The following is a 120,083-nucleotide window of genomic DNA, read 5'->3' on the forward strand; positions in this document are numbered from 1 at the left end:
TCTCAGACAAGTGAACAACAAAATAAACAAGCTTGTTCTAATCGACCTAGTGATGTGCTGACACTCTTATTACTAATGCCAGATATTTTGTAAAATATAAGAGTTGAACCTTCATAAAGTTGAAGGTTAAAAGTGTGGGCTCTTACAGTCTTATGTTCCTACTTCCTAATAAAGTTTGAAGTAATTTAGGCACTCTAGGATTCTTACCTAACTCTTTTGAGCTAGTAGGGTACTTTATGGCACTATTTAGGAAATACCCCTTAGGTGACTCCTGCAAAGATGCTCTACTTATTCAAATGTCATGCTTGCTCCTAATGAGGAATGGTAAGGGACCTTCTCCTTTCCCTTGGAAAGGAGAGAGAACATGGAAATAGAGAAATTAATTTGTCTTTATCTGAATCAGATAATTTATTAGGCATTATTTTAATATTTTATCTGCATACCCCTCAGTTAAGACTTAACCCATAACTTAATTGGAAGTTTTAACACATTGAAGAAAAAGGACTATCATGCAAAGAATAACATGCCTCTTTTAGGAAAGGAAAATTCATAATGTATATTTGCCTGCTGTGTTCCTAGTACTCACCAGGAAAAGCTTACCTTGGTCAATATGTGTGATTATGTAGCCCTTGCTACATACCAGTGGGATAGCTTGAAAGCAAGCAATCAAGAGGAGACAATTAACTTACTTTGCTCTGATTCCTTGCTTTTTGTGCATATAATTTGGCATCTTGAGTAGACTTTACCTATAGGAAAACTATTTACTAATCAAGGAACACAAGTCATAATTGTATTGTCCTCAGAAAAATACAAATAGCATCATTTTTTTTTAATGCCACTTGCTTCACCATCTGGTTAATTGTGAGTTAGCTCTCCAGCTCTGTTGTGATTCCTTCTGGATGTGCCAGAATTTTTTTCTTTCGGCTTTTTAAGTTTTTGCTTTAATTCCAATTAGTTGACATATAGTTTTATGTTATAGATGTACCAGAAATTAAATATGCAGACCTCCTAACCTCAGCCAGAATGAGAGGACAGCCCTAAGGTCCTACTGACTGCATGGACCTATGGGAATCCAACAGATTCCTAAGAAACAATTGACCTCAATGTCCTATGTTCCATTTTCACTGCAACACTGATTATGCCCCAGGTATGAGCATGCTCTGGCTCATCTTGTGTTTGGTCACTGAATGAGAATAAATCAGTACCTTTTCCTTCCCTACTACATTATTGGGTACAGCAGAGTATTCTAAGGTGAAATAAAAATATCTGGGCCCTTAAACAGTTTCTGGTGTAGCAAGGATTAAACAAGGAAGTAATAGTACAAGACAAAATTATTGCAAGGAATCTATAAGGGATACAGAAAATGGGTATGTGGTTCAAAAATAGAAATCACCTCTGCTTGAGAGGAAAGGCGTAATGGGCTAGGTAGTCTGTAAAACAACCTTTATAAATTGTGACTGCTAAAGTGACATTTTCAATACCCAAATCTGTTTAGAAAAAAAACCTACTTTTTCCCAACATATTCTCCACTCCCCCCACCCCCCAACATATTCTTAAAAGCCTTTGGTGGCTTGGAACATTTTAGGAACAACAGCTAAAATATTTAGCATGCCTGCCTCTCTGACTTTATCTTCTCCTGTACTCTCTGCATTCCGGCTACCTAGGCCTTCTTTTGGCTCCTGTACAATGTCATGCTCCCTCCCTTTAAGGTCTCTGTACATTCCACTGCCTCTGCCTCAAACCCATTCCACTACCATGTCAGTTGTATTTCCTATTTGGGTCCTAAGATCCTCTTAATTTCAGTTCAAAATTTATTTTCTCAGATAAAATCACCTTGTTACATTGTGTGTGTGTGTGTGTGTGTGTGTGTGTGTGTGTGTGCTATTTTAAGGGTTTATTTGAGAGAGAGAGCATGAGCAGGGGGACAGGATAGAGGGAGAGGGAGGAGACTCCACTGAGCACAGGGAGCCCTTGTGGGCTTGGCTTGATCCCAAGACCCTGGGATCATGACCGGAGTCAAAGGCAGATACTTGGGATGCCTGAGTGGCTCAACAGTTGAGCATCTGCCTTTGGCTCAGGGCGTGATCCTAGAGTACCGGGATCAAGTCACACATCAGGCTCCCTGCATGGAGCCTGCTTCTCCCTCTGCCTCTGCCCCTCTCTCTGTGTCTCTCATAAATAAATAAATAAATAAATAAATAAATAAATAAATAAATAAATAAAATCTTAAAAAAAAAAAAAGCAGATACTTTGCAGGCCGAGCCACCCAGGTGCCCCCACTTGTGGCATTGTAAGAGAGATCTGCTTAAATGCTGTCGTGTACCACTCTTCTTCCCAGTGCTTATGTTGGTCTGATTCATAGTTCTAATTTCATGTGTACCTGCATAACTACTTGATTACAGTCTCAACCTAAATACTCTAGACTGTAAATTAAAAAGGAACAGGAACTTACCTGCTTTTTTTTTTTTAAAGCATTGAGGGCTTACCACCTTGCATACAGTCACACACCACCTGATACATGGTAACTGTGATAAATATTTGTTGAATAAATGACAAAAGCAAAAAAGATGTTTCATATTGTGAGCACGGCACAGATCAAAATGCAGCAGTGAAAAGAGCTGCCCAAGTTCAAGGACACAAGAAATTATGTTTAAATGGCACCTATTTTATTACTGAGCTACAGGTTATATGGGAACCAATCCCCACTAAAAACAACTCCATTACTATTGACTAGACGCTCCACAACAAAAATGGTTATTGTTTATCAAGTGATGAAAAAAGTGTGACAAAAGTTAATAAGATAGAGAAAAATTAATAATGTTTAAAAAGTATTTGTTAATTATACAAAATATGGTCAACACCAGGTACTACAGCAAAACCAAAAGCCTTGACGGAAATGAACAAAACAACTTGTCTGAGTGTGCAATTACATTGTTAGGCTTTCAGAAAGAATTGTGATCTTGGAGAAAATCACAGGTAGCTGTATTTTAAAATTTTTTTTGATGTAAAATTTATATGCAGTGAAATACACCGATCTTAAGTGTACAGTTTGGAGAGTTTTGACAAATTCATGACTCTCATCCACACCATTTTCAAGATGTAAATATTTTCCCTCATCCCAGAAAGTTCCTTCATGTTCCTTTCCAGTCAACCCCCTTTCCGACAGGAAACTACTGCTGTGAAATCTAAAACCATAGAGTAGTTTGCCATTTCTAGATTTTCGTATAACTGAAGTTATACACTAAATGTATGTAATTGTGTGTCTGGTTTTTCTTGCTGATCTTAAAGTTTTGGAGATGCATTCATATTGTTGTATACATCAGCTGTTCTTTGTATTGCTTAACAGTGTTCTGTTGCCTGATATACATCACTAATAAGAAGACAGTGGGGTTTTTTATTATTATGTATATTACGGTTTTATATTTCATTTTCAAGTTATTCATTGCTAAAATTTAGAAAAACGACTTAGTTTTGTATTTGACTTGTATCGGTATCCTGTATGGAACCTTGTTAAATTCACTTAATAGTTGTAATGGGTATTTAGATTCCTTGGTATTTTATATATAAAAAATTGTATCATATATAAATTGGGAGAATTTTAGTTTTTTCTTTCCAATACTTATGTTTTCTTTCTTTTTTTGCATTACTACATTGGTTAGGACCTCAAAAAAAATGTTGAGTGGTTGTGGTGAGAATGGACTCTCTTGCTTCTTTCCAATCCCTTTTTTTTTAAAATTTTTTATTTATTTATGATAGTCACAGAGAGAGAGAGGCAGAGACATAGACAGAGGGAGAAGCAGGCTCCATGCACCGGGAGCCCGACGTGGGATTCGATCCCGGGTCTCCAGGATCGCACCCTGGGCCAAAGGCAGGCGCTAAACCACTGCACCACCCAGAGATGCCGCTTCTTTCCAATCCTAAGGAGAAAACATTTAGTCTTTTACCATCAATAATTGTAGCTGCAGTTTTGCACAAATACCTTTGATCAGTCTATTCTTAAGGTGTTAAAATTTTTTTTATCGTGAATAAGTGTTGAATTTTTTTCAAAATCCTTTCCCTGCACCTATTGAGATGATCACGTAATTTTTCTTTTTATTTTGTTTATGTGGTTGACTATGTGAATTGATTTTCTAGTGTTGAGCTAACCTTGTTTTCCTCTGAAAAACTTCACTTGGTTGTGATATATTTGCTTTTTTATAAAAGCTAGACTTAAATTATCAATACTTTGTTACAGGTTTTTGTGTCTATATTCACGAGATACTGGTCTGTAAAATATTTACTGTTATGTTCTTACCTGGCTTTAGTATCAAGCTTTTTTAACCCTATAAAATTGCTGCCTCTCCTTCTTCCTATATTTTCTGAACAAAGGAAAGCAATGTATTTCTTCCTGATATGCTAGTATAATTTACCAGAGAGTCTAGATTGGAATTTTCTTTAAGGAAAAGTTTTCAATTACAAACTCAAATTGATATTAGGGCATTCAGATCCACTAACTTCTTACATCTTTTGGCAATTTGTGTCCTCCCCCACCAAGGAATTTTTTTTTTATTTTTTTAATAATAAATTTATTTTTTATTGGTGTTCAATTTGCCAACATACAGAATAACACCCAGTGCTCATCCTGTCAAGTGCCCCCCTCAGTGCCTGTCACCCATTCACCCCACCCCGCGCCCCCCTCCCCTTCCACCACGCCTAGTTCGTTTCCCAGAGTTAGGAGTCTTTATGTTCTGTCTCCCTTTCTGGTATTTCCTACCCATTTCTTCTCCCTTCCCTTCTGTTCCCTTTCACTATATTTATATTTCCCAAATGAATGAGAACATATAATGTTTTACATCTAATCTGAGTTGTCTAGTATTTTAGCAGAAATTTTCAAGTAATATTACCTTATTATATATTTAATGTCTGCAGTTTCCCTAGTGATACACTCTTGTATTCCTCATATTAATATTTGTTTCTCCATCTCTTATTTTTGATCACTTTAGTTATGGATTATCAGTTTCATTAATCTTTTCAAAGAATCAACTTTGGCTTTGTCGGTCACCTTTACCGTTTGATTGTGTTCTATTTTTTTTTTAATTTAATTTATTTGAGAGAGAGAGAGAGAGAGGAGTCACAGTGGGCCAGGGAGGGCAGAGGGAGAAGCAGACTCCCCAAAGAGCAGGGAGCCTTATGTAGGACTTGATCCCAGGACCCTGGGATCATGAGCTGAGCCAAAAGCAGACGCTTAACCAACTGAGCCACCCAGGCACCCTGATTATATTCTATTTCATTGATTTCTGCTTTTATATTTATTTTCTTCCTTTTGTTTATTGGCTAAATGCAAATAAATGTTCAGTCTTCTTTTTATAGCCTTCAGTCTTCTCTTCTAACCTAGAGCCATACCTTTCCCTTCACTACCGTAGTCAGTATCATACAACTTTGGACCTGTGGTGGTTTCATCATCGCTCAAGTCAAAATAGTTTGTAATCATTGTGTGTTTTCTTTTTGAAACCATGGATTCTTTAGAAATATATTGCTTAATTTTAAAATACTTTGATAGTGTCGTCATAGCTTTGTGTTAATTAATTTTAAATTTAGTTTTGGCCGCCGCCTGGAGCCCGGCTTCCCGGGCTGCGGCGGCGCGAGCGGGGAGCGCCCTCGGCCTGGCCCCGCCGGCAGCCGCCCGCCCTCCTCGCGCCGCGCGTCTCCCCGGGACTCCCCCGGCCCGGCTGCCCCCGGCCCGGCTGCCCCCGGCCCGGCTGCCGACCGGCTGCGCCGCGGCGCCCGCGGGATTTGACCCGGAAGGCCCTGCGGCGGGGGCGAGGGGGAGGCCCGGCAGGTCCCGCGGCCCTCGCGCGCGGCGTCCCGGCGGGAACCCTGGCCTCGCCGGCCCAGCGCAGCTCGGGCCTGGTGCGGCGGCGCCGCCAAGGAGCGGGTTGGAGGCGGCGGCGAGGACGACCGCGGAGCCGCCGCGAGGAGCAGGAGCACGACAAGGGCGACTCAAGGAGACCCGGCCGACCCCGAGGGAGGAGGTGCCCCTGTGGGCCTCAAGGACCCAGAGGGTTGCACATCCTTTTGGAATGACGTTTGATGACGTCATCCGGATGACGTGGCTGCCTGTAGACTGAATTAGCACTAGAGGCTGTGGAATGAGAAGGAAGAGTCTGTTAACGAGAAAGGCGATCTGCGAGTCAGATGATGGAGCCCTGGGGCATGTTCAGGAGACTCCACCTCCAGGAACGGTCCAGAACTGGGTTGAATTACTTAGTGGCAGGCCTGGAATCCATTAAAGTTCAATTAATTGAGAAATGTGCGGGATCGGTAAGCTACAAACCTGGTGGAGAAGGGCGGATTGACCACAGAGAAGCAGAACTTCCTACTTTTTGCCGTGACGACACATCCACTCACCACCACCAAGATTAAGTAGCGCCTCATCGAGAAGGTACAGGAAGCTGTTGTCGACAAATTCGTGAATGACCCTCAGCGTGTGGACAAGCGCTCGCGGCCCTCATCGGCCTGGCCAGGCCCCCACACCCCCGGAGAATGCTTTCGGCCCTTCCGGAGGGGCGGCGCGATTCAGCCCCCAGGACTGCGGCAGCTCCTTGCCTTCGTGCTGGCAGCGGCCACCAAGTAACGGCTCAGAGTGAAGGCCCTTTCCGCCATGTAAACCAGCAGTTTTTCTTCTATTGACTTCTGGTTTTCTGCAATTTGTATTTTCCACACTATAATTGGCTTTTGTTTTATGAAATGGTGGATGGCTTTTTCTTTTTTGTATGTATGCAGGATTCTGCTGGTACGAGAGGCCTTCCTCTTTCTGTTAAAAAAAAAAAAAAAACAGTTTTACTGCCATATTGGCAATCCATTCCTTGTTGCCATTCTCACTGTTCACCTGTTTTGGGTTTCTGGTATGCTTTGACTTTCAAATAACTCCAGTCGCCTCACACGCACATCTTTTGGATTACCTCCGGTTTGAGGTTTTCCCACGTGTGCATGTACATCTAGCATTCTGCCTACAATCCAGACAGAAGTCACAAAAAGGCCTTTAACTCACCACAGGTAAATATCTGTATCTATTAGGACATTTTATACATAGACCTCAGTTGAGATGTATACTTAGCAAAATTATTTTTAAATTGAAACAACACAGTAAGTAATATAAAATGCCCCTTGGATTTTGTTTCCCATGTAAATCTATTGTATTATTATACTTGATGTGATTTTAACTATTAAATCATAAAGGTCCAATTGTTTCACAAAGCCAGTTTGGGATGGGCTGCATTCCAGTTATGCTGTATATAGTTTGAATTCTATATAAATTGCCCCTTCTGGCCACTCCTGCCTCCGTCTTAGTATTTTGCAAGATTTAATTAGTTGTACACCTGGTGCCCCTCACTTGCTTCCGTCAATATTGTTTGATGACAAAACAGAACACTCATCATTGAAGGAAAGAGAAAAGATGTGTTTGGTCCCAAGAGTTTTTGAGCTGTGCCATTTGTGGTACTCTTTGCCTATGCATCTCCTTTTGGAATTATTTTTGGTCTTAACTGTTTTTTTTTTTTTTTTTTTTAATCATATCTGTAGGGAAGAGGCTTGTGACCAGTACTAATCGTGAGTACAGTTTTTTTCTATCCACAAGTAAATTAATGTCTGCTTTTATTTTTTATTTTATTTTTTATTATTTTTATTTTTTTAATGTCTGCTTTTAAATGTCATTTATCTACTTATACTTTCTTGGGGGAAAAAAATCAAATGTCAATTTTAGCAGATGTTGCATGTAAATTGTTAGCAAGTAATGACTACAACTCAGATGATTAAGAATTTTGTAACAGAAAGCTCTGCTATGTTTTAATTTTTCTATACAATTATGATGCTTAGCACATTGTAAGCATATAAACCTTTGCTTTTTAAAGTTTATTTTTACTATTTCTTTATCACTGTTTATGGTATCAGCATTGGTTTCATAATGCAAATACTATATATTGAACAATTAAATGTCAAAATTCTTATTACCATAGTTCATGCTAATAGTGGGGCTTTCAGGTGTTTAGAGATTTTTTTGGTTAACATTCAATGCAAAAGTACTAGATGGTGTTATAACTTTAGAATTGAATTTTAAGGGATTCCCTAATATGTATACTATCTTTTTATCTGAAGTAATAAATAAACTATGATCTTGAAAGTGCCTGAATCAGAAAAAAATTTTTTTTAATTTAATTTTATTATGGTCAGAAAACATACTCTAGCTAATTTCAATTCTAATATATTTATTGAGACTTCATTCTTTTTGCCCAAGACATGATCTGTCTTGGTGAATGTTACATATCCACTTTAAAAGACTGTGTATTCTCTGGGTGCTGAGTATAGTATTCCATAAATGGAAATTAGATTAAATTCATTGATAATGTTACTAAATTTTTTATATTATTTGTGATTTTTCAGTTTATCAATTACTAAACCAAAAGTATTATAGTATCTAACTATACAGGTGGATTTGTCAGTGCTTCTCTTTAATTCTGTCAGTTTTTACAAGCAACACCCTTTTTGAACTCAGCCATAGTAACTTCTTGCAAGATACATCCACGAAGGCAAAAGAAACAAAAGCAAAAATGAACTATTGGGACTTCATCAAGATAAGAAGCTTTTGCACAGCAAAGGATACAGTCGACAAAACTCAAAGACAACCTACAGAATGGGAGAAGATATTTGCAAATGACATATCAGATAAAGGACTAGTTTCCAAGATCTATAAAGAACTCATTAAACTCAACAGCAAAGAAACAAACAATCCAATCATGAAATGGGCAAAAGACATGAACAGAAATCTCACAGAGGAAGACATAGACATGGCCAACATGCACATGAGAAAATGCTCTACATCACTTGCCATCAGGGAAATACAAATCAAAACCACAATGAGATACCACCTCACACCAGTGAGAATGGGGAAAATTAACAAGGCAGGAAACAACAAATGTTGGAGAGGATGTGGAGAAAAGGGAACCCTCTTCCACTGTTGGTGGGAATGTGAACTGGTGCAGCCACTCTGGAAAACTGTGGAGGTTCCTCAAACAGTTAAAAATATACTTGCCCTACGACCCAGCAATTGCACTGCTGGGGATTTACCCCAAAGATACAGATGCAGTGAAACGCCGGGACACCTGCACCCCGATGTTTATAGCAGCAATGGCCACGATAGCCAAACTGTGGAAGGAGCCTCGGTGTCCAACGAAAGATGAATGGATAAAGAAGATGTGGTCTATGTATACAATGGAATATTACTCAGCTATTAGAAATGACAAATACCCACCATTTGCTTCAACGTGGATGGAACTGGAGGGTATTATGCTGAGTGAAGTAAGTCAATTGGAGAAAGACAAACATTATATGTTTCATTCATTTGGGGAATATAAATAATAGTGAAAGGGAATATAAGGGAAGGGGGAAGAAATGTGTGGGAAATATCAGAAAGGGAGACAGAACGTAAAGACTGCTAACTCTGGGAAACGAACTAGGGGTGTTGGAAGGGGAGGTGGGCAGGGGGTGGGAGTGAATGGGTGACGGGCACTGGGGGTTATTCTGTATGTTAGTAAATTGAACACCAATAAAAAAAAATAAAAAAATAAAAAAAATAAACCATGTCTAAATAAAAAAAAAAATTCTGTCAGTTTTTTCTTCATGTACTTTGAAACTCAGTTACTACATGCATATAAAAGAGCATCCTGATTTCTTGATGATTGACCCTTCACTATCTTGAAATGTACACATCTTTATCTCTTCATCCGTTTATAATAACTCTTTTAGAGACCTTATTTGCCAATTCCGAAGTCTAGGTCCTGGTGGCACAGCGGTTTAGCGCCACCTGCAGCCCAGGGCGTGATCCTGGAAACCCTGGATCGGGTCCCACGTCAGGCTCTCTGCACGGTGCCTGTTTCTGCCTGTGTCTCTGCTTCTCTCTCTCTTTCTCTCTCTCTCTCTCTCTCTGTGTCTCTATGAATGAATTAAAAAAAATCCAAAGTCTACATCATCTGGGAGATTGTGTCTTTCATCTGCTGTTTTCATAGTTAGATGTCATATTTTCTTGGGTCGATACACATCTAGTAACTTTTGATAATCTGCAGGTAATTGTGGATGTCATATTACTGAGAATCTAATTTCTTTTCTTCCTGTAAAAATCATACCACTGGGCAGTTAATTTACTATAGGATCAGCTTGATCCTGTTGAGGTTGGTTTAAGACTGTTTTTAGTTGGATTAAAATGGCCTTAGTGTAACCCTCCTGAAGTATATGCTTCTAGGCTTTCAGCTGAATGCCCAAGATAGTCAACAAGTTCTCTCCATTGTGGATAGTTGAAATTCATTTTTTCCAGCACTGTGTTATCTCCAGAGTCATTCAACTCACAGTTACCCAGTAACTGTTCTACTCTAGTCCTTGTAAAATGTTGCTCTGTACATAGCATAAAATAGTATTTGGCACAAACTCTTTCTAGTGACTACATTGATTTCTGATATTCCTTCTCTGAACATCTTTCTCCTGTCTGGTACCTTCCAGTTAGCGTGGCAGCCCCAAGCACTGATTTGTTTCCTTCAACCTGCATGATTGCTGCTTTCTTTTTGAACTCTGCTTCCCTCCATTTCATTATGGAAAGAAGACTTCCCAGGAGAAAATCAGAGTGAATATATAGCTTACCTCGTGCATATCTTTTCTCTGAAGGACTATATCCCGTGTCTTTTTGTTGTCCAATGCCTGAAAACAATTGCTTTACATAATTTTTCCAGTTCCATAGTTATTTATGGCATTTTTTTTTATCATGACCCGACTTAAAATGCAGATAGACTTTTTCCTTTTTTTTAGACTTTTTTTTCTATATGAAGAATTACATTACTGATTTTTTCTTTTCAAGTTTTTATTTACATTCTAGTTAGTTAACATATATGGTAAAATTGGTTTTAGGTGTAGTATTTAGTGATTCATCACTTAGGTGTAACACTCAGTGCTCATCACAACAAGTGCCCTCCTTAATACCCGTTATCCATTTAGCCCGTGCCCCACCCACTACCTTCCATCAACCCTGTTTGTTCTCTATAATTTGAATCTTTTATTTTTTTTATTTTTATTTTTTTAACGATTTATTTATTTATTTATTCATGATAGATTTAGAGAGAGAGAGAGAGAGGCAGAGACACAGGAGGAGGGAGAAGCAGGCTCCATGCCGGGAGCCTGACATGGGACTCCATCCCGGGACTCCGGGATCGCGCCCGGGCCAAAGGCAGACGCTAAACCGCTGAGCCACCCAGGGATCCCTAATTTGAATCTTTTATGGTTTGCTTTCCTCTCTCTTTTTCTTTCCCTTCCCCTATGTTCATCTGTTTTGTTTCTTGAATTCCACATGAGTGAAATCATATGGTATTTGTCTTTCTTTGACTTAGTTCACCTAAAGTACTACACTCTAGCTCTATCCACATTGTTGCAGATGGCAAGATCTCACTCTTTTTGATGGCTGAGTAATATTCCATTGCACATATATACACACTATATCTTTCTCTTTTTTTGTATTTTTTTTATTGGTGTTCGATTTGCTAACATATAGTATAACACCCAGTGCTCATCCCGTCAAGTCACACTATATCTTCTTTGTCCATCCATCATTTGATGGACATTTTGGCCTTTTATACAATTTGGCTATTGTTGATAATGCTGCTATGAACATTGGGACACATGTGCTCCTTCAAATCAGTTTTTTTTTTTTTTTTGTATCCTTTGGTTAAATGCCTAGTAGTGTAGTTGTTGGATCATAGGATAGTGCTATTTTTAACTTTTTCAGGAACCTCCATACTGTTTCCTAGAGTGGTTGCATCAGTTAGCATTCCCTCCAACAATGTAAGAGAGTTCCCCTTTTTCTGAATCCTTGCCAACATCTTCTGTTTTCCTGTGTTATAATTTTAGCCATTCTGTCATGTGTGAGGTGGTGTCTCATTATGTTTTTTTAAGATTTTATTTATTTATTCATAGACACACAGAGAGAGGCAGAGACACAGGTAGAGGGAGAAGCAGGATCCCCAGGGTCCCCAGGATCACACCCCAGGCTGCAGGCGGTGCCAAAACACTGTGCCACCAGGGCTGCCCTCATTATGGTTTTGATTTGTATTTCCCTGAGGATGAATATGTTGAGCATCATTTCATATGTCTGTTAGCCATCTGGATGTCTTCTTTTGGAAAAATGTCTGTTCATGTCTTCTGCCCATTTCTTAACTGGATAATTTGTTTTTTTGGTGCTGAGTTTGATAAGTTCTTTATAGATTTTGGATACTAACCCTTTATCTGGTATGTCATTTGCAAATATCTTCTCCCGTTCTGTAGGCTGCCTTTTAGTTTCGTTTATTGTTTCCTTTTTTTAAAGATTAAAAAAAAAAAGATTTTTAATTTATTTATTCATGAGAACAGAGAGAGAGAGAGAGAGAGGCACAGACACAGGTAGAGGGAGAAGCAGGCTCCATGCAGGAAGCCTGACGTGGGACTCGATTCCAGGTCTCCAGGATCACCCCGGCCGAAGGCCAGCACTAAACCACTGAACCATCCAGGCTGCCCTGTTGATTGTTTCCTTTGTTAAAAAGCAGAGACTTTTTATTTTGATGAAGTCCCAATAGTTCATTTTTGCTTTTGTTTCCCTTTACTCTAGAGATGTATCAGGTATGAAGTTGCTACAGTTGAAGTCAAAGAGGTTGCTGTCTCTGTTCTCTTGTTTGATTTCCTGTGTCAGATTTAGATCTTTCATCCATTTTGAATTTATTTTTGTGTTTGGAGTAAGAAAGTGGTCCAGTTTTCTCAATACCATTTGTTGAAGAGAATTGTCTTTTTGAATATTCTTTCCTGCTTTGTCAAAGATTAGTTGACCATATAGCTGTGGGTCCATTTCTGGGTTTTCTCTTCTGTTCCATTGACTTTTTATGCCAGTATCACACAGTCTTGATGATTATAGCTTTCTAAAATAGCTTGAAGTCCAGAATTGTGATGCCTCCAGCTTTGCTTTGCTTTGGCCATTGGAGGTCTTTTATGGTTCCATACAAATTTTCGGATTGTTTGCTCTAGCTCTGTGAAAAATGCTCATAATATTTTGATACAGATTGCATTAAATGTATAGATTGCTTAGAGTAGTATATAAATGTTAATAATAGTTGTTTTTTTAATCCATGAGTATAGAATGTTTTTCCATTCTCGTCTAAATGGTTTCTACATTCTTTCAGAGACAACAGGTTTGTGGACTATTCTATCAAGAAAGGAGACTGGCTTTTCTGTCTCCTTTTTTTTTTTTTGCTATGAAGGGAGAATTCCCTTATAAAGGATGCTTTTAGTATCAGTTGGGTCTTTTCCAGCTGTTTCCAATTGATTGCTTGAACTCTACACTCCTTTGAATAATCCCTGTTGTGTGTGTGTGTTTTATAATCCCTGTTGTTAATTTGCTTAAAATAATACACAAATAAAATAAAGCTTATCTTTGTTTACAGTTTTTTTTTTTTTCACAGATGCACCAATAGACTGGTAGTGTAAGACAGTACCAAGAAATCCAAAATGCTTATATTTATTTTTTTAAAAGACTTTATTTATTTATTCATCAGAGAGAGAGTGAGAGGCAGAGACACAGGCAGAGGGAGAAGCAGGCAGGGAGCCCGACGTGGGACTTGATCCTGGGTCTCCAGGATCACACCCTGGGCTGAAGGCGCGCTAAACCACTGAGCCACCTGGGCTGCCCCAAAATGCTTATATCTAAAGGCTTGCAAAATTTTGAGATGATGTAGTATTTCCACACTGATGTCTAATGTCATAAATACATACAATTCCCTTAATTTAGAAATTTACTTGTTTCTACATCTTTAGAATCTACCTACTTTTACACATTTATTAAGCTCATGTAACCCATAGGTTACAAAAAAGGTGACTCCTTGAATATTTGACTAATTATTTTAGTTGGCTGATAGGAATTTGAATGGAATATAAGATGCATAATGGGAGAGGGAACAGACTTCTGGTTGCTTAGCTGCCATACAGAATGGGGAAAATGAGCACATACCAACTTGTAGCTAATAATGTGATCTTGAATGTACTTTACCCCTGCTATTTTGATCTTCATTTGGTCCGCAGAAGTAAATTTGTACTTCATATCCAAAGTGAATTATTTACTCTTTCATTGGATCTAAAAAGTCAATCAAGACATATCAATATTTCATATCTCTATGAAAACAATTTTTTTCAAAAGTCTATACTCAAATAGGTAGGTTTTGGGCTGCATAGGTGGCTGAGTTTGTTAAATATCTGACTCTTGATTTCGGCTCAGATCAGGATCTCAGGGTTGTGAGATTGAGCCCCATGTTGGGGCTTGGGATGCTCTCTCTTCTTCTCCCTTTGCCCCTCCCCTGTTTTCTCTCTCTCTCTCAAAAAATAAAAATAAAATAAAATAAAACAAAATAAGTAGGTTGATTAAGTACTATTACAGTAAATTTATCCTGGACAAATATGGAAATTCTTAATTATATGTGAGGATTTACAGTAAATAATAATAAAATAAATTTAAAAGTTTAAATTGACAGTAAATACTGCACACAGCAAAACTACAAAATTTGAATGGAGAAATTCTGATTTGATTTATGACTGCAAAAACAGTGCAAACGTGGGTATGAAAAATCAATTAATCACAGAAAAACTTCATGTAAAATGTTTATAGAAAGTAATTGATACCTGATGAATATTTTAAAACAAAATTCCAATGCAGGTATAATTCTTAATATTTACATGCATAAACAAATACCCAGGCATCCCTAGGAGTAAAACAACGGGACAAAAGGGGGACAGGCAAAGCATTTTATGCACGCGCAAAATATATCTAAAACAAGCTACATTTTTTACAGAACAGTGGTAGTTTCTAACATTTTTTTTCAGTAATATTCACTCAGTCTTCTCAGTATGGTCAAAGCTGTAGCTATTACGATAAATGCTATTAAACCTGAAAAGTGTTGAAACCAAATTATTAATATTATGATAGCTCTATCAAAGTGAATTGATAAAGAGATCTTGCTAAAAAATTACTTGCATATCTGGTACAACTACATTTTATGGTATTATTAACATTGGCAAATATTCACTTGCAAAATGTATTTGAATCCAAATCAGACTTATCTGATAGGTCCTCAACAGAGAAAATCAAGGTCCTTTCATACAAGTAGACCTTGGTAAGTTTCCAAGATTCTTTGGTAAGTTTTAAAATACAGTTGAACTTGAATCCAGTTTTGGAAAAAAAATGTTTGCCACTTCTATCTCCTTCTGCATTTCACTAGAGAGAATGTAAGAGAACCTAATATTCTACAAAACTAACATCATATGGATACAAAGTGCCAACATTCTCAAATGCAGTAAAAATTAACCTTATGTAAGTACTTAGTGGGAGGGAGATGACATGAGTGGGACTGTGCTGACAGAAAAGTATACGTGTGTCTTATATTTAAGCTCTTTAAGAAGAGAAACCATACATGGCATATTTATAATGACAGAGCCATGAAAGTGGACCCTACAGAGATTGATGTACAATTACTTCCTAATGCATATGCTGAAAAAGGAAGTTAGGTTCTGCTTTCAGGTTGGTACTCTCCTCTCAAAGCTAAGCACTAATGAGTTGTTTGTTTAAAAAGGAAGGTATTATGCTGAGTGAAATAAGTCAATCAGAGAAGGACAAACATTATATGGTCTCATTCATTTGAGGAATATAAAAAATAGTGAAAGGGAATAAGGGGGAAAGGAGAAAAAATGAGTGGGAAATATCAGAAAGGGAGACAGAACATGAGAGACTCCTAACTCTGGGAAACTAACAAGGGGTGGTAGAAAGGGAGGTGGGTGGGGGGTGGGGGTGATAGGGTGACAGGCACTGAGGGGGGCACTTGATGGGATGAGCACTGGGTGTTATGCTATATGTTGGCAAATTGAACTCCAATAAAAAATTAAAAAAAAAATTTTTTAAAGGTATTTGTCATTGTACCTACCATCCATAGGCTCACCCCATTTGAGTGTTTAAATGGCTCATACCTCAGTGTATCAGAAGAGAAATAAAATCATGTCAATCCGTTGAATAAAGTATGCCTAATCTTTCTAAACTTGTGCCAGCTCCCTCATAAACAAATGAAAAATTTTCTTTAAAAGTTCTTTCAAAAAGCAGCACACATTTAAAAAAGATCAAATCATTCCAGTTTTACACTGATGTGTAGAAACCATTAACAGAAAAATAAGCAAATTATATATATGAAGCTTTGTGCCTACCAAAAAGATAAGAAGGAAGAAAGGACATTTAAAAGTGTGCAGAAGTCTTTTTTTTTTTTTTTTTACAAATGGTAACATCTAATATAGGCCAGCATTTTGCACAATATTCACCTTGATGAGTGTAGATAAGAGAAAATGGAACATAATATTTTGTTCAGTCCATTTACCATTTCACAATACAGGCTAACCCATTTGTTTTTATATTCTATTAATATTTTAAATTTTGTGGTTACTTTTTATACTTTTTATGTGTTTGTTTTTTCTATAACTTATAAGTATTTATCCAAGAATAAAACTTCTTATGTTTAACATTGTTTGTATCACTTTTACATTAGCAAAAAGCCTGATTTTGATTAGCTAGCTTCTTTACATTCTATGTTGTAGGAGGAAAATTACACCTTTTTAAAAATGCTCTGTAGATTTAGTAAAAACTGTTTCTCAGCAACTCTTGACAAATAGCAGCTGAGAGGTCCCACACGTAAATTGAGTGAAATTAAGGCACCTGTAGTCATTTGGCACAGGTAGGCAATTGTCACATTAGCTTTTACTTTCCTAGGTAATGGAGTTGATTTCATAATGCTTTATAATTCCAAATGGGGTACTGTTTGGTCTTCTGAAATCTAAACTTCCAAGATTTAAGACAGTGATGAAAAGCAAATGGTAACTTGGCTGACTTCTTTCTTTTTTTTTTTTTTTAACTTGGCTGACTTCTTAGCTTTTTGTGTAGAGTATGTGTTTTGTAATGAGAACACACTAATAAACAACTTTTATCAAGATTGGCTTTAACTGTTGGTGCAGTTGGAGGATGTGAGATGGAGAGATGAGAGCCCAAGCCTCACATTTAGTGAGTGACACTCAGATTCCTTTGGTGTATGTGGGATTAGGAAGTTCTGAAAGGGTGAAGTACTACTGATTTTACTTTCAGAATTTTTGCAAGTGAGTCCACTTGCTTTGGCCTCCAGTTTTATTAGAAGTCATAAAAATGTCAATAATTGCTATTTAATATGATAAAATGAAACTTGAAACAAGGAATCAATAAAACAATGATAAGCACCTAAAGTAGTGGAAGGGTGATTCACTTGGTAAGAAAATATGCAATTTAATATTAATTTTTACTCTGAAAATTAGAGCACTTTATTCTGAATCAGGAAATCCTCGTTATGGTTGTTTCTAGTAAAGTCTGGAACCATGGAGAGTCAGTCTTTTGTGGAGGCTGGATATCATTTTACATGGCCTATCATTACAAATTAGGAGTGGGGTAATTTTTATAAAGAATAGTATTATGCAATCCTAAAAGCCTGCATCCCAAAAGAAAACATTCATTTTGTGCTATGCCCAGCGCCTTTTCCAGACTCCTGGACAGAGTCTGGCCCCATCAGTCTAAAGGAAATAAATAAATACTCATTTGACCAATACTGAAACAGAGTATCACCAAGAGCACATATTGTGTTATAAAAGTTCATCCAAGGGATCCCTGGGTGGCGCAGCGGTTTGGCGCCTGCCTTTGGCCCAGGGCGCGATCCTGGAGATCCGGGATCGAATCCCACGTCGGGCTCCTGGTGCATGGAGCCTGCTTCTCCCTCTGCCTGTGTCTCTGCCTCTCTCTCTCTCTCTCTGTGTGACTATCATAAATAAATAAAAATAAAAAAAAATAAAAAATAAAAGTTCATCCAAGATAACTTCTGCAAAATCTTTCAAAAACCTTTAGATGAGAAGCTGCAACTCATTGCATTGAATTCATGCTAAGATCACAAATGTGTGTGTGTCATCATTCTCACGTCCTACAGACACAGCAGATACTGCTGCTCAGTCTTTATCCACACAACTCTTCAGACAGCCAACTCCAATAAACCATGTAAATTAAAATCTGACTCTGATCCAGTCCGATGAATTTTATGTTGAAACTGGATGGCCCTACAATCAACTTAATGTAAACGTACTGTTTAATTATCAAATTATCAAAATACTTTGTATAGTATCACAGTGAAACATAAAATACCATGTATACCCCTGGAGGAACTTTAAATCTAGGAGGAGAGACAAGACACAGACTATCATCCTGCGATGTTAACTGGCATTTTGGCGAGATGGCCAAGGCAAGAGAGTTCAATAGGGAATCTAGTTGAAGGAGAGAGCTGTATGTAAAAGATTTAAGGAGACAAAGAGTAACCTCCAGGGAACTTGGCTTAGGTTAGAGACAAGTAAAGAAGGCCAGATGTAGAGTGGAAGAGGTAGGAGAATTGCTAGGAAGGATTCCAGGGTTAGTGAGCGCTGATCCTGAAAAACAGGTGTTTACCCTCTGCTCTTCTCTACATTATCTACTGGATATAGGTATCTGCTAGCCCATGGTAACTCTCTATAGTTAGAGAGCAGGATTATTGTAGCCATAATTGCTGCAGTGATTCTATAAGACCTAATAATAGAAGAAGCAAGTTTGCATTATTTGAACTATCTGTGTTTCTTGTTTTATGAAGAACAAACAGTGACATCAGATTCATTCTTAAATATTAAGTTTTATAAGGTTGAGGGACACTGAGGCATTTTTGTAATATTGAATTGGATATTAGAAATAAAATGTACCTTTGTAAAATATGCCTTATACTGAATTAAATATTTGATGGATAGCCTTCGTGAATGGGTGGCCTTTCATAATTTAAATAAACTAAATATTCTTATCGTATATTTATAAGAAGAAACTAATAGTTATTTCTACAATTTGTAGAAATGACTTTTGCCATGGAACTCTTTATGAAGTTATCTTCTAATTTTGTTCTCTACCACATTCTGCTTGTGCTAGCTATATATTTGATAGTCTGGCATAGGCAACCTTATTTCAGATCTGGGATTAAATTTACTGAAAGTAATTATGTTAATTTATGTTAATTTTGAAGATCTAAAATTATTTAATATTGTATCCAAAATCTTATTAATTCTGTGAATATATCAAAGTCAACTTATGTATTTGTTGAAAGTAACTTTTCATAATCCCTATTTGTTGATTGATATCTTAAACTAATCTCATATTTTTGTAGAAATGCACAATGTCAAATTGTATGCATCCAGATATAATCTTCAGAAGTGCTTACTTGGATCATTCTGCTTGAAAAGGATATTTCTCGCAATATAACCAAGGTTTCCCTTTTATTTCCTTTTAAAATAGTTGAAAATATGAAACACTGGATGACCTGATAAAGTACATTTGAACAGATTTCCTACTGGTATCTCAGAGCTAAAGTACTGTTACCAGGATTGCAGATGGTCAGTCTATAAGACAAAACCTATCAAATTACTGATTTCTTCTATCGACAGATGGCTAAGGGGCCTAACAGAAGCTCAGTTTTCAAGTTATAGGGGTGTGTGTGTGTGTGTGTGTGTGTGTGGCCATATTTGTTAGTACAATGTTGACAACTAACTCTTGAGTTTTGAGTAAAGAATACCTAACTAAAGCAAAACAAAACAAAAAAATTTAAGACTGTTGTTTTATGTAAACTGTGATCTAAATTTTCCTGTGAAAACCAAAGATAGGGAGGAGGGGCAAGATGGCAGAAGAGTAGGGTCCCCAAATCACCTGTCCCCACCAAATTACCTAGATAACCTTCAAATCATCCTGAAAATCTACGAATTCGGCCTGAGATTTAATGAGAGAACAGCTGGAATGCTACAGTGAGAAGAGTTCGCGCTTCTATCCAGGTAGGAAGACGGGGAGAAGGAAATAAAGAAACAAAAGGCCTCCAAGGGGGAGGGGCCCGCGAGGAGCCGGGCTGAGGCCGGGGCGAGTGTCCCCAAGACAGGAGAGCCCCGTCCCGGAGACGCAGGAGCTGCACCGACCTTCCCGGGGGAAAGGGGCTCACGGGGAGGTGGAGCAGGGCCCAGGAGGGCGGGGATGCCCTCGGGCTCCCGGGGACACTAACAGGCACCTGCGCCCCGGGAGAGTGCGCCGAGCTCCCTAAGGGCTGCAGCGCGCACGGGGGACCCGGAGCAGCTCGGGGGGGCTCGGAGGCGGCTCCGCGGAGGGGGCTGCGGGGGGGGAGCAGCTCGGGGGGCTCGGGGGCGGCTCCGCGGAGGGGGCTGCGGGACGGTAGCAGCTCGGGGGGCTCGGGGGCGGCTCCGCGGAGGGGGTGCGGGGCGGGAGCAGCTCGGGGGGCTCGGGGGCGGCACCGTGAGGGGGCTGCGCGGCCCCGGGAGCGCGAATCCACCAGCGCAGGCTCCGGAGCACAGGGCGCCGGGACACAGCCCAGGATCCGGCCTCCCCCGGGACAGGCAGAGGCCGGGAGGGCCCAGGACAGCGAGGACGCTCCTGCCCCAGCTGAGCAGATCAGCGGCCCCGCCCCGGAGCCTCCAGGCCCTGCAGACCGAGAGCTCTGGAGCTACTGCGGGGGCTGACTCCAGGGCTCCAGAGCTGGCCCCGCCACTGGGGTTGTTCCTCCTGGGGCCTCACGGGGTAAACAGCCCCCACTGAGCCCTGCACCAGGCAGGGGCAGAGCAGCTCCCCCAAGTGCTAACACCTGAAAATCAGCACAACAGGCCCCTCCCCCAGAAGACCAGCTAGACGGACAAGTTCCAGGGGAAGTCAAGGGACTTAGAGGATACAGAATCAGAAGATACTAGCCTGTTTGTTTTTTTTTTTTTTTTTCTGTTTGCTTCCCCCACCCTTTTTTCCCTTTCTTTCTTTTTCTTTCTCTTTTTCTTTTTTTCTTTTTTCTTCCTTTTTCCTTTTTCTTTCTTTTTCTCTTTTTTTCTCTCCTCTCTTTTTCTCCTTTTCCCAATACAACTTGTTTTTGGCCACTCTGCACTGAGCAAAATGACTAGAAGGAAAACCTCACCTCAAAAGAAAGAATCAGAAACAGTCCTCTCTCCCACAGAGTTACAAAATCTGGATTACAATTCAATGTCAGAAAGCCAATTCAGAAGCACTATTATACAGCTACTGGTGGCTCTAGAAAAAAGCATAAAGGACTCAAGAGACTTCATGACTGCAGAATTTAGATCTAATCAGGCAGAAATTAAAAATCAATTGAATGAGATGCAATCCAAACTAGAGGTCCTAATGACCAGAATTAACGAGGTGGAAGAACGAGTGAGTGACCTAGAAGACAAGTTGATGGCAAACAGGGAAACTGAGGAAAAAAGAGACAAACAAAAGACCATGAAGATAGATTAAAGGAGATAAATGACAGCCTAAGGAAGAAAAACCTACGTTTAATTGGGGTTCCCGAGGGCGCCGAAAGGGCCAGAGGGCCAGAATATGTATTTGAACAAATCCTAGCTGAAAACTTTCCTAATCTGGGAAAGGAAACAGGCATTCAGATCCAGGAAATAGAGAGCTTCCCCCCCCCCCAAAAAAAATCAATAAAAACCGTTCAACACCTTGACATTTAATAGTTAAGCTTGCAAATTCCAAAGATAAAGAGAAGATCCTTAAAGCAGCAAGAGACAAGAAATCCCTGAATTTTATGGGGAGGAGTATTAGGGTGAAAGCAGACCTCTCCACAGAGACCTGGCAGGCCAGAAAGGGCACACAGGATATATTCAGGGTCCTAAATGAGAAAAACATGTAACCAAGAATACTTTATCCAGCAAGGCTCTCATTCAGAATGGAAGGAGAGATAAAGAGCTTCCAAGACAGGCAGGAACTGAAAGAATATGTGACCTCCAAACCAGCTCTGCAAGAAATTTTAAGGGAGACTCTTAAAATTCCCCTTAAGAAGAAGTCCAGTGGAACAATCCACAAAAACAAGGACTGAATAGATATCATGATGACACTAAACTCATATCTTTCTTTTTTTTCTTAAAGATATATTTATTTATTCATTCATGATAGACATAGAGAGAGAGAGGCAGAGACACAGGCAGAGGGAGAAGCAGGCTCCATGCCGGGAGCCTGATGTGGGACTCGATCCTGGGACTCCAGGATTGCACCCTGGGCCAAAGGCAGGCGCAAAACCGCTGAGCCACCCAGGGATCCCCCATATCTTTCAATAATAACTCTGAATGTGAACGGGCTTAATGACCCCATCAAAAGGCGCAGGGTTTCAGACTGGATAAAAAAGCAGGACCCATCAACTTGCTGTCTACAAGGGGCTCATTTTAGACATAAGGACACCTACAGCCTGAAAATAAAAGGTTGGAAAACCATTTACCATTCAAATGGTCCTCAAAAGAAAGCAGGGGTAGCCATCCTTATATCAGATAAACTAAAATTTACCCCAAAGACTGTAGTGAGAGATGAAGAGGGACACTATATCATACTTAAAGGATCTATCCAACAAGAGGACTTAACAATCCTCAATATATATGCCCCGAATGTGGGAGCTGCAAATATTTAAATCAATTAATAACCAAAGTTAAGACATACTCAGATAATAATACACTTATACTTGGTGACTTCAATCTAGCGCTTTTTACACTCAATAGGTCTTCTAAACACAAAACTTCAAAGAAACGAGAGCTTTAAATGATACACTGGACCAGATGGATTTCACACTTATCTACAGAACTTTACATCCAAACTCAACTGAATACACATTCTTCTCAAGTGCACACGGAACTTTCTCCACAATAGACCAAATACTGGGTCACAAATCGGGTCTGAACGAATACCAAAAGATTGGGATCGTCCCCTGCATATTCTCAGACCATAATGCCTTGAAATTAGAACTAAATCACAACAAGAAGTTTGGAAGGACCTCAAACACGTGGAGGTTAAGGACCATCCTGCTAAAAGATGAAAGGGTCAACCAGGAAATTAAGGAAGAATTAAAAAGATTCATGGAAACTAATGAGAATGAAGATACAACCGTTCAAAATCTTTGGGATGCAGCAAAAGCAGTCCTAAGGGGGAAATACATTGCAATACAAGCATCCATTCAAAAACTGGAAAGAACTCAAATACAAAAGCTAACCTTACACATAAAGGTGCTAGAGAAAAAACAGCAGATAGATCCTACACTCAGGAGAAGAAGAGAGTTAATAAAGATTCGAGCAGAACTCAACTAAATCGAGACCAGAAGAACTTGGAACAGATCAACAGAACCAGGAGTTGGTTCTTTGAAAGAATTAATAAGATAGATAAACCATTAGCCAGCCTTATTAAAAAGAAGAGAGAGAAGACTCAAATTAATAAAATCATGAATGAGAAAGGAGAGATCACTACCAACACCAAGGAAATACAAACGATTTTAAAAACATATTATGAACAGCTATACACCAATAAATTAGGCAATCTAGAAGAAATGGACGCATTCCTGGAAAGCCACAAACTACCAAAACTGGAACAGGAAGAAATAGAAAACCTGAACAGGCCAATAACCAGGGAGGAAATTGAAGCAGTCATCAAAAACCTCCCAAGACACAAGAGTCCAGGGCCAGATGGCTTCCCAGGGGAATTCTATCAAACGTTTAAAGAAGAAACCATACCTATTCTACTAAAGCTGTTTGGAAAGATAGAAAGAAATGGAGTACTTCCAAATTCGTTCTATGAGGCCAGCATCACCTTAATTCCAAAACCAAAGACCCAACCAAAAAGGAGAATTACAGACCAATATGCCTGATGAACATGGATGCAAAAATTCTCAACAAGATACTAGCCAATAGGATCCAACAGCACATTAAGAAAATTATTCACCATGACCAAGTAGGATTTATTCCCGGGACACAAGGCTGGTTCAACAGTTGTAAAACAATCAATGTGATTCATCATATCAGCAAGGGAAAAACCAAGAACCATATGATCCTCTCATTAGATGCAGAGAAAGCATTTGACAAAATACAGCATCCATTCCTGATCAAAACTCTTCAGAGCGTAGGGATAGAGGGAACATTCCTCAGCATCTTAAAAGCCATGTACAAAAAGCCCACAGCAAAAATCATTCTCAATGGGGAAGCACTGGGAGCCTTTCCGCTAAGATCAGGAACAAGACAGGGATGTCCACTCTCACCACTGCTATTCAACATAGTACTGGAAGTCCTAGCCTCAGCAGTCAGACAACAAAAAGACGTTAAAGGCATTCAAATTGGCGAAGAAGTTAAACTCTCCCTCTTCGCCGATGACATGATACTCTACATAGAAAACCCAAAAGCCAAAAAAAAAAAAAAAAGAAAAAAAAAGAAAACCCAAAAGCCTCCACCCCAAGATTGCTAGAACTCACACAGCAATTGGGCAGTGTGGCAGGATACAAAATCAGTGCCCAGAAATCAATGGCATTTCTATACACTAACAATGAGACTGAAGAAAGAGAAATTAAGGAGTCAATCCCATTTACAATTGCACCCAAAAGCATAAGATACCTAGGAATCAACCTAACCAAAGAGATGAAGGATCTATACCCTAAAAACTATAGAACACTTCTGAAAGAAATTGAGGAAGACACAAAGAGAGGGAAAAATATTCCATGCTCATGGATTGGCAGAATTAAGATTGTGAAAATGTCAATGTTACCCAGGGCAATTTACACGTTTAATGAAATCCCTATCAAAATGCCATGGACTTTCTTCAGAGAGTTAGAACAAATTATTTTAAGATTTGTGTGGAATCAGAAAAGACCCCGAATAGCCAGGGGAATTTTAAAAAAGAAAACCATATCTGGGGGCATCACAATGCCAGATTTCAGGTTGTACTACAAAGCTGTGGTCATCAAGACAGTGTGGTCCTGGCACAAAAACAGACACATAGATCAATGGAACAGAATAGAGAATCCAGAAGTGGACCCTGAACTTTATGGACAACTAATATTCGATAAAGGAGGAAAGACTATCCATTGGAAGAAAGACAAACTCTTCAATAAATGGTGCTTGGATAGTTGGACATCCACATGCAGAAGAATGAAACTAGACCACTCTCTTTCACCATACACAAAGATAAACTCAAAATGGATGAAAGATCTAAATGTGAGACAAGATTCCATCCAAATCCTAGAGGAGAACACAGGCAACACCCTTTTTGAACTTGGCCACAGTAACTTCTTGCAAGATACATCCACGAAGGCAAAAGAAACAAAAGCAAAAATGAACTATTGGGGCTTCATCAAGATAAGAAGCTTTTGCATAGCAAAGGATACAGTCAACAAAACTAAAAGACAACCTACAGAATGGGAGAAGATATTTGCAAATGACGTATCAGATAAAGGGCTAGTGTCTAAGATCTATAAAGAACTTATTAAACTCAACACCAAAGAAACAGACAATCCAATCATGAAATGGGCAAAAGACATGAATGAAATATCACAGAGGAAGACATAGACATGGCCAACATGCACATGAGAAAGTGCTCTGCATCACTTGCCATCAGGAAAATACAAATCAAAACCACAATGAGATACCCCCTCACACCAGTGAGAATGGGGAACATTAACAAGGCAGGAAACCACAAATGTTGGAGAGGATGTGGAGAAAAGGGAACCCTCTTCCACTGTTGGTGGGAATGTGAACTGGTGCAGCCACTCTGGAAAACTGTGTGGAGGTTCCTCAAAGAGTTAAAAATAGACCTGCCCTACGACCCAGCTATTGCACTGTTGGGGATTTACCCCAAAGATACAGATGCAATGATGTGCCGGGACACCTGCACCCCGATGTTTCTAGCAGCAATGGCCACAATAGCCAAACTGTGGAAGGAGCCTCGGTGTCCATCGAAAGGTGAGTGGATAAAGAAGATGTGGCTTATGTATACAATGGAATATTCCTCAGCCATTAGAAATGACAAATACCCACTATTTGCTTCAACGTGGATGGAACTGGAGGGTATTATGCTGAGCGAAGTAATCAATTGGAGAAGGACAAACATTATATGGTCTCATTCATTTGGGGAATATAAATAATAGTGAAAGGGAATATAAAGGAAGGGAGAAGATATGTGTGGGAAATATCAGAAAGGAGGACAGAACATAAAGACTCGTAACTCTTGGAAACGAACTAGGGGTGGTGAAGCGGAGGAGGGTGCGGGGTTGGGGTGAATGGTTGATGGGCACTGAGGGGGGCACTTGACGGGATGAGCACTGGGTGTTATTCTGAAGTTGGCAAGTTGAACACCAATAAAAAATAAATTTATTATAAAAAACGAAAAAAAATCATGATTGATAATAAAAAAATAAAAACAAACAAACAAAAAACAAAGATAAAAATAATGAGTACATGAAGTAGTTGAAGGATAATTCATGTCTTTCCATTTAGAAGATTCTACATTACTCCTTTTTATAATCTCTTTCTAACTTTAAAAAAATACAATTTTTTATTCAATTTGAGCTCATCTTTTCTGAGAATTAAATGGAAGACTTTCAAGGAATTGTTAGTTGCAGAACAGCATTTCAATTAGTTGTGCTCCTTTGCTGTATCTATGTAGGACACAATCATTAGCTCCTGGAGCTAGTGAATCTTCTGGAAAGACACCAGGTCAAAAATAATTGTTTAACTTTTAAAATTAGTATGTCATCTGACATAATTCAATCATTTATCAAGATGAGATATTGTTTCCTTTGTTTTTTCTGACCTAAGATGTGGTGAGTAAACAACAAATTTCAGACCTAATTTCCGATGGAACCTGTCTCAGGGAACAAAATACTTTGGGAAGAAAACGATGAAGTCTAGATGTGGGTAAACCAACTCTCTCTTCTGGAGATGGAAGACAGTCACATTTGGCAGGGAAGGCTCAGTCGACTGATAGATCAGGCAATTGACAAAGCAGGAAAAGTGCATCTGGTGCATTATTAAGTATCAAGATGATGAACATACGTCATAATTAAGCTTGTACTTAACAGCTCATTGACTTGAGTAATAATAACAATGACTTTATAAAAGCACCCTCCCTAACTTTTTTCTCATTGTCTTCGCAAAGAAATTTTACAATGTCTGTGTTGTCATTATCAGGAAAATATGTCAGCCTTCTCCTTAATTAAAGCCTTCCCTGTAGTCTTCACATTAAAATTTTTATGTTTTCCATTTTTAAAAATTATTTCAATTGCTCTTTGAGACAAATCACTCTATAAATCCCCACATACAAATAAATGTCTTACAACATGTAAGACAGTTACTTCATTTATATATGTCTGTACATAAGAGGCAAAAAAATTAGAGAAATTTCAGATGAATGCTATATTTTGATGGATGGAAACACTAAAATGAATTATGTAATAGAAATAACAAACACAGTATTCTGTAAAATCTGTATTACATCATCATATATCTTTGCATGAAGATTGAGTGATTGTATGTCTCACCTGTCAGATGAAACAAGAGAGAGGAATGTACTAACTGATAATTAGAAATAATATTTTACAAGACTAGTATGTCCTAATTTATTAAAAGAGAAGGTAAGATTTGAGTTAAGGTTAAATAATAAGGAATTAGAATTCCATATTCAGTGGAAATAAAATGTGTAAGTCTGATTAAATAAGAAATCAATATACATTAGAAAAAAAAATAGCTAACAGAGGGTGATTTTAAGGTGGGAATTAGTCCCTGACCAAATGGACAATAAAAAATTGGGTTAATAACAATGTTATTATGCTTGATGGTGTTGTTGAGTTCCCTAAATCTATTTTCATTTATTATTATTTTTTCTCCCACTTATTCAGCTTGATTGCTTTCTGTTACTCTGCCTTCCAGGTCACTGACCTCATTCTTCTGCTTCCTTGAGTTCTGCTTCCTCTCTTCTATCCAGTGTGTTTTTAATTTCAGTTATTGAGTTCTTCATCTCTGACTGGTTCATTTTATGTTCTCTATCTCTTTGTTGAGTGTCCCATTGAGGTTTTCCACTCTTTTCTCAAATTTAGTGAGTATCTCTATGACTATCACTTTAAATTCTCTATCAGGCGTATTACCTGCATTTCATTTAGCTCTCGTTTTGATACTGTACTGCTCTTTTATTTGGGACATATTCCTCTATCTCCTTATTTTGTCTAATTCTCTGTGTCTGATTCTGTGTGTTTGGAATGTCAGCTACATATCCTGCTCTTAACGATAGTGACCTTTTGAAAAAGAGGTCCTGTTGTGCCTTGCAATGCAATGTCCCCTGTTCCCCAGAACTTGATGCTTCCCAAGTGTCTCCTATGTGGGTTGTCTGTGCCCTACTATTGTGGCTCACTCGTGTTTGTCTTTAGTCCAGTAGTCTGCAATGGTTCTCTTTGCCTGTTGTGGCTAGGGCTTGGTCTCTGTGTTGTTAATAGGTCAGTCTGGGGCCCACCTTGGGCTTGAGTTTACTCAGACCAGCAGTTTTCCAGAGCTTCAGTCTCACTGAACTGCAGGGCAGGCTCCCTATGTTGTGCCCTGCGAAATTTGTTGGTGGTTGGAGCCTATAGAACAGATGTCTGGTCCCAGCCCACTGCTGGGGCTGCAGTCAAACTGTATGTGTGGTTTCTTTCCCTCTCCGCAGGGCAGGAGTCATTGTGAAGTGGTGCTGGTCCCTGTTAGGGCTGCTTGCACACTGCCAGTCTTGTGACACAGCTTTGGATTGACTCCTGCTGAGGGTGTGTTGAAGTGGACAGGTCCTCAGGAGAATACTGGGGTAAGGCATGAAGTGTTAGAAAGCTAAATGGACAGTATTCATGCTGAATCCTGCAGTTGTCCAGATATACAGGCTGAGGGGTAGGGGAGTGCAGTTGCATCCATCAGCTCTTTTGTTCTTGGAGAAGTCTCCTGAAGATCCCTACACCCCCAGCACAAGTTGTGATATGAGGAAATCAATCTAGGTGTGTTTCAAACTGCTGCTCCATGGGATGCCTGGGTGGTTCAGTGGTCGAGCATGTGCATTTGACTCAGGGAGTGATCCCAGAGTCCCGGACTGGGCCCCACATGGGGTTCCCCACAGGGAGATTGCTTCTCCATCTGCCTATGTCTCTGCCTCTCTATGTGTGTCTCTGATGAATAAATAAGTAAAATCTTAAAAAAAAAAAAAAGCTGCTGCTTCTGTGCTATATTTTGAGTCCATTTCTTGAGGCATTATTAGAGTTCCTAGTACAGTCCTTTTCATGAGGCTGTGAAACTCCCCTACCTTATAAAAAAACAGTGTTTGGCCTCTGCCTCATGTCAGAGCTTTTGGGCAAGCAGGAAAGGAAATCAATATTACCTGTTGAGGATAAGGATGAACTACAATGGTTAATTAAATCAGTAACCAACAACATCAGAATGGAGGAAAGTAAAACCCTATTTTTGGATATGATATACAAATGTTATATAAGGATTATATCTGTTTTCCTTTAGGGTAGTAACATGTTGTGCGTGAAATATGAGTACTTTTCTATAAAGTATATAATCTCAGGGATCCCTGGGTGGCTCAGTGGTTTGGCACCTGCCTTTGGCCCAGGGTGCGATCCTGGAGTCCCGGGATCGAGTCCCATGTCAGGCTCCTGGCATGGAGCCTGCTTCTCCCTCCTCCTGTGTCTCTTCTGCCCCTCTCTCTCTCTCTCTATCATAAATAAATAAATAAATATTTTTTTAAAAAAGTATATAATCTCATAAATATTTTTAGATTAATAACACTTTTACCAGAATGTAACAACCAATAAAGTTGAAACTTGTCTAATTTCATAATTCTTCTCTCATAGCTTTTGTGATAGTACTGAGCTAATAATGAAATAGAATACACACACGAAAAAGATTATTTCTAGTAGTATTTCCTACTGTTACCGTTTGTAAGGTAAGAAAAAAAAAGAAAACAAAATAGTTTAAAGAGATATCTTGGATTTGTTCATTCATTTACCCTTGATTTTTCTAAATTTTGTGGCTGGCTTTGAGAAGAAAATTCAAAAGCATTAGCAAAAGAGATTGGTCGCTTGACTTTTAACATAAATACCTGCGAACAATGAATGGTTGTAGCTTGGTTTCTTGCTGATTGAAATGACAACACAGTATTTATAAATAAACATAAGAAGTTAGGGTAACTATAAGCAATCTTAGCTGTCTCAGAAGTAAGAACTTCTGAGTTTTATTTTTTTAAGTAATCAAGACAAAACAAGTAGCATAAGCACAGAAAGTTAATGTGGTGAGAAAGAATCTCACCTATCTGGGCAGATTATGCAGAAAGTATAAATTATATAATATATTAATATATAGTGAATAGACGCATAATATATATCAATTATATATCATATAGTAACATGATTATATATTAAATTGCATATAAATGAAAAATTATAGTCGAATATATAATCAAATATCTTTCATATATAATTCTAATATTTATTTGTATATATATTAGATAGATATCTTTAGATCTTAAACTTATATATTATAGACTTATATAATATATAATTAATGTACATATATTAAATGCATGTTATATAAGTAACAGGATATAGATATAAGATATTCTTATGCTATTAGTATATATTATCTCATATATTAGCTTATATATGTATTATATATTACATATATAGTACATATATTAAATATATATTATTAGAACTTAAACATCTTCAGAAAATAATTCTAGGGATCCCTGGGTGGCGCAGCGGTTTGGCGCCTGCCTTTGGCCCGGGGCACGATCCTGGAGACCCGGGATCGAATCCCACGTCGGGCTCCCAGTGCATGGAGCCTGCTTCTCCCTCTGCCTGTGTCTCTGCCTCTCTCTCTCTCTCTGTGACTATCATAAATAAATAAAAGTTAAAAAAATTAAAAAAAAAAAAAAAAAAGAAAATAATTCTATCTTAAGATCTATTTTGCCTGACATTAATAGAGCCAATATTGATATATTAATTATATTACATATTAATATACATATTAAGAAGTAAAGATTAATAATATATAGGATATATGATTGATATACAATATAAATATATTACGATGTATCTAATACATAAATATATGTATACACACATACATATGTATATATGCACATAAATACACAAATACAGAGATTGAATCTGTGTGAATCTAAGTTTTCAATATAAGAAACTAGAAAAAAGGAAGAATATACACAAAGTGGAATGGAGAAAAAAAACAAAAAACCCCAAAAAACAAAAACAAAAACATAAAAAACAAAGTGGAATGGAGGAAATAAATGATCAAATTAAGAAAAGATTAATATAGTCTAACTTCACTTATAAACACTAGAAACAAAAATACTGAATAAGATGTCAAGCCAAGCCCAGCAATATGTGTGTGTGTGTATATAAATATATAAATATAATGTGAAAACCCTAAGTGTTCGTAAGATATGGAACAACTGGAACTCTCATACACTGTTGCTTGGAATAGAAATTGATAAAACTACTTTGAACCACTTTTAAAACTTTAATAGAATCATAAATGGAAAAAATACATCTAAACCACAAAAAGCCCTAATACTGTATTTAAGAACCTTTTAATAATTCTCAGAACCATTACTCTAGGATCACCTGAAATTTTCTTCACATTTTTCTGAGCTGAAATTTCTTTGCAACAACAAACATGTACTAAACGTCGGTTATCAATGAGAAATTGTCTAGTGTGCTAGAAAGACGCAATTATGAAGAAGACCTGTTTTTTGCCATAAAGGGACTTATAGATAACTTTGGATGACAGACCTGAAATTACTAATAGAGCAGATCATAAAAATACTAGATGGTTTTACAAAGTGATATGATGAAAGATAAATGGAAAGTAAAAAATTGCTTCTACTCAAAGAGGTAGAGATAGAAAGTACATAGGGAATACTTGCCAGAGATGGTGATATTTAAATCAGGTTCTGCAAGATAAATCAAAGTTTTCCTTGCAAACTTACTTGAGGGGAGAGATAGCATCAAAAAAAGATGCAGTGACAGGAAAGTGTGTGGTATGTTGGAAGGATAATTGTAATAGTCAAAGAAGAACTTCAGGAAGTATAGGGGGAGTAAATTTCTCAAGATATACATTACAAAAAGAAGTAAAACAGCTATTATGACTTCCCAGTACAAATTCCTGAAAATCTGCCTCAAATAAATGATACACATTTGCAAAAGTATATCATGTCACTGCCTAAAATCCTATATATATAATATTAGTAATATCACAAGATTATTGAATATTGAATATTATAAGAAACTCCTGTTCTTTTAATTCAAAAGATTTAGGTCATTTTAATGAGAACATAATTTTGGTGAAGGTAAAATGAAATCTGAAATGCTATGTATGTGCATGTTTTATATGCCCCATTACATTGAGAAATTCACTGAATAAGAGTGTTTTTCTTTACTGATATTTTTTTAGAGGTAGTTGACCCTACCTGTTGGCTCTTGAAACAAGTAGATGAGTTTTTTATAGTGAAAAAAATGTACTAAGACATACAGAAGCCTAATATATTGATGACCAGTTTAATATCCTTAAAGGTTTTAAAATTTCAGTTTTAAAGTTGGATTCTTTTGTATATATGTAACAAACACCCACTTATGCTTGCTTAAGCCCCAAGAGGGAATTTACAATAAGGGGACTCTGGTATGTTGAGAATCTAAGGATATTTGAACAATCCCGCCTCAGGTTTTTACCACTAAAAACCAAGTTAAAGAGAAGATCTTGTTCTGTGGTTTCTCAGGTCCAGTTGATTCTCCAAAAGCCAAATGGCTACAGCCACTGGGGGCCTGTTTCACACTCAGCACACACAACTGAAGCTATAACATTTCAGGAATGATTGTTTCTCCAGATAGATATTCTGAAGGATTAAACATTTTGTTCTGTACGCAGGCCAATAAGTCTGGGGGTCTTACATGCTCTATCTCCCTAAACTTACACGTTGTCTTTATTGTAGCACTTGTCTATAAAGTAAAAGTATGCAAAAATAGCACAGGCTGAGTTCAAACACTTTCTTTGTTTTGTTTGGGCAAATGTCTAACATGCTGTTTATCAGAAACAAAATGTGGAAGTTTCCAGGGAGGCGCAGTCAGTGGCTATAAAAAGATTAGGGCAAGCATTGTATTAAATGTTAACTCTTAGCCAGCTAATGAAGAGAGTGGCAAATGAGATGAACATTCTAGACTGATTCTACAGAGGATATGTGAAAGTCGCCTCTCTGGAAAAATCACAAAATCCCTGTTTGAACTTTAAAGATTTATTTATTTATTAATTTATTGTTTATTTATTAGAGAGAGACAGAGACTCAGGCAGAGGGAGAAGCAGGCTCCATGCCTGGAGCCTGATGTGGGACTTGATCCCGGGACTCCAGGATCTCACCCTGGGCCAAAGGCAGGCGCCAAACCACTGAGCCACCCAGGGATCCCCCCTGTTTGAATTTTAATGCCACCTTTCTCTTTGTTTGTAGAGCAGAAGGAAAAGTATTTGAGCCACTGGGGGAGGTAGTACTTCAAGATTGACTCTCCTGGCAAGGGAGATACAGCAGAGAAAGAGAGGGAGAAGGAGAGAGAGAGAGAGAGAGAGAGAGAGAACTTGAGGGGCTGAGGAAATAGCCCAGAGTCACATGCCTGAAGCACTCCACTAGGTAAGGGGCACGAGAGGGGAAGATTAAAAGGCTCATGTTTCCCAAGGGCTCTGGAAAGCCCTGAGGAGAAAACACTGTACTTCATAATGCAGTCTAATCATAGCTAATGATAATTGAGGTTTTATTATGTGCTGGATAACCTCACCGAATATTCTCTTGCTTTATTTCACTTAATGTTCAAAATCTCCTAATAAGATTCTTTCACCCAATTTGCAGTTGAAATAATTCAGGCCAAGAGAAATTAAGCAACTTGCTCAAATAAATGGAAGAGTTAGAATTTGAACGTAGAGCCTATGCTCTCAGGTCCATGCTCTCCATGTCATCAGATGGCCTCTCTGGAGTAGGACAGCAGCAGATGTCCTATGTTAGCTTATACCTTTGAAGCTGTTTGCAGAAAGTAGCAAGCGATGGACAGGTGGCCTCACAGGAAGCCCAGGCTTTTGGACCACGTGAATTTACTCTGCTACTCCCTATAAACAGATGTCAGCATAAAGAATATAAGAGCAAATCCAGTCCCTTCATTGTTAAAGGTTTACCCAGAAGTAGAATAAGTGAGGACAGTTTCTCAGGCAGCACCATACCTTAGTGAAGCACTGACTTGGTGCCATATTAAAGATTGGGAAGCTTTACCAGGGTTATGAATTTGATTACTTTTAGATGGTTGGCAATTTAGCAGGTCATGTTTGCCAAACCCATCGAGGCTTTTCTTGCAATTATAAGAGTGCCCAGCACTTTTGCAAGTGGGAATATTTCACATTTGTGTACTATGTAAAATGAGATTAAAGCTGTTTTTTTTTATAAATTTTTATTTATTTATGATAGTCACACAGAGAGAGGGAGAGAGAGGCAGAGACACAGGCAGAGGGAGAAGCAGGCTCCACGCAGGGAGCCCGACGTGGGATTTGATCCTGAGTCTCCAGGATCATGCCCTGGGCCAAAGGCAGGCGCCAAACCGCTGCGCCACCCAGGGATCCCGAGATTAAAGCTGTTTTTATTTCTCTTTTTACCTAATAGACTTAGAAAGGATATTCATTATTCTGAGCATGTATGACAAGATTAACTGAAATTAAGTAAGTTAATTTATAATATTTATATATAACTTTAAGCAAATATATAATTGATATGTCATTATTAATTACAATTAACAAATTTAATGATAACAAGGTGTGATTCACATCACATGTATTTCTTCTTTTGGGCATTTTTTGTTTCCTAACTTGTATTCTGATTACTTATATATGCCCCCACTGTATTTTTGGCAGCATTAGTCAGGAACTATAACTTAATCATATGCCCAGCATTTGTATCACAGTGGTATTTTCCCTAGTTATGTAGAGTTAGTTTTTTGTACCTCAAGCACACCACTTTTAAAGCTCTTTGGAGATAATTATTTTAGGTGTCTGAGTTTCCCTATCATAGCAATCCCTTATATTGATTGTTTCTATTTTAGGGCTTTGTAAATTTGCTTTAGAGCAGAGTTTTCTAAACCAGATTTTGTGTGCCACCTCCATATTTTTTGCCAAATGTATCATCTGTACTCTTATCTTTTTTAAATTTCATTTATTTATTCATGAGAAATACAGAGAGAGAGAGAGAGGCAGAGACACAGGCAGAGAGACAAGCAGGCTCCATCAGGGACCCCGATGTGGGACTTGATCCTGGGTCTGCAGGACCACGAGCTGGGCCGAAGCCGGCGCTAAACCACTGCGCCACCCGGGCTGCCCACCTGTACTCTTATCTAATGAATCTTTTCCTTAAGTAAATTTAAGGCTTTTATCTAAAATTTTATTTATGATGGAACTATGTAACTATTGCAAATCAGAAACCAGAACTAATTGCCTTAAGTTGTAGAAAATTTATACACTGCAAACAAAATCTGGGTTTATATTCTTACCTGCCCTTAAGTGAAATAAGGAGACAGAGAGAGAGGAGAGTAGTAATTACTGCAGGAGCAATAAATACAAACTGACACCAATTTGAGACTTTATCATTGATGTAATAAAGTTAATTACAAAGAAGTTTTAAAGGGAATAATTTTTTTATGGTCTGATGCTGTTGTTACTTAATGCCACTTTGTTTAGTACCCACAATCATCTTGTTTATAGCCATGGCCTACTTTGGGAACATTTCTTATAACATGGTCCCCAAACAGAACACACAGAAGACCTAAATTCCTTATTGTTTGATTTTTCACAAGTTACTTAATTCCTTTAAGCCTTGATTCCTCATTGTGAAAAAGGGATAATATATTTACATTTCAAGATCACTTTGAGAATTAAATGAGGTAATGTCCACAATGTGTCTAGTCCTGTGCCTGGAATTTATTAAAATACATGAATAACTTGGGGCACCCAGGTGGGCTAAGTGTCAATTGGTTAAGTGTCCTACTCTTGATTTTGGCTCAGGTCATGATCTCAGGGTCATGAGATGGAGCCCCATATTGGCTCCATGCTGAGCGTGGATTTTTCTCTCTCCCTCTCTCTGCCCATCCCCTCCCCCACCCATGCATAAGCTTTCTCTCTCTAAAACAACAAAACAAAAACAAAACAAAACTATGTGCCAAGCACACCTCTTTGGGGCTCAGGCTCTAGAACACGTGACAGAAAATGGCTCTGCTTTCATGGAACTTACGGTCTGCTGAGATAAAAATCAACCATAAACTCAACAAAAGAGCAAGTCATTCCAGGCAATATCGATAAAAGCTCTATAGTAAATAAAATGAAGCACCATGAAAGAAAGTGACTGTTGTTTATAGAATGCTAATTTTCCGGATTTTCAACTGTATGTGATTGGTATTCCATATATGGAGAAAGAGATAAAGGCTATTGAGAATATGCTTGTCAAATGAGATAAGCAAATGGCAAAAGATAGAGAATGAGTAATAACTGCAGTTTAAAACATAAATACGTGGCCCAAATTTTAAATGTCTGTACTGCTCTAAGATGTGCCTTTTTAAATGATCTTTTTTTTTTTTATTAAATTACTTTCTATAGAACAAATGATCCTCTCAGAAACAGAGAACATTTCATTGTTCATTGTCATGGAAAGGAAATACAGTTGGGGCTTTATCACTTACTTTTGTTGTGGTTGTGCTTTAAAAACAACAACAACAACAACAACAAAACCAACTTCAGAACTTACTGTATTATGTGTGATGAGTTTGATTTTAGTAAAACTAAGAACATTTTGTCACATAATTCAGGCCCCTAACTACACTTTCAGTCCGCAGATTGTGAGTTGGGCTGGGCTCAGAAGTCAGCGTGCTGAGGACAGAATGGGAATAATTAAGTTTTGTATCTAAAACAAAGGATGGATTTATATAGAGAGAACCAGTTCTGAGATTTCTGAGACCTATTATCTGGCCCAAGAATGATAAATGAACTCATTTGAGGCACTGCAGATTAACTTTAGAGGGCCAGGAAAAAAGTTTCCTGTTTTCCAATCCCTTCATCTCTTTGCCACTCTAGTCATTTGAAGTGACTTTGAATCCTGTTGCTCTTACTGGACTCTGTTTAACATCCTTCCAATGTCTAAATGGCTTAATTACTGAAATTAAGATTTTGAAGAATCAATTAAGAGTATCTTGTTGGAGACAGGATACCCAATTAGGAAGTACTGGAAAGCAGCTACTCTGCTCCCACCATCCTTCATCTCAGTCCTAATGGAATTCTGCTTTTCCCCTCTCAAATAACAATAAGTCTTTTGATCTCTGTGAAAGAAGCAAAGATCAAGCTGATCCTCAGAATGAATCTCCTCCTTCCTCTACTTCTTCAAAGATCTAGTTAAGTTTGAGTTGTACTTATTTTTTAAACGTTTTCCAATGCAATTACCAGACACAAAAGAAAATTACTTCCTTTATTATCATAACGCAAAACACCATTTCTTTTTTCTTCTAGTTTTTTTATGTTACATTTTAAATCAATGAGAGTCATGTAAATTTAATTTTTTTCTCTGACAGTTCACAGTAAGAGACTTTCATGGTAATGCCACAAATAGTTGCTTTTTTTTTTTTCTTGTGTAAGAACTCTTACCTCAAACACAAGTCGTTCGGGGCTGTTGGTTCATAATTTACTTTAGAAACATAATGATTTTTATTTCCCTGAACAGCAATTGAGAATGTTTAACAGACTAGATGATGTAGTGGATAAAGCTGTGATCTACTTCTGACCCAATATTTACTATTTGTTTTCAGCAAGTGAAATCTGAATTCTGAATCCCCAGTTTCATATCTGTAGAACAATATTTGTCCATGGTGCTATTTGGAGGAAGAATCAAATGTGGAAATACATATGTGCTGTTTTTAAACTGCCAAGGCTGCTACAATTAAGTTTTATTATTACCACGGTGCTAGAAGAAAAACATGAAAGGGCTCATAAAGCAGAGCAATAGTTAATCTCACGTTTTAGTGCTTACTTTATGCAGCTACTTGCATTCATTTGAATGCTTTCAAATGTCATTTCAAGAGTTTGAAATGCCCCTGAATGCTGTATCAGTTCTGCTCTAAAAAAACCCAGGAGATGACTACTGAGATTCCAAATACAGAATGAAAGAGCAGCTCAGATCCACCCTTACCTAGCCACACTCCATCAGTCTTGACATAGACTTCATGAAAATTTACTTCGAGCAATAATGACACAAATGATACACCATCCATGATGTGAATTCAGTGGCAAATGTGTATTAACATTTTGAGATCAGCCTGCCTCATATCCATTTGCTTCTTTCACTCATTGTCTATTCCACCAAACCTACCATGCAGGAAAACCTCTGATACACAAAGCTGTTGGGAATTTGGTCTTTGTGGCTGTGTCATCTAGAGAGCTCTTTGAACTCCTGATTAGTTCAGAGATTTTAGGTCTGTAGCAGATTGGAGACCCTTACAAGGCTGAAATCATACTGCGTTTTATTTGGTGGAGTAAGGTGAAACGAAGTGGAGCTGAGTGAGGAAAAGAGGTAGAAAACATAGCCTAATAGATAATGACACACCGTGATGGTTAATTTTATATGTTATCGTGGTTATGCTATGGTGCCCAATAGTTTGGTCAAGAACTAGTGTAGACGTTACTGTGAATATATTTTTTAGACGTGAATAACATTTAAATGAGTAGGCTTTGAGTAAAGCAGATTACATTCCGTAGTGTGGGTGGGCATCATCCAAACAGTTGAAGGCCTTAAGAGCAAAGACAAGTTTCCTATAGAAGAATGAATTCAGCCTCAAGACTGTGCCATAGTAACCTTGCCTGAATTTCTCATTTGCCTGTGCAATTTGGGCTCAAGACTATAACATCAATTATTACCTGAATTTCTAGCCTGCAAGCTTGCCCTATAGATTTTAGACTTGCCAGACTCCACAATTTTGTGAGCCCATTTCCCCTTTTGAAATAAAGATTTTATTGATTGATTGATTGATTGATTGAGAGCATGCAGGAGAAGGGGCAGAGGGAGAAGATAACAAGTTTCTAGATAAAAGTTGTGGTTGTTTTTCCCTCCAAATTCTAATCTTCTCTTAAGGATAATACTTTCCTCTTAAATTATAGCCATTTACAGATTTTCTTAAAATCCATTCATGTGCTTTGGAAAGAAATCTAAAATTTGCGGTCTATAAAGAACTATTAATGCTATAAAATTCGTGTTCATTCTGAGGCACCTTTTTTTTTTTAAGGAAAATATTAGATGGGAACTAACATTTAGGAGATTGGCACAGAGTTGTTTGAAAGATTAAGAGGAGTGAAGACTATGGATGTAGTCTGCATGTTTGCACACAATCCAATCAAGAATAAGCTGACCCAATTATCTAGACATAACTGTGCCAGTCTCTTTGGGTGCAGAAGCCTGTGTTCTCCTAAGAGAGACAAAGCTAAAACATACTACACATTTATACCAATATTTTTGGGTTCACAAAACTTTTTGCTCAGATCTATAAATAAAATAATAAAGCAAAAAGTATTAAAAAAAAAAAAAAGAGTTGAGCTGCTTGTTCAAGGCTGTGGAGTGACCAGAGCAAGGCTCCACTGGTTTGCTTAAATTTCCCACTGCTCTAGCCCTACTCTTGTAGGTGCCATGGAGAACCATCTGAGAATCATTCAGAACTCACATTTTCTATTTCCTCATATTCTAGAACCTGTGGATTACATATGTGTTATCCATAAAAAGCATTGAGGCTGGACCTAGAATTGCTGAAAAGATATATGTATATACATAGAAAAAAGAGTAAAATTGAAATTTCAATTTCAGAAGATGTAAAATTAAAAAAAGAAATGGGCATTAAAGACTACATGTCACAAAAATCACAGGAAAATGATTATAAGGCTACAGAAATTCACAAGAGAAAATGCCAACATGACTAAACAAATCAAGACAGACTTTGTTGGGAAGCTGACTCTATAGGTCGGACATGGATGGGAAGAGGACAAGAAGGGAACTGTCTAGGGGTAGCAAGAGCATGAGCACAAGTGCTAGAGCAGAAATGACAAACTGAGAAATTAGGAAACTTGAGAATTTTCCACATCTTTGAGTCCTGACTTCTTTTTGCTTTATACCTTCCTTCAACTCATTTCTCTCTTCTTGCATTTTAGTATAAGGAGTCAGGAGGAAACAAGCTCCTTTAAAACTTTCCTGAGCAATCTACTCAGATAAATATCCGATTTTATTGTTTCCAAGTTCAAACTTCCACAAAATATTAGAACACTCGTTAAGCCAAGTTTCTGCCATTTCATGACAAGGTTCTCCTTTTTTATGGTTTCCAATAACATGTTCCTTATTTCCATTCTGAGATCTCACAGAAAGATCTTCAACATCCATATTTCGAACAATCTGTTTCTGATTAGTTATGTATTCTCTAAGAAGATAGAGTCTATCTCTGAAGCTCTTGCTTTTATTTCTGAACTCTTACCAGAATCGCCTTCAAAATCTATTATTTCTACCAATAGTTCCTTCATAGCAATGTGGGCTTTTCCCAGCATGGCCCTCCAAACTTCTACAGCCTTCCCCCTTACCCAGTTCTAAAGCTGCTTTGGCATTTTTAGGTATTTGTCACAGTAGGACCTACTTCTTGGTACCAAAATCAGAGGGGAAAATGAATGAAATGATCTCTTTAAAGATTTTTATTTAATTAAGAGAGTGCGCATGAGTGAGAGAGAGCAGTGAAGGAGAGGGAGAGAAGGGATCTCAAGCAGACAAAAAAGTATGTAATAAGATAGATATGGTAGGCATTGAAGATAGAGGAGATATTTTGTGGGAAGATATCCTCAATATGAATATATGGGAGCAGGGAAAAAACTTTAAATGGAAATAGCTGGGTCTTGGAAGGGGTTCATTTTTCATTCATTGGAAAAATAAAAAGAAGTATCAAGTGTCATATGGAGATTCCAGTCTTTAGTAACTTAGTAAACTGTAGACATGTAGGTGGATGGACCCATGCCAGATGGGGACTTGGTATCATTCTGCAGTTGTGCCTTTTGGGAAATTACTGTCACTCTCAGTGCTTGGATTCACAGGTGGTTTTTCTGTCACTGATGAAATAAAAAAACAAACATTTATCTTATATCAGAGTACTCTCAGACATGACACTAGACTCCTCTTAATTCCTGATGACATGGATTACACTAAAGAAAAAACGAAGACATGTCAAAACTATGGAGGGATTGATGATATTTGCCTCTAGGTTCTGAATCTAAACTCTGTTTTACAAAATGGCATGTTGCCAGTTAGCTACAATTAGCTAGGCTCCAATAGTACTCGCACTAGTCTCAGGGGAACTTCTCCTAGTTCTATTAATTGCTTTTTTAGAAATGCGTTTTACATCCTTTATCTTATTGAATCTTGACAACATTTCTAAGATTTAGACATTATTTTTATCCACATTTTAGGCATGAATAAAGTGATACTGAGCTAGAATAATTGGCCAAAGGTCATATAGCTGATAAATGGGGGCACTGGAGTTTGTACTCTGGGGGAGGTTGTTTGACATCAAGTCAAGTCCTTTTCTCTCAGTGATGCTGGTTCTTTTCAACTCATTTTACAGAGCACGTGAATCCAGTGTTGGCTCTAGAGCCACTGAATAAAAAGAAGAGGGAGGAGAATTAAAAGCTTCATGCTCTGGTTTCAACCAGAGCACATTTATATATTACAAATATAATTAATTACATATTATATGCTTAACTACCTATATAATATTATGTATAAGTGGCATCCATTTAAAATTTTGTTAGAAAAAATTCCCAAACACTGTATCATACATGCTATCTCCTAATACTGTTAGAAACTGCTTGAAGTTTCTATGCTTCCTTTGGTCTCCAACAGTGTGAAACCTCCCTTGACCTGTGAGCCAGCCTTCGGAAGAAGGAGCAGCTGGGAATCATTGCCCTGGGGATGCTCTGGGCTCCAGAACAGGGCTAAGTATCTGCCAGACCCCCAGCAACCTTGCTGTCTCCATCTGGCTAAAGCCACTTAAATTATTCACAGTACCTGCAGCCTTCTCATTGTTATCACAACTCATTGAATTCTCTCCCAAGAGAGAAGTGATGTCTTCTCCAAATATCTTGAGGCAATTTTCAATCAAAAAGTGTGCAAGAGAGGGATCCCTGGGTGGCACAGCGGTTTGGCGCCTGCCTTTGGCCCAGGGCGCGATCCTGGAGACCCGGGATCGAATCCCACATCAGGCTCCCGGTGCATGGAGCCTGCTTCTCCCTCTGCCTATGTCTCTGCCTCTCTCTCTCTCTCTCTCTCTCTCTCTCTGTGACTATCATAAATAAATAAAAATTAAAAAAAATTAAAAAAAAAAGTGTGCAAGAGAAACCTGTAATGAAAAAGACAACAATGGGGTGCTCTTTTTCATAGGACATAGCTATAAGTCACATTTTGTTTATAAATCTTGGATCTAACCATTAATGTGAAAGACTTCTAAGAAGAATTCAGAGTTGATAAAAATATATAGAAACCGGAGTCCTCTAAGAAAAATAACATAGAGTGATACTTTCCGGTGTACTTTGGGTACAGATTTGAAATACTACTAGTCACTGGGCTAAAGTTCTCATTTGTGGCCTATTTTTATAACTTACATTGTGATACCAATGGTTACATTTTTAAAACTAGGATAGTTTTCAAATTAACCTAATTTATTAAAATTTACTTATTTTTTTAAATTTTGTTTCCAGTACAATTGGGTTGTAACTTCTGTATAATATCTTATTAAAATGTATAAAGCAGAAACAAAAACTTATGAAATACATTTCTTAAATGAGAAAATATCTTAGTTGGAAAGTGGAGATTCTTGTGTGTGTGTGTGTGTGTGTGTGTGTGTTTAAGAAAAACATGGCTGGAGAGAAAACATGTCTGTCTGTCCTACTACAGTGCAGTCCCTTCTCATGTCTTGCTTTGCCTAATGCTAGCTCTCAATATGACTGTGGGGAAATTCTATCATCTTACTAGGCATGTGTAGTTCCATTAGGATGTCCTGGAATACTCTAGTTTCTGTCTGATGTAGCAGAGGCAAAACAGTAGCCCACAACTTTTCTAAATGAGCCACAACTTACAGAGGAAGGCCAATGTGTTTGGAGCCATTGGTGCTCATAGTGCCCAAGCCACCTAAGATGTGCCAGTAATGACCAGAGGAGCTAGGTGTTGTTACCATTGTGTCATGAGGAAGCCATGCTTTGCCCAAGGTTACAAGCTCCCTGCTCAAGGATCAGGCTGAATTGATCCTTGGCTTGTCAAATTCCAGAGCCAAAGTTCTTTTCTATCATATTACACCACTCTTCTCTCTCTTTTGTTTAGTCAGTCTAGTATTGTATCTCCTGGATGGAAAAGAAGCGACCCAACTGCTCTGCATTTCCCACTTAACAACATCCCTTCCCATATTAAACCAGAGTAGGATAACGAACTCTGCCATTCCAAGGAATCCTATGAAGATGTGCACTTTTCAGAACTGATCCATCTGATTTACGACTAAACTTTTCAGATTCAAAGCATGGATTCTAAACCCCAGGGGACACATATGAGAGCTCTCTACCTTTTTTATGAAGATGTCTTCCCATTCCAAGCTGCAGGAATTAGGTGGACAAAGAATGCTTTGAGCTATACACACTGATAAATTATAAGCTGTCATCTGATTGGATGAGGATTATTGCTCAATGTTGTATAACACTCTAAAAAGGTATCGCAAGAGAACAACATTCGCTTTTGGCAGCTGGGCTAGAAGCCTAAAGTCAGAAAGATGTACTTTTGAATAAGGCAAGTTATTGCACTTAGAAAGCTGGAAGTATAGAGACGGAGAACAGAGAATATCATTCTAGATCTAGTATACAACCCGCTGTAGCAGAGTTCCAGGCATGAATGTATATAAAAATGTTTCACCGAATTCAATTTCTGAGCTAACCCTCTCTGGCTAAATATTTGACAAGCACAAGGTTATACTACTGGCTGTTGATGTTCTAGCGTCTCTCTTAGGACACTGAATCTTGTCTACCAGTTTTACATATTCAGATTGTGTACAATGGCTAAGGATTCCACATTAATAAGGTCAGGAGAAGAGCAATAATAGCCATAAAGCATGCATATATTCTGAAACTGGCCTCCATGGGTGTGAAGAATTGAAATTCTTTGGCATTGATCATTATTTTGGTGGAAAAAGTGGCAAAATGTAAGCCAATATATTCTTAATAGTATATTGGCTATATTTCTGAGACATGACCAGAATAGAGTAATTATTGCATCATTACCTCTGGGCTGCATTTATTTTCTCCTCCTTGGTCCCTTCATTAATAACACCAAGCCATTTGTCATAGAGGTCGAAGGAAAATATACCTCCTTGGGTGTTTCGAAGAAAATCCTTATGGAGATAAAAAAATATATATATATACACACACATATATATAATAGCATATATATATTGGAAATATTACAGAGAAAACACTTAGTAGAAAACTTCAGTTCAGTCCTTACTTCCTTCATAGATACCCAAACTGTGACCAACATGGAGCTCAGCTCTGACTCTCTATTGCACATGCAAAAGCAGGTGTGTGGATTTTCTCCAACAAATGAAATCATCAAAGCAGAGCCTAGGCTTAAGTGGAAAAGAAGACAAAGCTCCCTTCTATCATATGGCACTTACTCTTTTGTGTGCTTTTTTGCAAACTACTACAAAAGCTACTCTCATAATTGCTTCAATCTTCCTTTCCTTAACTGTACAAAAGTAGAGAGTCTAATGGCAAACTCATGATGGTCCTGAGGATATATTCATTTCTAGTGTAGGCCAATTCTCCAGATAGTTTTCATGATACTATTCAGGCCAAGGTTGCAGAGTCTGATTCTCCACAAAGATTAGTCAACTTTAGGAAGGGAAAACTTTTGAAATGTCTAAGAACTCTACACACACATGGTCACCATCTTCCTAGTCCGTGCTTATAACACGGAAATAGAAAAGACCCTACTAAGTCTTGCTAGAAAAGTCAATTCCATGTGTGCACCTTATGGAGGGCAACACTTACCATGATATCCGAGTACCTAATGTATCATCATTCTTTCCCCTGTCTCTTGATGCCTATATATATATTTACTGGTGTGTTTTACTGTAGCCCAGTGTAGTAGTGGTCAGGGACTATTGATATTTATCGTATAGTTGAACAATAATGGGGGACAAGGAAAGACCAAATGTGAGAAGGAAGGACCAAATATGACCTTGATTCTAAGAGTGTCATCATTACTGCATTATCATAGTTTTGTTCAGAGCTGTTAACAAGTGCCAAGGTAGATGGATTAAATTCTTTGTTCTAATTCTCACTTGTTTCTCCATTTCTCTTTTAGGAATAGAACTGGATATCTGTCATTTAGCTGTATAATTTCAAAGGTAATCTATTTTTTGAGTCGATCTATTGAATTTTCAGAATTAATTTTGAAATTTAATATGATTGCTAGTAGTCATATTAGTATTAATATTTTGCACGGAAACTTCAGGTTCGTGGTGTGTGGTGAAAACAAAGTATTTCTAATGTATGGGGCTTTTAACTCCTACAGTAGCTTCCTTAAATTTTGATTTCATGAGGTGTCTTCCAGTGTGACAAGTACTTAATCAGTTATGCCTATCATGGTTCTTGGGCAATCAAAATGAAAGACACCAATCACAGCCTCAGGTGCTCATGTGTGGATAAAGCTAGAACTTTCCCCACCGTTAAAACAGATGCTACCACAAGAACAGATTCACTGTCCAAGTTCAAAGTATCCCCAGAATTTAGTTTCCCCTTTAAGATTCTGTATGATTTCATACTGGCTGATTTTCTGAAGATGCCTTCCATGAGTGGTCCTTTCCAATTGATAAAGGAAAGCATATCCTGTAGGATAAAAAGAAGAGTATATGGCATTTCATATCCCAAGCTCAGAGCAAAAGTTTGCTTCCTTTTTGAAAGACCTAAGGAATGTGATGGTATACAGTTTTAGAGCTGGAAGGACAGAAGTCAATTTAGATTCTTCAGTTTTTTTTTTTTTTTTTTTTTAGATTCTTCAGTTAATGTCTATTGTTTCTTTTTTTTTTTTTTTAATTTTTATTTATTTATGATAGTCACATCACAGAGAGAGAGAGAGAGAGAGAAAGAGAGAGGCAGAGGGAGAAGCAGGCTCCATGCACCGGGAGCCCGACGCGGGACTCGATCCCGGGTCTCCAGGATCGCGCCCTGGGCCGAAGGCAGGCGCCAAACCGCGGCGCCACCCAGGGATCCCATGTCTATTGTTTCTACCCAAAAATCCACCTTACTTCATACACTGAAACATTGTAATCACTTATTTTAATCAGATTTTTTCATTGAATTTACCCTTTTAAATGAAACTTCCCTGTTTCAAGGCCTTTGTGGAATCCTCGCCTATCTCCTACTTTACCAGTCTTTTCTCCTTATTCCCGTACATAGATGCTCTTCGCCCAAGTATGGAAATCTTTTTGCCATACTCATTTCCCATTTGTTGATTCCTCTTTAAGTGATTGCATCCTCCATTCCTATTATATTTCCCTTCCTCTTTTAAAATCAAGCTCAAATGCTCTCTTCTTATTCTCCGATTACATTCCCTTCATGAGTCTTTCACTGTCCTTTTCTCTATCTTCATGTCCTCTCCCTGCAGCATAGAAAGATAATAAAGGCTGGAGTCAGAAAGACCAAGGGATCGGAAACCTATTATGCTTCTGATCTATTGTGTGATTTGGCACACATGCAAACTGTCGTGAAACCTTTCTAATTCATTTGTAAAGTGTGGAGGATGATAGTGCTAGCTACCCCCTAAAACTGCTGTGATGCAAGGACTGGGGTAGTAGCTAGCATGTAACTAACATGGTAAATTTCTTCGCACCTAGCATAACATTCCCAAATCTAGTGCAGTGCTTGCAGAGGTACTGGGCACTCAGTAAATTTCCACACTGACAATTCAGTACACCGATTTGAGATAACACAGGCTAAACTCTGTGGCTGTCATTTAACATATTCTGTTAGGATTAATGGATTCATTTTTGATGCAGGATGAGTCTTTATGCTTAGGTAAGATGTTTTCAATTGTTAGATTAAGTAGACTCAGTTGAAGGAGACTTGAGACTACTGTGAGTTCAGGAAGACAATGGCAGAATGTGAAGATGATTCATGCACACAGAGTCCATTTTGACTGATCTGAACAGGCCTGCAAGGGTCTCTGTGGAAACAAGTGGAATGGACAAAACGTTGTCCTGTCATATTGGCCTCATGACTCTGCAGTAGCTAAATCAAATGACACTACCAAAGCTTCTCAGCCACAGCCAGGGGCTGTCTAATGCTTTCTCCATTTGGGGGTAGGTTTGCACGGGAACACTTGGCCTCTCCGTGTTCCCCCTCCTCAGGAAGGCAATAAAAGACCAAATTGAGACCTACCAGAATTGGGACGGGCAAGTTGTCATTATCACAGATATGTGTGAGGGAAACTCCAAAGAGCTGTCTGGGTTTTGCAGAAGGAGCAGCTGAGCACAGGTTGTTCTGGCAAGTGCCAGCGTGCCGCCAAAAGGCCAAGTTTCTGAAAGCACTGCTTTTCGTGGTCTTCTGGCCTGAATTTAAGGAAGAAGGGAGATCAGTGTATTTTAATTCCCTTAGCCTTATTTTCACCATTGCCATCATACAGCGTGTATGTAGTGGCTGGAAGAATGAAAGGGAGTCATTTGTTGTGTACAACTCTCCACATTCTGATTTTAACTAATAGCATCCTCATGGTGTTGATGAGTTCTTGCCCATATCCTTCAGACTGATGGTTAAACCTAGAGACTTGATCAGACTCAAGGTCAGTATTTCCTGTGCCATCAGTTACTGTCTGTTACACTGCATCAGGAGGCACTGAACTTATAGATGTTTGTTTTCTACTGGTGTGATCATTGGGTTCAGGTGTCAGATCTTATTTTAAAAGCTAGAAGGATTTGGTATTCAAATCAAACTGAGTGTGGTAATCCTCTGCTTTCACAGCCAGTCTCCCCTCAGCCTCAGATTTCCTCTTTGGCTTTCTCAGTGCTCAAGCTTCTACCATCCAAAGGATCTGTCTCTAAGGACACAAGCTCCCTGACCCCTACTTCTCTGGTTCCTCTGCTCTGAGCCATCTCCAAGAATGACTTTCTGCAGTCAGGGTCCTTGGGAAGTAGTCATTACATGCTGGCTATGTGGTGTCTGTGTTCTCTTGTCATACCCCACCAACCCACCCAGAGATGATGTTTTCGGTTAAATAGGTTTAACATTTACTGAAAAGAGCCTAAACCACAAGGAAGTGTGGAAACACACTTCCTCACACACACACTCAAATATACATGTATATATACACCTACACACAAGTACAAGGCTTGAAAGAAAACATAGAAAAACAATGAGAGGTTATGAATGCATTTATTTACCACCAGTTTTCAGAGGTGATTTTTAATGAGTCAACATTCCCTATCAAAGGAAGAGCTTTCCAAAGAAGAGGTGATCAGCAGTGAAAAGCTGAGTTCAAAGTTTCTACTGCTCAGCTGTGAATGTTTCCCTTTGAAGATACCTTGCTTAAAGTATCTGCTTAAATAACTGAATTCTTTAATAGTCAACAGATGAGCCACGCTGTTGAAGGATAAACAGATAGCAACATTTCACTAAATAACCTTAAACACCTGGACACTTGGCTTTTCTGGGAAGTAGTGCGTGCATCACCACCTCCACTCATGTGGGTGCCAGCACTGCACCAGAAGCATCCTGGTTCTGCCACTTAGGAAGCTCAACATTCTAAAACTTCAGTTTGCTAAACTTTAATATAAATTATTCTGCCTACAACTCAATCAACTAAATATATAATATACTACTCAGCAGAAGGCATGGCTTAGGGCAGCCTTGAAAGTGCTCTGGGGATATAGGGAAAGAAAGGAATAATGGTCTACCTAGAAGATTTAAAATAAGCAAACAACCTTCATAGAAATGAGTTGGGTCTTGATGTCAGATTTTTGAGTTTTTCTAAGCTTGATTTTGGGTAGTTTTTGCGTTCTTGCCTATACTGTTCCTCCTCATCGATGACAATATGCTCACCCAGAAAGAATAAACTGTGTGTCATAAATTGTGTTTAAGCATGGAGACATGAGCCAAGGGAAGGCACTTGAAGAAAGGCAAGTGGCTCACCTCTCCCTTGCTTGTTCTGGGCTGGGTGCCTGGGCTTCAGCATGAACTGAATTTGCATCTCTATGATCTTCTGCTCCAGAAGGAGGGACTCTTGAGTTGTGGAAGGAGAGATGGAGTCCTCTGGTTCCTTTGACAGCGGTTTAGTAGATGGAATATGGCTCATTTTAATTCCATAGGGATGTTCGTGTCCTGTATGGAAATAAACCTGAATATTCAGGCTGGTGGTGATGGCTGTCATCAAACCTACCTTACCATGAGTCTAAGCATCACCCTGGTATATGTTGCTATTTTTCTGGGACTTCTAGATAAGGAAGGCTGTGCCTCCTGAGTGAGCATCATATGCACCCTTGTCAGGCACACCCTACAGAAAGCATGTGCCCAAGGGAAAGATTTTAAGAAGAGAAAAAAAGTTAAAGCATGTTACTTTGCTTGGAATACATATATTCATGAATGCATTAAACAATGCTGACTTTTGCTGTGTTTCTATCTGAGAATGTTTAAGGTTTTCTAGTTTGTGCCTTGACACTAACTAGATCTACACATCTTGGGCAAATTACTTGACCCCGTCGAGCCTTACATTCATTCTTTGAAATGCTTGTCCACACACAAACTTATCAGAGTGAATATATTAATAAGCATTGGTGGTTAATATGTTTTATTTTTTATTTATTATTATTTTTGGTTAATATTTTAAAAAATATTTGGAATATATATATTAAGAATTCTTATCTTCACTATTCTCTCCCACATAATGTCAGTTGAACAGATGTTTTTTTTCATTTCCTTTTGTCAATTCTCAAGCCAGAGCTACTCTAGAGTAGTAGGATGGGTTGCCCTTATGCTTTATGGTTCCCTCCCACTGCTGCCCTCCCTCCAAGGGGAGTCTGACCAGGCAATGATCAGAAGGAAGGGTGTGCAGAGTGGGAAACCCAGAAGCAATATGTAAAACGATGGTTAGAGAATAGAAAACCACACCCAGAGCCATCCAGAATTGCCTGCCAAGTGATTTGTTTTGCTCTTTTATGCTTTAAATTGTTTTTCCTCTCTAGAGAATTCTCAAAGACCCTATGCAATGATATGGATTTCATTTTTTAAGAATAGAATGAAAATTCTCAGTCTGTCATTTCAGATATTATTGAATGTACCTAAAGGAGCTTTTGCTGTTCTTTTCATCCGTCATAAATGCAATGTTCACAAGAATCACAGGGACTTCCCTCCATTAAGGAAAAAGAAGCTTCTATGACAGCAATACAACCAAACCAAGATAACCAGGAGTTAATCCACAATTAAGAATTGAGAGTATGTTAAAAAAAATGCATTTTGAATGCTGTAATGGATCATCATGAACAACAGGCTCTTCAGATTCCTTAGAGCTGCGTTCGTGTGTGAAGCTATTCAAAGTCTAAAAAGTTATCATCTACATCATTTTGTCTAAATTAATGCACTTTATTAAAACATATATAAGTATTTAGCTTTTTTCCTTTTTACTGCTAACCAACTATTTTTTTAGATTTTATTTATTTATTCATGAGAAACAGAGAGAGAGAAAGAGGCAGAGACACAGGCAGAGGGAGAAGCAGGCTCCATGCAGGGAGCCCAAAGTGGGAGTCGACCAGCTCTCCAGGATCACACCCTGGGCTGAAGGCAGCACTAAACCGCTGAGCCACCAGGGCTGCCCCTTCCCAACTTTTACAAAGATGTCAACATTAATTTAAAACAGGAAGTGGTATTGGGGGATTTTGTTCTCAGTGATGCGCTTTGTGACTCTATAGTCTAAGACTGGGAATATATAGTTGCAGAAAGAAATTTTTTTTTTTTTAAGAAATTGGTTGTTTAGATTTCCAGATTATTTGAAAAAGACTTATAGCTTCACAGGTTTATTAAAAGGATAAAAAAAAATTCATGTAAGAAAGAATGCTTTAAGGTTTCTAGAAGAGATTACTGTCACCATTACCATCCATTACTATACTTCAAGGTCTGCTACAGATCCTGTCTTCTTTTTCTTTTTTAAAAATCCTTCCATTACTGGAAACACTAAACAATTTTGCTAATCCAAACATTTTTTTTCAGAGAACTTGTGCTAATAACTATTTTAGAAGAAGTGCAATCTGCTTATCAATAACCTTAAGAACAGTGATGGAAAAAAACTGAGAAACAGCAAAGTGCAGGCAATTTCATCAGTGAAGACTAGAGGAGTTTAAATGTGATTATCTCATTTTCTTTATGATGCAGAGAAAACTGGGCACAGGGCAAGGGTGTTAAATACATATCTATACCTGGATTCAGAGACATAACTGGATTTCAGAGGATTCTCACAAAATAGAGGCTTCTTAGTAGTTAGGAACTAGAATTCAAGATTGAAATATGAAAAATAAATGTATGGGAAAAATTCCAAACCATTTTGGTTTCATACCTAAGTGAGTAAATAAGTAAGTAAATAATAAATAATCACACTTTTTCAGGACAGCTCTGTTTGTTAGGTAAAAAGAAGTAGAAACAAAAATTTACATTTCTCTCCCTCACTAGATGATAGCTGCTGAATGAAGAGATGTTATCAATGCCTGGGAAACAGTACCTGGTAATTATTTAATAAACATGTGAGGGAATATAGCATGTGATTTTCACTTTTAAGGATTTTGAAGCTTAAGAAAGAACAACCATTACTTTGAAACTTAGAGTTACAATTTTGAACCTAATCAATCCCATCTTAGATTTTCCCTGACACTTACCAATTAGTGGAACTTCTTCCTTGCCAGAACTTGCCCACAGCTGGTAGTCTTTCTCAGAGCCCTTGGAAACAAAAAGAACTAGGTGTCATAACAAATCTTTCACAGTACTTGAAGAACACATTTCCTTAGCATGTCTGTGTTTCCAAAAAGAAAGAATTGGGGCCAGGATAAATGTTATTTGGTCCATGGAGGTAGCTATAGTACTTGTTAACTAGTTCCCCTCACAGCTTCCAATAGACTGTCCCAGATTTTTGTCATTTTTGATAAAGACCAGGAAACCACAGTACAGCTAGCCCCCCACTTTGTGGGTGGCCCATGGCATAAGAAATGAGATTTGTACCCCTTTACTAAGGAGGAAAAGTCTCATCTCAGAGTCCTCTCTTCTGCTGTCTCTAGACTCCTTGGATAGCATTGGCTTTTGTCTCCAAATGTCCCTGCCCAGACATGCATATTGTCCAGAGAGCCGTATACTCTGCTATGACTAATCCTGAGCAAAGTAACTTGAGAGGCATCAATAGCTCAGCAGCCCTGAGCAAAAGGAGACAAATGCCCAAGAGACCTTGAGGAGATAGTGGACTGAAGTCAGCCACTGGCTTTGGTGCAGGCTAGCCCCACTTTAGGGAGAGAAAGGATGAGGAGTCTAGACATGTCAGATGCAGAAAACGATTACTCCCAGCAGAATTATTGCCCAGTAATACTGGAAATCCCACTTGAAACAAACAATTCTAAATTATAAAGATTGCTGAACTATTTTAAAGAGTCTTCCAGGAGACTAAAGCAAAAAATGTTTGAAATGGAATTATTGGTAATAGTTACCATGCTTGCCTTGACTGTTGATTAAAAATCAACATACCTATCATAGGTATGGATGGGCACAGACACAGATACACACAGACACAGACACACACACACACACACACACACACACAGCTAAATCTGCTCAAGATTGTGTTGCAAATAAGTAAGAGCTAATAAGGTAGGGTAGGGTTTGGAAATGCTATGCTGGAATCCATTAAATCAGGTATACATAAAGCCAAATAACCCCAGTTCCTCATTAAAATAGAAATTCTTTGCCTAGTGACATTGATCACTTTAAGCAAAGAAAATCACAAACATGAAATAATATGAGTTATATCACTAATCGGTCTCCCCAGCTTCATCCCTTAAACCACTCACTCTTTTCCAGGATTTAATTCTTACTTAGGGTTTATATATCATACAGGTTAGAAAAGTATGTAGAGATGTGCTTTAGTAATATAAATTCAATTTTATTTTGGATGTATTATTAAATGTTTTTTGTACAGAAATCATTGATTTCTTCTGCCAAATTCTAGTTGCTCTGAAATTTTAAAGGGCTTTATTATACCATTGGGTCAGATAGAACTTACAAACAATCTTATGATTATGTCATGTCACATTTACAGAGGATTTTAGATAAGAATCCGTACTTTCCAAGTGCTCCCTTTGGTTCTCTCCATCTATCACTGTCCCTTTTTTTCCCTTATAAAACCTCATCCTCAAATATATTTCTCTTTCATAAAAAGATATCAGCAACTCACACCAGCACCATCAAAGCATAAAGGAGAACAGTTAAAACCAAAACACGATGAAAGTGCTATGTACAAATGCCCCAGATCCATGGTCTTATTCAGAACTTGTCTTTGTCTTTACCAGTTCATAAAGGATATGAGCTGCCTCATCCTCAGGATCTGAATCAAAAGGAGGTAGCTTGTAGCCATGTAGTCTTTATGTCAAAATGTACAACAGAACATGTAATTTAGGATTCATTAAACAGATTGAGTCCTTCCTTATGTGATAACTAGGGCCAATAGGGATGGGAACGTTTCAGAATTGAAGACACAGAAAGAAGAGTCCGATAGAGGAGGAAATATTTAGAAATTTAGAAACATCTTATTTTCTGTGTTTAAAATATATACAATAAACTGCATGTTGTTATTTGTACTCTAAAATTATAGCCTAATTTTAAGCTATGACTTTGAATTTGCTGAAAATTTAAAATGGGAATATAAGAATAGCACTCATGTATAAGCTAATACTATAGCTTTGCTGCCTTATAATTTCTAAATTTGGAAGGACAAATATGATTATGTTATCTATAATAATCAGCTGTCTTATGATGGGAGGTGCACAACACACACATACACACACAAACACAAATCTCAAAAGCCAAAGTTGGTTCTTAAGCTAAAAACAGTTTGTAGGCAACTTATGGCTATTCTCAGCATTGGTAGTAACATGTTGATAGTGTCATTTGCTGTGTCTGAATTTGTCACTGTTACAGTTACAGAGTGTAAAAAATAAATAAGAAAAATTGCTACAAATTTTTTTAAATTTAAAGCATGTGACTGAATAATTGTTGTCAAATTATTACCCATACTCCAAAGGTGAAGATTGTTTTCAGGTAAGGACAAAGTAAAGCACGTGTAGAACATGAACCCTTAATTATATTTTCATTTTTTTATATAACATGAAGCTAGTAGGAAACATGTCAGTAAAACATATATTTCCCTCCAAGAATTTGTGGCATACAAAATACAGCAGCTGAAGCGAGGAAGAGAAAAACTGAGAATTCCAAGAGGGCACATGGGGTGACCCTCAGCTCCATAAGGCTATTTCCAAAATGGAGGGAGGGGGGTAGTATTAAAGGAAGGCACTAGATACTTTCTGTGTTACTGAGTTGTGTTTTTATATTATGGCTTAGTTCCTTTGTAATTACATAGTTTCAGTAAAATCAGAGTAAGAACTGGCTATGAAACACTTTTTAAAAACTACTATTTAGTCTGTATTTTCTTTGTGTCAGGCATCATGGTTAACTAAGACTTCCATTGTTGAAATCTGTTAAGACAAATAAAACCAATGAGTCTAGGAAATGAGACTGGAAATGTTAGAAGTTTATGTTCCATTCACAACTCTGCCAGCGAGTAGATACTTACAATAGCTCTCTATCAGACCATACATTGAGAAACTGCTCCATACAACTAGGAAAAGTTTACAGAAAATTTTCTGAAAGGGGTTAATAGGAATCTGAGATGGATCTATGAAACTATCTGAATTACAAAAGTCATTTTAAAATAAGAGAATATGTAACCAGAACATTTACTATGCATACAGTTTTTATAACATTTTTAGGCAATGGGGCCTGTGTCCTTGGGAAACAGTGCATAAAGAAGATCCAAACAGCACAAGTGGACACCCACAGGCCTTGAAAATATTAAAAACAAAGTTAAAAGAAACTCTTTCATAATTCATTCCTTGTCCTTTCATTGTATTTTTCTTCTTATGAATTGAATGCAATTCCTTGATATCATAGATGGTCCAAAAGTAATACAATAGTCATTCAAATAGTAATTCAAGGGATGTATGTATATTTTCCTGCATGTTGTAGGTTCTCCCAACAGACAAATTCCATTAGATAGAACTGTCTCTAAACAAATAACTTCAGAAAAATAAACTATTTTTTGAAATAATTCAAAAGAAAAAGAAAAGTTAGTTTTTGTTCATGAGTCAAACTGTTACTTAATATATGAAGAACCAGGAAAATGTGGTCAACTTTCAAGAGCTGAAGCCACACCTGAGATGATCTAGATGCTTAGACTATTAGCCAAAAACAGCTATTACAATAATGCTCAATGATACAAATGAAAATATGTATGATAGTTATGTGATAACTAGGGCCAATAGGGATGGGAACGTTTCAGAATTGAAGACACAATAAACAAAAATAGAGGCATCTTAGTATAGAAATAAGAAGTATTTATGACTTTTCCTTTTTTGAGAGGAAAAATATTTAAAAATAGAAATTTTTATCTGAAAAATATTTTTTAAAAATTTATTGACTAGGCTACATTGCATAATGGAGATGATGAAAAGAAGTCAGTGATTTGAAAATAGATACTAGAAATTATCCAGTCTGAAGAAGAAAAGGGGGAAAAGATTGAAAAAATTAACAGAGCCTCAGGGATCTCTGAACAATGTGAAAGTGTCTGATATACAAAGAATGGAACTGTCAGGAGGAGAGAAAGAGAAATAATGAGGAAGAAAATATTTGATGTAATAATGATTAAAATTTCCCAAATTTGGTGAAGACATAAATTTATAAATTTAAGAAATTCAGAATATGTCAAATAGGACAGATTCAAAGAAATCCATGCTTAGGTACTTCATAGCCACACTGCTAAAAACCCAAAATAAAGAGAAAACTTGAAAGCAGCTAGAGAAAAAATGACAAATCACCTACTGAGGATTAATGTTTAATCACAGACTACTCATCAGAAAGCATCAAGACCAAAAGACTGGAACATCTCTAAAGGACTAAAAGGAAAAAATTTGCAAACAAAATTCTACATCCCCAAAAATATCCTTCAAGAGTCAGTGTGAAATAAAGCTGTATTCAGATAAAAGAAATTAAGTAAATCTGTTTGCACCAGTTCTGCACAAGAAATCATCTGCACAAGAATCATCTCTCTACGATGAAGTGAAACAGTGCAGTGGGAAACTTGGATCTTTAAGAATGGGTGAAGAACATCAGAAATGTTTATTTCATACAAACTATACCTCAATAAAGTTGATTTTTAAAAATTTCAAGGTAATTTTCCAAGGAAAGTTCTGAATGTAAACCACTGCCACAACTGATATCAAAGGCAGAGACAATGTGCTCTGCTGCTAGAGAATTCTGTCTCCTTCATGCAGTGCATCTAGCCAGCACTTAGATCAAAATATTTGCATGGCTTTTGCTTTAGCCAGGAATACCTTTTTTTTCCCCCACCTTCAAATACTGTTTTGTGTGATCTAGAGCTACTTCAAACTATAACAACAACTACAAAAAATACCACTTAAAGATACCCAAAGTATCTTGTTCATCATTGTAAATGTCTTGGCTACTGTATTACAATTTCAGAAATCGAATTTTACACACAAAACTGGGCCAATTGATTTTTTTCTCTCCACGGTATAAAGAAAATGAAATAGAAATATGCTGATCCCTTAAAAGTGTCATCCCTCTTAGTTCAATTCAATCCTGATATTCCTTGGAACAAAAGACTTTTCAAAACTCCTCTGCATTTGACATAACTACTCAATGAAACACTTGATCCTTAAGTGGATCCTGTACTAGAAAGGAGACATTATTGAGGCCAACTGACAAAATGAGAATGGGAATGGCAGAGTAAAGTATTATTCCAAGGTTAAATTCACTAAAGGTGATAACTGTAGAATATCTTTATTCTTAAGAAATGCTCAGGTTTAAGGAAAAAGGGCCATAGTATATGTATGACCCTCAAACGTAAGTATACACATACATGTAATAGACACAGAGAAAGAAAATAAATCATAAAGCAAATGGAATAAAGTGTTACCAATAGTGAATCTAGATAAAGAGTATATGGGGTGTTTTTTGTATTACTTTTATATTTACAACTTTTCTCTGAGTTTATAGTTATACCAAATAAAATATCATGGAGGGGATAAAGAACTGTGGAGACAATCCAGACCATTGGTGGCCATTGGAAAAAAATGGCTGATTCTAAATCACTGTATTACAAGCCACTACAAGCAATTAGAAGGATCCAGAGAAATGTTATAGACATTTAACATCCAATACTCTTTCCTTGCTTAAGCCTGTAGTATGTATTCCTCTTGCTTCATATTACCTAGGACACAGTTTTTAGGTCTACAAAGAAGTACATGTAGAGGGGGAAAATACATTTTTCTGCATGGTACTTTTCTAAATATTGTCTCTCTTTTCCTATCTTTTGCTCTCTCCTTGCTCCCTCCCCAACTCATTGCTTCCTCCCTCTCTGTCTCTCCACCTCTATCTCCATGTTTCATTCAGTCAGAATTAGGAACTCGGAATTTAATTGTTGGTCTTAAAAATACTTACACAGGCACTGTTCTTGTCGTCTGTGAAGATTTTGAGGTGAATGCTTTTTGGCTGCTCCTTCTCTTTGGCTAGCATGATGTACCTAATCGAATTCGATAGTAACCCAAAATAGAGTAGGATAAATTACCTTACTTTTAAATCGATTTATGTTGCTCATATTTTCAACATACTTTGTTATTTTTAAATGCATATAAATAAGCTCAGCAAAACCAAATTTTGGGTTGGAAGGAAACATGCAAAAATATTTCAGGAAAATAAACTGTGACTCGGAAAACAATAGATCACTCTGGTCATCTGAGATTTGACCAGCAGATCCAGTCACCAAAGCTTTCCTGCCTACACCGGAGGGCATACTAGCACCTTCAAATGTAGGAATGAGAAGCTGCTTTGAGCATTACTCAGTAGAGTAAGCTGCACTTACGGAAATTTAATATGTTTTGAGAATAATGTTAGCTATAATCGTGAGTTGGAGAGTGGGGGAAGATGAGAGTGATAACCAGAATTTCATAAAAAATAAGCAATATATGCATGTAAAGGAGAGCAGGTTATTTGTAGTAATGGCCAGGGTACAATTATATGAGAAATCATTGGAGGATAGTGTAGCAATTTCTACTAAGGGGAGGGAACATAGTTTGGGGGCACTGCTTTGAAGAGATCTACATTTTTTCCATCATGGGTTAAAGACTTATAATAGTACACCGACAAAATACCTTTGAAGGTAAGAACGCCATTTTTCCTTTTGTTCTGAAGAACTGCAATTTAAAAAATGAGAAGAAAAAAATTGAGGAACGTACAATACTCCTACTAACATATTAAGATCACCATTCCAGATTAAAAATATCAGGAGCCCGTTGTTAAGGGATGTGGATGTATAAATTGTACTCCCCTTAGAGTTGGGCTTTTGATGGACTCCACTCTTTTGTGAGTGGTATTAAAGCAATGGGAAGTTGATTTCAAATCTGAAAGCTTAATTGTGACTATGTGATGCAAGCTATGTGATCACGGGCACGTTGTTAACCACTTTGATATTTAGTTTCCAGAACTGGAAAAGGGTTAATTATAGCTCAGTGTTCCTGCAGCTGCAAGGGCTACTCGGATATAAAGAATATTACCATTCAAATTAAATCATATTTAAGAAATTTAGCATTTTGATAGAACTGTCTTGGCTCAGAAACAAGAATATCTTTTTAGGAAAAAAACACCTGTAATATTTTTATTTCTTTATACATATGGCAGATTGTAATATGTTAAATTAGTTCCTAAAAACCGTATTCTTCATCACTGTGATCTTCTGAGAAAGATCGATCCCCTGATGCAAAATTACTAAAGATCAGTATTTTCTCTGCTAAAATTTTCACAGCATTTAATATCCAAAGTCGCGAATGTTTTAAGGCTCATTCACACGTGGACTTATCACTCACCAGCATTTTTTTTTTTTTGTGGTAAATTACACATAAAAGAAAATTGACCATTAGTGACCTTTAGTACATTCAGTTTTGTGCAATCATCGTGACTGAACATTTTTATCACCCCAAAGCAAACATGTGTCTATTAAGCAGTCACTCTCCCTTCCCTCCTGTCCCTAGCTCCTGTACCACCACGTTTTGTATATTTGTTGATAAACACTTGGTTTGTTTCTTCTTTCTTTCTTTTCTTTCTTTCTTTCTTTCTTTCTTTCTTTCTTTCTTTCTTTCTTTTTTTTCTTTTCTTTCTTTCTTTCTTTTTTTCTTTCTTTCTTTCTTTCTTTCTTTTGCTATTGTCAACAATGCTGCTACAAACATTTGTGTATCAATTTTTGCATGGACATATGTTTTCCTTTCTCTTGGATATGTGTCTGGAGGTCAGATGTAATTCTGTTTCACTTATTGAGGAGCCATCAAACTGTCCACCGTGGCTGTCACATTCTATATTTCTACCAGCAACACTGCTCCCCACCCCCTCCATCACCATTTCAGGACCTGTCGCGTCAAGAAAGTAGAATGCCCATTTAGTGTTCCAACCTGTCTAGGTGCATAGACACAGCTTCTAGTTACTCATGCCAATCTGCAGAACAGTAATAATAATCAGTAACAAAAGCATTAGGTGCCAGGTGTTGTTATAAATGCCTTGTATGTATTTATACAGCTTTTTAACTAATATAACATGTATAAACTTGGCTTCCACATTTTCCTCCTATTAGGGGAAAAAAACTGTCTTGGAAACTCCCCTACCAAAGACTTTATATATTCCCATTTGAAACTATTTCCTTCCATTTGCGACCTGGAGAAGACATAAGCAATGGGAACTGATGATCTTTATGGAAAAGAAGACCTGCAGAGAGGATATAAATACATGTTTCTTCCCAATAAGCTTTGAAATTTTTTCACAAAGTCAACAGCTGCATTATAGGATTAATAAATTAACAACTTGTAAACATTTTTGTTGTCTTACCTTGATGATGACCTGTGAGATTTTGGTGGAGTGGGGTGAGGAGAAGAAAGCAGTGTGTTAAGTGCAACTGTGTAAAACAGGAATGAGGCTTGGGGTGTGGATGTTTCAAACAGAGATGCAAGTGTGGCATGATCCCTGTAAACTCAGAGGTGTCTGCTCAGGATATCCAGGGTAGAGATCCACATTCCCCATCCTCATGTCAGCCTAAGAATGTGTCTTACACAACTAAACTCTACTCAATGGAATCATATTTTTGTTTTAGATCGTCACCAACTAAGATAATCTGTACACAGCAATTCAGGCAACCTAGTATCCAATGACATGATCAATTTATTTATATAATTACATACTGTTGTTAAGGGAATTAACTTGGGAGTGTGAAAGCAATTTTTCAAATTTAATTGGACCCTTTAATAGTACTTGCTCAAGAAATCTATTCCGGTGATTTAAAAATGCAGATACTCCCTGGGAATCAGAGGGCAGGATCTTGGAGAGGAGACTTTGAACCTCACTCTGTTGATTCTCCTTCCACATAACTAGAACTCCTAACTCCTCAAGTGGTTACTAGAGCCCATTTGAAAAACCACTGATCAAAACTGAAGGAAATTACTCCAGTAGTTCCCACTATATATTATCTACTTGTTTCCATGTGATTATAAGCACCTTCTTTGGCAGAGTACAAGGCAAAACAAGTGTCATGGGAGGTCAAAAAGCGAGTCACCAGCTTGGTAGACAATAGATTACAATGTTATCCTTTTCAAGCCATGTAGATACAGGACACCAAGGCATCGGTCTTACCTGAAGGTGGCCACAAAGTTCACCATGGGCCAGCCCAACACAAAGGACCTCCCAGAATGGTTGCTGGCATCTCCCACTGTATCCATGCAGTTGGCAATCCACATGGTGTTCAGTGGTATTTTCTTTTTTATCTTAAAGTTTTTTTTATACCTAGAAAGATCCCAAACAAGACCTCTCTTAGTTCGTTTCAAAAATGTTATGGGAGCAGCTGTGCTCATTAGAGACCAGTTCTCACTGCTCCAGGGAAAATCATGCCTCCCGCATCTCTATTACCCTCTGTGCACACACAGCAAATGGTTAGATGGGCCTTTGCAATGTGTGTGTTGAGCATACTCTGGGTTGGAAACCTGAAAACACTTACTCTAATGGCAGCAAATAGCCGTATTTTTGAATGGTGAGTGTTGAGTAACCACTGTATATTTTAAGCTTTGTAAGAAAACCATTAATTCATTTGCTATTGCTGGATTTGTTACTTATTACACATAATTTTTATGGCTATTATTACAGTTAATTATTCATTTATGACTTGCATACTTCAAAAAGTGTTTGAAGGGCTGAACAAAGGTACCTGATACATGACTTATAAATATAGTTATACAACTTTTTTCTTAAGAGAGACAAACCAGGGACACCTGGGTGGTTCAGTCAGTTAAGCATCCAACTCTTGGTTTTGGCTTAGGCCATGATCTCAGGCTCTTGAGATCATGCCCCTGTGTAGGGCTCCCCACTCAATGAGGAGTCTGCTTCCTCTCTCCCTCTGCCCCTGCCCCCACTCATGCTTGCTCTCTCTCTCTCTCTAAAATAAATGAATCTTTTAAAGAGTGAGAGGGAGAGAGATGAAGTCAAAACAAAAAAAAATAAGCTTTTTAAATCAGAAAGATTTAAAAGGTACTTTCAACCTTAATTTAAAAAAATATTTTCTAGCCTTTAAAGCATAGGTTATTTTCAATTTCCCTTCTTAAAATTTTGTCCATATCATTTTCCCTTAGATTCTGGCTAAAACGAAAAAACTGCTAGCCTACAGACTGAGCCCGACTGAAAAATCATCCATCCATCCATCCATCCATCCATCAATCAATTCCAGATCAGTGGTCCGGAGGTCTTATATGTAAGTCATGGATACTTCCCATTTCTCTGAGGAGTCAGAAGGGGTGAAACGGCTTTTTGATAATTTCTGCCTAATCTTCTTTGACCTCAAAGATGAAAACAACCATTGATTTATTTTGGTTGATTAATTAATTGATTAATTTGATTAATTCACAACTTTGACTCGCAGGTGGGCTTGAGATTTAAATAGTTACAAGTCCTATAAGGGATGCCTGGGGAACTTGGATCTTCCACTCTGGAACTCCTTAATATTCAGAAACACATGTGGAAAACACTGAACTAAACTGAGATGAAAGACACCTCATGTGCAAAAATCCCTATGACTCCACTGATTCATGGAACAATTAGAGCTAAAACTCTTCGATGGGATTTATGAAATAAAAATAATCTTTTAGGAAGCCCACTTGAAGTATAATCTAGATTCAAAGCTTAGGACAGAATGAATATAAATATGATGGATACCAACATCTTTCCACATTTTTTTATTTCAACATTACATCCAAGTGCCTGTATCTGTGTACTTGAAGATTTTTATGAAGCATAATCAATTAACAGATAAAATCATTTTTCTAGATAGTAATTCCAAAGGCATTGTCACATCAAAAATATATGGCCAAGGGGAATGATAGATATCTGTTTGATTTTACAGATTTTTTTCTTTCTAATATAGGTATCTGTGTATATACAGACACCTAAGATCCTGTGTGGAAACTTCCAAATACATTGACCTGGAAAAAGCCATCCAATAACCTTAGTTCAATAAAGCACCAGGATTAGTTGAACCAAGGAATTATCCTAGAGCCCAGAGTGTGGTTTCTACTCTCCTATAACATTTTGAACACTTATCATATGCCAAGCTCTGTTCTAAATATTTTAAAAATATAAATATAAAAAATTTAATCCTCAAGCAACTACACTAGATGGTCTCTATTAGCTCGATTTTACAAATAACAAAACTCACAGAAAGGTTAAATAAATTGTCAAATGCAGGAGACGGGGTTTGAACCCAGACAGCCTAACTCATAAGCCCATGTTTGTTACCACTTGGCAATGAAGTAACCTTTCCATCTTTCCTACCCTCAGCCTCATTTCTGTCCCCAGAGCCATCAGGCTTTCTCATGGGATTTATCTTGGGAGTGAGAAGGTAAATCTCAAGGCATTATATTAATAAAGCCAGTTGCTAGCTTGGAAATCTTTAAAATGTGTTACAACAAAGCTTTATACTTCAATAGATTCTTCTAAGGTCTTATTGTGTTTACTCTCAATCACTGACCCAATTGGATTATCTCAGCAGAAATTAGAAAGTGTTAATCTACTGTAAACTGACTCAAGAAGGAAGAGGAGGAAAACTGCAGTTTTTATTTCTAAACTATAGTCCTTTACTATAGTTGTATTAACATGATGGATGTCCTTCTTGCTTTCCACTACCTTAACCTTTATACCAGAAAGTAAGCCCCAGTGAACTGTGGAGATTTGCAGGATTCTAGGGAGATTTCCTCTGTTCTAAGATAGAGGCATTCTCTTACAAATGTTGGGAGCAGGGGTCATAGTCTATTCTTTTTTTAAAAAAAAATTATTTATTTGTTTATGATAGACACAGAGAGAGTGAGAGAGAGAGAGGCAGAGACACAGGCAGAGGGAGAAGTAGGCCCCCAGCAGGGAGCCTGACGTGGGACTCGATCCTGGGTCTCCAGGATCACACCCTGGGCTAAAGGTGGTGCTAAACCCCTGAGCCACCCGGGCTACCCTGCTCCATCTTTCCTTTTTACTAAACTGCTAAGGTAGAGACCTGATACCATCCATCAGGACTATTGCCTCCCCTAACTACTCTCCCTGCTTCCACTCTTGCTTACCCATCCGTCTATTATCTACCAACTGTCAGAAAAATTTGCTAGAAATATAAATCAGATTTGGTCAGTCCCCTAGTTAAAACTCCTTCAGCAAAATATTTCCACATTTTTTACCATGGCCTGTGAAGACCCTGTGTGACTAGACCCCTGAGCACAGTACCATATCTGATAGCATGGCCCATGCTCCAGGCTCTAGTCAGAGCTCGGCCAAGTAATAGCTAAACTCTTGTGTTCAGAAACTTTCTGAGGTTATCATATCTGATAGCATGACCCATGCTCTAGCTTCCCTGAGCCCCTCTCTCTGAGGGGTCAGATTGTACCCACTTAGGCCTGTGCCTCGATGGCTCAGGCACATTGTCTGGGAATGTGGCTGCTTCTCCTCTCATAGATTTGGTTTTAATGCTCCACTTCAGAGAGGCCCTCCTAGACTATTTCTCTCTAACACGTTCCCACCCTCTCGGCACAGCCCCCTATCCACCTTCTATCAGCAGCACTAATCATTATCATTCCCCCTCTTATTTTTATCATTTGTAAGTCCCAGGCAGGAGAGACACTGGCCTGTCACATTGTCAATTGTATTCGCTGCAGGGACATGACACGAAACAAGACCTCCAGAAGTACTCGTGGAATGAAGGATTCAACCATTGGCAAACACAAAAGGAAAAAAAAATGTAATGTTTTCTTATAGTAAGGGTTAATGGGAAGGCAATTTTCTTGAGAATCACAAGGGTACGAAACATGCTACACCTACTTGGTATTAGACATCAGCAACAAATCGCTGTACAAGAAAAGCTGCTGCTTCTGCCTCCTCCAGCCTCTCTTGAGCTCAACAGGGCCATGGATGAGCAAGGTACGAGTGGCACCCTCAGATGATGTAGTGCTTTCGCTGTCGGTGTCCACCTCCACAGATGAGCTCTTCCTGCAACACATCAAACACAGAGCAGCTAGTTACTGGTCAATCTTTTTTTTTTTATTTTTATTTATTTATGATAGTCACACACAGAGAGAGAGAGAGAGGCAGAGACATAGGCAGAGGGAGAAGCAGGCTCCATGCACCGGGAGCCCGATGTGGGATTCGATCCCAGGTCTCCAGGTTCACGCCCTGAGCCAAAGACAGGTGCTAAACTGCTGCGCCACCCAGGGATCCCCTAGTTACTAGTCAAATACACAACATAGTTTAATGCCAAGTGTCAAGGTTCACACAACACTAAAATTCAGTCTCAACCCCCAAAACAGAGCTCCAGAGCTCAGAATCAGGGATCCCTGAGTTACAGAAAGCTATAGAAAGAGGTGAGGTCACTTGGGGAACTGATGCAGAGGGAGGACAGTTTCAAGGACAAAGCCTTTGGGCATGCCAACACTTAGAGGTGTGGTGGAGAAAGCAGCAAAGCTAATCATGAGCCATTAGGTAGGCAAGAGCCAAGAAGCCAAAGGTAGAGCAGATTACAAGAAGGTGAATGAACAACAACAAACAGGACAACTTGTGGCCTAATATAAAATAAACAACATGTGAAGAATCAATTACAATTTGCTTTTATGTTAAGATAAAAATGAAGATAACTGAAGATCCTGGAAATTGACCCCCATCTTATCTAATTCAATATTCAAAATTGGGGTAAAAATTCTCAAAGATCAGCAAAAATACTGGAAACCTCAGAAAGTTTCTGAACACAAGAGTTTAGCCATTAGTTGGCTGAGGTCTGACAGGACTTCCTGGTCAAAATAGGTAAAACAACTCAATTGAACAGAATGTAAAAATTCTTTCATAACTAGGACAGGTATTTTCATAGACCCGCTGAAAATTCTGTCTCATGGAGAGAGAGAGTTGGCTCTCTCGTGGAGCCAAGAAAGTGTCTCCACCTCCCCCAAGGATGTATAAAGCCTGCTCCCTTCTGCTCAGCAGCACTGAATCTTATGAACAGGAGCAGCTTTTCAGGAAGCTGGTGCTGGAGTTACTAATTAGTTTCTATGTATTAGAGGAAACAAAACAACAGTTCCTGTTATTGCCGGTCTGTTTGGATGGTCAGAAATAGTGGATCAGAAGACTACCTCATGCGCTGAAGCCTTGAATGTCCACCTGTAAGCTCAGCGTGCTTTCTGATTGACGGGAACATGCTTTTGTCTTCAATTCAAGGGACGGGAAATCGAGTGAGTCTACAGCACTTGGCAGAGTACTGTCAAATGCTTGAAGCCTGAAGATTCCACAGTGGTCCCTGGTCACTGCAATTATGATGTCACAGATTCAGAGCTCATGTCATAACTGCCAAACTGACATACTGGTTTCCCTATCTTGGCCTCCAAGTTTTGATTTTTTAAAAGTAATCTTTTTGAGATAACTGTAGATACATTTGCAGCTATAAGAAATAACACAGAGAGATGACATCAGTTTTTTACAGTCTTCCAGAGACACTTCCATCACCACAAGGGTCCTTCCTATTACCCGTTTACAACCACACAAATTTCTTTCCCCCTCCACCACTTCTTTAATCCCTGGCAATCATAAATCTGTTCTCCACGTGTATAATGTTACCATTTCAAGAATGTTATACAGATGGGATCATATACTTTATGACATTCGGGGATTTGCTTTTTTCCATTTGATGTAACTGGAGATTCATCTGGATGGCTGCAAGTATTCACAGTTCATTTCTTGGTTTCCCTTAGTAGTACATCATGATATGGATGTATCACAGTTTGCTTAACTTCCTGTTGAAGGAGTTCGAAGTGTCTGCAGGTTTTGGCTGTCACTAATAAAGCTACTATAAACATCTGTGTACAGGTTTCTGTGTCAGCATGAAGTCTTCACTTCTCTGGGCTAAATGCCCAGGACGGGAAGAGCCAGGTCATATGGTAGCTGCTAGGTTTTGTTTTTTAAGAAACTGTCCAACTGTTTTCCAAAATGGCTGTGCCGTTTCACATTCTCCCCAGTACTGTATGAGTCATTCAGTTTCCCCTCATCCACAGGAGCATTTGGTGTTGTCATTTTTTATTTTAGCTATTCTGATAGCTGTGTAGTGTGATATCTCACTGTGGATTTCACTTGCATTTCCCAAATGGTTAGTGATACTAACCATTGATTTGCCACCTGGACATCTCCTTCAGTGTCAAAGCACCTACAGGAGCCTGTTAAAAACATGTTACATGAAGACAGTGTTCCCTTTCCACTAGGAAACTGACGATTTTACGGATGATGAGCCTCCTGCGCATACAGGTTGGACTCTGAATCCAAGCAGCCGTGACGTAACATGAAGGATTCAAATCCAGCTGACTCAGGAGGTCACGCAGCTTTCTGTGAGGGCCCCTCCCCCACTCTTCCCATATGTGCAGTGTCTTTCTTTGACAACCCTGGAGGACTGAAATTTGATCCTACAGACAAAGTTTGTGGTTTCCCTTACAGGCTCCTGTAACAGGCATGTGAAAACCTATCTTTTATTCCCCACTAGACTCTATGGACCTCAAGGAAAGAGTCTATGTCTGATTTACCATTAAATTCTCACAAACATTGGCACATCAGAGGAATAAAAAAATTCTGTATTGAACAAGTGAATGAAATGGTTTTCTGGGGGATGGACAGGGAAAAAGGCATGACATAAAATAGCCTTTCTCTTATTTACTTCATTCATTCAACAGATAGTGTTTGAACCTGTACTAGGAGAAAGGCACTTGATAGGTCTGGGCAACAGGGAGCCAGGCCCAACTCTCACAAAACCAGGATTTAAATAAGGGGAGGTGGAGACAGAAATTAAACAGAGAATGCCATCAATACTGCCTAACACAGCCTCTGGAACATACTGCAGAGGAAAATTAAAGAGTGAGATGAGAAATTTAGAGAGGGACTTGACACCTGATTTCAATTATGGAGAGGAAGGCTTCTTTGACGAGCTCATTTGAAATGACCTTTATTTTTTATTTTTTATTTTTTTGAAATGACCTTTAAAGAATAACTTGGGATTACTTAGAAGAGAGAAAGAGGAAGGAAGGGGGAAGGGAGGGAAGATACATTTGTCAGTTGAAGGGACAGAATGTAACTAACTGATGTTTCAGAAACATGGAAGATTTTGCTGGATTGGAGACACAGGCAGAAGGTATGGGGGGCGGAAATCAGCCTGTAAATTAGGTAGAGGCGAGGGCACAAGTCCTGGTAGTCCACCCACTTTAGGCTTTTTTAAGGCTTCTTATCTTAAAACCAAACTAGCACAAAAAAATGGCATGTAGATAGTAGCCTCCAGAGTTCTCACCACTTTTATTTATTTTTAAAAAATATTTTATTTATTTGAGAGAGAGAGAGACAGTGCATGGCACAAGAGGTGGGGGGAGGGGCAGAGAGAGAGAGAGAGAGAGAGAGAGAGAGGAAGAAGCACAAATGGTGCTGAGTGTGGAGTCTGACCTGGGGCTCTGTCTCATGACCCTGAGATCATAACCCTGAGCTGAAATCAAGAGTCGGGAACTCAACCAAGTAAGCCACCAGGCGCCACTTCTCACCACTTTTAAAGGACAAGTGCTAGTGTGGCCATGCTTGACTGTATTTAGAACCATGGAGGCTCATTGGGCAACACCTTCTGTCCTCCCATCAAGCACCTGTCAAAATCTATTTCAGGTAAAAAGTAATCTATTTCAGGTAAAAAAATATAGGCAGACTTATCTCTGCACCTTCCCCAAACTCAGATTATGTCCCATTCTCTGCATCTCCCTTTAGAGAGGTTAGAGATTTAGAGGCCAGGGAAACCTCTCCTTTTAGAATCTAGTCCTGTTGATCAATTCTGATATGCATCAGACTCACTTGGGAGGTTTTTCAGGCACTCATTCTGAAACTGCCTCCCCCAGAGGTTCTGATTCATCAGATCTGGAAAAAGTTCTTTGAGTGATTCTTACATGTAACCAGGATTGTGAGTCACTGGTTTTCAGGAATTAATTGAGAAAGATACAGTGTTTGATAGTATCTTCTCCTTGTAGTAATAGTAAAGCAAAGGAGAGAAAAGTTTGAGAAAGATAAAGGGAGCTTTGTTTTACCATGTCACAGTTACCTTTGCAGTAATAGCTAAAGCTTAATTTCTTCCATAATACCATTTTTATTTTAATTTGATGAATGAACTCTAAATAGAATAATAGTGATAGGGTCTGTTTTCTTTTCTTTTTTAAAGATTTTATTTATGTATTTATTCATGAGAGACACAGAATGAGAGAGAGAGAGAGGCAGAGACACAGGCAGAGGGAGAAGCAGGCTCCATGCAGGGAGCCCGACGTGGGACTCCATCCCGGGTCTCCAGGATCATGCCCTGGGCTGACGGCAGCGCTAAACCGCTGAGCCACCCGGGCTGCCCTAGGGTCTGTTTTCATCTATTTCACCAAACACATGTTTTCAGCCTAAATATCAAATAGAAGAGATACTGTAAGGTGATCTTTATGCCCATAATACCATATTATTATACCATTTTTGTCAATACCATACTGTTTTGATTATTACAGCTTTGTAATGTATCTTGAAATCTGGGACTGTGATACCTCCAGTTTTTTTTCTTTTTCAGATTGCTTTGGCTATTTGGGGTCTTTTGTGGTTCCATACATGCTTATGAATTGTTTTAGTTGTGGGAAAAATATTATTGGCTCTTTGCTAGGGATTCCATCAAATCTGTAGATTATTTTGAGTATGGGACATTTTATTAATACTTGTTCTCTCATCAATAAGCATGGAATATTTTTCCATTTGTGTTGTCTTCAATTTTTTTCACCAATGTTTTATAGTTTTTCAGTGTATATATATATGTCTTTCACTTATTTCTAGGTATCTTATTATTTTTGGTGCAATTGTTAATGGGAATGTTAATTTCTCTTTTTGCTCTTCATTATTAGTGTATAGAAATGCAGTGGATTTCTGTATATTGGTTTGTATCCTGTGACTTTCCTGAACTCATTTATCAGTTCTAGTCAATTTTTGGTAGAATCCTGAGGGTTTTCTACGTATAGTATCATGGCACCTGCAAATAGTAAAAGTTTTACCTCTTCTTTACCCATTTGGATGCCATTTATTTCTTTTCTTGTCTGATTGCTGGGGCTAGGACTTTCAGTACTATGCTGAATAAAAGTAGTGAGAGTGGAAATCCTTGTTTTGTTCTTGATCTTGGGGAAAAGCTCTCACTTTTTAACCATTGAGTACGATATTAGCTGTAGTTTTTTCATATGTGGTTTTCATTCTGTTGAGGTATATTCCCTCTAAACCTACTTTGTTGAGTTTGTATCATGAATGGATGTTGTGATTTTAAATGCTTTTCTGCATCTATTAAAATGATCATGCATTTTTACCCTTCTCTTGTTGATGGGATATATGATGTTAATTGATTTGTGGATATTGAATCACATTTGCATACTAAGAATAAATCCCACTTGATCATGGTAAATGACTTTTTTAATGTATTGTTGGATTTGGTTGGCTAATACTTTGTTGAGGCTTTTTGCATGTACATTAATCAAAGATATTGGCTTGTAATTCTCTCTTTCTCTCTCTCTCTCTGTAGTCTCTTTATCTGGTTTTGGTATCAGGGTAATGCTGGCCTCATGGAATACACAGAAGCTTTCCTTCTTCTGTTTTTTGAAGTAGTTTGAGAAGAGTAGGTGTTAATTCTTCTTTATATGTTTGGTAAAAAAATTTTTTTAAAGATTTTATTTATTTATCCATGACAGAGAGAGACAGAGGCAGAGACACAGGCAGAAGGAGAAGCAGGCTCCACGGAAGGAGCACAATGTAGGCCTTGATCCCAGGACTCTGGGATCAAGACCTGAGCTGAAGGCAGACGCTCAATTGCTGAGCCACCCAGGCATCCCCTCTCTTTTTTATGAGTCTGGCTAAAGGTTTATCAATTTGGTTGATCTTTTTAAAGAATCAGCTCCTGGTTTTATTGATCTGTTCTCTTGTTTTTTGTTTTTAATTTCTATTTCATTTATTTCTGCTCTAATCTTTATTATTTTATTTCTTCTGCTGGTTTGGGGTTTTATTTGTTCTTTTTCCAGCTTCTGTAGTGTAAGGTTAGGTTGTTTATTTGATATTTTTCTTGCTTCTTGAGGTAGGGCTGGATTGCTCTAAAGTTCCCTCTTAGAACAGATTTTGCTGGATTCTAAAGTTTTTGGACCATTGTGTTTTCATTTTCATTGGTCTCCAAGTATTTTTAAACTTCTTTGATTTCTTCTCTTAAAATTTTAAATCTTTGATTACATGTGCACATTGGAAAACATTATGTAATGGCAAGAGCATGAGGTCTGGAATCAAATTACATAGTTTTAATCCTTCCTCATAATTTACTACCTACATGACATTGGGTAAACTAGTTACACTTCTGAAGCCTCACTGTTGTCATTTATAAAATCAGGAGGTGATATAAGCACCTGCTTCATAGGGTTGTTCTGAGAAATAAATGAGATCATACCGCAGAAATCTTAGTATGATATCTAACAGAGTAATCCTTCAAATGATTTAGTTATACTTATAGGAGACAATGAGACTTTTTATTCAGAAATAGTAACAATATCATGGGTATTCTCTATGACCAAAGATAGGGAGAGATTGTAGTAATGCCAATTGAGTAACTACAAATTGCCAAGTTCTTTGCCAGGCAGTTTATGGACATCATCCCATTTCCTTGCAGCAGGTTTGTGAAGTAAGAATCATTATTTCCACTTTATAGTTGGAGAAACTGAAGTTTAGTAAAGTAAGGCACTGAAAACCACCTACCTAATAATTCATAGAGTCAAGTTTGTCTAATTTCAAAGTCCTATAATTTTTCCTTGCCTAAACAATGTTTCCCTCCTGGAAGAGGAAAGAATATATATTTTAAGCCACATCCCATTTAGGCTGGCTCCCAAATTATTTAACTGACACATAAGTGAGTCTTTTCATCAACTGTCAGTGTTCACATATGGTGCCCATGTCCCACTCAGTCTCTTCTCCTGGGAATGGCTGGTTGTGGAACCCAGAGCCACTACTGGTACCATGAACTGACTGTCAGACAGGAAATTTGCATCAGCTCTCAATGTGGATAGGAGACTCCTGGGACTTTACAGAATGAGATCTTAGGCTTTAGACAGGCTGGGAGTAAGAGTCAGGACTTTGAAAGTCTAATGATTCCCCGCCTAATGTCCAGCGGTTCACATCTCTTTGATATATACCAGGCTATGAATTTGTGGCTAAACATTTCCACTGCCTTCTAAGCTTGATACCCATCCTGGATCAGTATTATGAGTAATTTCTCTCCTGATTCTGGCACTCTGGATTTTCTACTACCACTAATTGATCTCTATAAAGAGGAAAAAAAGGATGCCCAGGCCTTGGCAGTTGAGTGTTCACTCCACTACCCTTTGCTGCTGTCTACTGACCATATCTGGAAATTACATTTAACCTTCCAGGTCCTTGTCCCAAAGCAGATAGAGATACTGCAGTGAGTGAAACCAGGCACACAAAATTTGAGATGCATCAAAAAACTAAGTAAATAAGATATGATATTTTAATTTAACATTTTTAGAAGTCAATTTTCAAAAAACACATGATGAACAAAATACCAAAATGTACCCTAAAACAGTACTACTAGCTTATATGTACAAAGACCCTGCCATCCATCTTTTCATTAAAGAAAGAGGTCTAATACCACAGTGGAAAATCATGATACCAGTGCTGATGAACCCTTTTCATCACTCGCATATATGGGAAAAAGACCCAGAAAATTTAGAATAAACCAAAAAAAAAAAAAAAAAAAGAGAGAGAGAGAGAGAGAGAGAGATGGTGCAAGTGGAACAGATATTATGACTTCTGAGGAAAACAAGTAAGAGAACGGAAAAAAAAAATTAAGAAAACAAAACCAACTAACATCTTCAGAGTCAAGAAGCCAAAAAAGAGGTGGCTATGAAATAAGAACAAAGGCAGATAAATATTTCTTGTATACTAATGGTATCATCGACCAAATTGAATTTAATAAAAAGTCTTGAAGATTGAGTTCAAGGAATCCCATTTGACCTTGACACTTGGAACATTCATTTCAGTTTTAATGACCTAAGGTTACCCTTTTTTTCTCAATAAATAGAATTATTTAGTCCTTCAGTAAGGAGTAATTTAATCATTGGAATAACAGAAATGCCATTTTAATTTGTAGAATCAACATACAAACAAAGCTTGGAAGACAACAACTGTAAAAGAGAATCTGACTAATATTAACACTGATAATATGAAACAATGGAAGTCTGAATATTAAAGCAGCAGAGAGATATGGAAGATAATGTCACAGAATTTTCTCACCTATTTATTTATATAGCAAGAAATCAATTATATACTGTCTAAAATTGATGTAACAAAATAGAGTTTAAGTATACTCTTTAAAATGATAATCACCAGAAATATCAAAGCAATGTAACTGGAAAAACGTAGACATGGATGGATCAAAGAAATAAGTTTCTCATCTTCCAATAGACACTATCTAAAGTTGATAAACAAGATAAAAGAAGAAATCAAGTATTAACATATATTTCAGAGGTACTGTGATAACCACCAGGAGAACAGAAAATACTTAAGAATAGGGAGCTGGAAATGAGCCGGGGAACAAGTTCAGGCTGAGAATTTACTTTTCACTTGGTATCACTCTGTACTGCTTGATTTTTAAAACAGGTGTATGTAGTAATTTTAAGTATAAAAGAAGAAAAAAAACTCGATTTTTTGCAGCTGCAGCTCTTGGCACCACTCCCTTTCCAGCTGCAATCTCTCTCCTTACACCAGTAGTCCGATTCTACGGAGACAGGAAGGAGTAAAAGAGACTAGAAAAGTTTCTGCCCTGAATTTAAGTTTTTTGGAATCTTTTTGGTTTGTGCTCGGGTTCTATCTTTTCAATGGTGCAACTCTTTGGAATACTAACTTTTGACTACTTTAATCTGTGATATCTAGAATCTCCTTAACGTTTTGCTAAACTTTGTTATCCTTCTTTTACTCCTTGACAAAAGACTAATCCTGACTCATTGCCTCTTACTGTGATCACAGTATTTTATTTTCTTAGATTCTTGATTCTGGCCAACTACTGCTTGGCCTGGCCCAACTCAACCTGCCTAGGTAGGAATGAAACGTCTATGGAAGAGAGATGACAATTACCATTTTCAGAATAAATAAAAAGTCATATACTAGTAAGTTAAACATAGTACTAAGGGAGTAGGGTGATGTTCATTATCCCATTCCTCATGTGTTTATAAAGGAGAGTGACTGTTCCAGTTCACTGTTCTGGAGAGAACAGACTTGGAAGAATTTGGGAGTAGAAGTTTTCTCTAGACTTGTGGTCTCACCATCTTGTACCAAAGTAGCCAAAACATGAGACACAAGACACAAAGAAATGGAGAAACCAGAATATCTACCTACATTTTTGAAGAAGGCAATAATGTCTCAAATGTCACTCTCTGAGAGAAAATAGGTAATATATATATGGGAAACCACGCACACATCACCAAAACAAAACAATAACAGCAAAAGCAAAGGAATACCTATATTAAACATGTGGAAGCACAACTATTGATGAGCACTTTCTGCTCAGTCATACAGATTCACAGGCCGTGGATTCAGTGCGGGTGCAGCTGGCTGGCTTGCCACCGGACTGAGACCAGGTCCTCGCTGTCTCCAGCATAGGTGCTACTAAGTTATCTGCTGTGCTCTTTGGCCGATAGCAGTGTCAGATGACATTAGTCACTTAATTGGGGTACCACAGTTTTGTGACAACTTCTATAGTGGATATGCAGTTTCTTTTTTGACTGCTGACCCCTTGGAGACTAGAACTAATTAGAGATTTGAACCAACTTTGAGGAGGCTGAAGAAGCTATACTCTTTCCTGTGCCAGGACACAGCTTTAGCTATAGGAACCTTGGCTCAGAGTAAAAGCCTCTGGCTGACACTGAGCCAATTGTATAAAATGGAGAGTGAGAGCATTTGGACTTTAATTTCTATGAGCTTTTATTTGCAAGGGGATTTAGTTTGTGGGGAAGTTGAGCAACAAAAATGAGTTTCATATTGTTAAAATTTGGGACATTTTAATGTTGATACAGTTCTCTGTATTCATTTCATAAAGTCTGGTGAGCTATTTTGGACAACATGACTGGGCATAATTAGTGATAAGAAATAGAATTAGAGAGTGAACTTTCAGCTTAGTACTATCTGACTCATGGTGCTAGTCTTTTATGGGCAAAAAGCAAAATGCCCTTCAAGCAGTCCCAGAAGGACTCTGTGTAGGGAGAAGCAGACTTGGGGACTGTGTGAGCACAGCAGCACTGTGAGCATGCACCACTCAGCTGAGAGGGACAGTTGCCTGGTCCCCCTCTGATGCCTGAGTACAAAGGGTTATGACATTGTTTCTCAGCCTTCCATCATGTGTACACCGCCTTCATGACTTTTCTACAAATACTGACATGTTTTTAAGTATTCAGCATGGACTTTACAATCTTTGCTCAGGTAATAATATGCATTAAAACATGTTAGGAAAAAAAAAACAGGTATTTTTCTGACTACAGATGAAAATACATACATAATTACTAAAACTGAAAAAAAAATGCCTGTGAGTATGCTACTTAAAACAACTCACATGGGGATCCCTGGGTGGTGCAGCGGTGTAGCGCCTGCCTTTGGCCCAGGGTGCAATCCTGGAGACCCGGGATCGAATCCCACATTGGGCTCCTGGTGCATGGAGCCTGCTTCTTCCTCTGCCTGTGTCTCTGCCTCTCTCCCTCTCTCTGTGACTATCATAAAAAAAAAAAAAAAAAAAAACCTCACATGATGCCAGTGGAATCCACAATGTAATATATTTAAAAAATTAAAAAGCTGGCAAATGTTAGAAGGGATGCATGTTATTCCACTCCTCAGGATTTTTCTCCAATCCTGAGGACAGAACAGTGTTGGAGAAGATATTTGGGGTCGCTGTCTTCACTTTCTCACACCATCCCAAGCAATGTAGAACAGACCTTTTTAAGACCTATAGAACCTGTGTAAAGTGCTTTTGTATTTAAAGAGCTTCTTGGTCCCCTATTGGAGTGGGCTTGAATGAGGACAACTGCAGTTGTCTGGCCATCCCATGGCTTGTTTATGGAGATGCAGTAGCAAACCCTGTTTTTGCATGAGGTCTAAGCCTCTACCCAGCTTTACTAGGAAACTCTATAATTTGGATGATAACATATATCTCAATCGCCTTCTGTCTCCCCTCTTTCTCAAACTGGTTCCAACCCGTAAAGAAGCCCAAATTCCAACACAGCATGTAGATACAAAAACAAGTGAAAGAATGAGAGAAGAAAACGTTGATGGAAGAAAATGCATGCTGCTATTATACAGCAAAATACTATGTATATATAAACATTTAATGAAAGCTTATTTTGAAAAAGTGTTTAAAAAATTTAAGTGTTTTAAAAAATTGCAACTCGATACTCAAATAGTGTTGAGTTCTTCTTCCCCAACTTGCTTCCAGAGTCATGTAGTATTCCAGTCTTTCTGGCTGAGTCCCTGCCGCTGGAGCATGGCACCTTCTCCTGTTGCCTAGTTTCTGAAAACCAGTGAGAAAGAATATTGGTTTTGGGGTTCAGCCTGGGGCTAGACCCTGGATGTATGAAGTTCAGCGAATTACCTAGCCTTCCTGAGTCTCAGGTTTTATACATGTAAAATGGGACAATACCCCCTCGAGGGTTGTTGTGAGGATTAAGTAATAATGCATGTGAGACAGTGACACTGCCATTCAGAAAGAAATCCAGATCCATGTCTAGGTATCCACTGGGTATGTCCATAACTAGATAGTTTTTGAAGCAGTTTGAGATCTTTCCCTTGCATGGAAGTGGAGCATGAGTGGTCATGCTTATACTCAGAGGCTTTTTTTAGCACAGATAAAATGCCAAAACAATAAAGATTTTGATCTCATGTGTTCCTTTGTGCAAACAAGCTTGCCTAGCAAAACGGTGCAGATAAACGCAGATGAAAATGGACTTTATACAAATAAATGAAATTATGTTTCTCTAGTATAAAAATAGATCAAATGGTAGAGCACAAAAATAGGTGAAATGGTAACATAAACTGACTTGTGTAATCAGAGGGTCAACTCTTGACATTTTTCTCTCTAAGCTTTTTCTAATAGTTTTGTTGCTAAGGCTACAATACAATGTTTTTGCCAGATTGGAACAGGATTGTCAACTCTAATGAAGATTAAGTAGCTTTCCCAACTAGATTTTTTTTAAATAAGCATCAGTTAATGCTGCTGGCTTTCAAAGCCATATTCATGAAGAATGGAAAGATCTTTAAAGAGCTGCTCTTAGAGACTCCTAACTCTGGGAAATGAACAAGGGGTAGTGGAAGGGGAGGTGGGCTGGGGGGATGGGGTGACTGGGTGACAGGCACTGAGGGGGGCACTTGACAGGATGAGCGCTGTGTGTTATGTTCTATGTTGGCAAATTGAACTCCATTAAAAAATAAACAAAAATAAATAAAAAATAAAGATCTGCTCTAAGAAGATATAACTAATAAAATTTGAAATTTAGCAGCATTTCTATTCCATAGTTATTCCAACACACAAGTTTTTATCATGGTTACATTGAACAAAAATAACTTAAAACAGAACTTTACATATTTAATAAAAAGATGAAGATATTATTATTTACAACTTTAGCCAAAAATTAATTCCTTCAAAAGGAACAGGTTATTTAATGAACAATTCTTTTGACTGGTTGGGAAAGTGTTGCACCACGGCTCACAAATTCACACTTGATTTATTCTTTGAAGATATAGATAAGTTACAGGATTAAGTCCTCTGTCTTTTGGTTCCTGCCATTAATTGGTTAAAGTCATCTGAAGACTGTGTAATTACAATGCTCCCAAAGAAACCTGGAGTTTTGTAAAGTACAGTAAATGGAAAGTAATGTGTTATGGACATTCAATTGCTAAAAGGATGTAAAAGGGTAGGAGCCATTAGGAAAGGTGAAGAAACACTTCTCTTGATGTGCTTGCTGAGGAGCCAAATGAGCTTCTTGATCATGGACAGAAGAGACCATCTAAAATTTTAAAAATGTAGAGCTGTTTGTGTGTCCATTGATCCTGCATTTCTACTTGTGCACTAAAGCAGGAAAACTAAATGAAATATTACCTAGCCAATACAGGTGATGTGTTTTCTTCCTCTGATGTCTTTATATCTTTGTAGCAAGAAATCCCAATGTTAATTTCCAATAGGAAAAGCTGAATATTAAAGTTAAAAGTTTACCTTAACTTGAATATTGTAGCATTAGTGACATCTGGTGGAAAACGCGTTACAGTGTAGCATTATTTAGGTATCCTGATCTTTCCTGTATACTATCACTTTCATCAGATTTTCACACAGCCCTCTCCCCAAGTCCATGGGAAGAGTGTACTTTCTGGCCCCATTGAAGTTTGGCTTAGCCTTAAGACTTACCTGCATCAGTGGAATATGGGCAAAAATGTCAGTGTGAAAGTTCTGAAGATAAGCTTTAAGAGTCCTGGTGAGGCATTGCCCCTTCAATGATAGAAGGAGACATGTGCCCTGCAGATTTGCATGAGAAGAAGACAAGCACTACAGATAACCCACAGACTTACAGGAAAAAAAGTTGTTATTCTATGGTTGTTTGCTGCAAAAGCCAATTAATACATGAGACTATTACACACCTCTGTATGAATTCCCATGGAGGCTTGACTCCTCTCTCCAATTGATGACACTGGGAGAAGAATCCTGGAGACATGTGGTTCAGTCCCTTCTGGGGCTCTATTTCAGATCCTGATAGGTCCAGTCGGAACATGTTTCCATTCCTCTACCTATGGTAAGCAAAACTGAGTCAAGAGTCCAGGGCAGGCTCATCAGACTCTCTTAGAATCTTGGTTTCTCTGTTTAACATGGTGTGGAAGTCATGTAGGGCTTTTTTTTTCTTCCAAATTTTTATTTAAATTTTAGTTAGTTAACATATAGTGTTATTGGTTTCAGGAGTATAATTTAGTGATTTATCACTTACATATAATACCCACTGTCCATAGGTCATTCACAATTCTTGCATCTGTTGGTTTAAATATCTTCCTCTTAAAGTGGACTTCAAGGTATAAGAGGGCAGGACAAGTTTAGTTAGAGCCATAGGCCAAAGCTTTTCCAATTGAGCTTTACCAATAAAGCTCGTAGCTTGGCTCCTACTCAGCTCCAATATATGTACTAGTAGGAGTCAGTAGTGTTATAAGCCACAAATTATGAGTGGTAATATTAGGATCGTTTAATTTGGCGAATAAAAACAACTAACAGAAATTTAAGTATTATCAGTGATCTATTAAAAAAGTTGTTACTGGTGAACATTTTTCAGGGAATGACCACATTATTTCTGGTTATTTAGCAGAGGCATTTAGTGTTTCCTAAAGCAGTTACTGCTTTCTAAAAAGAATTTCAAACTTTTGTCCCAAAAGTAGGGCCAGAATTTTTAACTCTTCATATTTTTACTGAACTTCCAGTTCTGCTCTCCTCAACCAAATGTTTCATGTTTAGAGGTTACAAACAGCCCAGAATTTAAATGTTTTAATCTTACTAGTGTCCACTTTGTAACATACCTCATGCTTGGAAAACCAGACTCTTGACCATACCTTAATTCAAAATCATTTTCATTTCTGCAGAACTGCTTTTCTTATTCAGGAAAAAGACATATATGGGTGGACCTCAATTAGATAGCTTCAACAATTCTCAAGGCAATGGGCTTTCACTATAGCATTCACTATACCTGTCATCAAATACTGGCACTTATTTGTCTTGCAATGAGAGAATTGCCCTTTATTCTTAACAAGCAGGCAACTGGATCGAAGAGATTAGATTACTCAGGTGAGAAAACAAAGACAAATACATAATGAGATAAACCTGTGTAGTAACTGCCTGGAAGTTTGCCATCTATTTTCCTCTCCATATCTCAAGCTTCAGAAAGACCAGGACTTTGTTTCATTCATCCTAATACTTGGCACTTTAACAGGTGCTCACTTTGTAATTTCTGAATGAGTGATACAGGCTATACGTGTTTTTACTTCATAGTGAAGGTTAATGAGTTAATTCATATAAAAAGCTTAGAGCGGTGTATGATATTAAGCACTTAATTACAAAACAAGGTAACATTTAGAATAGAGATTAGAAAAGACTTCAAAAATTTGCCTTAAACTGACCCTTAAAAAATAAGGAAAACTAGGCTGGCAATAAGGCTAAGAGGATAGAAAAGTTCTCCAGTCCACTATATGCTAAAATGAATTAATTCCAAATGACATGTATTATTTTATACAGAGAATGATGCTTATTTTAAGTCTAAGGTTATAAGATTAAAGGGATATAATAAAAGCTTGTTCGTTAAATTGAAAGTACCTCCAGATTTATTCAAGTTTGTATCCGTAGGCCTCAGTAGGCACAAGATATTATTTGCTATACTGAATCCATTCTATTGTATGTGATAATACCACACCAATATAAACATATTTTAAGACAAATTTTAAACATACATATTTAACTTTATTTCATCATCATTTAAAGCTTGATTTTATAAAACATAAAAAAATTAAAAGTTCTGTATCACAAGAATTTAAACAGTGGCAATATACATAGTGGCATATACATACATTTGTAGGTTCGAGTTCTACAACAAATTAAAATCAAATAATTGGAAATGTTTTCAATATGGAAAATATACAAATGAAATAAATGGCAGAGACTTATTATGAGCAATGTTTCATTACTTGCAGGTTATCATTAGATAATTTCAGAATCTAAACAAAGACTCTCAATATTCAGACTTCTGTTTCTGTATTTTACATTTAATATCTCCCTACCTATATTCCAGAGTCAAAGTCCTTGACCAAAAGGTCTGATTTAAGAAGGTCTGATTTAGCTTTATGGCGAAAGTTATCCATCTACAGTTACCACTTTTAAGGAATTGACAACAATGCCAATGTGATCTGCTAGTTCCCTTTTGAACAACGTGCAATAATTTATGCCAACCCTGTATAAAGTCATACAGGTAACAAAAAATGGAACAATTGTGCACAGTTCAATAGATGTATAATGTTAAGTTTTCCCAGTCTAAAAATTAACCAGTGAAACAAAATTTATCAACTATAGTTGACTTGGTTTCAGGAAAACCGTATCTGAGAACTACAAGTACATCACTGTCCTTATCTCATCCTCAGTCATTGGTGGGAATTTTATAGGCCACCATGCTATTTACTTTGTGGATAGTAGTAGTAAATGAACGAAGACAGACTTCCTCAGAATTGGTAATAAACTGTGGTCCTGACTCTTCCCATTTTTCAGGTACAACCAAATCTTTGTATAAATCAGTAGGTCAAATGAACTTAAATTGGGGATAAGATCATTAAAGTACAATTATTTTTTAAAAGGTACAACTATCCTTCCTGTCTCCCTCACATGTGAGCCACCTATCATGTCAGAAAAGCTAGTTTAGGGATCCCTGGGTGGTGCAGCGATTTAGCGCCTGCCTTTGGCCCAGGGCGCGATCCTGGAGACTCAGGATCGAATCCCACGTCAGGCTCCCGGTGTATGGAGCCTGCTTCTCCCTCTGCCTATGTCTCTGCCTCTCTCTCTCTCGCTCTCTGTGTGACTATCATAAATAAATAAAAAATTAAAAAAAAAAAAAAGAAAAGCTAGTTTAGCTTGATCTCTAATCAGTTATATTAGCTAATTGCTTTTCTTCAATGGAAATTTTAGTACAGAAAATACTGTACTCCTTTTTACTTAATGAAAAACTCAAGCTTTTTATTTTCTTCAAAGAGAAAAGCCATTAAAGATATTTGCAGAAAGCATATAATTAATCACGAGACAGCAGAATCTAAGCCAGAGAAAGAGAACATCTTGGTTCTGTGACCGCTGTATCCTAATGCCCAGAACTGTGTCAGGCATACAGTAGTAGGCATTTAGGGTATATCTGATGAATGAAGGAGTAACTAAGCTAGAAAAGAAAGACACAGTTATACCTGTAAGTCTTAATTATATACAAGGAAATGTGTAGAAAATAAAAATAATGGAAGAAATTACATCAAAATATTCATCAGCAAACTTTCATTCCTGTAGGAAACTTTCATTCTTTCCCTATTCAGCACTTGCAAATAAAATGCAACCAGCATTACTTTAGATTCATGACGTTTTTCTCACTTATATACCATGACATGGATAATTAAGAAAAAATTCAACAAAACTGTTAATTCTTAAATAGCTTAGTCTTTCCACAACAAGTCTGAACCAATGTGAAGTCACATAATACTTACAAGAGACTTCCAACAGTAGCAGAAACGTCATGGTAGCTGTGATCTGTCGGATTACAGAGCGGATCTCATCCTGGATGGCCTTCTGAGACTTTTCTCTGGGTGTGCTACTGAAGAAAGCAAATGAGTTGATTCATTTTAAGCTTTAACAAGTTATTTAAAACACCGGTAAGATTATTTGTTTGATTAAATGCTTCAAAACTCAAATTAAGTAATGCATTCAAAAGGAGTTTTTAAAAAATGATCATAATTTCATTTATTATTCCAGGTTTTAAGGCTGATCTTAGTATCAGGTCATTAAATAACAGATGACTAGAAAACCTGCCAAGTGCTTCAAGTCAGGAAACATTCAGCATATTGTAAAATAAAGATAACAATTAGTATCTAAGATCTTTAATTGGCATAATCATTTTGGCATTTTTAGGAATACCTAAATGTCTAATTCTGTAGTACTTCAAATAAGATGTTCTATCAAGTTGTTTTTATAATTAAACGTTTTCTAAAATAGACCAAAGGCTTCAGGAACAAACTACATTTCATTATGAGAGAGAGTTCTAAGTTTACAGGTAAGCATGCCTAGGACAATGCTAAGAATTAGCATATAATGAGGGGTATTTCCCATCCAGAGGATCTAAGAACTTCAGTTCAGAGTGTCTTAGGAAGTTCATAGCATTAAATGAAATACAGTAGAGCTGCATATCAAGCTAGGAGAAAATCTAGGATAATACTTCATGGTTAAAAGTACCTTGACACAATCCATTAAATGGCCCACCTAATACATCATGTGTAGCTTACATATAGCACCATAAATACTAAAGGTTGAAATTTAAGGATTTTAGACTAAGGGCAGTTATGTTAAAAGTACACTATACAAGTCCATAATAGGCACGACTCTTTTGTGAGCACAGTCTGTGAGTCTTATTCTTCTCCACGGGAGATCTAACATAGTTAGAAACAAACTACCTTATACGAAACGAGTTCAATATAGTTAGAACTCATTTAGTCAAGAAAACAAGTTTTAGGGAAAAAAAATCTATGAAAAGTGGAAGCAATTTAATTCATACTTACCTGTCATCTTTTGTAGTCTTGTCGCACTCATTATCAAACTGCCACCTTTCGGGCAGCCCGGGTGGCTCAGCGGTTTGGGGCCGGCTTCAGCCCAGGGCCTGATCCTGGAGACTCGGGATCGAGTCCCATGTCAGGCTCCCTGCATGGAGCCTGCTTCTCCCTCTGCGTCTCTGTCTCTGTCTCTCTCTCTCTCTCATGAATAAATAAAATCTTTAAAAAAAAAAAAAAACTGCCACCTTTCAAGGACTTCACCGCTTTCAATATTTGAGATGAATACCACCAGTTTCTGAACTGAACACTTGTATAACCAATCTGCAATACATAACAAGGCATCTTTTTTGGTTCACTGCATTACAAAGTAACTCTTTCCAGGTCTCACTTTCTACCCTTAGCAAATTTCTACCACTGGTATTTTGGAACTCCTCCAACCTGTACAGAAAACTTGCCTCACAATAACCTAGCTCCTGTTGTCCAATTCTCAGTATCTGTACCAGATGTAGTTAGTACTGAATGCTAAGCACAGAGTAGTGAACATGCAGTATACTCTAATCCAAGGTAAACTGCAGAAGATGAGCATTAATCTAATCACTGCAGCAATAAATGTAAAATTTTAATTGTAATAAATATTAAGAAGGTGCAGTATGTGATCCAATGAGAGAATATGGGAAAATTTGACTCAGGGAATTCTCACTTGACTTCAGTTCTACAAGTAAATACCATTAAATATGCAAAAAGTTACAGAAAAGGGTACAGGTCTAAAATACTGAAAAGCGAAAAGTATCTGACCAGAGGATTGAAAGGGTAATACAAATACAATTAAGAAAGGGAGAATGAACAAGGTCGGTTTGTGCAAGATACATAGGGGTCAGACCACACAAGGTCACATGGGCTAAATTAAAGAACTTATACTTCAAGAATCAGGGAAGTCATTACTGTGTCTGAAGTAGGGTGTGATGTGATTAAACTTATATTTCAGAACTATCCTTTAGGCTGTGATGTGTGGAAAGTAGAGTGGAAGTAAAGAGAGGATCTAGGGACGCTAACTGATTAGTAATTCAAGCAAGAGGTACTGAAGGCTTAAGGAAGGATAAATTGGTAGAGATGGATCATTATAGGTAGAGTCAAGAGATTTCATGGTTAAAATTGTTAAGATTTATTGGATACTTATGAGACTAAGGAAGAGGAAATACTCAGGGATAGTTTCCAACTTTCTGGTTTATACCACTGGTTGGAAGGTTGATCCATTCATTGGGAGAAAGAGAATGGAAATGAGACATGATGCTTACAGTTGTTGTTGTTGTTTTTTTTTTTTTTTTGGTTTTGTTTTGTTTTTTAAGGTTTTCTTTTTCTTCTTCTCTTTTAAAGATTTTATTTATTTATTCATGAGAGAGAGAGAGAGAGAGAGAGGCAGAGACACAGGCAGAGGGAGAAGCAGGCTCCATGCAGGGAGCCTGATGTGGGACTCGATCCCAGGTCTCCAAGATCATGCCCTATTGGGACAAAAGACATGAGCAGAAATCTCACAGAGGAAGACAAAGACATGGCCAACAAGCACATGAGGAAATGCTCCGCATCACTTGCCATCAGGGAAAGATAAATCAAAACCACAATGAGATACCACCTCACACCAGTGAGAATGGGGAAAATTAATAAGGCAGGAAACCACAAATGTTGGAGAGGATGTGGAGAAAGGGGAACCATCCTGCACTGTTGGTGGGAATGTGAACTGGTGCAGCCACTCTGGAAAACTGTGTGGAGGTTCCTCAAAGAGTTAAAAATAGACCTGCCCTACGACCCAGCAGTTGCACTGTTGGGGATTTACCCCAAAGATACAGATGCAATGAAACGCCAGGACACCTGCACCCCGATGTTTCTAGCAGCAATGGCCACAATAGCCGAACTGTGGAAGGAGCCTCGGTGTCCAACGAAAGATGAATGGATACAGAAGATGTGGTTTATGTATACAATGGAATATTCCTCAGCCCTTAGAAACAACAAATACCCACCATTTGCTTCGACGTGGATGGAACTGGAGGGTATTATGCTAAGTGAAATAAGTCAATCAGAGAAGGACAAACATTATATGGTCATTTGGGGAATATAAAAAATAGTGAAAGGGAGTAAAGGGGAAAGGAGAAAAAATGAGTGGGAAATATCAGAAAGGGAGACAGAACATGAAGACTCCTAACTCTGGGAAAGGAACTAGGGGTGGTGGAAGGGGAGGTGGGCGGGGGGACGGGGTGACTGGGTGATGGGCACTGAGGGAGGCATTTGATGGGATGTCACTGGGTGTTATTCTATATGTTGGCAAATTGAACACCAATAAAAAATAAATTTATAATAATAAAAAAAACTTTATTGGGTACTCTATTAGTAGTATTTTCTTTTTTTTTAAGTTTAATTCCCAGGCTGGATACAATTTCATTTTCTTTTATCTTAAAATAATGATGGTTTTGAATTCTAGGCAGCTATAGAAAATACATCATGTGAAAAAATATATAGTGGATTTCTCTCCAATAATAAACATCATCATAGTTATGTAAAATTCCAACTCGTTCCACCTGGCTACACGAACTGCAAAAATCACTTCAATGGGAGTTGATAGAGATTGTTTTGTGAAGCCAGATCAGATTCCTAACATCAACGTATTTAACTCACTCAAAATGTGGTAGGGAAGAGTGGACTTTCTTTCAACTTATTTGCTTCCTTCCGATGGAGAATCACTATATTTGAGATTGCAGTGTTCTACACCTCTTTGTATAGAGCTGAAAAATGAACACCAAGATGCCAGAAAGTACGGGTCCAAGAAGGCCTGCAAAACTCAAATTGGTTTTCAACAATTAAATACCTTTCACTTGTTCCACTACATGATTATTTTATGAGCGCAGGATCTGTTGTTATAAGCAAGGTGAGTCCGTATTTCTGCACTCTGGTAGAGGTTTCAGATGGATATATGCCACGCTGATATAAAATGCTGTTGATGCCAAATGCTGAAAACAAAAGGAATATTAAAGTTATTTCCACTTTGTAACTCTGGAAAATAAAGCCTATTTAGATGTGGCTGCGGTTTCAGTCATGGCGTCAAACTGAAAAAGCCTAAACGTGCGTTTGTGCGTGTCTTGCTGAAAGCAGAGTAGGTGAAAAGTGCCACCGAAAATCCTTAAAAATGTTGCTTCTAAATCAAAAGAACACGATAGGGATCCCTGGGTGGCGCAGCGGTTTGGCGCCTGCCTTTGGCCCAGGGCGCGATCCTGGAGACCCGGGATCGAATCCCACATCGGGCTCCCGGTGCATGGAGCCTGCTTCTCTCTCTGCCTGTGTCTCTGCCTCTCTCTCTCTCTCTCTCTCTGTGTGACTATCATAAATAAATAAAAATTAAAAAAAAAAAAAAAAAAAAAAAAACAAAAGAACACGATACCTGCGTTTATGCGGAAATAAAAATGCCAAACTGCATTAACCTAGCGTCAAAGTAGAACTACAAGCTCAGGGTAATGCAAGCCCCAATTCAGGTTACGTGATCACAGGGTGTGGAAATAGGCTTTTGCGTCTGGATTAGCAATTGATTGATTAACCGGTCGGATGCTCCAGAGCAAGCCTCTCCCTCACTTTTCCCTCCTCTTCTCCTGCCAGAGTCTATCAGAGGGTACAAACACGGCCTGGTCCAGGACAGAGTTTCCTAAATCTAGCCCATCGCCCTCAGTACCGGAATCAAAGCTTGGTGGATGGGCTGTTCAAAGTGCACTGGGCTCCACCGCTCGGGGTGGTGCCGGGCGGCCGGGCTGGGCAGCCTGTGGGATCCGCAGTTTCCCGCAAGGCTGCTGCTGGTGCAGGGGCGCGGCGCGAGGCAGGCCGGGCAGCACCTGGGCTTCCCGCTCCCCCAGGAGCAAGGCGCCTAGATTAGATTCCCCAGCCAGGCGGGCGCTGGAGCAGAGCCGCCCCCACCCCCGGCCCCCGCCTCCGGGCCGGCCGGGCCTCCAGGGCCGCTGGCCTCAGCTGTCCCCGCCCTCTGGCCTGCGGGAGGGGGACTCACAGAAGAACTCGGCCACGATTTCCGCCTCCAGCGCAGGGTGATGCCTTGCTCGCGGGAGAGCTGCGGCGCCATGGCCAGGCCTAGGGACGAGGGAGCGCGCTGCTGCCCGGCAGACCAGACGGCGACCGCACAGCCTCCAACGGTTCCCGCCACTCCTTTGGAAAGTAACGACGCTGCTCCCCGGGGCCTTCGCGCAGGCGCGACGAGCCTCTCGGCCCGCCCAGCGCCAGTCTCCCCGCTCGCCGGAGGGGGGCGCCTCGCGCAGGCGCAGTGCGTAGGCGTGGTCAGGCGCTTCCGGGCTGTCGGGGCTCGAAGGGTCCTGGCGGGCACCTGGAATTGTGGTCGCGGGGCCGCAGCTGAGGCGAGAGGACTGCAAAACCTGGCTCTGAGCCCGCTCCGAGGCCTGCGGAGTGAGGCCCAGGATCCCGGTTCGGCAGTTTCAAAGCGATTTTCATTTTTTTTTTTCCCAAAGCTATTTTCAAAGTGATGTGAACTGCGCGCCGGTTGCATCTTAACGTGGCCCCAGGGACCCCCCCCACCCCCGCAAACTTTTGCTTAGATGCTTCGAGCCAGTCAAGAAGCCGCCTGCGTGGCACCGAGCACAGCTGGAGAGGGCCTGGTGACTGTCTGCCGGCGCAGCTTTTAAGAAATTGGGGGCGGCCCGGGCGGCCCAGCGGTTGAGGCGCCTTCAGCCTGGGCCTGACCCTGGAGCCCAGGGGTGGAGTCCGCGTGGGGCTCCCTGCGTGGAGCCTGCTTCTGCTCTGCCTGTGTCTCTGCCTCGCTCTCTCTCTTTCTCTGTGTGTCTATCATGAATAAATAAATTCTTCTTCAAAAACAAAGGAATCGGGTTGGGGTTAAAGGGGTGAGCCGCAGCCCTTGTCCTGTGCTGTCAGCCGGGAGCCGCAGGGGCAGCCTCTGTGCCCGGGAATAAGTTGCTCGGGAATAAGTTCCCCCACCAAACAGGCCCAGACACAGTGAAGAAGTTGTCAGGGAATTTTGACCCACGAATTCACTGATTTTACGTTAGGATGAGAAGCTTGGCAGAGAGCGCACAATCCATGTCAATTGCAAAAACAGTGTAGTCCTTGAAGGAGCTAGAAATATTATTTGTAAAACTCAAGCCTCGAAAACTACCTACCAGACATGCTATCTTACTTGCTTAAATGAGAAATGCCCTAGTGTCTTACTGTTCTATGATCGCATGACAAGTGACCGCAAATTGATGGCTTAACACACATTTATTATGGTCGGGTAGATCAGGGGTTGGTGTGACACAGCTGGATGCTCAGCTTAAGAGTCTCACGCAGTTGAAATACAGGTGTCTCTGCAAGTGGAATCTCATCCGCTTGCATCCATCAACCCAGAAGATCCAGGGTTCTCGTCCAAGCCCCTTGGTTGTTGGCAGAATTAATAACCTTGTGTTTCTTGGACTGGCGTTATTGTTTTGCTCGTTGGCCAGAGGGGAGTCTTGTGCCTTAGCCAGATGGCTCTTCCATAGACCTTCTCATACTGCGAGTCTCTCTGACTTCATGGAGATCCCTTTTAAGGATTCATCTGATTGGGTTAGACCTAGTCAGTTAATTTTCCCTTAGCTGATTTTTTTTTTTTTTTAACCTTTGATGAATTTAATCCGGGAAGTGAATCCTATCATAGTCACAGGCTCTGGCCACACTCAAACAGAGGAGAGTATCTAAAATGTGCTCCTTCGAAGTCATGGATTTTTCTGCCATCTTAGAATGCTGCCTATGACCGTGTTATCAGATTTTGATCAGTTTGAAACATAGCTAATAGGCCAAGTAGCCGTAAAATATTTTCCTTACACCCTTTACTCTTTTGTACCTGTGTATACACAGGTGTGTTTAAATCACCATCTTTCACTCCTTCCACCAGGAACGTAGAGGCAGAACTCAGGCATGATACTGGTAGAGCCACATGCTCAGCTTACAAAAATAAAAATTGTTTCTCTTTCTGAGGAATTTTATATCGATACTGAGCACTTAAGGAAATATTTTTTTCGGTTTCATTTTTCTGAATATGTAAATAATTGTTGGTATAATTCTGGAGATTCTAGAATTTATTTTTTTAATTTTTTTATTTAATAAATTTATTTTTTATTGGTGTTCAATTTACAACATACAGAATAACACCCAGTGCTCATCCTGTCAAGTGCGCCCCTCAGTGCCTGTCACCCATTCACCCCCACCCCCCACCCTCTTCCCCTTCCACCACACCTAGTTCATTTCCCAGAGTTAGGAGTCTTTATGTTCTGTCTCCCTTTCTGATATTTCCCACACATTTCTTCTCCCTTCCCTTATATTCCCTTTCACTATTATTTATATTCCCCAAATGAATGAGAACATACAATGTTTGTCCTTCTCCGATTGACTTATTTCACTCAGCATAATACCCTCCAGTTCCATCCACGTCGAAGCAAATGGTGGGTATTTGTCATTTCTAATGGCTGAGTAATATTCCATTGTATACATAAACCACATTTCTTTATCCATTCATCTTTCGATGGACACCGAGGCTCCTTCCACAGTTTGGCTATTGTGACCATTGCTGCTAGAAACATCGGGGTGCAGGTGTCCCGGCGTTTCATTGCATCTGTATCTTTGGGGTAAACCCCAACAGTGCAACTGCTGGGTCGTAGGGCAGGTCTATTTTTAACTCTTTGAGGAACCTCCACACAGTTTTCCAGAGTGGCTGCACCAGTTCACATTCCCACCAACAGTGTAAGAGGGTTCCCTTTTCTCTGCATCCTCTCCAACATTTGTGGTTTCCTGCCTTGTTAATTTTCCCCATTCTCACTGGTGTGAGGTGGTATCTCATTGTGGTTTTGATTTGTATTTCCCGATGGCCAGTGTTGCAGAGCATTTCCTCATGTGCTTGTTGGCCATGTCTATGTCTTCCTCTGTGATATTTCTCTTCATGTCTTTTGCCCATTTCATGATTGGATTGTTTGTTTCTTTGGTGTTGAGTTTAATAAGTTCTTTATAGATCTTGGAAACTAGCTCTTTATGTGATACGTCATTTGCAAATATCTTCTCCCATTCTGTAGGTTGTCTTTGAGTTTTGTTGACTGTATCCTTTGCTGTGCAAAAGCTTCTTATCTTGATGAAGTCCCAATACTTCATTTTTGCTTTTGTTTCTTTTGCCTTCGTGGATGTATCTTGCAAGAAGTTACTGTGGCCAAGTTCAAAAAGGGTGTTGCCTGTGTTCTCCTCTAGGATTTGGATGGAATCTTGTCTCACATTTAGATCTTTCATCCATTTTGAGTTTATCTTTGTGTATGGTGCAAGAGAGTGGTCTAGTTTCATTCCTCTGCATGTGGATGTCCACTTTTCCCAGCACCATTTATTGAAGAGACTGTCTTTCTTCCAGTGGATAGTCTTTCCTACTTTATTGAATATTAGTTGACCATAAAGTTCAGGGTCCACTTCTGGGTTCTCTATTCTGTTCCATTGATCTATGTGTCTGTTTTTGTGCTGGTACCACACTGTCTTGATGACCACAGCTTTGTAGTACAACCTGAAATCTGGCATTGTGATGGCCCCAGCTATGGTTTTCTTTTTTAAAATTCCCCTGGTTATTCGGGGTCTTTTCTGATTCCACACAAATCTTAAGATGATTTGTTCCAACTCTCTGAAGAAAGACTATGGTATTTTGATAGGGATTGCATTAAATGTGTACATTGCCCTGGGTAACATTAACATTTTCACAATATTAATTCTGCCAATCCATGAGCATGGAATATTTTTCCATCTCTTTGTGTCTTCCTCAATTTCTTTCAGAAGTGTTCTATAGTTTTTAGGGTAGGGATCCTTTACCTCTTTGGTTAGGTTTATTCCTAGGTATCTTATGCTTTTGGGTGCAATTGTAAATGGGATTGACTCCTTAATTTCTCTTTCTTCAGTCTCATTGTTAGTGTATAGAAATGCCATTGATTTCTGGGCATTGATTTTGTATCCCGCCACGCTACCAAATTGCTGTATCAGTTCTAGCAATCTTGGGGTGGAGGCTTTTGGGTTTTCTATGTAGAGTATCATGTCATCAGCGAACAGGGAGAGTTTGACTTCTTCTTTGCCAATTTGAATGCCTTTAATGTCTTTTTGTTGTCTGATTGCTGAGGCTAGGACTTCTGGCTATGTTGAATAGCAGTGGTGAGAGTGGGCATCCCTGTCTGGTTCCTGATCTTAGGGGAAAGGCTCCCAGTGCTTCCCCATTGAGAATGATATTTGCTGTGGGCTTTTTGTAGATGGCTTTTAAGATGTCGAGGAATGTTCCCTCTATCCCTACACTCTGAAGAGTTTTGATCAGGAATGGATGCTGTATTTTATCAAATGCTTTCTCTGCATCTAATGAGAGGATCATATGTTTCTTGGTTTTTCTCTTGCTGATATGATGAATCACATTGATTGTTTTACGAGTTTTGAACCAGCCTTGTGTCCCAGGGATAAATCCTACTTGGTCATGGTGAATAATTTTCTTAATGTACTGTTGGATCCTATTGGCTAGTATCTTGTTGAGAATTTTTGCATCCATGTTCATCAGGGATATTGGTCTGTAATTCTCCTTTTTGGTGGGGTCTTTGTCTGATTTTGGAATTAAGGTGATGCTGGCCTAATAGAATGATTTTGGAAGTACTCCATCTCTTTCTATGTTTCCAAACAGCTTTAGTAGAATATGGTTTCTTCTTTAAACGTTTGATAGAATTCCCCTGGGAAGCCATCTGGCCCTGGACTCTTGTGTCTTGGGAGGTTTTTGATGACTGCTTCAATTTCCTTCCTGGTTATTGGCCTGTTCAGGTTTTCTATTTCTTCCTGTTCCAGTTTTGGTAGTTTGTGGCTTTCCAGGAATGCATCCATTCCTTGAGATTCTAGAATTTAAAAGCCTGGCAAAATATGTTTTTCATGTATAGAAGAAGTATTTATTAAATGCTTTTTAAATAATATTTTATTTATTCATGAGAGACACAAAGAGAGAGATAGAGGCAGAGACACAGGCAGAGGGAGAAGCAGGTTCCATGCAGGGAGCCCAACATGGGACTCGATCCCAGGTCTCCAGGATCATGCCCTGGGCTGAAGGTGGGCAGTAAACCACTGAGCCACCAAGACATCCCTTATTAAATACTTTTTTGTGCACTATGAGGAGATGTGAAATATTTAAGTTTAGAAGACCAGTCTGTACCTTTTGAGGAGTTTGTAATCTAGTGTTGTTTAAATATGCACACTTGAAAAGAAACAAAAATTGAAGTCTTATAAACTTGGCTTTATCCAGCTCCTGCCTAACTCTATGGCTGTCTTTCAGATTACTTTACCAATCTGCATATTCCTTTAGTCACTTTTCCATCTCAGGGCTTTTCATAATGTGCTTACTGCTGCCTATAAATTTCTACCTGTTCAAATTACTTGATTGATTGATTGATTTTTACTTAAATGTAACTGTATTTTAGAGATTTCCTTTGGCCTCTCAGACTATAAGATCCTACCCTTATGCATTCTCCTAGCATTTCAGAGCACTATTTCAAAGCAATGCTTTCATTGTTACAATGAAAACGATGACATTGTAATACTTCTGTAATGATTTGTGTTATATCTTCCTTGTTGCCATGGAGGATCCATGATGACATTTAGTTGGTACTCCATCAATATTTGTTGAATGAATGATCATTTGACTATTTTCCTAGGAAAATTTCATGGAAGAACTCAAGGCCTTTTCAAATTGGAGAGCAGGTTGGATGGATGAGGTGAGGCCACATTTTGAGAGCTTCAAATATCCACCCTAGTTGGATGTACCAGGGATTTCTAGGCTCTTAGAACTGACATAATTAAAGGTAGTGTTGTAGAGTGGATTGTATATAGGTCAGTCTAGAGTGGTGGTCCTCAAACTTGAGAGTGTGAAAGAATCACTTGGGTATTTTGCTATATGTAGATTCCTGACTTTTATTCTCTTTTCTCCAAATCTAATTCAGTCCAGTACCATAGCCACTAGCCACAGCTGGCTCGTAGTCACTTGAAATGTGCTTGTCTGAACTGAGATATGCTACAATTATAAAAATATCAAATTTCAAAGACTAGTATATAAAAAAAAAGAATGTAAAGTTTCACACTGATATGGTTTTTAATTGATTACATATTGAAATAATATTTTCACATGCATCAGAATAATTTTACTTGTTTCATTTTAGTTTTTTAATCTGACTACATGAATATTTAAAATTATATTTGTGACTCATCTGAAATTTCTGTCAACAGTGCTGGTATAGATGATGACATGCTCTAACCAGCATCCCAGATGATCCTTACATTACTTTTAGAAAAGCATGAAACCATAATGGATATTTTAGTAATGCAGGCCTAGGAAGTTGAGAGCCTGGACAGATGGATGCCAAAGAGTTTGAATAAGAAGGTATATGTGTATTAGAACAAGATATTTTGAAAATTGAGTTAATGACTCAAAGGAAGAAGGGTACACCAAATGAATCCAAGGGGACAAGCCTGTAATACAGGCTAGTGTTGGTAAAATCTATGGGGATGTTAGGAAGAACTGCCCAAACTTGAGCCTATTCTGTTTCTTATTTATTTTGTAAACACTTAAGATTCCAGAAGCTTTGGAGAGATTTCTTTTTTCTTTTTTAAGATTTTATTTATTTATTCATGAGAGACACACAGAGAGAGGCAGAGACAGAGGGAGAAGCAGGCTCCCCACAAGGAACCTGATGTGACTCCATCCCGGATCCCAGGATCAGGACCTGAGCCAAAGGCAGACACTCAACTGCTGAGCCATCCAGGCATCCCTGAGAGATGTCTTTGCTATTTTAATTGCTCTGTTTGACATTGACATCTTATTTAAATCATCATGAATGTTTTTAAAAACTTGTTTTCAGTTACTTCAGTTTAGTTTTATTTACAATTCAGTGCTGTCTTTCTACTGTGTAGGAGAAGGCTATTTGGGCAGTGAGAAGGATAAATATAAATTGAGATTTATTTCCATAGAAAATTCAAGCAGAGAGCATAACCAGACAAAACCGCATAAGTAAAAGAGATAACTATGAGAAAGTGTCATAAACAGGCCTATATTCAGTAATAGGATGCTAAAACCAGAAATGAAATTTCTAAAGCTAAAATCAAATGGAACTTTAGACTGCAAGAAACTTAATTAATGACTTGGTTGAACAGTCTTATTTCCTCAGTTGAGGAGACTGAGGTCCTGAGGAGACATGTGATTAGTTTAAGATTCAATATCTAGTTAGAAGATTTAGTAGTAGAATCTAGAGTTCATGACTTAGTCCCTTTTTAAATTTTATCAATTTAAAGACATGGTAATGAATGCTTTTATTTTTAAAGGCTATTTAAAGAAATCAACTGATTTTAGTTTAAAGTTATTACCCCCAGACTTATTTATTTATTTATTTATTTATTTATTTATTTATTTATTAGCATGCATGAGTGGGAAGGGTAGACAGAGGGGAGAGAGAATCTCAAGCCAACTCAGAACTGAGCTCTGAGCTCCATAGGGGGCTCAATTCCAGGACTCTGAAATCACGATCTGAGCCAAAACCAAGAGTCAGAACTTTAACTTACTGAGCCAACCAGATGCCCCAAGATTAAGGGTTTTTATTCATTAAACTGTACACATAATTTGTCAAGAAAATGGCAGTACAATCCATAATGAATTGTATGTCAATATACAAATAGTTTCAACTGCCAGAAGATGACACTGTTTACATGTGATCAGGGTATATGTTTAAATTTGTGCTTCAGCTCAAAGTAAAATGAAGGAAAAATGTATTTAATGGCTTCTAAGCTATCCGTATATGTGAAATACATCAGAATGAAAAGTTGAATCATAATATATTACAGATTTCATATCCTTGTAACTATTTATTATAGGGATACTATTTATATTTACATTCAATTTGCGTATTAATTTTTTACATGGACAAAGTGGTTGAATCATTTCTTTTTTTCAATCATTATTCTTTTTTTAAATAATAAATTTATTTTTTATTGGTGTTCAATTTGCCAACATACAGAATAACACCCAGTGCTCATCCCGTCAAGTGCCCCCCTCAGTGCCCATCACCCAGTCACGCCCACCCCCACCCTCCTCCCCTTCCACCACCCCTAGTTCATTTCCCAGAGTTAGGAGTCTTTATGTTCTGTCTCCCTTTCTGATATTTCCCACACATTTCTTCTCCCTTCCCTTATATTCCCTTTCACTATTATTTATATTCCCCAAATGAATGAGAACATATAATGTTTGTCCTTCTCCAATTGACTTATTTCACTCAGCATAATACCCTCCAAAGAATATATGGTTTATGTATACAATAGAATATTACTCAGCCATTAGAAATGAAAATACCCACCATTTGCTTCAACGTGGATGGAACTGGAAGTCCTAGTCTTTCTTCAAAACTCAATTCAAGCACCACTTCTTTTGTGAAATCTTATCTATAGCTCCTCTGGACTCTAATCACTTCTTATAAGTATTTCCATTATTTAACTGATCATGAATTCTACTTGGCTGGTTTTGTGTCTGCCTCTTTATACTTAGCTGCTCCTCCCTAAGGGCCCAGGCCATACTGCTCTGTAGTCTCAAGAACTAAGTTCAAGTGCCAACTTCACACTCTACTAGCATCTTCTATGTGCATCTGTATCTGTAGACGTACAAGCAATGCTGGCCATGTATGTTGTTGTGAGAATAATTCAAAATAATGTGTGAAAACCCTCAGAAAGGTTATTGATTTTTATTATTACATGTCATTTTTATTTTCATGGATACATACTGTGCATAGTGCTTAATATATAAAAAACAATTTTTAATGTTTTTCCAATGAAGGGGGTGGAAGGATGTACAGGAGAGTCATGTATATTTTTGATCAAGGTTCCCAAGAGTATATTCAGGGAGGGAGCAATAGCTTTTTTTTTTTTCCTGACGCCTTTAATTCTGTCACTACTAATTTGTGTTAAGGTAAAATATTGTATTTAGGTGAACCTCTTTCATCTTAGAGGGTAATGGTCTAGGAAATCAGACTGCCAGATTTCAATCCAGCTCTGGAACTTGTGAAACATGAGATTTCAGAGAGGATATTTAGCTTCTACTTAACCTTCCTGATCTCTATCCAAACATTTATTCATTCAATGCTCAACAAACACATATGTGATGTTCTGTTGATTCTTCCTCCTCTTCAGGAGGAAGGAGAAAAAGAGGCACAGTGATGAGGGTCATGAACTCTGTTTTAAGTATCCAGGATATGAATTGAAGCTTGTGGTTCCAAAGCTCATATTCTAATTAGAGAACTAAACTGCAGTGATTAGTCAGGCATGGGATCTTTGCTTACTATGCAAAGGAGATTTAGCATTTGAGTCTATGTCAGGAACCACCTGTACCAAGGGAAATCCCAACACTGTCATTATGACATCATCTCAGTGGTTACAAAGCACAGGGGAGCTCTTGAGCTGTAGTAGTACAGATCCTGTCATAGTCACTAATAGGAAAAGGACACAGAAACCTGGTAAGTTCTACATTATAGCACTGGTCAGTCAAAACATGACTATGGTCAGCTTAAAGCTAAGATAGTGGTCAATTCAAATCCATGGTTGTGTCATTTTGAAGATTCTGAGTGCTTGGAGGCACGATTAGATACACAGTTGATGTCTGTCAGTGCTGAGCTGTTCTTCAGCAAGTGACCTTGATCTGCTCAGAATAAAGGAGTTTCTTTCATGGTATTTGATAGTATCGTATGTATGGGGAGCACTAGTAATGCTGAAATCCTGTGACTCTACCCCTGGGACAAGGAAAGATTAGACTCAATGGCCAGTTTGTTAGCTTGTTATCCACCAACCTCATTGATTTCTCTTGTACAGCTGAGATACAGAGCTAATCAATGCCTGTTCAATCAGTGTCATGGCATCATCTGACTTCAGGACATATCACAAAAATACTCAGAATTTTCAGCAGAATGGCAAGTGCCTGGCTGGATCATTGGTGGAGGATGTGACACCTGATCTAGAGTCATGTGTCTAGTTTCTATGTTGGACATGGAGCCTCTATAAGGAAAAAAAATTATGAGACACATGTGGTAGTATGTCTGATAACATCATCACTCTGAGGCCTAAAACATGCTTGAATGTCATGAATTCAGAATAACTGTTCATCATGTTTGGTCAGTTGAAGGAAAGCTAGTTCTTGGAATAGCCCTCATTGGACAGCATTCTTGGAACGTCCTGGGTTCTACGTCAGCTTGGGAGCAGTCCACTTGTAATTGAGGGTTGTCCACTGGTGCCCAGGATGACTCCGTGTGAGAAAGCTGGCAGTGTTTACACTGGGGAAGGTTGACCACAATTGGGTGACTGTCGCCATACCACATCTTTACTTTGGGTCAACTGCTTTGTGTTTTGGGTCAGGGATTGAAACCAGGAGTTAGATGACTGAGTTAGGATATGGACCTTACTCTTGGCTCAGGCAGTCCCCCAGTTTGTGAAATGTCTTCCATAGAGAATCAAGGGCAGGAAGATTTGAGACATAGGCAGAGGCAGCTTTTGGACCAGGAGTGCAGAGCATGATCTCCATGACACTTGGAAGGTCTCAGGTATTCAGGTACTCTCTACACACATATTCAACCCCACTCCTCTCCTGGACCCCTTACTCATCATATTGTAACTCTTGGCAAGTCATCAACACAATGATTTCAGATCTCAATTAATATGTTGTTCTGTATTTCCATATTGTCTCATCTAAAGAAAGATATATGCCCACACAGTGTCTGCTAGCGATTTTCCTTTCCATTTGACAGTAAGTGCATTTGATATCATCTCATCTCTTCATGATTTTCAAGCCTATAATACAGTGTTGTTAATTACAGGCCCTTGATTGCAGATAGAAATCCAGAACATTCTGAATTTGCATCATTGAAGTTTGTACCCTACCTGCATCATTTCCCACTTTTCCTCCTTCTAGCTCCTATACTATTCTCTGATGCTGTGTATTGACTATTCTAGGTTCCCCATATATGTCCCAACATGCAGTATCTGTCTTACACTGCCTGCTTATTTCTCTTACATAATGGCCTCCATAGGCATGCATGTCATTACAATTATTGAGATTTCCTTTCTCATAACATGGATTAATATTTCATTAGAGATGAATAATATTTCATTATTTTATTAGAGATAAATTAATTTTTATCCTTTTGTTCATCAATGAACATGATGTTGTTTCTTTTTTCTCCAACGTTGTAAATGCTATTGCACTACATGTGCAGAAACCTTTGTAAAAATCAGATTTCAACACTTTGAAGTCTATTTGCCAAACCTAAGACTTCTAGATTAATGTGACAGATCTTTTTAAATATTGTGAGGGCACTCAATGTTGTTTTTCATTCTGACTTTATCAGTTTATATTCTTGTTTGGCTACCTTAAGAATACTGCAACTCCGAAGCCTTTGTACAGCCTACTGAGCCAGGTGGCTCTGCAAGACAATGATGTGTAATGGGATCAATAGTTTGAACTCTGATAATGTTACCAATCATTTTGGATTGTCTTCTAACATGAAGATGTCAACAGCTCTTTCTATGCTCATCCATTTCCTAGGATGTACAATTAAAAGCCCAAAACAAAAACTATTTATGAAATCAACTGGATACAATTAGCCTGAAAAGTGGGTGAAAATATTTCAAGTTTGCAGAAAAAGAAAAATACACCCATCCAATGAGTCAATGGAAGGTACAATAAAAAAATCATTCATTAAATTGACTCAAGAAACATTGTTCTAGGGCTACTGCATGTTTCTGCCAGCTAAGTTTCTGCCTCCTGGTTTTCAGCTGTGGTCATGATCTCAAAGTCATCAGATTCACCAATATTCAATATGAAGCCTGCTTAGTATTCTCTCTTCCTTTCCCTCTGACCCTCTGCTCCTTACACTAACTCTTTGCCTCTCTCTGAAAAAAAATCATTATTACATTTTGCTTAGGCTGCCAAGTAAAGAAAAATATACTAAACCATATATACTAAGCCATATTCCTTATGTTTCATGTGTGAACATCTTAATTTAAATTTAAATGGTCTGGCATAGTAAAACATATTGAGAAATCTAATTACATCAGATTAAATGGTAGCTGTTGAGAAGATAGCATTTGGATATATTAGTCCATGTTAAATATTAACACATAAAACTATTATTGTGGTTTAATAAATAGACCTCACTACTGACATTAGAGTTAGTCTGATGTCACAATGCAGCATATAATATAAACATTTTTCCTATCACCAAATCCTTTGGCACATAATTTCCACAATTATTCATACCTACACTATTGGGCAACATTCACCACAAAGTACAAAGTGATTTGGTCATATTATTATCATTGCTGTTGACCACTAATATTAAGGACTGCTCTGTGCTATGCATTAGTGTGCATTTTGATGTATGCATAATATAATGTATCTCAGGAGCTTGAAAACATGACCCAAGACAAAGGGAGGTGCTTTGCAAAGGAACCACTATGGTGCCCACGTTACTACTGCTTTTACTTTTGGGTCAAGATGACCCCCAAGGATACATTTGTTTAAGGTATACCACACATGGACACAGCTCAGCTGGTGGCTCAGGCAAAAGCTCCATGCAGAAGAGCTGCACAGCTCCTGGAACAGTTTGTCCAGCATCTCAGGTAGCGGCCCCACGGGGATGGAGCTGGGCAGACTTAGAAATGCATTTCAGGACCGCAGGCCCCAGAGACCAAAAACCGCTCAGTACCCCATCATTTAATAGTGAAATTTGCAAATTCCAAAAATAAAGAAAAGACCCTTAAATCAGCAAAAGACAAAAAATCCCTAACTTTTATGGAGAAAAGCCTTAAGATAACAGCAGACTTCTCCACAGAGACCTGGCAGGCTGGAAAGGACTGACAAGATATATATAGTGTCCTAAATGAGAAGAATATCCAACCAAGAACATTTTATCCACAAGACTCTCATTCAGAATAGGAGAAGAGATAAAGAGCTTCCAAGATAGGCAGAAACTGAAAGAATATGTGACCATCAACCTGACTCTGCAAGAAATACTAAGGGGGACTCTGTACTACAAAGAGGAATGGCAAGGAAAGAATCCACAAAAACAGGGACTTAATAGGTATCACGATGACACTAAACTCATATCTTTCAATAGTAACTCTGAATGTGAATGGGCTTAATGACCCCATTAAAAGGCGCAGGGTGTCAGACTGGATAAAAAAGCAAGACCCATCTATTTGCTGTCATCAAGAGACTCATTTTAGACATAAGGACACCTACAGCCTGAAAATAAAAGGTTGGAGAACCATTTACCAATCAAATGGTCCTCAAAAGAAAGCAGGGGCAGGTATCCTTATATCAGATGAATTAAAGTTTATCCAAATGACTATAATAACATATGAAGAGGGACACTATATTATATTTAAAGGATCTATCCAACAAGAGGACCTAACAATCATCAATATTTATAGCCCTAAAAAAATATTTATACCCCAAATGTGGGAGCTGCAAAGTATATCAATCAATTAATAACCAAAGTTAAGACATATTTAGATAATAATACACTTATAGTTGGCGACTTGAATACGGTGTTTTCTACAATCGACAGATCTTCTAAGCACAACATTTCCAAAGAAACAAGAGCTTTAAATGATACACTGGACCAGATGGAATTCAAAGATACTTACAAAACGTTATATCCAAACGCAACTGATTACTTACTCTTCTCAAGCGCACATGGAACTCTTTCCAGAGTAGACCACATGCTGGGTCACAAATCAGGTCTTAACCGATACCAAAAGATTGGGATCATCCCCTGCATATTTTCAGACTATACTCCTTTGAAACTAGAACTAAATCACAAGAAGAAGTTTGGAAGGATTTCAAACACATGGAGAGTAAGGACCATCCTGCTAATACATGAAAGGGTCAATCAGGAAATTAGAGAAGATTTAAAAAGATTCATGGAAACTAATGAGAATGAAGATACGACTATTCAAAATCTTTAGGATACATCAAAAGCAGTCCTGAGGGGGATATATATCGCAATACAACCATCCATCCAAAAAGTGGAAAGAACTCAAAAACAAAAGCTAACTCTGTACCCAAAGGAGCTGGAGAAAAAAAAGCAAATAGATCCTACACCCAGCAGAAGGAGAGAGTTAATAAAGATTCGAGCAGAACTCAATGAAATAGAGATCACAAAATCTGTGGAACAGGTCAACAAAACCAGGATTTGGTTCTTTGAAAGAATTAGTGATATAGATAAACCATTCCCAGCCTTATTAAAAAGAAGAGTGAAAAGATTCAAATTAATGAAATCATAAATGATAAAGGAGAGATCACCACCAATACCAAGGTAATAAATATGATTTTAAAAGCTTATTAGCAGCTATACGCCAATAAAATAGGCAATCTAGAAGAAATGGACACATTTCTGGACAACCACAAACTACCAAACCAGGAACAGGAATAGAAAACCTGAATGGACCAAATGCCAGGGAGGAAATAGAAGCAGTCATCAAAATCTTCCAAGACACAATACTCCAGGGCCAGATGGCTTCCAACGGGAATTATATCAAACATTTTAAAATAAACCATATCTATAATACTAGAGCTGTTCAGAAAGATAGAAATATTTGGAATACTTCCAAACTCCATTCGAATCCATCATCACCTTAATTCAAAAACAAAGACTCCACCAAAAAAGGAGAATTATATACCAATATCCCTGAAGAAGATGGATGCAAAAATTTTCAAAAACATAGTAGTCAATAGGATCCAACTATACTTTAAGAAGATCATTCACAATGACCAAATGGGATTATTCCTTGGATTCAAGGCTGACTCAATACACGTAAAGCAATCAATGTGATTGATTATATAAGCAAGAGAAAAAACAAGAACCATATTATCCTCCAACTGGATGAAGACAAAGCATTTGACAAAATACAGCATCCTTTCCTGATCAAAACTCTTCAGAGTGAAGGAATAGAGGGAATATTCATCAGCATCTTAAAAGCCATCTAAGAAAAGCACACAGTGAATATCATTCTCAATGGGGAAACACTAGGAGCCTTTCCCCTAGGATCATAAACAAGAGAGGGATGTCCACTCTCACCACTGCTATTCAACATAGTACAAGATGTCCTAGCCGCAGCAATTAAGCAACAACAACAACAACCAAAAAAGGCATTCAAATCGGCAAAGAAGCTAAACTCTCCCTCTTCACAGATGACATGATACTGTACGTAGAAAACCCAAATGACTCCACCCCAAGATTGCTAGAACTCATACAGCAATTCGGCAGTGTGGCAAGATACAAAGTCAATGCCCAGAAATCAGTGGCATGTCTATACACTAACAATGAGACTGAGGAAATAAAAATTAAGGAGTCAACCTCACTTACAATTGTACCCAAAAGCATAAGATGCCTAGGAATAAACCTAACCAAAGAATTAAAGGATCTATACCCTAAAAACTACACTTCTGAAAGAAATTGAGGAAGACACAAAGAGATGGAAAACTATTCCATGCTCATGGATTGGAAGAATTAATATTGTGAAAATGTCAATATTACCCAGGGCAATTTACATATTTAATGCAATTCCTATCAAAATACCATGGACTTTCTTCAGAGAGGTGGAACAAATCATCTTAAGATTTGTGTGGAATCAGTAAAGACTGCAAAGAGCAAGTGGAATATTGAAAAAGAAAACGAGAGCTCGGGGCATCACAATGTCAGATTTCAGGTTGTACTGCAAAGCTGTGGTCATCAAGGCAGTGTGATACTGGCACAAAAATAGTTGCATAGATCAATGCAACAGAATAGAGAATCCGGAAGTGGACCCTCAACTTTATGGGCAACTAATATTCGACAAAGCAGGAAAGGCTTTCCTTTGGAAAAAGACAGTCTCTTCAATAAGTGGTGCTGGGAAAATTGGACATCCACATGCATAAGAATGAAACTGGACCATTCTCTTACACATACACAAAGATAAACTCAAAATGGATGAAAAATCTAAAAGTGAGACAAGATTCCATCAGAATCCTAGAGCAGAATACATGCAACAGGCTTTTTGAACTTGACCACCATAACTTCTTGCAAGACACATCCATGAACGCAAGAGAAACAAAAGCAAAAGAGAACTATTGGGACTTCATAGAGATAAGAACCTTTTGCACTGTGAAACAGTCAAAAAATGTAAAAGACAAGATACAAAATGGTAAGATATTTACCAGTGATCTATCAGACAAAGGGCTAGTATCCAAGATATAGAAAGAACATGGCCAACAAACAGATAGAAAATGCACACCATCACTTGACATCAGGGAAAAACAAATCAAAACCACAATGAGATACCACCTCACACCGGTGAGAATGGGGGAAATTAACAAGACAGGAAACAACAAATGTTGAGTAGGATGTGGAGAAGGGGAACCTTCTTGCACTGTTGGTGGGAATGTGAACTGATACAGTCACTCTGGAAAACTGTGGAGGTTCCTCAAAGAGTTAAAAATAGATCTGCCCTATGACCTCGCAATTGCACTGCTGGCGATTTACCCCAAAGATACAGATGTAATGAAACACTGGGTAAACTGCACCCCAATGTTTCTAGCAGCAAAGTCCACAATAGGCAAACTGTGGAAGGAACCTCTTTGTCCTTCAAAAGATGAATGGATAAAGAAGATATGGTATATGTATACAATGGAATATTACTCAGCCATTAGAAATGACAAATACCCACTATTTGCTTTGACATGGAGGGACCTGGAGGGTATTATGGTGAGTGAAGTAAGTCAATCGGAAAAAGACAAACATCATATGCTCTTATTCATTTGGGGGATGTAAAATATAGTGAAAGGGAATAAAGGGAAAGGATAGAAAATAAGTGAAAATATCAGTGGTGGTGACAAAACATGACAGATAACTCTGAGAAATTAACTTGGGGTAGTGGAAGAGAAGTGGGTGGGGTGTCTAGGTGATTGGGTCATGGGTAGTGACACCTCCTTCAGGAAAAGCAACTTCCTCCATTTGTCCTGTCATTTATTTGGGCACCAATATCTCAAACATGATGTTCCATCTGGCTTCTTTATGTCATCGGGAGCTTTAAAATCAGTTCAGACAGACAGTATAATGGGAGCTGAGCCTCATGGTGTCCTCTTTTGTACCTGCAGGTGGCCTCACGAACTTGTGAAAGCAGTATGTATTCTGCAACTGGGCTCTTCCTGTATTTTGTCAGGAGCAACAATCTGATTCTGGGTTCTCACTGGAATGAGAATCACAGGTGTAGAGGGAAAAACAAAAAAAATGAGTAGGAGACATCAGTGAGGGTGACAAACATGAGAGATTCCTATCCTGGAAAACAAATGGGGGTATTGGGGAATTGGTGGTAGGATGGGGTTACTGGGTGATAGGCAGTGTGGGGTGCCCTTGATGGGATAAGCACTGTGTGCTACACCATATGTTGGCAAATCAAACTCCAATATAAATATACACAAAACAGTGACCACCAGAAAAGCAGTCTTCCAGGTGGAAACCCATGGTCATTTATTTTCAAGCAAAGATGTATCATTCATGTAACAAATTTGTGTCCATGGAGGTAAGAGGAAGTGGAAGGACATGGACTCCAGTGCTCACTGAGCCCAGCCAAGGGATGGAGGCTGATTCCAGAGTCAAAGTACTCTGTGCAGTTCCATTTTATGGTCTACGGGACATCAGTTTGAGTGTTTCCCTGAAATGCTCTTAGATTCCTCAGGTCCAAACTTTGTGTCCTCATACTCAAGATGACAAAAGCACTGATTACAATTTGTCCCTGCAAAGTCATCAGCAAAACGTCCCTCATTTCTTGTCCCTACACTACTTAGCCCTGAGAAGTCCCTGATCTAAAATCCCTGGACAGAGATCCAGTTCCAGGTTGCAAAGTATGTGCACAGCTTTTCTGGGGTGTTGGGCCCCACACTAAACTAGGTACCTACCCAGGCTCTAGCCTGTATAAGGAAGGAAAGTGTGAGGTCCTGAAAAGGCTGATGTGTCCCCTTTCTGCCTCATTCATCTGAATAATACCAGCACAGATGTGTGGGGTCATAGTCTTGTCCTTGCCCACCATCAGCACGTTCTGGGATTCCTCTGGGTCATGAGAGTGGACATTCTTTTCTGAGTGTTGCCAGGACCTCACGTAGTGATTAGGCACCTGATGGATAAGAGCCCAGAGACCAACGGAAATGAACCATCATGTCAGGGCAGCAAATTCCACTCATGAATCCGGGGTCAGGGATGGCATAGCTGCTTCATTTTTGGATAGACCTGAGCTATCTAAGGAGGCGGCCAATAGCCAGACATGTCTACATATGTTGAAATTACTTAAAGTCATTGAAGTTACATGTTCCATCCTTCATCATACAACCACATTTCTGGTGTCCAGTAGAGTATTTTTAAACACAGATGATTTTGATCATCACAGATGGCTCTCCTTGGCAGCTGCTCTGAGTCTGACACAGCAGCTGCTCACAAAACCTTCTAACCCAGTGTGTGTCCATCATCAATCACAGGTGGAACTCAGGGGGATCCATGCCCAAGTGAGAGCTATCATGATCCTATGGAAATGGGGAAATGACAGGTGGAGGGGGTCCTTTCTCTCAAGGAATATTTGCAACTGTGTCCAATGTCTTGTTGAATGGCTATAACTCGCAAAGCCCAGAGAAGGTCGGAGGATCTGGAGGAAGAGCATGTGTTGACAGCTGTTCCCAAGCTGGCCTTAGCTGGAGTAGCAGGAATACAGGGCCCCACTCTCGAATCACCTTCTCATGCTATGTCTCTAAAGATTGGGCGGTGGAGACTATTGAGGATGCAATTACTGAAGAAAAAGAATCCTTAGGTAGGGTGTTACAATGAGGCAGGAAAATATGGAGAGCATCCCTGGGAGGAGGTGGATTATACATGCTATTTTTATTTTTATTTTTTATTTTTTTTCTATACATGCTATTTTTAGACTGAGGGTGGGCTGGATGATATCAGAAAGATTAATATAGGAATGCAATTGTATTTATCTATCTATATCATTTATTTATATATTTATGTATTTATATGAGAGAGATGAAGGGCAGAGGGAGATGGAAATTCAGACTCCACACTGAACAGAGTCTGACACAGTTCTGCCCTTAAGATCTTTGGATAATGTTCTAAGCTGCAGTCAGAAAATTTACTTACTGAGACACAAAGGTGCTCTTCTTTAGTCTATTGTATCATAAATAACAAGGTTACTTTGGTAAAATAGTAAGAAACATTCTGACCTGGGTTATGGAGTTGGTCATATTCTTCTGATTCTTATTTAATTATCATTCCTGAAGACCAGATCCCGCTCCCTTTGTCACTGGGAAGCACTAAAGTCCTAACTTATGTTTGGTTAGAATTTCTTAGGAATAGAGCAGGAGAGCTTTTGTTCCAGGTGATTGCCTTTGGTCTTGGATGGATCCAATCTCTTGAGATACACACTGCCATACCATTCTGAACTTGCACAAAGGGTGTTTCTGTTGCTGCCAGGTACTGGTAGAGCTAGAGACCCACTCCCTCTGCACCTATATGTCACACCGTAGCAGTGTCGGGCTACGCTCAGTTCTGGCCAGGGGTGTAAGGGCACTCTAGGGATGGACATCATAGAAATGTTCCCTCCCAGCACATGCCTCAGGTTCCAGCAGAAGTGAGTTGGGAGGTACGGTCAGTAGCTCAGTTCCCTCCTCCTTTCCTTGCACAATCCTCAGTCCTGGGACAAAAATAAAATCTGTACTTGCCTGTCTGTGAGAGAGGCTCAAGTGCAGCCACCTTAGGCCATCGCTGGGTGGACAGAATCTGGAGGAAAATTTGAAAGCTCCTGGTCGGGTGGTACACACTTGTGCTCAAGGTTCTGCAGAGTGAGTCTCCTGGTCTGACCAGGCCTAGGACAAGCTCTAGGCAGGGCGGCCAGGGTTTCTGTTCCTGTCTGATTTCACTACTATAACCACACAGTACAGGGCCTGCTCCCCATACCAGGGTCTTGGACCAGCCTCAGACTTTCCCTCATGCCTGCCTGGAGCCCATGGCCCAGTCTTTCAGAAGCAGGGCAAATGCTGGCTCGAGCTGGTATTGATGCGGCCTCATCTGCTTTGGAAAACCCATAATCCCAGATTTAAACTAAAGGATATTGGGAAGATATTTTACCTCTACCATCACATTCACCTCCTCTGTGGGCTACAATATGTATGGGCTGTTCTAAAGATTCAGTGTCTCCCAGATTTAGGAGTCTCTCATGGTTTGTGTCACTCTCTAATTTTTCCCACTCAATTCCACTCCTTTCCCTCATAATGCCTTTCCCTATTTCTTAAATGCCAAGAGGAGGGCATTTGATAAGATGAGCACTGGATGTTGCCAAATTGAATTTACATAAAACTAAATAAATAAGCATTTAAAATATATATAAATGTTAAGCTTGTCTCAAGTATCTAAGAGAACCCCAAGCACAAAGCAGTCAACATAGCCCAGTGAGATGGCACCCTCATGACCACATGCAACCCCAGCCCATAGGCCCGCAGCCCATTGCAACTACTCCAGCGTTTCCTGTATTGGATCTTTGATCAACTGATTAAGGAGGGTCGCATAAGAAGCTGATCAATCTCAAGCATTCCCTCACCATAGAATATAATGGCTTTTGGAGGTGAAGGAGAAGAGAAATGAGCAATTAATGCTTGGGAGAAACAAGAGAGTGAAGCAGGAGTGAGCAGAAAGAGGGATCATAACGTGGGATGAGAAAGTCATAGAAAATTTGCTGGCTTCTTTGAAGAATGGGATGACAGGCCTTGTTTCCTGGTTCAGGATATTGAATATGAGACCAGGGAAAGCACAGAGACTCAAGGCCATTCCCATCATAGATTTGAAAGGATGTTGTTTCTAGGTATGTGTGGATGAGAAGACTAGAGCAGAAGGCAAAACTGAGTTCTGGGGTTCAGGACATAGATCCTAGGAGCTGTGACTCATCCTCCTGTACCCTTAACTGTCCTCTATTCTTTCATCAGACCATCCATCCCCGTTCGTATGCTGCTGCACAAGGAATATTATTTTGGTGACTGTGGAGACTCAGTATTAAATCAACTTCATATGTAACTTATTTCCTGTCATTCATTTTATACTATTTTGTTTTGTAAGTAGTCATTTGTTACATTTTGAGATAGAGAGACTCTGTTTTTTGCGGGGTGGGGCAGAAGGTGTGAGAGAACCCCATGAAGATAGGCTGCAAATCCTGCTATTGAGCTCAAACCAGCACCCTGAGTTCAGGACATGAGCTAATTCCTTGATAAGAACCTGATCTATTAAGTCACCAGGCACCACCATCGTCTCTCTTAATGATATGCTCCTATGGAGGATTCTCATCTTGCAGCATTTGCGGTCATCCAGCACTTGACAACTTGGGATCTTTAAATGTATAATCTCTCTCTTCTTCCTAGCCCAAAAACTTCCCTAGCCTTCTCCTAGTAGAAGGTCCCCAGGGAACTTGGAAAATTGAAAGTATAAATAATAGCCAGATAGTTCATTCAGAGAGATTTCTGACCCACAGCCAATCATGGAACCAGCTCATTATCTTGCAGTTATTCAAGGGAGAAGGCCTTGTTTATATCAGATAGAGCGTAGAATGTTTGGCGGCTGTACCCAGCACCTGGTGTTTGTTTACATCAGAATATTTGGTCCACCTGATTCAAGATTCTACCGAATAACCTTATACCACTCTAGCCACAGGCTCAGGATTCCACACCATAACCACTGTCACACTGAGAACTATGAATAACTGAGAGCTTTCCTAACACTTGTCCCAAGTTCCTACCTAGTACCACCGATCAGTAAGAATCATCATTCACAATTACATATGGTGCCTCACTTCTGGACAGCTCTCTATACCCTCTGCATACAATAGCTTCTCATCAATGCATAACTGAAGCCTTCCATTTAAACCCTACAGTGAGTTTGCACCCTTCAGTCTGATGCTGGGGCTCTGCTCAACACAAATAATAGTGGCTGACTCCCTTGCTCTAACATGATCTGAGTCAATATTCTTTAATTACTTTCATTTAGTTGGCCATCGTTCATCATAAGGGATCCATGGGACATGTTCAGAGCATCCTATTGCTTTGAGCAAGGGCACTCAAAGAGGCCCTCTGTGCCTTGCTCTTGGCAGCTATCGAGTCCATGGGAGGAGCCCTCCCATGAAGAGGGAGCCCTCAATCTGAAATGTGTTCTCTGAGGCAGTTCCTAGACAGCTTGTACTCAGTATGGCACCTGGATACCATTTTTGTTCCCACTTCTTTGGACTCTTATGGAATCAGACTATTCCTTTAGGTCCCCTTATGCTGTTTTTGGTTACCATTTTGTGCATCGCTGTGCTGTGTAAAACTGGTGTGTGTCATAAGAAGAAGCATCTGAGCATAGAAGCAGGAATAGTGCCCTATGAGTCTTCACTGAGCCAGCATCACAGAGCAGTGAGTGTGAGGATCTCACAGGACTGGCATCCACCCTGAAAAAGAACTTTTCTGAGGCTCAGAAATCCCATCAGTTGAGTTTCTCTGACTATCTCAGTTTTGTGTCCTGAAAGTATTCACTCTGAGGTTGTGCCTGCTGGGGTGGACACATCATTAGCTGTTTGTTCCGTGCTGACCAGTTGTAATTTTAGGGGACTCATGGAATGAGGTACACAAATTCCATCAAATGTTACTAGCTGTCTTGGGACCAACTAACCTGAATCCTCCCCTCTACCTGAAATCATGTTTGTTTCTCCTATGTCTGGTTCTCACGATTTTAATTCTTGATCCACACCACTTCACCAATGTGTTTTGGGACTTCAAGGCCAACTCTGGATTAATAGAACTGAACAAATTAATTCCCTAGAGAAATCTCTTAAAAAAGAAGGAGGATGAAAGGGCAGCACCGTTGGTTGATACACTGAGGCCTCACAAAGGAAATAGGCATCAAATTTGTTTCATTAACCATTTTTTTTTTGGCCAAAGCTAAAGAACAATTTGACAATGCTAGGGAAGAATAAACTAGAGGCACCTCTTTAGTAAATGCTCCTACTCGCCTTCCTCTAGCTGTTTTTCTCCACTTCTATCTTATTATCCTGTTTTGTTTCCTCTTGCACCTCCTACCCACTCCTCCCCTTCTCCAGATACCTAAATTTCTGCAACAATTCATCTGAAGCATCAAAGTGCCACGTGCTTCTAAAAATAGACCCCTCCCATAGCCAGGTGTGAGGAAAGAGTAAACAGTTGAAACATTGAACTGAGCTTAATGAAGACATACACTGGAATTTTTTCTAACCCCCTAACCCCCCAAAAAAGCCAAGGTGTATTCATATGCTAATAGAATTCTTTTAGATGCAGGTATGACCTGGTGTTACCTGTCCATTATCAGCTTATACACACTCATGGTTTGATATTCAGATGACCCATTTTGAATAGCAAAGCTGTTTGGACTGACCTGGAAAGTTACCTACAAGATCCCCTTTTCAATGGAAAATTAATGGTCAACAACATATACATAGAATGGGAGTGGGCAGACTCTTGATTTTTCCTTGGTTCATGATCTCAGGCTTCTGAGATCAAGCCCCTAATCAGGCTCCATGCTGAGCAAGGATCCTGCTAAGAGATTCCCTTCATCCTCATCTATCCGTAACCCTAACTAGAAACACTCTTTCCCTCTTTCAAGAAGAAAATAATAAAACAAGAATGAAATAAAAAATAATGGAGCTTTCAAGCCATCCAAAAGATCTCAATGAATGCTATGTGTATTCATCAAAATGAAGGAGATGAGTCTGAGAAAGTAATATGGTTCATGATTCAAAGTATATGACATATTCAAAAAAAGAAAACTGTAGAATATGAAATGTATTCATGTATTTGCTCTCAATCTTCACAAGAAGTAATATAGAGTTCAAAGAAATTACAATTTTGCTGGAACACAGTTCATTATTTAGGATATAACCTATTTAAAGAGAGGAAAATATTTTCAGTTGTCCATTTAAATAGGAAAAGCTTTCAGAATCCTGTGAGTTCCCTTGGTGCAAGTACACAGTAGCAAAGATGGTTACCCAGTCCATTCCCTTCAGTAATCCTGGTTCTTTCACTGTAAATTAGGAGCTGGAATATCCATAAATCTAGGAATTTCAGCACCCAGACTAGAAGGCACTACTTTACTACATGCAGAGATGGCAACATCTTAAAGAACAGTTAGGATATTACCCAAGTTTTTCACCACCAAGTTAAGGCAAATGTTCCTCAAATGTTCCTAGAAGCCTTGTCTGTTCTTCAACTGGAGATGTTTCTAAAGGAAGAGAGAAATATGAAAAACTACCCTGACACCTCACTAAAAGGGACCTTATGATGTCTATGTAAAAAGAGCAATGGAACTCTAGGATTTTCCAACTTTAACAAAATTTTAAAAAATTCAGAATTGGTTGTAATAAAAAGCTACTCAAAGAGACATCTCTTTTTTTTCCAGGAAAATAGTTTATTTTGGTCCTTTAACATCCAGGTTGAGTATCTCATAGTGTAGCATTTATTTCGTTCTTGTTGTTTCAGTTCAATTTGCCAATGTATAGCATAACACCCACTGCTCAGCCTGCCAGCTGTCCCCCTCAGTGACCATCAGCCAGTCACCCCAATCCCTTGCTCAACTCCCTTTCCAGTTCCCCTAGTTTGTTTCTCAGAGTGAGTTGTCTCTCATGTTTTTTCAAGAGGGAGAATCTTAAGCAGGATCCAGGCACAGCAAGTGGCTGTCACATGGCTTCATCTCAAGAACCTGAGGTCATGACCTGTACAAAAATCCAGAGTCACAATCTTAACCAACTGAGACATAGAGGCTTTCCAAGGCTCAATCTCTTTTTATTACAGAATAACAATTCCTCGTAGGAATTACATTGAAGATTCTTTTTCATTCACTTAAAGAGGGACAGCTTCGTAGTCTCTAGTTTGGATGATACTAAATAAAGGTGAATTTATTTGCAAAAGAAACTTGAATTTCTTGGGAAATGACAGTTTCATGGACTAACCATCTGAATAACTTTGGGTGAAGCCCTTAAAATTGTTTTTTCAGATGGATGGAAGATGGTGGGGTAGAGGTACTAATGTCAGCTAGTCCCCTAAAATTAGCTATATAACTATCAAGCCATCCTGAACACCAGAGAATTCAAGCTGAAATCTAATCAAGAATGGCTGATACTACTAAATAGAAAAGTTAAAAAAAATTGTCTGGTGGAATGGAAAAGCAAAATGGAAGGGATTAATCAGAAGATAATGAGCGGCTTGGAGGTAGCATGTGTAAGCCAGTTGCTTGAAAATGAAAGAGCCCTGATGTTCAAAATCTGGACCTTTAGAAATGTGTTTCTCCAGAGAATTCCCTGCCCTGCCATAAGTGAAAGGGCCCAGACCACAGGTAAGTGAGTGGAGTCTCAATATTCCTGGAAGCCAGAAAGTACCCAAGCACCTGAGCAAGCACAGACCCCATGTATTGGTTCAGGGAAATGGGTTTGGATCAGCAAGCATGGGAGAATGTTCAACTTGAGGTGCCATTATCCACGGTCTCATGCTTGGCCAGGAGACCATGGTCCATGCTGGGTCCATACAAGGGACTGGAACACATCTTCCCCCTTCCTCTGGGAGGCAGATTGTGTGACCATTGGACAGGTTGATCGTTCCTTATGGGGGACCAGTGACCACACAAAAAGGGACAAACTTCCCTTTCCTCCAGGAAGAGGGGGTAAGAGCAAGAGCTGCAAAGCCTCTCCCTGAGGAAATGTAAACATTGCACATTTCAGTGTCCCCCCATGTCTGCTAGGAGAGAATTGTAGGAGGCATCACTGGAGTCTGCAGATTTGTCAATCACCACTTCACTCATCTCCAGGGCTGGAGATCGATTGTGGTCTTTTTTCCTCTCACCCCGAAAATATATGAAAGGATTCAGGGAACAAATCACCCACAGAGCAAACAGCTTACAATGAGCCTAACACCCTGACAAGTTCGCTGCAATAGCACCCAGGCACAGACCCCTGAGAATATGTGCAGCAGGCCCTTCCTAGGAGGATCACCTGGAAGAACAGGTGACCAGCACATTTCCTGACCAAACAGAACTGGAACTTCCAGCACCAGGGGAACATAGCAAAGCAGCTCAAGGTTTTCCTTTTATGATATGATATTATTTCAAGATAAAATTATCCAATTTTTAAAATTCTTGTCTAACCTAGATTATTGATTTATCACATCTTTTTAAAATCTTTCATTTTAACTACTATATTTTAAAGCCATATTCTAATAGCTCATGAAAATTCCCACAATATTGGAGCAAACATTTCAATAAAGAGGACCTACACGTGGCCAAAGGCACAAGGCACATGAAAGAATGCTCCACATCACTTGTGAACAGAAAAATATAAATCAAAACCACAATGAGATACCAAATTACATTGGTGCAATTGCTAGATTTTAAAACCTTCGTAGGTGAGGATGTGGAGAAAAAGGGGAACCCTCTGACACTGGATGGTGGGAATGAAACTTACAACAGCCACTATGGAAAATGGTGTGGAGTGTCCTCAGGAAGCTCATAATAGAGTTTCTGATCCAAAGTGTTTCTCTCAGATCCAGGGGCGATATGGCAGAAGAGTAGGATCCCCAAGTCACCTGACGCCACCAAATTACCTACATAACTTTCAAATCATCCTGAAAACCTATGAATTAGGGTTGAGATTTAAAGAGAGAACAGCTGAAATGCTACAGTGAGAAGAGTGCACGCTTCTATCAAGGAGGAAGATGGGCAGAAAAAGAAATAAAGAGACAAAAGGCATCCAAGGGGGTGGAGCTCCATAAGGAGCCAGGCTAAGGTCTGGGACAGTGCCGCCAGTACAGGAGAGCCCCGTGTCTGAGAAGCAGTAGTTTCACCAATCTTCCCAGATGGAAAGGCACTAGCAGGGAGTTAGAGAGAGATCCCAGAAGGGGCAGGGATGCCCTCAGGCTCCCAGGGATACTAACAGAGGACCTCAGCCCCTAGGAGAACACCCCAAACCTCACAGCCAAGCTCCCTAAAGGACTGCAGCACATGCCTGGCTGGACCTGGGAATAGCTTGGAGGTGGTCCAGCAGAGGCTTCCTGTGGAGGTGGCTGCCCAGCCCTGGGAGCAGCTCCGGGGCAGCTTGGGCAGATGCTCCACCCAGAGAGAGCTGCATGAATGGGAGCGTGATTCCAACAGCACAGGCCAGGGAGCACAGAGCACATGAGACACATCCCAAGATCTGGCGCTCCCCACCGGGACAAGCAGAGGGTGCGAGGGCACAGAACAGCAAGGACGCTCCAGCCTCCAGGATGGCCAGAGCTGAGCAGATTGGCAGCCCCCAACCCTAGAGCATCCAGGCCCCTGCAGACTGAGACCTCCATAGTTACTGCTGGAGTTGAATCCAGGGCACAGCAGACCCATCCCCTGAAGACCAGATAGACCCACAAGAGATAAACAAATTATTGACCAAGCAGCACTGAAAAGTCCCAGGGGAAATCACGAGAATTACAGAATGAAGAATGAGAGTATACTCCCCCTTGTTTTTTGTTTTTTGATTTCTGTTTGCTTCCCGCCCTATTTTTTCTTCTCTTCTCTTTTTTCCTTCTTTTTTTTTCATTTCTCTTTTCTTTTTCTTTTCATCTTTCTCTTCTCTCTTTTTCTCCTTTTCCCAATACAACATGTTTTTTGGCACTCTGCACTGAGCAAAATGACTAGAAGGAAAGACTCACCTCAAAAGTAAGAAGCAGAAACAGTCCTTTCTCCCACAGAGTTACAAAATTTGGTTTACAATTCAATGTCAGAAAGCCAATTCAGAAGCACTATTATAAAGCTACTGATGGCTCTAGAAAAAAGCATAAAGGACTCAAGAGACTTCATGACTGCAGAATTTAGATCTAATCAGGCAGAAATTAAAAATCAATTAAATGAGACGGAATCCAAAATAGACGTCCTAACGACAAGGTTTCAAGAGGTGGAGGAATGAGTGAGTGACATAGAAGACAAGTTAATGGCAAAGAAGGAAACTGAGGATAAAAGAGAAAAACAATTAAAAGATAATGAACATAGATTAAGGGAAATATGTGACAGCCTGAGGAAGGAAAATCTACATTTAATTGGGGTTCTCCAGGGCGGCAAAATGAACAGAGGTCAAGAATATGTATTTGAACAAATCACAGCTGAAAACTTTCCTAATCTGGGAAGGGAAACAGGCATCAGATCCAGGAAATAGAGAGAACCCACCCTAAAATCAATAAAAACCATTCAACACCTCGACATTTAATAGTGAAGCTTGCAAATTCCAAAGGTAAAGAGAATATCCTTGAAGCAGCAAGAGGCAAGAAATCTCTAAATTTTATGGGGAGAAATATTAGATTAACAGCAGACCCCTCCACAGAGATCTGGCAGGCCAGAAAGGGTTGGCAAGATATATTCAGGGGCCTAAATGAAAAGAACATGCAGCCAAGAATACTATATCCAGGAAGGCTCTTCTTCAGAATGGAAGGAGAGATAAAGAACTTCCAAGACAGGCAGGAACTCAAAGAATATGTGACCACCAACCCAGCTCTGCAAGAAATTTTAAGAGGGAGTCTTAAAATTCCTCTTTCAGAGGAAGTCCAATGGAATAATCAACAAAAGCAGGTACTGAATAGCTATCATGATGACACTAAACTCATGTCTTTCAATAGTAACTCTGAACATCAATGGGCTCAATGACCCTATCAAAAGGCGCTATTGCAGACTGGATAAAAAAGCAGGACCCATCTATTTGCTGTCTACAAGAGACTCACTTTAGACAGAAGGACACCTACAGCCTGAAAATAAAAGGTTGGAGAACCATTTACCATTCAAATGGTCCTCAAAAGAAAGCAGGGGTGGCCATCCTTATGTCATGTCAGATAAACTAAATTTTATCCCAAAGATTGTAGTGAGAGGTGAATAGGGACACTATATCATACTTAAAGGATCTATCCAAGAAGAAGACTTAGCAATCCTCAATATATATGCCCGAATGTGGGAGCTGCCAAATATATCAATCAATTAATTACCAAAGTTCAGACATACGTAGATAATAATACACTTATACTTGGTGACTTCAATGTAGCACTTCTAAACTCGATGGGTATTCTAAGGACAACAACCCCAAAGAAACAAGAGCTTTATTTTATTTTATTTTTTGAAACAAGAGCTTTAAATGATACACTGGACAACATGGATTTCACATATATCTACAGAAGTTTACATCCCAACTCAACTGAATACACATTCTTCTCAAGTGCACATGGAACTTTCTCCAGAAATGACCACATACAGGGTCACAAATCAGGTCCTACCAATATCAAAAGATCTGGATTGTCCCCTGCATATTCTCAGACAATAATGCCTTGAAATTAGAACTAAATCACAACAGGAAATTTGGAAGTCTTTCCAACACATGGAGGTTAAGAACATCCTGCTAAAAGATGAAAGATTCAACCAGGAAATTAAGGAAGAATTAAAACAATTCATGGAAACTAATGAGAATGAAGATACAACCATTCAAAATCTTTGGGATACTGCAGAACTCCTGAGGGGGAAATACATCGCAATACAAGCATTCCTTCAAAAAGAGGAAAGAATTCAAATACAAAAACTAACCTTGCACCTAAAGGAGCTAGACAAAAAACAGCAATTATACCCTACACTGAGCAGAAGAAGAGAGTTAATACAGATTTGAGCAGAACTCAATGAAACAGAGACCAGAAGACTGTGGAACAGATCAACAAAACCAGGTGTTTATTCTTTGAAAGTATTAATAAGATAGATAAACCATTAGCCAGCCTTATTGAAAAGAAGAGATAGAAGACTCAATTCAATAAAATCATAAATGAAAAGGAGAGATTACTACCAACACCAAGGAAATACAAAGGATTTAAAAACATATTATGAACAGCTATACACCAATAAATTAGGCAATCTAGAAGAAATGGATGCATTTCTGGAAATCCACAAACTACCAAAACTGGAAATGGAAGAAATAGAAAACCTGAGCAGGCCAATAACCAGGGAGGAAATTGAAGCAGTCATCAAAAACCTCTCAGGACACAAAAGTCCAGGGTCAGGTGGCTTCCCTGGGGAATTCTATCAAACTTTTAAAGAAGAAACCATACCTATTCTAATAAATCTGTGCAGGAAGATAGAAAGAGTTGGAGTACTTCCAAATTCGTTCTATGAGGCTAGCATCACCTTAATTGCAAAACCAAAACTCCACCAAAAAGAGAATTCTAGACTAGTATCCCTGATGAACATGGATGCAAAAATTCACAAGATTGTAGCCAATAGGATCCAACAATACATTAATATTATTCACGATGACCAAGTAGGATTTATCCGCGGGACACAAGCCTGGTTCAACACTCATTAAGCAATCAATGTGACTGATCATATAAGCAAGAGAAAAAAGAAGAACCATATGACCCTCCAATAGATTCAGAGAAAGCATTTGACTAAATACAGCATCCTTTCCTGATCAAAACTCTTCAGAGTGTAGGCATAGAGGGAACATTCCTCAACATCTTAAAAGCCATCTATGAAGTGCTCACAGCAAATATCATTCTCACTAGAGAATCACTAGAAGCCTTTCCCCAAGGATCAGGAACAAGACAGGGATATCCACTCTCACCACTGATATTCAACATAGTACTAGAAGTCCTAGCCTCAGCAATCCAACAACAAAAAGACATTAAAGGCATTCGAATTGGCAAAGAAGAAGTCAAATTCTCCGTCTTCGCAGATGGCATGATTCTCTACATAGAAAAACCAGACTCCACCCCAAGATTGCTAGAAGTCATACAGTAGTTTGGCAGTGTGGCAGGATACAGAATCAATGTCCAGAAGTCAGTGGCATTTCTATACACTAACAATGAGACTAAAGGAAGAATCAATCCCATTTACAATTGCACCCCAAAGCGTAAGATACCTAGTAATAAACCTAACCAAAGAGGTAAAGGATCTCTACTCTAAAAACTACAGAACTCTTCTGAAAGAAATTGAGGAAGACACAAAGAGATGGAAAAATATTCCATGCTCATGGATTGGCAGAATTAAGATTGTGAAAATGTCAATGTTACCCAGGGCAATTTACACGTTTAATGCAATCCCTATCAAAACATCATGGACTTCCTTCAGAGAGTTAGGACAAATTATTTTAAGATTTGTGTGGAATCAGAAAAGACCCCAAATAGCCAGGCGATTATTAAAAAGGAAAACCATAGCTGGGGGCATCACAATGCCAGATTTCAGGTTGTACTACAAAGCTGTGGTCATCAAGACAGTGTGGTACTGGCACAAAAACAGACAAATCAATGGAATAGAATAGAGAATTCAGAAGTGGACCCTCAACTTTATGGTCAACTAATATTCAACAAAGGAGAAAAGGCTATCCATTGGAAAAAAAAAAACAGTCTCTTCAATAAATGATGCTGGGAAAATTGGACATCCACATGCAGAAGAATGAAACTAGACCACTCTATTTCACCATACACAAAGATAAGTTCCAAATGGATGAAAGATCTAAATGTGAGAGAAGATTCCATCAAAATCCTAAAGGAGAACACATGCAAAACCCTTTTTGAACTTGGCCAGAGTAACTTCTTGCAAGATACATCCATGAAGTCAAGAGAAACAAAAGCAAAAATGGACTATTGGGACTTCATCAAGATAAGAAGCTTTTTCACAGCAAAATAAAGAGTCAACAAACTAAAAGACAACCTACAGAATGGGAGAAGATATTTGCAAATGACGTATCAGATAAAGGGCTAATATCCAAGATCTTTAAAGAACTTATTAAACTCAACAATAAGTAGTAAACAATCCTATAATGAAATGGGCAAAAAATAAATAAACAGAAATCTCACAGAGGAAGACATAGACATGGCCAAAAAGCACATGAGGAAATACTTTGCATCACTTGCCATCAGGGGAATATAAATCAAAACCACAATGAGATACCACCTCACACCAGTGAGAATTGGTAAAATTAACAAGGCATGAAACCACAAATTTTGGAGAGGATGTGGAGAAAAGGGAACCCTCCTGCACTGTTGGTGGGAATATGAACTGGTTCAGCCACTCTGGAAAACTGTGTGGAGGTTCCTCAAGTTAAAAATAGATCTTCCCTATGACCCAGCAATTGCACTGCTGGGGAGTTACCCCAAAGATACAGATGCAATGAAATGCCGGGACACCTGCACCCCATGTTTATAGCAGCAATGTCCACAATAGCCAAACTGTGGAAAGAACCTCGGTGTCCATCAAAAGATGAATGCATAAAGAAGTTGTGGTCTATGTATACAATGGAATATTACTCAGCCATTAGAAATGACAAATACCCACCATTTGCTTCGACATGGTTGGAAATGGAGGGTACTGCTGAGTGAAATAACTCAATCAGAGGACAAACATTATATGGTCTCATTCACTTGGGGAATGTAAAAAATAGTGACAGGGAATAAAGGACAAGGAGGAAAAATGAGTGGGAAGTTCAGAAAGGGAGACAGTATATGAGAGATT

The 120,083-nt window shown here is 38.8% G+C and overlaps 1 protein-coding gene across 13 annotated transcripts; it reads right to left on the reverse strand.

Moving 5' to 3' along the window:
- Positions 1 to 2,662: 2,662 nt before the first annotated feature.
- LOC112671728 (rho GTPase-activating protein 20-like) lies at positions 2,663 to 87,228 on the reverse strand. 13 transcript variants are annotated; one of them, XM_049104899.1, is made up of 14 exons: positions 87,131 to 87,228; positions 86,276 to 86,417; positions 82,363 to 82,466; positions 78,742 to 78,888; positions 64,840 to 65,007; positions 61,132 to 61,281; positions 58,614 to 58,655; positions 57,904 to 57,985; positions 52,005 to 52,065; positions 49,276 to 49,464; positions 47,530 to 47,699; positions 44,371 to 44,480; positions 6,314 to 6,793; positions 2,663 to 3,917 (listed from the first exon to the last, which is right to left on the reverse strand). In XM_049104899.1, the coding sequence occupies exons 4-13, from the start codon at positions 78,870 to 78,872 to the stop codon at positions 6,556 to 6,558; spliced, it is 1,341 nt and encodes a 446-aa protein (XP_048960856.1). In that variant the 5' UTR covers positions 78,873 to 78,888; positions 82,363 to 82,466; positions 86,276 to 86,417; positions 87,131 to 87,228; the 3' UTR covers positions 2,663 to 3,917; positions 6,314 to 6,555. The 13 variants fall into 13 exon arrangements, with proteins under 13 accessions (XP_048960856.1, XP_048960855.1, XP_048960853.1 ...); XM_049104898.1 differs by having other exon boundaries at positions 82,363 to 82,469; XM_049104896.1 differs by lacking the exons at positions 78,742 to 78,888; positions 82,363 to 82,466; positions 86,276 to 86,417; positions 87,131 to 87,228 and adding an exon at positions 75,677 to 76,490.
- Positions 87,229 to 120,083: the final 32,855 nt, after the last annotated feature.

This window comes from Canis lupus, chromosome 32, assembly GCF_003254725.2.
Source record: "Canis lupus dingo isolate Sandy chromosome 32, ASM325472v2, whole genome shotgun sequence".
Lineage (NCBI taxonomy): Eukaryota > Metazoa > Chordata > Mammalia > Carnivora > Canidae > Canis > Canis lupus.

Coding starts and splice junctions, on each gene's coding strand:
- LOC112671728 (XM_049104896.1), bottom strand. CDS start 75,837: ATGATAGTCACAGAGAGAGGGAGAGAGGCAGAGACACAGGCAGAGGAA. Junction 65,008..75,676: donor CACCACCCAGGGATCCCCAT/GTGAGTTGTTTT, acceptor GATGTGTTGCAG/GAAGAGCTCATCTGTGGAGG. Junction 58,656..61,131: donor AACTTTGTGGCCACCTTCAG/GTAAGACCGATG, acceptor TTTAAATTGCAG/TTCTTCAGAACAAAAGGAAA.